Source organism: Rhamphochromis longiceps, linkage group LG8, assembly GCF_057381845.1.
Source record: "Rhamphochromis longiceps isolate RC_006_pf linkage group LG8, R_longiceps_female_GT1.1, whole genome shotgun sequence".
NCBI classification, from domain to species: Eukaryota; Metazoa; Chordata; class Actinopteri; order Cichliformes; family Cichlidae; genus Rhamphochromis; species Rhamphochromis longiceps.
In genome coordinates, this window is record NC_140564.1 from 28,634,297 (window position 1) to 28,756,192 (window position 121,896).

The 121,896-nt window shown below is 40.0% G+C and overlaps 5 protein-coding genes and 1 non-coding gene across 12 annotated transcripts; 2 read left to right on the forward strand and 4 right to left on the reverse strand.

The window, feature by feature from the left end:
• Positions 1-47,863: 47,863 nt before the first annotated feature.
• On the reverse strand, positions 47,864-53,312 carry fbxw10 (F-box and WD repeat domain containing 10). Its single transcript, XM_085415345.1, has 12 exons — positions 52,732-53,312; positions 51,920-52,072; positions 51,630-51,760; positions 51,382-51,489; positions 51,175-51,281; positions 50,833-51,036; positions 50,567-50,688; positions 49,663-49,817; positions 49,410-49,552; positions 49,165-49,323; positions 48,758-49,056; positions 47,864-48,676 (listed from the first exon to the last, which is right to left on the reverse strand). The coding sequence occupies exons 1-12, from the start codon at positions 53,285-53,287 to the stop codon at positions 48,270-48,272; spliced, it is 2,544 nt and encodes an 847-aa protein (XP_085271471.1). The 5' UTR covers positions 53,288-53,312; the 3' UTR covers positions 47,864-48,269.
• A 1,201-nt stretch (positions 53,313-54,513) lies between these two features.
• On the reverse strand, positions 54,514-54,584 carry trnag-ccc (transfer RNA glycine (anticodon CCC)). Its single transcript has one exon. It is a non-coding gene; the product is annotated as a tRNA-Gly (tRNA).
• A 230-nt stretch (positions 54,585-54,814) lies between these two features.
• Positions 54,815-60,315, forward strand: LOC146663935 (histone-lysine N-methyltransferase PRDM9-like). Of its 2 annotated transcripts, none has more exons than XM_085416895.1 (7): positions 54,815-54,953; positions 55,259-55,374; positions 56,329-56,412; positions 57,216-57,493; positions 57,599-57,666; positions 57,801-57,991; positions 58,146-60,315. In XM_085416895.1, the coding sequence occupies exons 2-7, from the start codon at positions 55,278-55,280 to the stop codon at positions 60,131-60,133; spliced, it is 2,706 nt and encodes a 901-aa protein (XP_085273021.1). In that variant the 5' UTR covers positions 54,815-54,953; positions 55,259-55,277; the 3' UTR covers positions 60,134-60,315. The 2 variants fall into 2 exon arrangements, with proteins under 2 accessions (XP_085273021.1, XP_085273022.1); XM_085416896.1 differs by having other exon boundaries at positions 54,822-54,953; positions 55,206-55,374.
• Positions 60,316-60,378: 63 nt separating this feature from the next.
• On the reverse strand, positions 60,379-82,677 carry LOC146663936 (neurabin-2-like). Of its 3 annotated transcripts, XM_085416898.1 has the most exons (12): positions 82,237-82,675; positions 81,691-81,782; positions 79,897-81,443; positions 69,948-70,080; positions 67,984-68,104; positions 67,663-67,767; positions 65,380-65,512; positions 63,710-63,862; positions 63,540-63,593; positions 63,163-63,392; positions 62,982-63,078; positions 60,379-61,863 (listed from the first exon to the last, which is right to left on the reverse strand). In XM_085416898.1, the coding sequence occupies exons 3-12, from the start codon at positions 81,328-81,330 to the stop codon at positions 61,813-61,815; spliced, it is 2,511 nt and encodes an 836-aa protein (XP_085273024.1). In that variant the 5' UTR covers positions 81,331-81,443; positions 81,691-81,782; positions 82,237-82,675; the 3' UTR covers positions 60,379-61,812. The 3 variants fall into 3 exon arrangements, with proteins under 3 accessions (XP_085273024.1, XP_085273025.1, XP_085273023.1); XM_085416899.1 differs by lacking the exon at positions 81,691-81,782 and having other exon boundaries at positions 82,237-82,677; XM_085416897.1 differs by lacking the exon at positions 82,237-82,675 and having other exon boundaries at positions 81,691-82,136.
• Positions 82,678-83,146: 469 nt separating this feature from the next.
• On the forward strand, positions 83,147-88,776 carry sgca (sarcoglycan, alpha). 4 transcript variants are annotated; one of them, XM_085416900.1, is made up of 12 exons: positions 83,151-84,494; positions 84,746-84,874; positions 84,969-85,117; positions 85,639-85,680; positions 85,965-86,031; positions 86,132-86,330; positions 86,498-86,666; positions 86,845-87,053; positions 87,258-87,284; positions 87,486-87,659; positions 88,404-88,430; positions 88,519-88,776. In XM_085416900.1, exons 1-12 carry the CDS (start codon positions 84,458-84,460, stop codon positions 88,523-88,525), a joined length of 1,236 nt encoding a protein of 411 aa, XP_085273026.1. In that variant the 5' UTR covers positions 83,151-84,457; the 3' UTR covers positions 88,526-88,776. The 4 variants fall into 4 exon arrangements, with proteins under 4 accessions (XP_085273027.1, XP_085273026.1, XP_085273030.1 ...); XM_085416901.1 differs by lacking the exon at positions 88,519-88,776 and having other exon boundaries at positions 83,147-84,494; positions 88,404-88,434; XM_085416903.1 differs by lacking the exon at positions 85,639-85,680 and having other exon boundaries at positions 84,016-84,494; positions 88,519-88,775.
• A 3,198-nt stretch (positions 88,777-91,974) lies between these two features.
• col1a1b (collagen, type I, alpha 1b) lies at positions 91,975-109,639 on the reverse strand. The gene is made up of 51 exons (XM_085416905.1): positions 109,420-109,639; positions 107,848-108,036; positions 107,259-107,275; positions 107,114-107,152; positions 106,255-106,347; positions 105,637-105,699; positions 105,499-105,543; positions 105,266-105,319; positions 104,918-104,971; positions 104,634-104,687; positions 104,357-104,410; positions 104,208-104,261; positions 104,054-104,098; positions 103,826-103,879; positions 103,619-103,663; positions 103,378-103,431; positions 102,121-102,219; positions 101,972-102,016; positions 101,788-101,886; positions 101,631-101,684; positions 101,425-101,532; positions 101,112-101,165; positions 100,865-100,963; positions 100,727-100,780; positions 100,541-100,639; positions 100,335-100,388; positions 100,153-100,206; positions 99,929-99,982; positions 99,769-99,822; positions 99,611-99,655; positions 99,406-99,504; positions 97,886-97,993; positions 97,517-97,624; positions 97,085-97,138; positions 96,913-96,966; positions 96,680-96,787; positions 96,404-96,457; positions 96,218-96,271; positions 95,959-96,120; positions 95,758-95,865; positions 94,976-95,083; positions 94,784-94,837; positions 94,597-94,704; positions 94,445-94,498; positions 94,217-94,324; positions 93,856-93,909; positions 93,642-93,749; positions 93,278-93,560; positions 92,987-93,177; positions 92,647-92,889; positions 91,975-92,540 (listed from the first exon to the last, which is right to left on the reverse strand). Exons 1-51 carry the CDS (start codon positions 109,499-109,501, stop codon positions 92,394-92,396), a joined length of 4,335 nt encoding a protein of 1,444 aa, XP_085273031.1. The 5' UTR covers positions 109,502-109,639; the 3' UTR covers positions 91,975-92,393.
• Positions 109,640-121,896: the final 12,257 nt, after the last annotated feature.

Here is a 121,896-nt window from a genome sequence, read left to right on the forward strand (position 1 = left end):
TAACGGGAATGGGTGTAGGCGGATGGAGAGACGTGGAGTTTGGATGGAGAATAAGACTGACAGAAAGTGTCTTTATTAGCATGGATTCCAATCCCTTGGAATAGAACGCATTTGGAAAAAAAAAAGAGGAACATTTTTTTATTCTAGAAAGAAGCATCTAGGGTTTTCAAGCCATCCATAGTGTTTACTTTAATGGTTCCCATGGAAAATCTGCCAAACAATGCAAACAATAAGAGGGACAGTTATATTTTGTTGTGGTCAGCTGTATGTAAAACATCCAATCTTAATGATGATATCTAGCTTTTGTTGTAAGCTGTTTGTGTGCCAAATATAAGGTTCTTCATACAAAGCACTGTCTTGTGGTTTTCAGGTTTACAGATGACATAAACCAAAGCTCGCACCACCGCCCGCAAAATACGCTTCAAAGCTGCCAGTCACATTTTCTGTCAGTGTGACGCCATTGTTCTTCTCTCATTTTATAGACAATTTGCAAATCTAATTATAACATTGGACTAACACTGAACAGGGCAAAACATCTTGCTACACTGAACCTATCACGTATGTATCCCTGGGTTTTGTATGGCCGAGTAGCTCAGTGTTATAGCACACATTAATAGAGTCACTTGAACAGCTTCAAAACTACTTGCAATGTTCTAAGTACTTCTTTTTATTGTGATCTTTATGGCACTCCATCTCAGTGAGCTTTTAAAACAGCAGAGTTCTAGTATTTCCTTTACTCAACTCAAATATAACTCCTTGGAGATTTATCGCAATACCCTTGAGCATTTCTTTGTGCTGATAAGAATTCTTCTCTGGCATAAGGAAGATAAGAAATACCTTAGGGCACCTGCACTCAGGGGAAAAAAACCTCTCTTGTTTGTAAGTTTCTGAATAGCTTTTCGTACCTGTTAACATTACACTCCCTCCAACCCGTCCTCAACCGCAATTAGCTCACCTTTCAGTATACGAGTCCTTTTTGGCCGGCTGGCCAAGGCAGCAGATGTCGCATTGGCCTGTTCATGCAGACATGCTTGATCCAAGATGATTGGCCATAATTATAGGCTGTAAGCTGATAGTGGAGGGGATAGGGAGCCTATTGAGATGTCAGTCCTCCCAGTGTTTATGAATGCATTCAGGCACTGCCGTGGCTGTAGCCTCAATAGCATGTGGATTGATAGACTGCAGGGACGTAGCTGTGATTTTAATAGGAACACCTGGAGAGGTGTACTGGGTTAAACACTGGAAGGTTTGTAATTGTGTGATAGTGTGGGTATGTGTTGCAAGGGGACAATGTTTTAGCTGTTATATGTTAGAAAACATGTTCTGTAGATTTCAGAATGGGGTTGAGCAATATGTTTAAATGTTTTCCAAATAGCTGGTGGCCTTCTGACAACTAACAGCAGAGATACATTCAGGAAGATGAAGGGGGCACTAAGAGACAGTAAGAGGGCCACTGCACACCATTTTTGTTTAAAACACACAGAAAAGTCACCTATTTGACTTTATTTTTGATAATTTATGTTGTGAAATAAAGAAACATCTAGGGTGTATATCTATGATTAGATGATGAAAAGACAAGCTGAAACTTGTGGTATTAGTGGAGACCTAGCAATGGAAAGCTAGCTTAGTAAGCACAGGCTAGGAGGTATTCATACTGGTGCTTTGTTCTGCAGCACTGAACACTAGCTTTACAATGTCAGGTCTCCACACAACTACATTCTATTCATATTGTGCAGTGTAAAGCACAAGTACGGCGAAGTAAAAGTAGAGAGCCCCATGAACAAGATATTCAAATGGGGACGTCACCAGAAGCTATATGGTACCCTTCGATTACAAAATTCTGAACTCTTGTTTTGTTTTTTGCTTTTTTGTTTTTCATTTTTTTAGTCCTCATACACACATGTATTGAATATGTACTGAGCAAGGCTGTTAAAAAATAACAATATCATACTTTTAGTATAAGTATACTAACTTATACTAAAAGTTACTTACTAAAAGATACTTGCATCGGTACAGATAGCAATAGTGTAATCTTCCACATGATAGACTTGCAACACTACTACAGAAAGATTAGTGCACAGCCCTTCCCCTCAAAGTTGAATAGGTGAACAGTAGCACAATAAACATCTTAAGCCACATTAGCTGTCTTTGAAGGCTGTGGCTAAAGATGTGTTAACACTGGAAGCAATGTTGCAACCAGGCACCATAGTAGGCCAGTCAGGAATAAACTTTTCTGAACTTCCACGCAAGTAACTGATGCAACTACCAATGAGAGTGATTGACATATATTGGCTTCATTAGAGGGTTATCAAAGCAACCAGAGTCTTAAATGTGCACAAGTGACCAGCCATTAGTTTAAAGCAAATCTCTTCTATTGTGAGATTAAAAAATAATCTTAATGTGGGAGCTGCGCACCAGCGTCATCAGTCCTGTCTGTCTGCAATGTTAATAGACAGCATTAATTTAACAGAATAATATAATTATTTGTGTCTAAGAAGTGTTTTGTTTCTCTGATTAAAGCTGAGAAAAGTCTACCATCAACCAAACTGAAGCAATGCCAGCTTATCTTACCAAGTCTGTTTGATCAGCAGTGAAATATGATGCCAAGTCACCAGAAGCACAGGAAATAAAGACTGACAACCTCCCGTTAATATGGCCTAAATACAGCTGCCATTTCCTATTAACACACTTAGATGAACGTTAAAAGTTAATTATTTTCTGCATAAACAGACCACTAAAGCAGCTACATATAACAAAAAATAGGCTAAAAATGTTGTCAAAAGTCACCACAAAAATACCAGCTGTATACAGACTGAAGTCATTCCACTGGAATATATATATATAAATCATAAACAACAAAAAAAATTCCAAGCTGAAATCAAGGTCAACATGATAAAAACAGAGCAGAGTACTATTATTTATTAATTTCCCTGCAAAGAATTATATTTATTATGGCTAGTTTCACTCCATATCCTCCCAAACCTCCCAACCCTGTCATTGACACCCCACCTGCAGTGGCTCGATGCTCCACTAGCGGGGCCCACTCGGCAGTTTGAGAACAAGTGGATTAAACAAATAAGGTAGAACGTGTTAGGTAATGAGCATTGTAAGTCCTTGCAGAGAGTTTTTTAAGGTTTAGACAGACCCAGACTGTTCCTTCTGCTTCCACAAAAATCAGACTGATGTCAATTTTCTCACTAGAAAAGGAAAAATGGAAGTGCAGTGCCCTTAAATTTTAAACTTTTCCTTTATCCTGTCTATTGAGCCCTACTGTGAAAATTTAACTTGAGTAAATTGTTAAACTATAACTCTGTCTTCCATCTGGTGTGTCACCACATGACCAGAAATGTAATTTATTTTAATGAGCTTTGGTCCCAGTAGTAAAAAAAAAAGTTTCAAACCTGCTGCAGGGAGCAATCAAGTGTTTGCCATCAGCTCGCTGAATGAACCACTGGCTTGTTGCATTGTGTCTCACCAAAATAAATTTTAACAAATGACTTAAGAAACTTTGTCCTTGCGTAAGCAAAAGAGAAGCTAGGGAGAACAAGAAGGGGGAAAAAGCACAGCAGAGGAGAGGAGAAAATCAGAGAGGCCTGAATGCTGGGAGGCACCTAATTGTCTACTGCAGCATGTAATGACAAGCTTACTTCGCATCAATCTTTCATTATTAAGAGCTATTTCTGTCTTGATGCAGAAGGCAAACAGATTCATCCTCAGGATGGCGCTGAATTAAGAGGGAGACGCTGGTCTGTCCGCTGAATGAACAGGATTAAAGGAGGACGATAAAAGTCGATTAATCTAAACTTTTTCTGGCTTTTGTGGGAATTCTCGTTTCTCTCTCTGTGTAAGATTCTATCTCCTCAAATAATATTTTGCAGAATTTTTGCCTAAATAGCTTCACAAATGTCAGTTGCTCTCATTTTATAATCATGTTGTAGACAAATGGATGATTTCAAAATTAGCACTTGTAGAATTTGTACTAACCCTACTACATATTTAAACACACTGAGTTATATGAATTATATTTCATAAATAAATGTCACCATAATAGCATTTATTTTAATAGTCACCCACAATTTAAATAATAACTATTAATGTTTTTAGGACTGTTTCTTGTGGCAGTTTTCCTTTGAGAACACTGCCCCCTATCTTTGAAAACGATATGTCTGTTTAAGCCTCACAGAAATCTTCTCACTAAACAAATGTGACAGATGACAGAAGAAAGAGGAGGCTTTAGTGAAACTTTTAATTAAAACCAATCGCTTCGATTTGTATGTGCTGCACATTGCGTTGGCCCATTCATCAGCTATTAGCGTGAATCAGTGAAACACTGAAATTGCCGTAAAATGTTGAGAATGAGTGAGCCGGGCACTGTGCCAAAAGCAGGTCGGATGTGGAGATGAGGAGGAGAGAGGATCAAGAGTGGGTAAATACAGAGAAAGAGAGAGAGGAGGAGGAGGAAAGGCGTGTGTGTGTGTGTGTGTGTGTGTGTGTGTGTGTGTGTGTGTGTGTGTGTGTGTGTGTGTGTGTGTGTGTGTGTGTGTGGATTTGAGACAACTCCATCCCCCTAATAACCCCACTGGATAAAATATGCTTTGAGTGGAGATGATTACCTCTTTATCACTGTTCTCTATATATTTATCCCCCCCACTCTCTTCCTCTCTGCAGCTTGTAGTTCCTCTCTCTCCATATCTCTTTGCCGTTCCCCCCCCCCCCCCCCCCCCCCCCCCATTTCTGTGCTCGAGGAAATAAGCCTCAGTCTCAGTGATGCTTTTCAGTTCTCCAAAGTCCTGAAGGGATTAGCACTTTGAACTTGTGTGGCTTCATTTAAACTTCGCCACTTTGTTAACTGTTGGAGGTAAAGTACATCAGATGACACAAAAGTTTGCTTCAAAGAGCAAGAAACTTGTGTGCAAGCTACTAAAGACACCCAAAGAGAAACTATCACTTAAACATAAACCTGCTCAATATAATATAATAGGTCAATACCTCCCAAATATGGCTCTTTTATCAGAAGCTGCTCTGGTAAAGAGATATGCACTAGAGATGGGCAATATTACCTTGAAGTTATATTAAAAAAAATTTCAAGAATTTTGCAATAACAATTTTTCTAACACTATGCAAAAAAGGATTGAACAACATTTTATTGATAAATACTGGCAGTGTAATTAAATGAAGGTCATGTTTTATCCTTCTTTTTCAATTTTTCCATTGAGCTACTGTCACTGATGACATCTCCTAATTTGAAATGTGACTCTACAGACGTAAGGTGCCAGCAGCAGCCTTATAGAGCAATCGCAGTGATGCAGCATTATTTCAAATGTAAGCACAAAAGTAGAGGCAGTACTTTCCCTGAAAATGTTAAGCTGAAGTATAAAACAACAGCTTACCTCTTTAGTTTAGCAATAACTAAAACAATTTAACCTTGTAACTCTTCAGGAGCTCTGCTCTAAATCTGAGGATGACAACATTCCTGGGCTTGTCTCATAGTTGCACATACTAGGGAGAGTAAATATATGGTGTTGCTATAGCATTGATATCGTGATATAATTTTTAGCATATGCTATAATGGAAAGTAACACATTTTTCAGTAACTGTACTGTAATTGAACCACAGTAACAATTATTTCATTACTTGCATTAAAAGGTTCTTCATTTATCTGCACACAGGGTGAATGGAAAGAAAAAAATAAGTGTATTAGTGCACTTGTGCTACATTAGTGTTTATGTAGAGCAGTCTACAGAAAAGATATAGACTGACAAGACTTTTTTATTGCACAAAAGGGCCAGAGCACTATAGTAAAATGCAAACTGTGTCCAGCACAGAAACAACCATATTATATTGCTAATACAACTTCAACTCTCTGCAAACATCTGCACAGATAGCATGCTAACACAAAGCTAGCCAAAAACCCAGAGTGACAATAAAGCTGAGTGTATGCTGACCTCAACTTTTCTTTGTGTTGTCGACTTTCTGTTCATACGTAACGCTAAAAGAAACTAATATGTGTGTGCCGTCATTAAGCCATATATTTCTGCTGGTGTGTTGAACCAACACAAAGGTTTATATTGTTAAATGGTAATAATGAGACAATCAGGTCATTTCAAGTCATTTTAGGTAACAATAGGAAAGTCCGGGAGGGCCCGGTGGCGCCTGTGTCCGGCAGCCTCGCCTCTGTCAGTGCGCCCCAGGGCAGCTGTGGCTACAATGTAGCTTGCTATCGCCAGTGTGTGAATGTGTGTGTGAATGGGTGAATGACTGAATGTAGTGTAAAGCGCTTTGGGGTCCTTAAGGACTAGAAAAGCGCTATACAAATGCAGGCCATTTAATATAATACTATAATTTAAGTAATATAAGACTAGTTGTAACAAATTACTTTTTTCGATGAATCATTTGGTAACATACTGCAGTGAGAACACTCCCACTGCACTGACGCTAAAAGACACCTTCAGCATATCTTGAGACAGCAGCTGCTTTGACAAGGCCACAGCATTTGATGCCCTGGAATGAGAATAGGCCGTTACATCTGTTTTCAGTCCGGCACATCCTGGGTTTGATAAGTATTCATAATAACTTGCAACTTTACAAAAAAAAAAAAAAAAAGTATTATATGCAGACATTAAACCAAGTGTAAATTAGTGAGTTACATATTTTAGCAGTGGATTTCACCCTGCATCATCTGCAGCAATGTCAACCTATAACCAAGCAGAATTTTCCAGAAACATTACCAGCTTCAGAATAAGGTAAAGTCAGTCATACGGTTAAAGATGGTTGTAACAACATCAAGAAACACTCTGCAACAGCAGTCACAGCTGGAAGGTTGGAGAGATTACATTTGTAAAGAGCTGTGGAGAACATGGGCAAGAAAGAAACAAGCTTCATGATAACAAGTTGGATACAATACAGTGAAAGCTGAAGTGTTTCTGTAGTGCTGTCTTCACATTCTGATAGCAAGAGCACCAATGTGGGAACACGTTTCATATTAAAAAGGCTGGGTGGGATGTCATTTCAAAAGATATGGCTAGATCCAATAGAACTTCCAGAGATCGTTTTTTTCAGTGGTCTAAACAACATTTAGCCACAACACTTTTGCACGGGCATGGGCTTTTCTGTGGATGAGCAATTGTGGCCTGAGATCCCCATTGTATGTGCAGATCTTTGGGCAGAGACTGTTTTCCCAGCTGTCTCAGGCACAGCAAGCATGAGAGAATGACGGAGGAGTGACGGATCCGTATCCCTGAGGATTAGCATGCAGAAGACATCCTGGTGTTGAGCAGGAGCGGATTTGAAGGCACTTTGCCGATAATAACGCAACCCTCAAGTTGGCAGACTGAGGAGGAGGAAGGCTCTCAGGATCCTGGAAAAAAAGCTGAGGAAAAAAAAGTGCACTGCTGGAGAAAAGAAAACAACCTCATCCCTGCACTCTTTGAACTAGGAACCACCTGCTCGCTCTTAAAACAACTGTCTGGCCTTTTATTATTGTGCTCCTCACTGCTCTAACATATGCTCACATGAAGAAATGCTTCATGTGTGCCTCAAAGGACTTTTTTATGTGATCACATTCTCTCTGTTGAAGCTTTACTTTAAAGTATCTTATTCTGTCGATGTTACGTGAAATGTCTTATCGTATTTTCTGTGCATAAGAGATACTCCAGAGGAACTGTGTTTCATTTAGCTGAAACATGGAGGGAATGCAGCTATTGTCTCTCTTTTGCTTTCCCAAGTTTGCAAAGCTTAGAAACTGTTTGCAAAGTATTTTCTGTGTAAGAACAGAACTAAGAAAAGAGCTACCTTATGGAAAAATCAAGCGTGCACTGAAGCTGCATTAACAAAGTCATTTAAACTTCTTTAACAATTTTCTTTAATCATATTTTTTTTGCTAGCTTCATAATCATTCAAATATTTTGAGGACTGTTTTTCATTAACGCTTTCTCTTTAACTTTTTCTAGTTTACACAAATGCCTCTGCAAAGTTTGTTTTCAAAGCACTCCGCTGTAGGTGTCTAGACAACTCAATCAGCAATGATATGGAGGCTGTCAGTAAGAGATATGTTCATCCATTGCATTAATCTCAGCAGGCATCAAAAGCCCCCGACAGCAGCCTCCGTCACGCCACAGGTGGAGGATACGCTGTGAAATGGCACCATTGTCATCTCTCTGTACCATCTGCCCCTCTTTCTCGAGCCCCACTCGCACTGCCACTTGTTGTCGTCACAGAGCAGTCACAATGGGCTGTCACCTTATAATGAACCCTGAGGGTGCGAGGCACTGATTTAAAGTCCCATTACCGTCACAGTGCCAAGGGACTGCAGGAATGATGACTTAGGTATGGCGGTTTGCTGGCTCCAAGCACAGATGGTGCTTTTTCCACACATTAAATGTTACTGGGTAAACTGTGCAGAGACTGTTGGACAATAAAGGTGAAAGTGTGTGCGGAAACAAATTGGTGTTTTTGCTTTTCTCATTTGGATCCTTCTGGTCAGTAAATTTATCCGGAAAGTTGTTGATGAGTTATTTATAAAAACAGAAGTAAAGCTGCAATATTCTGCACCATTGGAGTGGAAAATGAAAACAGCCATTAAAGCTAATACATGACTGAGCAGCTTTAAAAAAAAATATGCAGGTATGTCATCAGCGAGAACAAACTCTTTGTAGTGGTGAAAAAAGGAACACGACTTCTGTTCTGGATGATTGTGCTGACTCTTGTTGCCCAAGCTGCCCCTTGTCTTCACTCTCTCCGTGTGAGCTGTGTTTGAAAAGGCAGCGAGCAGCATGAGGTCAGGGCGACTATGTCCGCTCGTGTCACATGGTTCTTTTCATCTCTCCATGCTGCCATTACGGCAGGTCACAGGGTGAAGGGCACCACAGTGGCAAGGCATGCTGGGATACATGGACTGCGAGTCATTCTCCCACCGGTGCTCGGAGCCCTTGAGAGTTGATGGTACGTGTTGCTAGGGTATGCTGGCAGCTGCATAAGCTCTGCCTGGCAACCAGCCTATGAGGTATTAGTTCTGGTCTGGCCCCCATAGGAAGTCATTTAGCACATGCATTTTAATTCTGCATCTGTATTCAAATGGAGGACTATTGCTGGCTAAATTATAGAGTCATGGTAAGAGGAAAGTACACCCTATGTCATTTATAACTTTTTACATATGACACCCCAGGATTCAGTAGCTTATGCGTTCAATTTTAGTAGAAATAACTTGAAATAACTTGAAAATTTGGTGTTGGTTCTGATATGCTGTGTTTGGTTGGTGCATTATAGCCAAATAACATAACTTTGGTCTGTCCGATGGAGATTGTTTGAGAAAGCTTGTGGTTTATTAAGATACAGTTTTGCAAAGTTAAGCCATGCTGCCATGCAATACAAAATGAGCATGAGATGTCTCCTTTAATGTTCTGCTGTGATTTAAATAAGATGGGCTGAATGTTGCCAACAGATTATTGTTGCTGTAAGATTTTTACAGTGACATGGAAACACATGGAATTTAAAAAATATACAGTAGTAATATAACTATGTTTGTGTTTTAGAAAACTAAGCTTGCTTCTTAATTGACTCTTATGAGTCCCCAAAAATTAAGATTTTCTCTTGGTAACTTTCACAATCCTGTGATCCACTTCAGCAGTAGTTGATGCTCACACTGCAATTGAAAAATGTTTCCATATTTCTACTGCTGTGGTGCTTTCAGTACAAGTTACACCTCATTATCAGTCAAAACAAAGAAATCTCAGGTCTTTTGGCCGTAGTTGTTTTTCCTCAGGATCATTTTCTACACGGAGCCAAACCTCTGCTTTTGACTGACACACGCCTGCCCTGTGAATGTAAAAGGTTGGTATTTATGTTTATTAACTTTTTTTTTCCAAGTCAAAACAGATGTAAATTCCATATTTCCATCATGTTTACAGTCTGGCACCTCCTAATTCTTCACCTGTAATAGCACCAGACTGTAGAACCGCTAACATTTAAGGCTCCGTGTTCTCAACTCCTAAAATATGTATAACAGATGTGGATAGAAATGTGAGTGAAAGTGAGGAGAATTCAAATTTCAGTTTGACTCAAGCTTGGGGGATTTCAGCCCATCTGTGATGGACATGCTATGCGTGGATTTTCAAATGAAAACAACCAAGGATTATAGATGCTGAGCTTGTCACATCACTCACCCTGCTGTATGAAGAAACATTTGGATCAAACAAGATCTTATGTCTCGTTCTCTCCCGGCTTTCCCAAGAATCACTGAAATCACTTCTATGAATGGTGTGGGAATGATGGGAAGGTGTTGCGTTACACATAGAGAGAAGCCTGTTTGAAGCACAGTGTCAGCGCTGATTTGTTCATAAGGTTGATGGTTTACATTTAACAGGTTGATTAGTATATCTAACCGCCAGGGCTCCCAGTTTTTTGTTTCTTTTACCTTTTTGGTGTTGTAAAGTTTTTTTTGCCTCATCTAGCAAAATAAGCGACGCTCACTACTTATGAATCCTGCTAACCTGCCAGCTTTTCCACTTAACTCCAGCCATGTTCCTTCTCTTTTCTAAGCCCTGTCTTTATCCACCTTGGCAAGACATAGCAATCCACAGCACAGCTATCAAACGAGCCAAACACATCTCAGGCCGTATCACAAAGAAACATGGAGTCAAACTGAATTTTAGTAAACATGGCATCTTAACAGCATAAAATATATCCATCCCATTTCACTCAAGATTTGAGCCCCGACATCAAACCACATTATCAAGTTAAATCTTCCTTTGGCGAGTGGCCTGACCTTTATGGAGACAAAGCGATCATCTCTGGACACCAGTATGCGCTGAGTTCACGCTGTGAATGAGGCTATGAAAAAGAATGGTGCATCCTCTACTACACTAGCCAGCTCATCAGGCATGCAGTCCCAGCTGGTGTGGTGGCAATATGAAACACATAAACCCTTCTGATATTAATGACTCTGTCGAGCTGAAAGCTTCTGATGCTATTCGGAGATAGGCGCTAAATGTCCCCGAGTACTGAGAACACAACATTATATGCATTCATATAAATATCCTCTCATCTCTGCACAAGACTGGCTGTCCTTGAGTTCCCATGAAAATAATAAGAGGTGGGCCTCATGTAACTCAATACCCAGATATTGCCTGCAGTGGTGGCGCCGAGAGATGAAATGAAACAGAACAAGGTGATGACAATGCTGCCACTTGTGGTCGAGTTGGAGATTTAAGGATTCATTCCCCTTGTTTTTCAATCCCCACTCCAATCTCCACCAGACGTCTTTAGCCTCCTCTTGGCACTTCTTGACACTGTTTTGCTTGTTATAGTAATAATAATGAGAAGCAGAGCCCCATATTGCCGTAAATAAAATAAACACTGCAGATGTTCTAACTTGAATGTAAATTAACGGATTTGATGTGTTGCTTTTCAGAGGAGGGTTAAATGAGAAGATTAAAACTACGCTCATATATTAAAGTAAATTTGACATTAATGCTAAGCACTGAGACTGGAAACAGGGGAGAGGAAGCTCCTCTGGCTCTTTTCAGAGTTAATAAAACTTTCTAATTAGCACCGTTAATACTTTGCAATTAACACATTATATGGTAAATGGTAAATGGCCTGCATTTGTATAGCGCTTTTCTAGTCCTTAAGGACCCCAAAGCGCTTTACACTACATCCAGTCATTCACCCATTCACACACTGGCGATAGCAAGCTACATTGTAGCCACAGCTGCCCTGGGGCGCACTGACAGAGGCGAGGCTGCCGGACACTGGCGCCACCGGGCCCTCTGACCACCACCAGTAGGGTTAGTATCTTGCCCAAGGATATTTGGCATGCAGCCAGGAGGCAGCCTGGGATCGAACCACCGACCTTCTGATTAGTGGCTGACCTGCTCTGCCACCTGAGCTACAGCAGTTTAAAAACTGAATCAGAAACAAGTTCATGTTTGTGAGGGTGTGCGCCAAATTAATCTCAGGACCACGACCAGTTGCCAAACAACCAACGGGAAAACTGGTTAAATGTGTTAATTTGTGAGATTTTTTTCAAAATGTCAGCTGGCTGTAGCTTCGTATTTGCGATACGCTCTCGTTCTCAGATATAACAGTTTTGTCAAAGTCATTGGCATCCCACTGATAATCACATGTTGTCCTTTTGGTGCATAAAGCTAATTTTATAACAAAATTATAAAAACTAAGTAACACAGCTCAATACTCCCTTTCAGTTTGGTTTCATTTGGCCCTTTCATCAAAGTAGCAACCTTTGCGGGAATCTAAAACTGCAGTTACTTATTTTCTCAAAGTCAGAGTAATTGAACTGTTGCTGAACCAGTGCAATATGGAAAAACTGTGGAGGAAGACATGGTTGGGCTTCCCCCTCCAAGCTAGGCCTCTAATCAGTTCTTGAGACAGGCCAAGAGGCTGTCATCTCTGGGGGGTCTCAAACGTTCTTTAGCACCCAGATCTGTCACACACCTGCCACTGTCCTTTATAGGGGGCTCGTACACTGGATCTGTGCCGATGAGACCAGCTATCAGCCCCCCCTGCGGCACTTCAATAGCAACGTCAGTGTCAGGTTCCCCCACAGCAGCACGCTACACATGGATGGGGGACAATCAAAGGCCACTCTTCAACATTAGGGAAGAGTGGTCTGAATTTAACCCTCGTCTCTCCTCCTCTCAAGAGCCTGGAAACACATAGTGAGCCAGTGTCCAATTTCCCTGCTAGTTTACCCTCTGAACTGTGAGGACGGATGGAAGGGCAGCTTAGCCTATTATGGAGGCCCCCAGGGATGGGTAACACTGGAGATAGATGGACCCAAGAGGTCCTTGATTTTATTGCAGGCCTGTCAAGAGTTGGCCTTTGTTGTTTCCTGTTTAGGAATTCCCCTGAAATGGCCAGAGAACTGTGGAACATGTTATTTGTTATAACATCTTATTTGTGATATACATGTAGATAAGCCAGTATTTTAAGGTACTGAGTTTCCTCTAAAGTGAACTGAGAGGACTTGCTGTTTAGAGTATAAGGGCCATGAATAGACTGTAGTGGAAAATTAGCTGAAAAATGAGGTCAGATTGGGTAGAATGTCAAGGAAATCATTATCACCTCCTGTTGCCCAGAGTGTGGTGCCACAGTCGATCGTCAGCACTCTGCACTGCCAGTATGTCTTGTTGCCCACCAAGCACAACATTCTTCTTGGTTTCAAGCCCGCTGTTGCCCCTGTTGTTGGAAGATGTCAAGCATTTCATTCCAAGTCATCTTCATGTACCTGTTTTCTCAGGAAAATGAGAGATGAGAGGAGCAATTACCCTGTAATTATTTTGGGATGTTGCATTCATTATAAAATGTACATGCTTGACAATTAAGCACTCAGGCCAGTGTTAAATTATCGGTGACAGACATCAACAAAATGGTAAATCCAGGCTGGTTGCAGTATTTGAATTGGATTGTTGTGCCGTTGGTGAGACCAAGACCTTTAAGCAGCACTGACAAATCCCACCTCTGGTCTGCCGCAGATGGCATAGCAATCCATCCAAGCAATGAATAAAATAGTAGGTGCTGAGCCCTAATATCCCATGTCTAGGACTATTGCCATTTTGAGGTGACAGCCACAGCCAAGTCAAACAAATAAAACTACACTTTCCATGTGGCACACTGAAATAGCAGCTACTGAAAATGTCAAAAAAATGCATTCTTTCCTGTGCAGTAACAGGTTATTTCAACATTTTGCTTAAATTGATCTGATTAATTGTCAATTACATATGTTCTTTTATACTTTATATAACTGAACTACCTTTTTTTTGCCAAAAACCATTTGCCTTCGAGATCAGAACAAGCGGCTAATTGAAAAGAAATTGATGATTTCCCTGTGTTGTGTTGAATCAGATAATTCAGCTATTCTGTTGAGCCCCTAAATGACTTTGGTTAGGTCTGCTGACCAAACCGCAGTCAGGCTCAATTCATGTTATTCTTCCATTTCTCTGTGCCGAAAACAGCACATATTTTAACAGTTACAAGCTGGCTAAAATAAACCACTTTATAACACAATGATATCTGGGAGGGTACACACGTGTTGACAAACTGGCATATTTACAGTTCTTTTCATTTCTTATTGACCTTTCAAACAGCTTTTACCACACACACTGATGTGGGGATATATGCTACATTGGAGAGCTAGAAAACAAAACTTCTGATCCGGGTTCAATGTGCTTTACATCAGGTACTTCAAACATCTGTACCATCTGGGAATTGAACCAAGGCCACCAGAACAGGAATCTTACATGATACCACTACACTGATTGGTATGCTGGTACTCTTGAGCAATTACACACATTCCTTTGGATGCCATAGCCTTCTTTCAAAGTGCACTTGCACTATCATGAGGCAAGTGCATAGAGAAAGATATAATTCATAACTCATTTACAGCCTGTCTCATAAGATCAGGATGACTCGAAATTTATGACGAGCCATTATTCTTATTAGGCTTGTAAAAGAAGGCAATAGCCCACACCAAGCATTAGTAAAATTCACCTGACCTAACAAGGGGCAGGCTGGGGTGAGAGAACACTTTTGCTCAATCAGAGCTCTACAAGGTGATGGCAAGATGCCCAATTTCATAACTAGTAATGTTCTGAACTGATAAATATGACAAACTGTGCCTGGCTTATAAGTTTTGAAGGGGAAAAGGGAGTTCAGGAGCACACACTGAAATTTCATCAGGAGAAGCATTCTTGCACTGAAATTTGATGTTTGTGTTAGATAACCTGAACAGCTGATTGCGTGCAACATAAAATGAGAAACTACAGATCATCCACGTCAAATTTAACTCAGGAATCTTCCATCCATGAAATAATGATGCAGGACAAAATAAAGTAAACAAGTGCAGGGAGCCCCGTGGCCCACGATTCTGCATGGCAGCTTTAGGAAATCCATCTGTCCCATGACTGTCAAATCCCACAAGGAGAACCCCAGAGGAGTGACGAGCAGAGGCCCTAGTTTCTTTGATTTTCGTTTTGTATGACACGGTTCTCACATGACCATATAACTTTGCAGTGTCTGTCAGACAGCTGGGCCAAGCTCAGGCCATCTCAAGAAGGCAACAGATGGGAAGAGGTCAAGTCCGAAGAAGAGGTTTGGTACCAGTAGCTACTGTGTCTTTGTTTGTGGTTCCACATTAGAAGTCTTGGAAGGAATTGTTCTCATGAATTTGAGAAGCCAAAGCACCAGCTGAGAAGCTAGTCATTTGATTTACACTCGAGATCATGGCTGTGAGCCACACACTTTATATAAAAGAATGATGTAGCCACTATAACAAATGAATTCCTGTTTTGAAGCCTCCATTGTAGTAATACTCTTGTCATGATTTGGGTTTTTGTGGGGAGGAGGTTTCAACCCAATATTTGGATGCAATGGTAGAGAATTTACCAACTAACCATAAAAAAACTTGTTTAGCAAGGTCGATTCATAGATTGTACATGTATGGATGCATCACACAACCACAGGTAACCCTGGTAATTAGTGGTAACATGAAAATAAAATAAACAATACTAGAATTCAACTAAACTGAAGCACAGCCTAATCCGGTCTTTAAGTCTGACATCATTAGCCGTTTGGACAAGTTGAACTAGCTCGTATATAATGATGTGCTACAAGGTGGCTAGCTACACAGAGGATGAACGCTAACTTTTTTCCACTCGTTAAAAGTTAATGCGAGGGTTCTCGATGGTTAGGGACAAATGCAGTCGCATGGCATGATGCTGTAAACGGACCAAACTTCAGTCAGCAAACAACTGGGATCATCCATCCACAATGCAAGGTTAGTTATTAATATACTGCTACATGTGCTGGTCTGTAGTTACATCGTACGGTTTTAAAAATTAGCTTTAAAACTGCTGCCGATGAGTAGTGGTAATAAAAACCAAGAGAGGCCGACAGTGATCACTGAACTTTTTTTTTAGGGGTTTATTCAGATTAAATAAAACAATATTCAAACATGTTAAAAAGGTCTGCATCACTGGAGCTTTATCAGTTTCACAGCGACTGACAGCAACCTCCAACAACCAAGCCCAAGTGGTCAAAGAGTACAGATTTTCTTTAGCTTCCAGTGGTTGCTAATGAAATTTAAATGAATGATCTTTGTTGACACAACCATTTTACATATGTAAGCGTGTTTATTTCTGCCAAAAAAAACTGTGCATTTTAACAAAGGCCTAGCTTACTTTTGGAAGCTGTACTTTCCTGGCTTAAATTTTCAGGCTCTGAGGTTGCTGCATCTTCTGAACTGAAGCTAACTAAGCTAATTTTAAGAATTTCAGCATTTTTTTTAATTAGCACAAACAGAAAGACAAGGTTCACTCTCAATGTTCCACTCTAATTGTGTCTAATGGCTAATTGTTTGACATCTGCTACCAATTTAAGTCTGAGTTGCCTGTGGTTTTGAAACAGAAGTGATGGGTAAAATGTAATCATGACAACCATTAGTGATAATGGTCACAAAAATACAAGAACAGTAGCCTCAGATAGGGAAACAAAAGAATTTCTTTTCAAAGCTAGGTGGAATATTCCGGCAGAAACCCTCAAAGGAAATATTAACAACTGCATATTACACTTGAATAAAAGCAATTAATTAGCATGTCTCATGTAATACTGCAGTCTAACCTCCAGGCATTCATGATGGCATCAGCTTTCAAGTACATCAGTGAATACTGCCGTCTTATAGGCAATGGGGAATATTCTTTCACCAGGTCCCCAGGGGTGCAAACACCATTAAGGAATATGAATTTCATCCCACTCATTCCATCATCAAATCCACTAAGAGTCAAATTAACATCTGTTATTCTTCACTTTAGTTTGTTTGTGACATAAAAATGTCGTAAAATCCTGAAGGGTCTGCTTTAAACCTAAAAGATGTAAATTCTTTGCCCAGGAAAATGTAAAATTAAGGCAGACTCGATGCTGTGTTGTGATGCGTTTTCCCACTGACAGTTTCTTATGGTTTTGTGGTTACACATTAGTCCATCATCTCCAGCAGGCACCAACTCTGGATCTCCTCATTGATCCCACACAAAACAAATGGCAATCTCTGACAGCAGGACACAATGCTTCATCCTGCCCAATCCATTAACCCCTATCACATGACTCCCACTCAGAAGATGGAATACACTGATGCCCCACTGATAGACAGACAGACGGAGAAAAGTAAGTGATGCGAGGTGCGGTGAAAAAGGTGCTGTGAGGGAAGAGAAGGAAAGCAGGAAAGCAGAGGATGTATGTGGGAAAAGGTGATAAGTGGGAAGACAAGGGTAAAGAATTAAACTGCCACCATGACAGAAAACAAAACCAAGCTCTCCTCCACCGCTTGTCCTTGGCCACATTTCTTAATGTTGTTATTCTCTGGTTTCTTACAAGAGAATAAGAAGACTGAGATGCTGATGACAGAAAGATAATATCAGAGTTTGGATTATGTTGTTAATTATACTCTTCCCTGAGGTCAAGAATGAGCCTTCGCACTCAAGTAAATAAACCAGCTGATTTAACCCACAGTTTGCTGCAGCAACAGTGAGTGCCTCTGCTTTATCAAAGGTACTAATACACTCAAAAGGTTTTTTCCTTCAAAAGTGATTTAATTCTTCATGGCAAAGATTCAGAAAAGTGCTGCAAACAGCCAAGATTGTCATGTTCAAGAAACCTGCTCGACGTGATTTGAGCTTTGTAACATGATGCGTTGTTCTGCTGGAAGATGGATTTATTGCAGCCATAAAGGGATGGACACGGTCAGCAAGAATGCTCAGGAAGGCAGTGACATTTAAAGGATGTTCACTTAGTGCAGCATGTTTATTAGAGATTCACATTAACGAGCAGCTCAACACGTGCCTTACAAAATGTACCACTGCTTTAACTTACGTGATATTGTCACTACTAACAAAAACTACAAAAACGTCACTATAGGAAGAAATATGAAGGCATGCTGAAAGATGGGCACTCGCCTACATAGAATATAGTGGCTCATTCAGCAAGCACTAGTATTTCAACAGCTGAGATCAGTTACTTTATTACTTCACACCGCAGCTCATAACTGTAAATGTAGACTAAGGCTGGGCAAGAATAAAATCAAATAATACCATAATAAAAATCTGATAAATTGATAAATCTGACAAACTGCAATTGCAGAGAAATGGGATTACATCCAGATTGTCCAGTTTTCTTTTATAAAATAATGAAAATGTTGCACATGACTCAGATCTCATTGTCCACAGTGATCAGGAAGCATGCCACACAACAGTGTAGACCACAGGCTAGAAAAGCAGCTGTCATGTGCTAAAGCTGGGTTATAATGGGAATTTAAATTGGACAGTTGTGTTCCTGTCTTACTGGAAAATTGTACCACCAACAGTCACCACATACTCTGGCAGGTTGGGGAGAAGTCAGTGGGTCTTCATTAAAACCAAACCACAGCATGAAGAGGAGGAGGAGGAGGAGGAAGCCTTGTTCTCTCTCTCTGGGCAGCGTTGGCTTTGTCAGCCCTTCTTTGTAATTAGAACAGACCTCCTCCTCCTCCCACTGTAATTAACAGCAATAGGAAGTATGCTGCAGTTCCGCCTCCTGCTTTGTCATGCTGATATGTTTCTGGACCTGGGCTGATACTGGGTGGGCCACATTTCATACTGCTGATGTATTAAAATATGAATCTCTCATCAGTTATTATTCCCTTGTGAAATTAAAAAAACAAAAGCAACAAAAAAAGACAGTTTGTAACATTAGTCACAGATTCTGCTGAACTTTCAGTCACCGGTGGTATTTTAACTGAAGTGTTTTGTAGTATGCTGTCTGCCATGCTCTTGAATGTGGTTGGCAAAATTTTAGGAACATTTTATTTTATGATGCACTGAAGTTCAACACCTCCGCAAACTGCAGCCTCATTAATTAGCATGTCCTTAAATCAACATCTCTTTGACTTAACTAGTCCAGACAGGCCTTTTTTCCTGTCAAGGAAGAATTTATAGCTTCACTACTGTCACACTACATTTTACAATAACTTACTTAAATTGCAAGAAAATTACTTGTTATAAGATTTTTAAATTTAAATAAATAAAAAACTTTGGAAATGGTCAAAAAGCATGTAGTTACAAGTTTAAAAAGCAGTAAATTGGCATATATATGAAATATTTAGACTGTCATTCTGGGCTTTACTAACTGATACTGAAGTGACTTTACAGATGTTTGACACTGACATTGATTGAAAGCGTCTGCTCCCTCCGTCCGAGTTACTCATTGCTTAAAGGTTATGGTCAGGTCTTGGGGGGGTCAGAGTGAGATGGGGTCAGCTGATGTCACGATCCTGCGGTATCCTCATTAGTCCATCACAGGTCTGATGGCAGTTAAATAGCTTCCATGTGTACAGAGTTAGATGCTGCCCCAGGATATATAAGACAAAGCATCGGGGATTTGTGGTAGGAGCTAAGAAGAGTTGCGACATGCCTCGGTAGCCAAGACATGCACAAGATGTTTATCAGACTTAAAATTACCAGCCTCACAAATCCCTGTCAAATGATCTTAAAGGGTGTGCCCATTTATTTTCAACTGAACAAATGTTCCTTAATGATTCTGTGCTGACAGGTCACGGCATAGATGGCGTGCATCGCAGATTCTCTGCATGCACCTTCTGTTTTGATGTGGTGAAGAAGAGCTGTGATTGGCTAATCCTGCTGAGTCAGCTTTCATGGAGATCAGAGCGGTGCTTTTGATGCCACAGGGTGCAGCATGGGCCAGGTATTCCCAAAGGAACATCTTTGTTAATACGAAATAGGTGTGTTTTATGTACTACTGCAAGATCTTTACACTTTTGCCTGTCCTTAAGTGCTACGGATGAAGCATTCACTCCTGCTTCACCCTCTCAATCTTGTCTCCCTCCTAACAAGACTGTGATTGGATGATATTTTTAACCTGTTTGTCCAAAGGTCCTTGGCATATTGAGGAAAGAAAAAAAGAGAAAGATGACTTGGAAGAAAGATGAGCCGTCATCGAAACACATTTGTGTCAGGCCGTGTACGATATGTTGCAGTAATCTATGGGAGCACTTATGTCTGTGACATGAAGGGGCATTCATCACGTTCCTCCTCAGAGCGTGGCAGCAGAATGCTGGCAGAAGAATTTCAATGCGACGCTTGGGCAATACATCACTGTGGACGTCCCTCTGTGGCGTGGCGAAGCACTTTCAACACATCCACCTCGCACTTTGAGGATACTCGACGTTGGCATCAAGGTGCACCGACGCTGCCCTCTTAAATGCTCCATGATGTCAACAAAGATTTGGCTTAACAAGGGGTCTAAACAGAAATCAGCCTCTAAAACCTTAAAACAAAGGTATTCATTATACTCCGCGGGTTAACCCCAAGAAAATGAAGGCAGAGGTCGAAGACTGTAAACATCTGTGTTGAAATGTCTACGTCTAGACAACACAGGATAGTAAAGCAGTGGCGGTGGGCCAGGTAAACATTAACTGGAGCTCTAACACACGACCTCTTCTTGTGTCAGCCACAGACTGGAAAAGTACTTATCTCTGTAAATGATAGAATATCATTTTCCACCATCCTGAGAGTTTTATTACAGCTCAGAGACTCTGGGGTGCTAATTAAAAAGAAGTCCTTTCAACCTCCTTTTTCCCCCCCTATAAACCAGAATCTCTGCTCTCTTTCTCTTCTTGAATGGGGACTGTGTTTTCTCCATTAGTCAACAAAAAGCTGTCAATAGCTTTTTCTTTTCTTTTTTTTCTGTTAGCAAGATGCGATATCTGGTGCATGGAGGTGTTTTTTTTGTGAGTGCACAAATAAGGTGTCAAAGATGGAGTTTTGAGTGATGTCACAAGTTTCGATAATGAAGCTATTTATTCGGTATGTCTACTTTAAAAGGAGTAATTAGAGCCATCAAGGGACTTGATAACTTGTCCTAACAGCATCTGTTAAAGATGGAATTTAAAAAACAATTAAGCACAGGAAGCTTATATTGCCAGCTTGTAATAGAGTAATGAAGTAATTTTAGCCTTTTACCTTTGATGCTCCAATAAGAATATAGTAATACAAATCAGTATTTGAGTATTTTCAGTGCAGTCTTTGTATCTGAAAATTTTCAGATGAAGTTTTTTTGGTGTTTCTTTGTTTGTCAAGATACTTAACACTGAGCTATGAATCATTTAAATGCAATAAGGCATCTAAGTCATGGAGTGAGCCACTGCTTTGTCTGCACATACCAGACAACTAAGAACCAATTTGGCACATTATTAGCACACTATTGCAAAAACACATTATTTATGAATCTATTTAGAAATGCCAACAATAACACAGCTGGACTGAAAATCAGTGGCAACAAATCTTATGGAGTGACAAATCCAAATTAGAGATCTTTGGTTCCAATTGAAGAAGGTCAGGAGAAAAATATAAAAGTGAGTGTAAACAGCCATCTGTAAAACACAAAGGAGGAGAAAGTTCTTTAAGAAACCTGGAGAACTATTCCTGGGGATTACAAGAAATGACAAGAACACTTGCCTGAAACATTAAAGGTAGTCCTACCAAATTAGCCTTATACTGTATATTCACCTTTGTTCCATTTTCCTACCAAAATAGAATAAAATGAGGGGTGAATCAAGACTATTGCAGAGTACTGTAGCCACAAGTGAATGGATGGAAACATGGTACTACCTTAAGTCTCTGTTCTCCCTAAAGACCAGAAGGAGGCGACTCCTCGAGGTGCAAAAAGAAGTCTAGATCATATAAATGTCTATGAGAAATGGCCTGCATTCACACATGATTTATGACGACAATAAGCATTTTCCTAATGAGTGTATGGTCTTAATTGCTAAATTCAAGCCTTAGTTAATGCAGCGTGTTGTTCATTTTGTAAATTAGGATCCCATTTACAGTTTAATAGACCATAAAGGGGGGTATGGTTTAGAGATATCCTATGAGTATGTAGCATGTTTCCATAATATCCACGTCCGTTGAAGTCTGGTCTCAAGAATTCAAGATGGCTTTTGCCAAATTGCTGAACTCGAGGGTTCACAAACCAATAGGTGACGTCAAGGTGGCTTTGACCATTCTTTTTTATGACCTGTGATTACAAACTGGGTCAATTTGGGATGAAATCAGCAACTATTGTGCAGAGTTTTGTTTCCAGTTCCTTATTCCCCATTGCAGTAATGGGGCAGCAGGAATTAGCTCCATTACTTCTGATGTGGGGGAAAAAAGAAAGAAAGAAAATGATCGCAGGAAAATAAAAAAAAAACTTCGAGAAAACCTTCACTTGATAATCTGAAAATGCACTCACTGACTCAGGCAGAGGAGACACAGAGAGAAGATGTTTATGTGAAAGAATCGTTTTCACGACATCATTGATTTAAAAGCTGTTGTGGCCATGTAGTTAAAAGCCTCCAGGCTGAATCTTTACTGCTGTGTGAGATAAAAGGATGTGCTATTAATCTGTTCCATCTCCAACTTCTAGGTCATGAAAAACACGGAGCTGTAAAGAAGCATTAACTGAGCAATTACCCAACAGCCTTGTTTAGACAAGACCTGCATATGGCTGACATTAGATTTATTAAGCCATTCCAGAATTAAACTGTCAGCAATTTAAAAATCAAATTACCCGCAGCGACAAAAAAAAAATTACCCAGTAAAGATTTCGAGAGATAATCACGGGTCTGACAAACATGCTCTGCCGAGACCAGACAGTCAGACAGCGATTATTATGTATTTCAAGTCGTCCAGATCTTGTGCTCTGATGAAAATTTTAAATGATATGACCTGTGTTTGTTTACATTCTGCACTAATGGAATTTCTCCCTAAAGGAAGATCAGTTTGCTGAAAACACAACACGCACGGGCTGTCTGGGATGCAGCTGTTTTCTTCATTGGATTTGTTTGTTGTAGGTGTAACGCTGATGAGATCAGTGTGCAGATTGCACTCGTCTGACAGCACCAAGTCTGTTGAGTTTCTCTCTGCAAGAATGGGGATCAGGTCAGGCTGTAACCTGTGGAATACAAAGTGAATTTGTGATTCATTACACATCTGTGTGTTTGTGTGCGACGGGGGCAGGAGACAATCAGACCGTGACCTCTTATATTGGTATATTATGGTCCTGTTCGTCTCCTGCCCATTAGCATGACATTATTTTGTTCTTTTTCACATCACACACCGGCTTCTCTCGCAACAAAGTTGGGAACTATATCTATTTGTTTTGAATTTAACACAGAAATGCAGAGACTGTGTTTCTACCATTATAAGGCCAGGAGCAGAAAGTGATGAGACTGATGACAGGAAAGGCTGCTTCCTTTCCAGACGGTGTGGATGTGCTGGTGTGGAACTTGCCCTCTGGAAAATCCCTGCCTCACCGTGCGGTGCTCATTATCCTCATCATCTCGCACTGTACAAAGCAGCTATGGTGAGCATTTCCTGCTTCCTAACTCGCAGCACGGCCAGGTACGCATATGAGGTGATTACAGGACTTCCTACTGTAACCCAGCTGGAAAGCAGAGAACAGAGGTTGGCATCTTGCGGGGTTGATTTAGTGGGCAGGAAGCATTGTTAAAGAACAAAGCTACGCGGCGCTGAAAGGGTGGGAAGCGCTCTTATATTATGTCGGATCTGTTTTAATTTTTGCACATGTGAGAGTTTTACATTTAAAATTGAGATATAAAGAAATAAAAAGACATTTACCTCTCCACTGACTGCTGACATGAAATTGAAAGCTTGTAATCTTCACATGCTCTTGACAAGCATATAATGGCTGTGGTGCTCAGTCATAACTCAAAGTGAATTTTTGAGATAAAGTCAAAGGAAAGACGCGAGTGGATGTGAAGTTCTCAGAGTTGCAAAATGAGGCAAAGATGTGACGGCATGCATACATGCACAAAAGAAAGAAGAGACTGTGGTGGAAAACAGAGAGAACAAATGGAACGGGAACTTCATGAACTGTTTCATACATTAGAAGGCCTTTTTTGTTTGTTTGCTTTTTGTCCCCTGACATTTGCAGTACTGCAAACAAATAAGAAGAAGTCTCTTTCGGTATCATGCTATGTGGCTTGCTTCAGAATGAACACAGCGAGCTGAAAATCACGGAGAGCAAGGAGTCACCGTAGATTGCAATAACTGCGTTACACATAGCTATGCTGCAGAGATGGCAAATGAACCGTGACCTACAAAAACCTGTGGAATCGAGAATTTGACCAGCTATAACAGTCAGAAGTGGAGATCCTGGTGAGTCAAAACACTGTTTGCGATTCCAATGTAAAATGACTCAAAATGTCTCTTGTTCAGCTTGAAGCATGACCTAATTATTTATAACTGATGGAGCCGATGCAGGAGTGCACATTCCTTTTAATGACCAGCAGGGGGAGACTCCTCCAGTTGCATGAAAAAGCCAGACGGCAAAGAGGTCAATAGGAAAATAATATAAGCTCGTGCACGAACACTTAGCACTCCAAAAATAACACAAACATGTTCACAAACATGCCAGTTTCTACATTTATGTAATATATTTTACTCTGAACACACATTCAGAGGGCATAAGAGGAAGTTTGTGTACAAATGACAGAAACAAATGTTGTATTATTGATTTAGTAGTCATATAATATATTGCATTATGTCATGGTATTATAATAATAATAAAATATATCTGTTCATTTTGGCTACAAAATTGATTTTTTATTTTTTTTTAAAAAGGAAAATTCTATTTCATATGTTTTTGTTTTAGTTATCCAAAATCTGAAAAGTTTTTTTCTTCATCCCTGGGAGGTTCAGCTGACTTAGTTTCACCACGGATTGGAAAACAAATCGGATAGACTGTTTTCCCAAAAAAAACAGTGACTTTATTTAAATACTTTGCCAAAAGCACGTCTCTCCCGAGTGCGCGTAGGCCTGAACAAAACATTTTTCTTTTCGTGCATCTGACACACTGCCGTCCGTCTGCTGCTTGGCTCAGCTTAGCTTGATGCATCTGTTTGTGGAGGGAGAAAAAAAAAGAAGCACCTGCATATCTCTCTCCCAACTGAATTGCTCAGAAGTGCTGCCAAGTAGAACCGGACAGATGTGGGGACTGGATCTGCAGTAGACAACTCCATCACTCTCTCCGCTCATTCCTCTATATAAATCTCTGTCTATCACCGCTGCTGCAGTTGTCCTCTGAATCCCATTTGTTTTTGTCTGTTGCAAAGGGCATTGGGGACGGGCGTTTGGAAGTAAAAATGTACAGACAAAAGTGTTGTTGCTTCTCTACATGCAGTGCACTCTGGGTCAGGAGCAACATGTGTGGTCCATCATTGCCTTGACGTGTTCTCATCCTATTCAGTGGCGTGTTACCATCTCCACTTCAGGCTAATGATGTGTCTACTCGCACTGTCATCCAGCAGTGGACTGAGTCACAAAAGGAGTCAATGAGGACGTGCTATCATCGGCCATTTCTTCTAAACCACTACCGCCTCTGACCAAACTTTGCATCTCCATTAAATGTGGGATCGTCTGTGGTGCACACAGTCCACAGCATGAGCCTAATGTCCACAGATGTTTTTAGTGATATAAGCAAGTTACAAATTAGGTTTCCTCTGACATCCTAATTTCACTTTTACCTTTGCTATCCTTCTCTGTATCCTTGATAATTTTCATGGTTTTAACACAAATCTACTATCTCATTTCCTCGTAATTAGGCCGAAATACTAGTTGCATTCAAACAGAAACCCTCCAAACTCTTTCATTTTGTTCAATTTCATCTGTGTTTTTAGCCATTTTGCCTTTCGTTAGCCACTGTTGTTGTCTCAAGTTGAGTCATGAACACATATTTAAACATCATAAACACCATGCGTGCGTAAATTAAAACCTGAACACATGACTAAAAAGAAGGCAAATGGATAAAACACCATGTGAAAACCAATTTTATGCTTTCTTCAAGGAGATAAATCACCGCCTTAAATTACCTACTGTAACCAATTATCTTGGTATGACTTCTTATTATTTATTACTTATTTATGCAGTTTCTCTTTGCAATAATGTCATTCTGCAATGCTCCCACTTTCTTTACTCTAATTTCAATCTAAAATAATCAAATAAAGTAATTTAAGTATCTCTCTATAATGCTGACTGTGTTTCCTGTCTCGGAGTGGATGCAATGCTATTTAGAGAAATGGAGTCATAAATGCAGCTGACTGCAATAGGCTTCACAATGATAGCCTCCTCCACAGCAGAGTAGCTGGTATTTTCCCAATTATATTCATTTAAATGCACATCATAGATATTATCACCTGATGTTTACCACAGTTATGATGACAATTTTGGCTTACTCCCACAGCTCAATCCACCACAAACATGCCTTCCTGCATGCATGGCGTTTTGTGTTAAAGTTTTAGTATTTTTCATATTTATGTGGGTTATTAAGAATCCCAGAGCAGAGTCCTGATTGCTGAGCTGCACCAAATAACAAGTCTTTATCTGCAAAGCAAACAGTTTAACAATTTGATCCCTTAATTTACATCATCTGAGTGAAATGAAGAAAAAAAGATACCAAATGTGCAAAAATAAGACCAACATTTTATTTGCTCAAAACAATATTTTAAATCCCAGATTTTCTGTTTTAGTAACAGATCCATAAGATTGAAAAATGTTTTTCCTGCATAATTTATTATAATAAATGAGTTCTAGTCATGGACAATGTGTGAGATTTTTTAGTTTTTGTGGTCAGTTATAGAAAATTACTATAATGTAAAATTGTTCTAATTAAACTGTAATAATTACAAATTCAATATTATTCATTATTGGAATTGTTTAATGATTCTAAACTTTTGGTGTTTGCATGCCTGCAAAGAAACTTTGCATTTTTGTGTTCATGTGCTCAACTCTTTAGATCATACAAATAATAAATCAGAATTTAAAAAAAAAAAATAGGTGTAGATGTAGATCCCCAGTTCAAGGAGATGGAGGCGGAGCAGGAATCCCTGGGAGGGCTGCACCAGGAAGGGCATCCAGCAACAAAATATGCCAAAACAAATTAGCAAATCCTTCTGCTATGGTGACCCATTGTGAATAAGGGTACAGCTGAAAGAAATTATCCTGTCATTACCCAACAAGTTATATTTGTAACTAATCTGTCAATCTCTTCGGAAATCATTACAGATTACACAAAAAAGAGAGATGTTTGTGTTTATTTTATGAAAATTTTAAATATATGCATGTCTGTTTGAATTCTGAGCTATGAGATGTGTACATTTAAACGCATATTTTACATCACCAGGAAATAATAATTTAGATTTCAAAGGCCTCCAAGTTCATTTGCGTGTTCATAATTTTAGATTAGATTGTATTTCAGTGACAGGCCAACCCTTTTAGTCATAATCAGATATAAAAAAAAATGCCTTTAACCTTTCGAGCACTAGGTGAGTTTAGACATTTTACTTCTTCTTTTGGAAGCAATAAAACCGATGGCCTGTTGGATCACACAAACCAGATGTGTGAGATTGGAACATGCCACTATTAATGCTGCTCACCCATAAGCCTGTGCTGAGGCTTCAGCAATGAGGTGATGTATTTTACATTTTCTGTTTCACAGCCTATTTGTGAGTCAGTAGGTTTGGCTTTCACACTGGTAAAAATGGAATTTGGCACTAACAGCGTCCCGCTGGGAGAATAGTTGAAACTGAGTTTCTTGTAACAGTCTTGTGAATTTGACAATGAAATTCTTCACATTATTTTGCTCTTTTAAAGACATGATTAATTCTCATAGGTTCGGTCAAAGCTTGGAAAAGTGTCCAATCCTTTGACCTGTATATTGGTTCTCAGGGCCAATAACTAGTCTGTAACATTCCTGGTTATTCCTTGGCTTGTCACTTGGTGCACATTAAATGTTGTCCATGAAGGGTGTGTGTGGTAGGAAGGGAGGGACTACAAAGGCATTATTCAGTGTGAGCGGCGGGAATGAAATCCAGATTGGACAGAACCAACAAGCCAGAACAGGAGATGAAAGCCTGTTCGACTGGTTCAAGTGTCCAGAGAGAAGTGCTTTTTGGACGGTTTTGAAATGATATGCGAGGCAATGAAAGTCACAGCTACGGCCTATGGTTCTGGTCATGGTCATTTTAACTGCCTCACCCCTGGCTTCCCTGTCCTCTGCTGGAGCATGAAAATAAAAACACCACGTCTACTTTGACAAAAATGTGGGACTAAACAGTGCCAAAAGAGCTGCTGCTCATACGCTTACTGCTACCACGGCTCGGATGTATGAATACTGTAGACGTCATATTGTGCGATTGTTTTGCATGTGAATGTTTTATGGTAGAGAGTTAATTTAATCATCATCAGCCAGAATGCCTTGTGCAAAGTAATTAATCTTAAATTGACTGCAACTATGTTAACAACAGTAGTGTATGAAATCATTATATATCATGCAAGCATTTAGTCAGGAAAACTGTAGAACTGTCATGAATTAGTTCTTAAGTCGAGTCAAATGCAGGACACAAGCTGAAGTGAGGGCAACCAGAAAAAATAATACAAGGTGAAAACCAAAGGCATCCTGGGGCAAACACTTAAGCAAGGAAATAAACAGATGAACTGTCATAGGAAGGCAGGTATATATATATATATATATATATATATATATATATATATATATATATATATATAGTGAATATGAGCAGGGACTGATTGATTGATTGATTTTCCGATGAGACACAAGTGGGAAAAATCCAACAAAGGAGAAATGGGCAAGCATGGAGCAAAAAAACAACCACAAACAGGAGGAAGTTATGTATTTGCTGAGAGACTATTTTCAGAAATAAAGGTGTTCTCAATGTCACATATAAAAAATAATTTTAAAATATCACATGTTTAGCTTTATTGCCTAAATACAAAAATATATTTTCAAGTTTTTATAATTTATCTGCTGAAGTTGCTCTCTACTACTAATGACTAATCCTGGGGATTTAAAGGAGTTGGGGGGAGGGGTTCAGCTAATTCACTTATGCACAATGCAAAGAGTATCTACAGCTGAGCAAGACCTGGGTCCAAGGAGCATGTGTAAATCTCATTAGCTGTATATCCAACTGTCCAAGCTGTGCAATTACTGAATTATAAATGTGAAATTAATCAGAAAAAGGGCTCTGTGTTTGTGCGAGGGGATTAATCTTGTCCTTTTTACACCAACGGCAAGAGGCATTATTCATGAACCTTCCATTTCTCACTTCCCTCCTACTGGAATGAAAAATACAACTCTGAGCCAAGAGCAAGCATTTACACTCCAACTCCACCGAGCCTGACAAAACAGAGTTGTAATTATGTGAAATTATTGATATAAACACACTGATGAATGGGTTCTGCACTGGCTGTGTATATGTGCTTTTCTGTGTGATGTATATGTGCTTAAAATGTACAGTATTCGCATGGTTGCCTGACAGAGTAGAGCAGGTGACTTTATTAAAGCATAAAGGGTGCTTGCCCTTGAGGGAGTGAGTAAGAGTGAAAAGAGTAGGTCTTTGTTTGAGAAACTTTGGAGTACAAGGTTGTGGATTTGGGAGTTCTTCTATTTATAAGTTTGTGCTAAATAAATATCATTTTATAGCAGGTCCATTATTCCAAAAGTCAAATGTGATTCCTTAAAAAAATAAGAAAGAATGCAAAAATACTGGAGTTAGGAGATATTTGCAACTAGTGGTACCACTTAATTGAAAACGTGCTGCTCTTAAGAGAAAAGATTTGTGCCAAATTCAGAACTGCTTGGCAGTAAAGAGGAACAGTTAGGGAATCTTTAACTGGCCACAATCCATTATAGAGAGCCATAAATGTCCTCAGGAATATACACTTGCAGGATGGGATGTGGTCATACTCTTCCAAAGACTCATCCACATTTATGTGCCCATAAGCTGAGCTTTTATGAGGATTTTGTATAAGTTTGTGAAAGTAAAGCTGAGTCACTGTTATGGGTCTTTTAATCTCTGTGTATCAGATTATGCATGCTCTTTGGCATGAAAACCCTGGTAAACATCGTACCTGTTTTCACTTGTTTTTTGGTGGCAATTCTTCATTTTGGAAAAGAGACTTAATTCTTCAGTTTCGCTTCAGTAATATGAGAGGATGGTTTCAGTTTCTTCTCATGACATGTTGAACATACACAATAAGCTCACTGAAGTCCTTATAAACCTCGATGTCTCTGCTTTGACTCCGCTTATATTCACATCAGTTCTTGTGATACAGTCAAACCTGTAACAAATTACTCACTCCCCCAACGCCCCATGCATGATAGGGGTGTCTTCCTTCTGATTGGTGGACATTTCTCTCATTTGTCATTTGACACTCGGCACTGGTCAGCCGGCAGTGCCATTCATCTCATGTGTCACTGGCACATCAGGGGAGTCGTGCTGTGATGGGAGAAGTCTCAGTGCCAAGCATATTCTTTTGTCTCGCTGAGTTGTTTGGCTTACACTGTGCATACAGTATACCTGCTGTAAAATCTTATGGGCAGATTTGTCAGGATACTATGTTTTTTAAGGCGAGTCAATGATATGTAAAGTTAGATACACTCATCTACTACATCCTTTGTCACTTTACTTTTGGTTTTATCATATAATTAAAAGGCTATATTGCTCATTTTCAGCATCATACATGTGTTCTTGGACTACTAAACTAGCTTTGAGTGGTTTACAGTTCACAATAATCTTTCTTTGTCTTTATACAGCCACTCAGTTGGACTTACAGCTAAATATTAGAGTTTTTGCTTATTTGGACTCTTAGATAACTGGGAGCATTTTGAAAAAAAAATATGAGTTTGCAACTAGCCCTGAAATAAATGCAAATTCTCCAATAGTCCTGAACACTACACCTTCTTCCTGTATATACTTTACAATATACAATAAGCAGACTAAACATTCTCACGTGGTTTGTAGTGATGCATTATGGTTCATTTGGAGTTGGCTTGTATTTTTCTCTATGTGAAAGAAACCAAACCACAGGAAAAAGCTACACATTTACAAACTCATCAAGCATGAATGTGATCATGTCTGCCAGCCTTCCTTGTCCACTGTAACCAAAGTTGGCATGTTGCCCCCACGAAGACGATCGTCAATTTGAATTTCGGTTTGGAAGAAAGGTGAGAATTACAAAAAATAATAATAAAAGGACCGTCTTAAAAAACCCAGCACATTGCCACAGTTTCTTTAAAATTTGTACCTGGTTGACTTACCTGGTCTTCTCTCCCAAAACTTCATTATTCGATTTTGAGCTATTTAACTATAACCTTTAATGATTGGGTAATGGTTGGGCATATAGTTGCAATGGTAAGTTGTGGTGTGTGTGTGTGTGTGTGTGTGTGTGTGTGTGTGTGTGTGTGTGTGTGTGTGTGTGTGTGTGTGTGTGTGTGTGTGTGTGTGTGTGTGTGTGTGTGCGCATGTCTTGCTTATGAGGCATTAGTAAAAGGTCATTAGGTCGTGTATGGTGCTAGGATCTTTCACCCCATGACCCCACCCCACGTTGGTCACCCTGTGCCGACAGTTTGCCCTTCAGCAGTTTCAGCTCTAGATAAATCAGAGCAAACAGTTCAATTTGTCATTGCCTTTCTCATTAAGTTTTCATAATGAATTATGTTTTCTTAATGGTGACCTTTTGAAATATGAAAAAAATGACTGAAGACCAACCTCAGCGTGACCCTTTTGTTCTTGCGCGTTTGTGTAATTTATATGGGACGGCGTCACAACAGCTCACCAATCTTAAAAATAAAAAAATTTTAAAAATCCTTAAGCCCACAGTGCTGGAAATGGCTTGATACGCTGTGACGCTGCATTAGAAGACCCATGTGGCATGTGGCGCTGGCTGGTGCCGTTCCATGAGGAGATGGCACGAATTCAGATGTGTGAAATGGACCCGACTTTCAACATAAAATCATATAAATCAAATTCAAAACCTCCCTTGCTTATTCCCAATGACGAGTATCATTGGCAATAACTAGTAAGCAAATCTGTTCAGCATTATTCATGAAGCAGTTTTTGATCTTTTCCTTTTGGGCATGCCAAATTTCACAAAAGCATATTTTGTGTTTTACAGGCACTTTTATAGGCACACCTGGAAGTTGCCCCATATGGTCACAAATTGAAATATTACAAGTGTTAAAAACCTGCTCAGCACCTTTCACTCATGCACAAGCACAGTCCTGTTGAAACACTTTCGTCCTCTCTCCTGCTCCAGCCTGTTTGTCCTCACTTTGTCTCTGAATGATCTGAGTGACACAAACCAGATAGATTCCTTCACTGCACTCTGCACATCTACTTGGCTCTAACTCCATGCTATAGTATATATTCTCCATGCTATAAAAAGACAGGGTTATCTATCTTTTTAGTTGGGCCCAAGTAGTTTATGGTCACAGCAGTTCTTCTGGATCTTTGCCACTGTGTGAGAAGCCTGAAAGGCTCCACACTCATTGACTTTTACTGAGTGAGACAGCGACCGAGAGATACCCCAAGAAATGCATGCTGACCTCTTGAATGTCACTTAAAAGTTCTTTGTGCGTTTAGCTTTGGTTCACCGACTTGTATGTATACATGTATAATATATTGTGTTATTTATAGTGCAGCTCAGAAAGCAATCAAAGCAGAGATACCCAATATGAAATTTTGTCTTAATGTTGTCCATTAATCTCCATGACCGGCAAACCTATTCATCAGACTGTTGTTGTCATCACCATGTGTGTACTGTATTAGGCGTAGGGCTCTAGTGTCACTTCACTGTGGGGCTGCTGATGGCTGAGGAATGATAAGTGGAGGGATAAACCCTTTGTGGGGGTACACAACAGCAAATACACCCTCAGCCGTTGGTAAGAATCCAGTTTCAAGACTTCAGGAGTACACACAGACCCATTCAATGGCTCCTTCAGGCATAGGAACCCAAAGAAGAGTTACAATTTCCTTCAAACGCACAGGCTCAAGGCTGGGATGTCATTCAAAAGATTACACTTGTGTATTAGTTAGTTTGGCCAGATTTTCTAGGGTTGATGAAAACATTCACAAAATCACAGTAAAACTGCTGTAATAATTATTAGGTAATACGCAATATATTACTTATAAGCAATTATAAGATGCTTATTAGTATAATTGTGTTATTATATTATTTTCTGACTTACCTATCCATTGTTAAAAATACATTAAATCTTTACATTTTTCAATTCAAATCCAGTTTTTTTAAAAGCAAATAAACAAAAAACAACAACATTGGTAAATGTAAATAACTAATTTAGTTAAATGCTTGTTTAGGCTTATTAGTCTTTGGTAATAACTTTATAAGTGGCTAATTACTTACTAACTAACATTTATTACAGGGGGCTTAATAGAAAGCATTACCAAAATGGATTTTTAAGCCATTTAGTTATTCAATTCCTGAGTTACCTGAGATCAGTTTCCATGCATGTCAAAGTTTTTTATCACAAAGACTGAAAACAAAAGGAAGCTTTCATCTGCTTCCAGCTGTAACAAAAAGTGATATAATTATAGCAAGATTCCCTTTTTCCCTATAAGCTTCCTTTGCAGCTGGGGTTAGTTGCTGAAACATTTCTTTGCATGGCACAGTGGAGTCAAAGTGAGTCATAAAAGTTATCAGAAATTCCAGAAGATATAATATTTAAATAAGCAAGCCAGATGTGTAACGGATCAAAATCTGTCAGTTTGTATTTAGATGGTTAGTTAACCATTAATCAAGAACCTCACTGGCACGCTGTATTGTGTAACCCTGTTCTAACATGGAGTAGTTTTACAGCTTTAGACCATTCAAAGGTTTGCGTGTTTTCTGATATTTCATCGTGGCAGATTTTGTTACATTATGGCATGTTGTTTAGGAATCCAAGATGTCTGATTTTTACCCTGGGACACAAATGCAGCCAAATAATTAAAGTGGATCTGGAACATCGCTTAATCTAACTCTCTGATGCTTTAAGCCAAGGACTTTCAGCCCGCACATTTTCACATTTCCTCTTTTACAAACAAAGAGGCAGATGTGAAAACATTACCTTTTCCCAAAAATGGAGAAATATTTATAAAAAAAATCACACTGATTTTTTTCAGGTTTACCAAACAAGAGTGAGTTTCCGAAAAATTCCCATTTTAAGAGATCTTTTAAATTTTACATGTCAGCTGGTGGTTGCTGATAAGTGAGTGATAGATCAAACTCTGACACATGAAAGAGTATTGACAACATCTCTCTAATGGATTTTCTCCAAAGTTCTGTTTGCACTTCAAAGGCTCAATTAAATATTTACATACAAAACATATTTATGCAGCCTGGCATATAAGATGATAGGTAAATATTGCCTTGTGACTCATATTGACAAACAGATCAACACTGCGTACCTGTGTTGGTTTTACATGTGGTATTAAACATGCCAGTTCTTTCTCCTCTACACACCATCAGGTTCAGTTTCTGCTGCTCCCACTTCAGTCTGATGAACAGCTGGGTCTCCCATCTCTGTTCCAATTCAGTCATTCCTTCTCCTACATTTCATTGTTATTCCCGAGACATGCACTTGTCAATTCACTGTTCACAGTGATGCTAACAAAGTCAGCAGAGGAAGCATGTCATCTGTATTGTCATTGTAAGGATGTACATTAGAAAATCATTTAATTAGCATTCACTCTCAACCTCTCAATTTCCACTGCATGTTGCTCAAAGGGCCATGTTGCCATGGCACCTATCTGGATTTTTCATTTGGTGCTTTATCATGTGGCCGTTCTCCACTTTGTGGGTCTGCAGATATGATTTCCTTTTATACAGTCGATTTTATGGTTGGCTTTGCTGTTAGCTTCACCCAGAGGGGTTGTTGCCTCGGAAAGTGATTGTGATTTTGTTTGTTCGCTGGCTATCTCTGAAGAAGCTGAGCAGGCTGGAAAGTCGGTACTTTAAAAAAAATCAATGTGCAAAAGAGGTTTATTGTATGCAGATTCAGATTTCCTTTGAAAAATATGAACCTGTTGACCTATGTTTGTTATTTTCAGTTATTTATTTATTTATTTATTTATTTATTCTTTTAATTTGGTCAAAACCATGGACCAAACTCTACAAAACATCTGTAAAGAAAAAATATATGTAATACCCCCTAATTTGTATAAAATTATAATAAACAGGTACATTGAAGTTCTACAGATAAAAATGGTTATTATTAATAATGTTAACTAATTATCACTAGTACTTTTTTTTTTTTTTTTTTGTAAATAGTTACTGCCAACCGTTTCCAGAGTGTAGACCGCTTATCCCAGTGAGACATATTTCACTCCTAACTCTATGTATTTTGACCTAAATTGCAATCTTTTTAGCAGTTACGTGAATGAAGCAGGACACACCGTGATCTCCAGATTCATGGCTCACTGTGATTTGTTGTCAACACTAAAGAGATTCAAATGCAGGATAGAGATCAAATGGTTTAAAGGGATTTAATGAATGTTTCCAATAAGTGCAACAGAAGTTTAGGTTTAAGTTGAGCTTTCCAAACAGCATGATTTTACTCAGGTAAATCCCCCTCTTAATTATAATTCAGGTAAGTATTTCCCTTTTTCCAACACTGGTTCAATCTTCCAGCTTTTCACAGGCTTGAAGACAGAAAAATCTCCAACTGAGACAATACCAGAGTTGTTCCCACAGAATTGCCGCAAGGAGCAAGGAGACAAATAAGTAAGCAGACAGCACAAAACAAAGGAAAGCAGATTTTATGCCATCACATGAGTAGAAAAACAACCTGCCATCGACTGGAGATGAGAAACTGGTGTCCCTGCCTGGGTCCTCTCTGGACCACAGCGACTCCTGTAAGAGAGTGGTTAGTGCCGCCCTCGGATATACTCACAGACAGGTCAACACCTGGGGAGTGACACCATGATATTTATGCTATATAACTACTATAACTGCTCTCTTAAACAACTTTAGAAAAGCCATTCAAATAATTTTATTATCTGCACTAAACAATATTTAAAATACATTTGAAGAGTCAGCTTTATATTAACCAATTAGCAACTATTATTAATTAACATTTCACTGTTTGTTAAAAATAAAAGAAAAACACTTAACAAAAGTTTCAGTAACTGTCAATTTACCACTTTCTACCGATTGGGTTTTATCATGTGTTACAATATATCCAGTCCTTTGGGTAAATGCCCAACTTATATATGTATTTTTGGACTTACAAAAAAGGTATACTGTTTAGTATACTTTTTATACTGCCTTGAGTCCTCTTTCACAGTTATAACGTAATGACCCTAGCAGATCCTTGTGCACTCTTTGATGCAGAAAGTGTAACTCAGCTCAGTTATTCAGGAGGGGCTCACACTAGAGTTGCTGCTCATGCACATTGAAAGGAGCCTAGTTAACCCAGGTTGCTCAGGCATGTGTCAAATCTGCCTCCTGAATGACTCCTCGGTAAGATGTTTCAGGTTTGTCCAACCAGACTGGCTAGAGCTGCGACATGCTGGAAAGTTTATGTTTCTCGGGGGATTTGGAGATCCTCCCCCCAAGAAGAGCTGGAGACGCCAGTGAGGACGTCTAGGCAGCTTTGCTTAGACTTCTACCCCAACAAAAATGAAGGAATAGATGGATGGATATGAATTACATGATGACATGCTTCTATAGGTGGTGCAGTGGTAGAGCAGTCACTTAATGGCAAGAATGCTTCTGGTTTGAACCCCAGCTGGGGGCTTTCTGTGTAGAATTTGTGTGTTCTCTCTGTGTCTGCGGCTGGTTCTACCTACAATCCAAAGACATCAATGTCAGGTTAATTGTTGTTTCTGAACTGTGAGGCAAAGTGCTTAATGTGGCTGGTAGTCTAAAGCACTTTGAGTGGTCAGTAAGATGAGAAAAATGCCATGCCAGTGCCAGTCTATTCCATGTGTGCAACATATTGCTTATCCTTGTTTTTGAATGGATCGAGACCAATTGATTGTTGTTTAGTCTTCCTTCGTGTTGTGGTACAAATCATTATCTGCCCTCTGCAAAAGAAAACTGTGCTGTCCTTTCACGCTCTGGGCCCTGTTAGCACCTTTTTCATCATCCAAGGTGTGTTTATATGTGCTGTAACAGCACAAGTGCTGTAGCCACCGACCTACAGCAGATTGTTTACACAGCAGAATGGGAATGATAAGTGATTCTTGTCCTTCACGCTGGTCTTGTATATTGCTCAGTGTGGTTTGATACGTGTTATTCTTTGCCTGTGTGCTCAAACCACATGGATGATGAGATGTCGGTGGGTAATGGTAAAAATAAATTAAGACTGATAAGAAATAATAAAAAAAATATATAATTTTTATTGCTGTTGGAGCCATATGGAAGTGATGGCATGTCTGGAAGGCCAATCTGATAAACACTTCTCTTCAAAACTAACATCTCATCTTGCATTTGAGCTTTCAGTAAAGAGTACCATTTAAGAATGAAACATGAAGTGGATGTGGGACTCTTCCTTTTCAAAATAAATGAAAACCTCAAAAATCGCATCAATGTACATGAAAAGTCTTCAGGGCCTGGCACTGTTCCCGCTGAAAGTGGTAAAAGCCTGAACAGTGAGTACAGGAACCTCCTGGCACAGTCGTGTTATTGTTGCAAAGAATGAAGAGAGTGCGAGCCAGGCATACAGAGTTAGTTCAATAAAACTATAACCAAAATCAGCAAATTGAGCCGGAAAGATTGAGACGAAGCCAATACCGTGTCTGTCTGGGAGTGTCCTTGGATATTTTTTTTTTCTGTCAGTGTATATTCTGTTTTTGTAGGAATATTTGCAGGTATGCATGCTGATTTACTGCAAATGCATAAACTGTGAACAGACATATGGTCAGCAGTAATTTATGTGCATTTCCATAAAAGCCAGACTTTGCACAATTAAGTCCATGGCACACTCAACACATGCACAATCCAGTGGTGAAATGAGAAGATAGGAGGAGTCAGTTCTCTGCCAGTATCACTACCCGAATCTCAGGTTTGATGGTTCACCCCATCCCAGTCCTTCCTGGAATCTCTTTCTTTCCATGTGGGAAAGCTTTACTTCACATGAGATTTGAAGCATATTTGTTTTCACCTACTGTCACGTTGACGGCTCGCCCATTTCGGATGGATCAAGCGCGACGCCAAGATCCGCTGTCACGTCTTCATGCCACTTGTGAGGAGACATTACCAGAGGTAAACACTTCACTGAGAGGAAGCCAGTCAAATATGGAATATTCACATGCATGTTTGGAGAAATATTACAGGGCGCCTGTTTGTGTGGATATCTTAACATCTCCAGTGTTTTTCACGACACAGTGATCCCAGATGTGGCTTTTGAGTCATCGTCCAGCCCAGCACTTTCAGTCTAACCCGTCTTGGAAGTCTTCCACTGTTTTGGCCCTAAGAATCACGGGTTCCCTTTTTAAGGCAGCAGGGTGTTTATACGGCCTATGCCAACTGGCTCCATGATTGCAGGCCACTGGTTTATTTTAATTAGCCATGGAAAGCAGTTCCGATGGATTTTAGTGTGACTCACCCCTTTTTCAAAACATTAGTCTCCACCACGTCCCATTGTTGCCCTTTGAGGTTGGGTTTCGTTTCAGATTAATAAAAAGCAGGACCATCAGCGATGCTGTGCCATGTACTGTGTACTGTGAGTGTGTGTACATTTGTGCGTGTGCTGGCCTACTGGTGAAATGTTTAATATTAATCAGATGTGACGTAGTAGTTATGCAGAAATGTATTTTGTTTGACTTGCACTGCAGCAGTGTTTGTTGTGTCTCTTAAAATGCAAACCCCACTATAACATAATTTCTTATGTAAGGACTCAAAAAGTACTCAGGGATTTGTTTGTGGATGGCAAAACTTTTCCAAATTTTAGATACAGCTTCTAAGTGTAAATATTCATGAAATATTCTGCTTCAGCATCTCACGTCCTGAACAAAAGAGGCTGTGTGTGCTCTCTGTTTTGAAGAATGTATTGTCTTTTTGCAAGCAAGTGATCATTAGGTTGTCACCGCAGCAATATTTCAACCAATTCATCTCAAAATAATCACTTAATTATGATGCAAAAATCATCTCCATTTGTTTTCTGATGGCCACATTGTGTAATTACAGTGTGCAAACAAACACTGATGCCATTTCATATTATTTTTGGTTTATTTAACCTATTAGTTATACATTAAAAATCTCTTTTGCAAGAATATCAGTGGTTACTAAACAATAAGTCATAACAAAGTGTGCGAAACATGCACGTATAGAGAATATTAAACTGTAAGAATTTCTCAAGAGATCTATAGGGGCAAGCATAACATTTGTAGCCAGACTGCCAGCTCCATAACATTTAGCTGAGCTTTAAGTTCAGTCTAAGCAGAATGAGCCTCACATTTAAACAGCACTTTCCAGATTTCATGTACAGTTTACAGAGTTTTTTTTATATATTCTATTATATCAAATTTTGTGCTAAATAGACATGCAGACCTGTTTTGTATGACAATTTTTTCCCTACTGTTGCTGTTTATAGCTGCTTTCTCCCACATTATCTTAAAGTCATTGTTAGCGAGATAATACAACAATTATTTCCCCATTTATTGGTAAATTCAAGCGTGGGGGGAAAAGCCACAAAGTCCAACCATCAATGGACCATCACAATCTCGAAACTATGAAAGTAGAGCTGACGTTTCCAAGTCAAACCACTGGAATGGCAATATTTTCTTATGTTTTTCTGCTTTGTTTCTTTATCTCAAATATATAATTTTTTATTTGGAATTATATCGAAAATGAAATTTAAGCTCAAAATTATGTATCTTTGGAATTTTGGCAGTTTGGACTCAAGTGTTTATTGTTGCAAGTGTGAAATAAATCTCTGGATGTGATTTTTTTTTTTTTTTTTTTCCTTGGATTCCAAACATTTTCATACTGTAAAATCACTGTGGAATGCATTGACCCTGGCAGCTCATTTTCTCTGCCTCTCTGGCAGAGAGGTTTAAGTAAAGCCAGTTTATTCAAAACACATGAACTGCATTCAACAGACTAAGCCTCGGCTTCAGACTTGCAGTAAAGACGTCTTTTGATGTAGCCACATCAGTACACTGTGAATACAAACGTAGACACTTGCAAGAAGAAAAGTGTGGTCTGACATTTCCAACTTATCACATCAGGTATCAGGTTTCCTTTGTGTACACATGCAGTGGCTTGGTCTTTGGAAACAGCTTACTAAAATTGTCATGGACTCTGCTTTTATGTCATCGGCCAAAAGATTGCTTCTGATATCCTTCGTTCCTTGTGTAACCTTAATTTCTGCTCTCTCTATAACTCTGTGCAACCTTCAACATGTTGTTTAGATATTGGGTGAGCATAACAGGGCCATATCATAAACCAGCTTGCGTTCCATTGCAACCACTAAACATGAAATTTAGCTTTTTCACAGTCCCTGAGAGGAGTTGTAACTAGATGGCAGTCCAAGCCAACAGACACTCATTATCCCCTGCAAAATGTGAGCTTTTGTGCGCAGCTTGTGTAGGAAAGACAACCCCGGCTATGTCATTCTTACTTCATGCTTTTATCGTTGACGAAAAACACCACACTAACTCGAACGCCTCCACAGAGCACCTTTTACACACTCGTAACTGTTAAAAGCTGCAGCTGCATAAGGATCAGTTACATTCTTTATCTCACCTTATAGAGATTTTCTGAGTGAGAACTATAAACCTTCAGGCTTGTGCTGCTCACGAGAGGCTTCTTGTGATTCTGTAGTCATGTTTTATCTCTTTTTTTGTCTCCAGCTTTGGCTTCAAATTAATTTTCTTGCAGCTGTTAACAGATGTTGAAAGAAAAGGGGGATTGTAATTATTAAACGTCTACAGAGGGGAGGTTACATAAAACACCAACGTAGTGAGAAAGCGGCCAAGACCATAAAGCCATTGTGCTCCAATGAAGAAAAATTACTGGCAGACGGATTTGAAAGCAATGGCCAAGAAATTTCTGGTTAAATCGCTAAATCTTATTTAGTGGTTAAGAAACATAAACACCTTTTAAAAGGGGTAAGAAAAAATGATTAATTAGCAATAAAGTTACGTAGTGAACACAAATGAAGGAGAAAAAGAACTCAAAACTGGACAAGAAACTCCTTTGGCTCCTTACTTCTGCCAAATGTTGGAAAAATTTGAAACTTTAAATTGTGAGTCACTAAAAAACCTCTTATTATAGCCAAAAGGAAATACTTGAGAAACACATGTGTATCTTGGAGAACTTGTTAATTCATATCAGTCCATAAAGTCGCCATTATTTCTGAGAAAAGTTGTCTGTGTTCGCTTCATTTTTACTCCTCCATATCAATTCCAGACTTTAAAAAATGCAAATCAGACATGTGAGTCTTCGCCAAACAGATGTGTCACAGTTAGTCTTGCTGCAATTGGAAGGAAAAAATATTACAGAAATGTTAAACATGGCAGACCCAGGCATGAATGTTTCTGGGTGACTTGTAATGCGTTTTACTTTGCGTCTGTCTATATGAAGCTGTATTTTGTTTTATACACTAAGGAATGTCAGTAGTCAAAAAACCACTTGCCTCACATGGGACAACGGTTTTCGATTCCCGACTCATCCAGCTTGGCACGTTAAAATAACGGCCCACACACTGAAACAATTATGGGAATAATGTGGGGTGTTTTAACAGCTGTAGACTGGGGGAGGGCAGGGCGAGAGGCTGCGGCATTCGATGAATCGAAATATGACAAGAGACAAGAGACCTGTCTTAATGCTTAGCAGCATCTCACTCACTGCTGGCACCAAAAAAAAGGTTCATTTTCATATGGAAAAATTTGGAAATGATAGATTGGTTGAGTTATTTCAACAGGGCACTGAGACATCTTTGGCTCAAAAGAAATGAGGTGGCCTGGATTTATTAATAGTTTTAATAAGTATATAAAGTCTTAGAAGTCTTAGAAGAAGTCTTAAAATACTTAGGGTTATAACCTTCTGTCTGAAGACATATATATGGTATTTTGATTTATAAGCCCTCTTTAGCTTTGCTGAATTTTATAGTGAGTTTCAGTTAAATGTAGAACCGTAAGACTCATAGAATATCTTCCAGTTTTGGTCTTTCGGTCTTGCTAATTCATTTATTCTGGCTTTTGTATTCCTGTAATTTATGTTCAGACCGACTCCAGCCTGCCTTGCACTGAAGCCAGCTGTATCACCTGAGTTCCCTGCCACTCTGCTTTCTCTCTTTTCTTTTGGCATTTTTCTTTTTAAACATGTTTTTACTATATATATATATACACACACACACACACACACACACACACACACACACACACACACACACACACACACACACACACACACACACACACACACACACACACACACACACACCTACCTACCTACCTACCTTTGGCTTTTCACTGTCATTGTATACTGTCTAACCAGACACGGTAAAAAAGTGAGCCTACAGATAGATACATTAGTGGCTAAAGGGAGAAAATACACGATGCTGTCAAAACTATTCACTCATCAATGAATACTACACAATAATGAACAACACACAAATAAACACAAACAAATAGGGTTTAATATGGGAAAGCCTGGCTTGCAGTCTCTGTTCTAATTCTTCCCAAAGGTGTTTTATCAGGTTGAGGTCAGGACTCTGTGCAGGTCAGTCAAGTTCTTCAACACCAAACTCGCTCATCCACGTCTTTATGAACCTTGCTTTGTGTAGTGGTGCACAATCATCTTGGAAAAGGAATGGGCCATCCCCAAACTATTCCCACAAACCAGAAGCATTAAATTATCCAAAGTGTCTGAGTAGGCGGCCTCTACACACTATGCACTTCACCATCTGCTGCCACCACAACCCAGTCTTTCACAAGTGTTTGTAGAAGTCTACATACCTAGTTCATTTTATACACCTGAGGCCATGGAGGCGATTGGAATACCTGAACTGAATTATCTGGATGGGTGAGTGAATACTTTTGGAAATCATCATTAGTCATCTGAGAGAAAAGTCGAGGCAAAAATACATATTGCACCGGGTAGAGAGAAAGGAAAAATGGCAAAAGAATACTTGCGGATTTAATGAAAAAAAATTCTTAGGAAGAACTCTCATGCATGTATTTATACAGTATTGCAAGTAAGCATTTTCAAGCAAAGCAAATAAGCAGCAGTTTTTTCAAGCGGTTTGCCATTACATGGACATGGAACTAGGATTAACCTTCTCATTATCTTTTAGCAAGAAGTGATAAGGAAAAAATCCCAATATGTCTATTTCTGGCACAGTGCCATCTACACAAAGGCTTGGTGTTTGTCTTATGGGTGCAATGACTCTGCCAGCAAACATAAGTCAAACCTACACTCATTTTCTCAAACAAAATTATGCTTGATGTTTTGACTTGGGGTCTGCAGTGTGTTTCAAACACCAGTGTTAGCATGCAGCGTGACAGTTGTTGATAAAACAGCCTTTTTAGTCTTTCACCTCTACCCCTCAAGATTATCCTGACTGGTCTAAGAGTTTAACTCGCTCCTTTCAAGTCAAAAGCTCACCTGCCATCAAGTTGCAAAAGCTCTTCTTTTATCAAACAACTACCCCTCTGGTGGCCATGGTACGCCTCTCACCACGAACCTCTGGGAAAAACACATAATACACACTCGATGACCCAAAACATCTGCTGCTAATATGGGTCAGTTTTATCCCCATGTCTTTTAAAAAATAATACCACGCATGACAACTTAGTAAAAAACACAAATGCATGAATCAACTGCCCTGCGTGTCATTTTCCAACACTTGTATCAACATGCTAAGGCACCCGCTGAGCTGTGAAGTGTCTAAACTAGAACACCCATTGCTTCTCCTCAGCTCCAAAAATGGCTCTTCCTAGGCCAGGGTCAAACGAGGAGAGAGTGAGAAGCCCAGAGAGTATTTACTGTACAAACAACAGTCGAGTTATCGTGTCTGGAAAATGGTATTTGTTGTGACTGTTTTTTGCTGGGTTATAGGAAGTGTATTTAACTGCAGGACCAATCATCAGGGATTATTTTACAGGTTTCCTGAACTGCTTCAGTATTGTGGCAATTTATCTTGCTGCTAACGTGAGTTAGAAATGTGTTGCTGTGAAACAACCTCCTATAGAAGAGCCCCATCCATCAGATTTTCCATTTCAGAATCAAAATCCACCAATAAAGGCTCCCCTAAAAGTGTGCTCTCACTACACTGCTGGGGGCCTTTTCTTATCAGGTACCGTAACAGTGAGAGCCCTGTCTCTGTTGGAGAGAAAACATCTGTACTTGACATGACCAAGTGGCTAATTGTTTGTCAGGCTTTGAAGTTGAACTATGAAGATGAAGCACTGATATAGATGTCCATCAGCCATCCCAAACTTTCTGCCGCTGTCAGTGTGGTTTAAAACAGCGGTCCCCAACCCCCGGGCCTCGGACCGGTACCGGTCCGTGAGTCGTTTGGTACCAAGCCGCGAGAGTTGAGGCTCAGGTGTGAAAATGTATGGTTTTCTGGGTTTTTATCGGTTTTCGGCATTCTTTTGTTGTCATTTTTATCGTTAACTCTGTTTTCCTGGGTCTTTTCACATGTGTTATGAATAAATCTTCTTTTTTCGGTACTAGTTTTATTTTGTTGTATTTATCAGCGACACCTTAAAGGCCGGTCCGTGAAAATATTGTCGGGCATAAACTGGTCCGTGGCGCAAAAAAGGTTGGGGACCGCTGGTTTAAAAAATTTGAGCTGTAAATAGAAACAGTTGGTATTGCAACCAGCCACCACTCACGTACTCACTGAAGCAGAACTGCATCCAGCACAAGACCTCTAATCCTCCACTGCAGCTCTGGGCTCACTTAAGTGTATTATTCTTCTTCTGTGGTGCATGAAGACCTTTGTAGTCTGTGTTACAATTAATTTTCTATTCGTCTTGTGGCAGGAAGTAGACCCAGATGCCATTTTTCCTAAACTCTTCCTCTGTGAATTGATTTCTTGTTCCAAGGTGCCACTCCACCCCCTCTCCCCAGACAATATTGCGTCTACTGACCTCTAAATAGAGAAGTTTTATGCAGTTGACCTTTGACTTTTACGTCTCTGCATTTATGTCTGAGAAAATAGTGAAATTATGACACTTAACACTGTCGCCTACAAGTGTCTGGAACAGCTCTGTGAAGACTGAGGGCCATTGAGATCGCAGGTCAATTCAAGACACCTTTCACTTTGGTTTAATAACCGTGTACTGAAACGCAATCGCGCTGACATGCAATGTAAGCCCACATAGAAGTGGGCTGGGAATCCTATTCAGTGGTTGCAGAGGCTATTTACACTAATATACACATGAAGCTTGCAGTAATTTAAAGATGTCTCTCATCAGTTCCTTAAGTTAACACAAACCACCTTACCAGAGACTGAGAGTCAGTTAAAAACACACAAATTGACTGGCTGACACACACAGGCTTGAAGATTTCTATAAATGGAGACAGTTGGCCCCCCAGAGGACGAGCGCCATAAATCAGTGGTACCTTAAAATACTAGTAAACGTAATACATGCTATAGCCTCTGCTGTTAAAGCAGTAGTGTGTTTAATTAAAGCTGTTTCTGTTTGTTTTGCATTTGTCTTTAGTATAAAGTAGAACTTGCAGAGGTAAAATAATCTCTTTGCAATTATCACAATACATTACAGATGTCACGTTATAACAGCAGATGGTCTCGGAGGACAATCAGTCAATTCATAAATGGGAAACAAAAACGTTTCAACTTAATTAGACACACAAAAAATTTAGAGCGAGGAGTGGGGAAAAAAGTATCTGCGTCTTTTACAGTCCAACTGTATAATGACCGTTTAAATGGAGTGACCGGTACATGAGGTGTCGCTCATATCACTGCACTACGACATGTGTTAGCACTGAGCCCTCTGTGAGTAACAACTTTGCACAATCATCTGTTGGGGTTTAGCCTTGTATATGAGAAGCCAGAAGCCAGCAGTAGCCTCTTTGATCATCTTCCTGATGTGCGGTCACAGCGGTTTCACCCTACTCTCTTTTGGCTCAATCAAGGGGGCCTTGATATCCGCATGTTCCAACATCCAGAAAACAAGAACCTGCTTACTGAGGAGGCACCGCAGAGAAGCAGTCAATGAGCAATCAGATTCCCTCTTATCTATTTGGCTTGGCTGGATGCGGCTGTTAATCAGTCCCATATCTCAGTAATGGTGTTCCTGTTAATTGCCTCCCTTCACTGTGGCTGTATTCCCTTTCGCTTATGATCTCTATCTGCAAATGAGGTCAGAAAGGCATATGGATCTTGTTTCCAGCCTGGCTTTGTTGGATGCTAACAGGGGACGGTTGGAAAGAGTGCTGGCCGTGTGGCCTGGCATTTAAAGCTGTCCTGAGACAAAGGCACTTGTCATCGCTCCCATGTGTTGATGTCACTACTCTGTTGGAACTTGAACTTATTCATAAAGATCCTTGTTTAACCCCAAATTTCATTCTCCAACAACTTTTCTTTTCTTCCTTTTTTTTTCTTTAGATTCAGCAGTACATGGTTGTATGTCACTTGGAAACCATTTTCATCATGACTCAGTTCCCCATGAGAATGACGTGATTTGCATATTCATTGAGCTTTTGCATCTGATGCCCATATTGCTAGACTTAGTAACGCAGCGATATCTGACTGGCTCCGGGGCAAGGCAGCCACCCGTCTGAGTTACATGCAAATACAAAAGTAAAGCAGATTGTTATTTTCTTAATCACATTCTGTACCATGACTGACTTGGCCTGCAAAGATGGTACTATTCAAGATGAAGTTGGAAGCTCAAACCTGCCGCTGACACAGCATGACAACATTTGAAAAATTTATTTGACAAATGAACTATGATGCAAATATGCACCTTTGGAGATGCAGATCCATGTAGACTGATGTCAGCTGGGGCACACTGAATTGCCTTTTGTTGCCTTCTCCCCCACTTCCAACCCTTCCAACCTTTTTTTTTTTTCTTTTAACTTTGAGCGTCTTACATGTCATTTCTTTCCCTCTTCTCCTCGTGCATAAATAAACCTGTGCCCTCCTCTCCCCAAGCAAACTCTAGGGCTAGCTCAAAGGTCTGGGAGCATTCCTACATGAAGACTTTTCTCTTTTCTAACTTTGTTTTGATTTTATGCTTGTTATCCACCCCTACAGCTCTGACACTCCTCAACAAGAGGCTCCGTACCTGATGAAACAAAAGGGGGGTTGTGCTGCCTGATGAACCTAAACTCAGCTTGTGGGGGTTCGGTTAAGCGCAGCAGGAAAAACGAAGGGAGCGCCATTCTCCCCAGTTCTCTGCAGACCAAATCAAATTATCTGCAGTGCGCTCATGAAAGAAGAGATTCCCCAAAGTGTTACTAAGACCGTTCTCCTCATAACCCCTTTGTTATTCAAAGGTGCCCAGCTGTTGTGCCGCTGCTCTTAAACCAGAGGGCCTTCTCTCCCTGATCTTCAGCCCTCGTGACTTCCAATGATGCCCTCGAGGCACCATGGCCTAGAGGGCAGGTGGCAGGGTGAAAGGTCTCTCTGGATAGGACAAACCCAGCTCACTCAGCTGGTTTACCTCTGTAGCTTCTGTAGTGCTTCAAAAGACTACAAAGATATGTTGCTTAATTTTATTTATTTATTCTTTTTGAGACAGATAAACTAAAATGGCCAGTGGTGATGTGAGTGACAGGTGAAAGTATAATAAGCTGCTGGAATCTGAGAATTTCATAGTTTCACTGGTTTCTATTCCTTGTAAAAACTAAACTACTATTAAAACGTCTACATTTTTGACACAGTCTAAGTACAAAACCAAATTAAACTTAGAAATAATCCCTCTTCTCATTAACTCAACCTTCATAAAAAGTATGCAAAAACTGAAAATTTTCTAAAGGAAACAAAATGTAATTATTTAAGAAAGTTAAAGTGATGATAAATGTAATTGTTACAAAAAACTCAAGCATACTGCAGAACCATACGCCTTTGTCACTGTTCAACCACCTATCACATGATACAATACTGACCTCTAGTGGAATTTTAATGAAACAACATATTTCAAGGTAAGGTTCATTGGATAAACAAATCTGCAAAGCATGCATTGTGCAGTGCTCAACATTTATTGATGCACATTTTGTAATGTATGCCTCTTGGACAGTTTTTGGTCAGTGCTTTGTGTGACCTCCCTCTTTGCTTCCACCAGTGTCACTGAGCAGTCCGAATCCTTTCCACTTAAAGAGTTAATCCTAGTTTTTATGTAACATTTTGGATTTATTTGTAATCTTATGAAGATGTATTGATAAGTCTATGGCCACCTTTTGATTGGCCTGAGTGTGTAAAGACTATAGGGTTCTTTTTGTGTCCCTAGGGGCAGTGGAAACCTGTCTGCCTTGTGGTTTGTTTGTCATATGTTCAGTGATAGTTCGTTTCACAACTGGGACACAGGTCTTGGCCCTGCTGGGATGACCATCATGCGTTTCCTGCAGTGAGCACATGTGCATGCTCTGTTTTGGAGATGAGTGCAGAGAAGCCTTAGCTGTGTGAGGACCCCACAAATCTCTCAGTCTAGCCTTGCTCTCCATGTTGATGCTGACTTCTTCCGTGCACTGAGACCTCAGGATAGTGTTAACCCGGAGGTGGATGCAGTCCCGTGTCAGAGGATGATGAAGGCCTCTCTTCTTTATCCGTTCAGTTGCAGCCTTCTCGCTAAGCTTCACTGACTGTTTAGCAATCTCACTGCACACTCTGGCTGTGAAGAAAAAAAATCCACTTACAACACAAATCAACTAATTTTAAAGTATATTTTTTCTTCCACCTTGAGCATGCTTACGTTGTATTTGGCATTTAATGGGGGAGGACAGGATGTGGGTCCGGTGAAGCCGCTCACCTCTCTCTGGCTTCATACAGTCATGGCTGTGAATCTTTTGGGTGGTTGAAGGCAACTGTGCCACGTGATCTCCCGCAGGAGCGGAAAGAGGAAACTTTCTGAGAGAAGCTGCAGATTTCTCAGAAACCAAACTATCCTGTGGCATCACATCACAGTGGTCTCCCCGTGAGGAACTGGCATAATCCCAGAACACTTTGGCAAACTGGAAGAGCTTCACGCTGTATATCGTGTTCACTAATATACTAAGGAACATTAGTGAGACAAAGTATAACGTCAAGCTAGAGATCGCACTAAGAAAAATTGTGTAATAAGAAAAAAATAATCAAGCTCATGCGAGTCATCCGACTCACCTTTGGTCAAGGAAGTGCAGGGACAGGAGACGACCTGTTCCGGTCTCTGCTGTGATCTCTCTTAAACAATCACCAGTGAGGAAATTAAATATGCGAATCTTTCCGTCCACACAGCCAGTAATAACACGAAGGTAGAGCAGCGTAAGAGATTTTACCTCCCTGCAGAACAATCAGAAGATCCTGTATTCCTAGTAAGATCCCATTTAAATTGTTCTACATGGCAGCTTCAGAGGTTACATGCTTACTTTTGGTGGCTGAATGTTATAAGACACTCCTCAACATTATGGTTGATGCTCCACACCATGACATTGCCAGTGCAGTCTCCAGATAGAAGGTGCCAGTCGTCAAGGAACAGGCACTTCACTGCACTCCTGTGGGCATCAATTGTCTTGTGGAAGATGGGACATTCATGAACAACATATGGAAAAACGGAAATGTTTCATCAGCTTCAGACAACACGAAGTGTTCTGTATTTGATTTTCCACAAATGTTTCTCACCCGGAGGAGTGCTGCATTTTCCATGTCCCATATTTTAACAAGGCCCTGTTTACAGCTGCTGTAGATAGTAGTTTTGCTGACCTTTACACATAGGACAGGACTGGGGTGCTTGAAATTAAAACCATTAAAAGGCTTCCCGGTCTGCAGACACCACACTGGCAAAGCAATGGTTCATTTCAGCTTGCTTACATATGAAAATGTTAACAGGAAGTTTTTTTTCTGAGGGTAAAAACATGACACTATACATACATTACACTGATTTCAATACACACATTTCCATTCACAGGACAGATGTAAACGATAAAAATAATGGGAGAAAGATTCAGGAAAAGCTAACCTATAAAAACTGTTTTCAGCAGTTCTTTAAAAGAAACCGCAGCTCACAGACCCTGATCAGCTGATCCACTGCTGTTTTAAGGTCTCAGTAGCTCTGCTATGTACACAGCAGCCCAGCCGTGGAAGGTTTGATATGTTATAAATAAAAATTTAAAATGGACTGAAATTCACTGGAAACTCGTAAAGGAGAGCGAGAATGAGAGTGACATGCCAGCGCTGGCTAGCAGCTTAGATGCTGCATTATTGTCCAGTTGAAGATGGGTATAATTAAAAGAAACACTGACAGTATTTTAGATGACATATAATCTTTTCTCCACAAATATGAGTGCAGGTATGTCTTAAATGGTTGGTTTGCATTTGGGTTTATCCAAAATACCTAAAAGAAACTCACTGATTAAGATAAGACATATGAATTGCTTCTTAGAAAAGACAATTTCTCAACAGGAAAATGAAAATATGTGATAAGTGTGTTTTTTGTTTTTTCTATTAAAGACAACGTGTGGTTATATTTACTCATGTAAATGTGAGCTCATGTAAAGATGGTGTATACCGATCAGTGGCCGCTTACCTTTAACTGCACAGTCTTTAGCTCCTGAGACAAGTTTATCAGCATCAGCATCCAGACAGTTGACGGTGCCAGTGTGACCGTACAGCGCCATGTCACACCGGTCTGTCTTCAAGTTCCAACACCTGAAAGTGTGATGACAGGAAAACTTCAAAACACAATCAATTAAATCAGATTCATTCATGCAAATGCATTGTCGTCAGCATCTTCTGCATAATCAATTATTACCTACTCACAGAATTCTACTCATAAATTAGATGATTTTTCACCTGATACTTGTGTCAAAGCTCGCGGTTATCAGCAGATCTCTGTCCTCACAGAGCAGCACTGCCCGAATGCTTCCAACGTGTCCTTTCAGCACCGACACGTCTTCTGTTTCTGATGACACATAAAACAGACGCACCAAACGGTCCTTTGAGCCGGTGGCCAGCAGCAGTCCTCCTCTATAGTCCAACACCCGATAAGGATCTTCGCTGCAAAAACACATAAGTGCACACCTCTGAATCACATCAGCTGTACCAGTAGAAACGTTTTCTCATTCCTGTTTTCAGAGTTTATTTGGGCACTATGAAAAATATAATAAAATAAAATACAGGGAAATCAACACTCACTTGTCCAGCAGCACTTTGGTAAAATATGCACCGCAGTAAACATTTCGCTCTTCCATTTGCACTGCTGTGGTTCTGATGTTTGCATAAGCGGAGTTAAATGGCTTGAGCTGCAGAACCAATCGAATAAACACACAATCACTGTGTTGAATATTCCGGCTGATTCCAAAAGCTGATGTTTACTGTGTAGATGGTACGACTCTGTGAAACCTTGTGGACAGTAGAATAAATATCTTCTTCCTTGTCATCCTTTACTGGTACAGGGATTTCAACAATGTTTGCATAAGTAGGACTCACAAAATTAACACTGCTGCACCCCTGTAACAGAAAAAAAAAGATTAGCACTGATCAGATTTTTTTAAATTATTCTAAAGAAGTCTGATTTTTTTTTAAGTATTTTCATTAATTAAAACCACTATAAATATTTATATAATTTAATGTGAAAAAAAAATCTCAACCTCTATCATGGGAATAATTTGGCCCTGAAAATTTCTTCTGAATTTCATTTCCTCCATGGTTTCCTTTGCAAGTAGCTCCCAGTATTGACAAACTGCCGTGCAATGAATCAAAGTATGCTCACCTAACATTCCTACAAAACACACATACGGCATTGCACCTTTTCAATTTAACATTTACTGTATATTTAGTAAATGCAGACATAAGTGACATTGAAATTTTTACTTTAAGGACATATCGGCACACTTCACAAATTCAGGCTGCAGTAGTACAGTAGTATGCAAAGACTTGCCTAATATCCTCTTGGACAGATCAACAGGTAGGCAGCTTATGAAGTCTCTGTGTCGGCTGACCCCAGACACAGACTTGGAGGATCCCGGCACTACCATTAGAGCAGGGTCCTCAGACTCCTCCTGATTGTCATGATTGTTATTGTGGTTACTTACTGAAAAGATAAGACATACCTTATAGATCCCAAAAACTAGGAAATTAATTTGTTGGTGTGTCCCAAAATTAAATATAACATAATAAAATAATTAGTTATATCACAATAAAATAAAACACAGTTTTTCAGGATTGGGCTAATCTGAATACAATAAAATAAATAAATAGGTAAAATCTGATACTATAGAAATTACAGTTTAATAAAGTAAATATATCAATAATCTGAAATCCATATAAAATGTAATAACTAAATCTAAATCATCAATAAAAACAGAATTAAATAAAATCAGTATATGATCCAAGAAGATGGCTTGTTTCCACAGTGCTTCACCTTAGCTGGACCAACCCACCAATTGGCCCAGATGGCATATTTGTAGAGGAATGTTTATTAAATGGCTCCAAATGGCAGTGATGTGATTAGACTTCTGTTAAGTAAGGTAACCCTGAGCTAAATGATAACTATATGGAGACTAACACTGGAGTCATTATGGGAGAAGACAACCCTTGTAACGCAAAGCTTATAGAACAAGAATTTGCTTTTACTATAATTGTGTGTGTATATTCTATAACTGTATATGTGTCGTTGGTGGCCTCTAGTGGTCCGTAGCGGGAATTGCAGTGCAGTGGAAACCAAGTCCTTTCCCACTCCTGAGATCTTACCATTAAACTCCAGGAATCCACTTTTCTGTCTGATCAGGAGCACGTTGGTTAAGTTGGCGACCATCCGTAAAAGTTCGGAGTCACACAGTGAAAAAATACGGCAAACGTAGCTTGACTTGACCCAGTCCGGACTGCTGCTGAACCACTTCCAGATTTCCTTCACGTTCACTCCCAGGGGTTTTCCATCATGACCTTGGTGGGAAAAGCGTAAGGGGTGTTCCTGAGGTGTGATGGGGCTTCTTGACCTAGCGTAGGTGTGCAGCGTCCACGACGTCGCGCCACGCAGCACACCTTGGATGTTCTCGAGGACTTGGACGCTCCTGCAGCGTAAAAGGAGCGTCAGCGCGAACCTCCTCTTGAACTCATCCGACACCTTCCACAGACACCGACTGGAACCCGGAGGACTGGAGGCAAAGACGCAGGTCGGACATATACCGCACATACTGACGCATCCCTCCGCTTTTTTGGTGCTGAAAGACTTCGAGGCATTAACAGACTTCATGTCGAGGCTTTCAGTAGTTTCCTTTACATTCACCACGTCCGCGCCAGGCAACATTTTTTTCGTCTTTAAACATCACAACGAACACAAACATGCAGTGACAATTCAACTGGTTGCCATGCAACAAGTTCAGCGTGTCGGCAGCTGAATGGATGCTCGCGCGGGATTGTAGGCGAGACAGTTTATTAGGTACATAAGGTGGGCACTAAATCCAAGGGCCTTTAAGATTTAAATGCTTAGTGTGTCCTGGACTGATTTACAGAGGTGTTGGATTCTTATTCTTATTCTTATTCTTATTCTTATTGCTGTTCCTGCTGTGTTGGTTGTTTTCCTTTCAGAAACATAAGGTAAAATAATAGGATAAAATGTACTTTTCTTATCCCAGACGTTGGCAAATTACCGTTTTACAGCATTCAAAACAAAAATTGGTTAAACAAATTATAACTATTCAGTAAAATGAATTGTAATATGACAAAGGAAATGGCTTGATTAAACATGAAAAGAAGCTCAATTAAATTTGAATATAAAAAACAACAGGAAAACATAATGTGAAATCAAAGTAAAAAAAATAAGAAATGAAATAAAACTCTGTAAAATGCAAATATTTTAGTTTAATAATAAAATGAAGTGTCTTTATAAAGAAAATTAGCTCAAATTAAATCAAGGGTGGTACAGTGACGGTGGCTGGGTGGTTTTGTGTGGAGTTTCTCACCATCCAAAGACATACATGCGATTAGGATAAGGTGATTAAGTTAAGGTGGTTTTAATTTGCGTGTGAAAGGCTGCCTGCCTCTATTTGTTTTGTTTGTTTGTTTGTTTGTTTGTTTGTTTGTTTGTTTGTTTGTTTGTTTGTTTGTTTGTTTGTTTGTTTGTTTCCAAACAAACACATTCAGAAATAAATAAGCATAATCAAAAAAGTGTCCAAGTGTATTGAACTCTTGTGATGTTTTTCACAGTGTCAAATACATCTTCAAAGATTAATAAAGGTAGTGTAAAAAAATGTAGAGAACCCAGAGGGGTATACCACAGAAAAGGAGGAGGGAACCTAAAATTAAAAAAATGTATTTTCACTCTTAATATAGTCTACAGTATACACACACTATATACACACTCGTGCCCTTTCGCACCAGGTTCGGTCACCTGAGATCACCTAGCTGCCTCTATAATTCAAACTTCCATAATATGGCTCAGGATCAAATGTTAATGTCAAATGTTAAGGGCATGAAATGGTTAATCTTGAGGTGAGCTTTGCAGTCTCTTTCAGAGGAAAACAAAAATACTCGTGCGCCGCCCGGGAATCGAACCCGGGTCGCAAGAATGGGAATCTTGCATGATACCACTACACCAGCGGCGCCGTTGTTAGCGGGGCTGATAGAAAGCAATTTATCGGCGTGAAGCTTGGTCGAGTTTTGGACCATTATGTGTACTTTTGTTTATGGATGCTCGCCTTATATATTACTGATATGTGAAAACGATAAAAGGAAGCGATAGTAGAAGAACAGCACATATTTGAAAAACGTTGCCACTTTTATTTAAAAAGAAGGAAACGTTTACTCTTATTCTGAAAGTGTGGTCTATTTTCTTCCGGGGGACCGTATCTTAGGGTTCGGATACTTTAGTTGTGGTTTCTAGTGAAGCGTCATGCGCTAACAGCTTAATCTTTCGTGTTTTGGACGGTAGTTACGAAACAACTCCAGAAATATAGCCGTTGAACGTCAGCTTGGTACAAAAGTTCTATTCTTTATATATTATTAACTACACATGCATTAATGCCATTTGTCATGTTTTGTGCTGTGATAGCCACATTTTCGTTATTAGCTATCGGAGACTGATTTGATAGTACCTTTGCCACTGGTCCTTTTTTTTTGTCTGTGTTAGTATTATAGCTGTAATGTTAAAGGCTAAAGAGGTTTAACGTGCTGAGATAATGTTAGCTAATGCTAGCTGTAGCTTCATGTTACTATGTTTTTGACAGTGTGCATGCATCCTGTGTAAGCAACTGCCGTAAAGACTGATCATTCCCACCAGCTATCCACAGTTTTTACTCATGACGGACAGAAGCAGCAGCGTGGAGTGGGTTGAGACAACCGAGGAGGTGGTTGTAACTGAGGAGTGCATTCCCATTGAAAACAACCCCCCTGCAGGTACACTATAATGACATTACAAATAACGTTGACATCCAGTGCTGGGTTACAGGATCTTCTTAATGTCTGTACTGAATATGGTGTGCAATATGACATTGAGTACAATGCTGCTAAAAGTGCTGTTTTGATATGTAGAACCAAGCAGGATAAACAGCTAAATTTCCCTTTGTTTAAACTGGCACAAAAAACTCTTGAAGTTCATAAAAAGGTGAAATACCTCGGTCACTTTATTACTGAGCAAATGAATGATGATGATGACATATACAGACAACGATGTAAGCTCTATGTGCAGGCAAATACTATTGCACGCAAATTCAGCTTTTGTTCACTTCCAGTTAAAGTGGCTTTGTTTAAAGCGTATTGCACACCGCTATATACTGCCCCCTTGTGGTCATCCTACAAACAATGTAGCATGCAGAAGCTGCATGTTGCATATAATGATGCGATGAGAATCCTTTGCAGGATACCTAGAAGTGGTAGTGCCAGTCAGATGTTTGTAGCTGTGGGTGTCTGGACTTTTAAAGCACTTTTAAGAAAGTTAATGTTCAGTTTTAGAGAACGACTGGATGGTTCGAGTAACAGTATAATTTTAGCACTTACAGATCCGACAGTGAGTGGTTCCCGTTACTCATCCAGTCTCAGAAAGCACTGGTTAAAGTGTTTGTGTATTTATTGATTTATTTTAAGTAATTGTGTTTTATGTATATTATGGTTTTATATTTTTACAAATGCTTTATATACTTATTTATATACATATATATATTTAATGGTATACCTTGTGTTGTGTGTGTGTGTGGGGGGGGGGGGGGGGGGGAGTTGTGTGTGTGTGTGTTTCTTGTCTTGTTTTTATGGACATGTAGTCTGCCAATAAAGATTGAATTGAAAAAATTGAATTGAATTCAGTGCTGTAATATAGCCTTTAAAATAGTTTCTTTGTTCCTCTTGTGATGCCAGTTTTAGAGCCAGCAGACACGCCAATACAGAAGTTACTGGACGCTGTGGGGCAGGGAGAAAACCCAGATGGTGACGATGGCTTTTGTAAGCAAACCCCATGTTTACTCTTTTGCTATTGCAGTTTAGGTACAACTAATATCCAGCCAGAAATATGTCACAAGCCTGTCCATCGCTGCCAAAAGAGACTGGCCGAGCATGTTACAGGGCATTTAACCAAATGGGGGTAGGGATTTATTTGAACCTGTATGTATACTTTTAACCCTTTGTGGATTAGAGAAAATCCAAAATAAACTTGTGCGCCCAATTCTTGTTTTTTAAAGATGTATGCTGTACAATCATTTCACCCTGGAAATCGAATAATTCAAAGAAATGTTAAAAGTCAAAAATTAACTTGACATTCAGGCCCGTGATAAGTGTGTCAAAACTTCTGACCACAACTCCAGGACCATTGCTAAGTAAATATAATACGCTTAAATGAAAGTCAAAGTGTTTTGCTATGGTCTTATTCAGTAGTCTTTAAACTTACACATTTCAGTTTTCTATCCCATTAACCCTACCTCTCTGTCTGGTTATATCTTCTTTAGATTTTAATAGGGACACACCTGTAGATCAGTACATGTCTTTCTGAGCCACACATTTTTGTCATTTGTAAACTAGAGCTGAACTGTAGAATGTGTTAGATGGATGACTTAGCAGTGGTCTTCCCCATGAGGACCTAACCTACACAAATATTTGCAGTGTATACACATTCATTCAAAGATTTACTAATATTTAATAATAATAATGACAATATTTGACTGATAATTTGTCACTGTGGTATGTCCAGTAAAAATTACCCCAGATGAGCTTTTTTCCGTTTTTTTTCCCTTGTTTTTACATTTTTATAGATTGCGAGGAGTGCCTGACTCTCTTCCAGGACCAGAGTGATCCTGACAACATTAATGGCCCATCTTTTATTCTCGATTTTCCAACAAACATGGGCGTCATGCAGAGGGCCCTCCTGACTCTGCCTTTTGGCCTGATGATAGGCAGATCTAGTATTCCCAGTGCAGGGATTGGGGTCCTAAATTATGGGCCTGCAGTGTCTCCTGGAATGCATTTTGGACCATTTGAGGGGGAAGTGACAACAAGGGAGATTGCCATGGCAAGTGACTTCTCATGGGAGGTGAGCTGGGATGTATTAAACCCAAACAATAAAACAAGTTTAAACCTCTTGATGCATATTTTGTTCTTTGTGTGTATTTTGTGACAATATTCCAATTTACTGCAGATTTACAAAGATAAGGATGACTATGACTACATTGATGCTGCCAAAGAATCATACTCAAACTGGATGAGGTATTGAATTCTTTTCTGTTGTTTCCTGTTGAATTACAAAATTAATTTTTAATTATATTCTATGAAATAAATCACAGTTTGTACAGCTTGTACATTATTAGAAAATGTTTTTTTTTTCCTCCCTCCTGACACAGGTATGTCAACCATGCCCGTCATAGAGATGAGGCAAATCTGTTGGCAGTCCAGTACAAAGGTAGCATCCTCTTTCACTGCTGTCGCACCATAAATACTGGAGATGAGCTCTTGGTGTGGCCCAGCAGCAAACTTCATGCCCACTTTAGTGATCCTTGGGCCCAGATGTGGTATTTGAAGTTGAATGCAACAGGTACCCTGACTTTGCTAGTCTCAATAGTCCATAAAAGTGATCGTTGTAAGAGCCATAGTCATGTAAAATTTTCCTGACTGTGTTATTTAAAAATTTGATTTATAGTTTGTTTGTTTTTTTGTTGATGTTTTCGCCTTTTTCTCCTAAAATGCAGAGAGTACTGTATCCGGTACAACTCAGATCTTCCTGTGCGCCCACTGTCAGTTGTCTTTCACCACCAAAGCCTTCCTCCAGCGACACACAGAATACTTTCACACGCAGCCTGAAAGTGCTGAAGTAGCTGATGGAGAAAATAATGCCTCCAGTGCTGCAGGATCACTGGTGGTACTGTCTGTTGATCCTCTTGAATCTAAAACATGTGACGATTGCGGAAAGACATTCAAGCAAATACCTCATCTTAGGAGGCACAAGCTTTGTGTTCACTCCAACAAACGCCCCTATTGCTGCCCATGTTGCAGGCGAAGCTTTAGCCAGGCATCTGGCTTAATCAGACATCAGTTAGTTCATAGGAAGCAGGCTGTAGGAAAAGCTTCCAATCAGAAGCAAGTCCTCAGCAACAAAGAGAGTGTAACGCCAGAGTCAGAACTTTTAAAGGCAGGAGATTCAGTTGTATCTGAAAAAATGAATGAAAATGAGAACCAACAAGAAGCTATGGATACAACTGAGGCTCCTGAGTCTTGTGCAGGTGAGTCAGAAACACTCCAGTCAAACTGTTTAGATTGTGGTAAGAGTTTCACAAAGGAATCATCCCTCAAAAAGCATAAGGTGACTGTCCATGAGAGGATACGTCCGTACGTCTGCGCTGTTTGTCAGAAATGCTTCGGTCAGTACAATGACCTGACCAGACACCTGCAGCGTCACCAGAAACAGAGTAAAACAAAAACAAATGAGGATCCAGAGGACTCCGACATATTGCCCTTCAGCTGTGGCGAATGTTCACTGGCGTTTTCCTCAGTGGATGACCTTCAGCAGCACATAAATGAACATCACTCTGATGAGAGCACAGCTGAAAATAACGAAGACGATGTAATGCCTGACGGTGAAAGCGTTGAATCGGTCCAGAATCCTCCCTCTCAGAGGCCTCAGAGATTTGGAGCTAGATTCAGAGTTTCTGCCATAACTAAGCTCATTGCGCCTAAACGAAGAGCTACCAGTCCTGCTCAGCCTGCGAGGAGCTCCGCTGAACCAGAGGCGGCTTCTGTCCGAAATGGGAAGTTAAAAAAATACAAATGGTTCAGCTGCAATCGCTGTAAACAAACATATGGAAACCCAGATGACCTCAAAGCACATAAATGCACTTTGAGGCAGCACAGATGTGGCCAGTGTGGAGCAACCTTTAATAAGTCTGGTTTCCTGAAAAGGCACGAGCAGATGGTACATGTAGAGGCCAAATCTTACAGCTGCGATCGCTGCGGTAAGGTCTTCACTACACCTAGTAACCTTAAACAGCATCAGAAGAGTAACGCTTGTATGAAGTATCACTGCACGTCTGAGCTCTTCCCATGCTCCTTCTGTCAGTTCTCTTTCACCATGAAGAGCTATCTTATTAAACACATTAAAAGGCACCATCCCGTCGAGTATCTTTCACACTGCGAGTCGGACAGCCTAACAGATCAGCTGGAGGAACAAGAGGGGGAAAAAGAATATACGTGTCCTCACTGTGGCATGAACTGTATGACTGCCAAAGCTTTCAAATCTCACACATGCTTCAGGCAAGTGAAGGTTTTGTACTTGTGTAACGACTGCGGAAAGGGCTTCACAAACCACTACGGTCTGAAACAGCACCAGCGCATCCACACGGGCGAGAAGCCGTACAGCTGCCCTCACTGCAGCAAAAGCTTCTCGTACGTCGGTCAGCTCAACGTACATCTCAGGACTCACACCGGGGAGAAGCCCTACCTGTGCACCCACTGCGGGGAGAGCTTTCGGCAGTCGGGAGATCTGAAGAGACACGAGAGAAAGCACACGGGGGTGAGACCGTACAGCTGCCCCGAATGCAGCAAAAGCTTCAGCCGACCGCAGAGTCTCAAAGCTCACCAGATGCTTCACTTGGGACAGAGAATGTTCAAATGCACTCAGTGCGGGAAGAGCTTTTCCCGAAACTATCATCTCAGGAGGCACCATCAGAAGATGCACATTTAGTCTAATCGCATTTTTTTTGAAGACTTTAAATTAAAATGAAATACAGGAGCTTAAATGTGAACTAAATTGCACTTTCCCGCTTGTGTACTTGATGACTTATTGAATGTCCTGTACATAACATTCTTTTATTTTTCTTGTAAAGCATTTAGTTATTTTTTTTTTTTTAGTTAAAAAAGGAAAAACACCAACAAATACTTGTCTTTGAGTGTCAAACTGCACTAAAAAATAAACAACCAACGTAACCATCACTGTTGACCATTTATTCCACAAAACATACAATGCAAAGCATGTGCACTGTACAAGCCTTAATATTATGAAAATACTCATAACCATGCCTGTTTTTTTTCTTCAATTAAGTAGTCTTAAATTTGTTTTTGTAGTCAGATCTACTACTTTTTTTGTCTTTTCTTGTTTTTTTTACATGACACAGTATAACTTTGTTTATTGGACATTAATTTTTGCATTGCTTTTGTCACTATTTGTCCTTTGTTAGCTCATATTTCCAACTTGACTATATTATAAATATTAAGTAAAATTAAAATATTTCAGTCTGACCTGAACTATACAAACATACTGGTATGACAGTTGACACAAGTAAAACTCAGTTTCATTTAAACTGTGCGTAAACTGAAACAGGTAGAAACCTGGCAGTGTTTTCCATGTGCTACACACAGCGGTGTCAAGTGCAGCTGCTGGTTAGAGAGGAGCTCCTTAAATCTAAAACTTTGCTGCTGGTAACGGCTTCTTTAACTTCCCAGTCCAGTAATGTTTCTTACATCAGTAGTCCTAACTAATTCCAGTTCTACAAGTCCATGACAACATCCATTTGAAGGGGAGGGAAGAGATATCCATTGTTTGTGGCACAGCAGTTGTGGAGGCTTGTTTCCGTGGTCCATTTTTTTCCTTTTTTCTATTTTTTTTTTCTTTTTGATAGAAGTGAGGGGTTGAAACCAGAGGATTAGTCGCTTGTTCGCGAGTCCTAATGTGTAAAAAATACACAAACACGTCTGAAAGGTAGGCAGCAGTTGGTTCTAAAGGTTATGTGACGAGACCCCTACGAAGGTTGGGATACTGTACAGTTTCAAAGACACGTCAGACTTGTTCCCGTTTATTACTCCAATCCAGTGAAGCACCATGTGTTGTCGTCTTCAGTGCGGTCTCCATCCAATTTACACATCTTTGCCACGCAAAATATACGACCCTCGACTCTCATTAGTTTATATTATGTTAAATGTTATGCACATTAAAATTTTTTACAAACCAAACTGATTGTTAAACCACACAGTATCACATCTGTACAAACTCAGAAAAAAATGTCACAAAACTAAGCGAAAGAAAGAAAGGATTTTTGTTTTGTTTTGGCAATTGAAAAGCAACAGCCTGGGCTTTCACAAGAATCACAAATTAAGGGAGAAAATACTGAATGAAAAAGGAATGAAAAAGGAACAGTACATCTACGGAGTCCGTTTGTGATGATAAAACTGCTCTTCTTCCCATAAATGCCAACAGAAAAACATGGTTAAAAGGGTTAAGTGGGTGAAATACAAAGCCTGAGGGCACATACAGTATGCGACCACAAATTAAGCTCAAGTTGGACACACGAGATACCCTGCAGTTCGTTGCAAGTACTTAAAACACTCCTTTGTCGGGTGAAGTTCTATATTTATTAGAAAAGGCTTTTATAATGGTTCAGATTTCAGCTCCTCCACTCGGCACTCCAGATCAGCCACCTAAAAGAGAAGAGAGGAAAATGCACTTAAAACAATGAAGCGCTGCTGGAATGTGACTCGTACTGTTTTTGTATTTTTTGGAGATGATGTGTTCTGCTGTGCATTTCTGCTTTCAGTTGGTCCATTGATCTCCACAGCAGATCATCTTCTTCCATAGCATCCTATCCTTAGCTTCCTGCTTTGTCACACCAACCCTCTGAATGTCCTCCTTCACTACATCCATGAACCTCCTCTATGGTCTTCTTTTTATCCTCCTGCTTGGCAGCTCCATGTTCAGCATGCTTTGTCAAGAGGCACACAGGAACAATATCTCTATGGCTTGCTGCTTCATTGTTACACCCATCTCCCTCTCATTTACACTCATGTATTCTGTTTTCTACTAACAAGCAGGGAAAAAATAGGAACTACAGATAAACTTTAGCAAAAGCTTCTTTCCATCAACGGTTTTAATCCTAAGCAAAATAACGACAGCATTAAAAGCTAAATGACAGCACTATAAAAGGTACAAAGACTCCTCCCTTAATAGTAGAAAACAGTTTTTTTACAGCCATTTTTACAAGCAAATATCAACATTTCAATATTGGAAAATCAGAAGGAGGTCTTGCTTATGAATGAATCTAGTGCAAGTTTTAAATTGCTGGAGGGAGGCAGGAGGATAAACTAGACCGAAGAGAAGCTCTGTATGGGATGTTGGGTTTTTAATGCAATAAAATCAACCTTAACCTCTAAATCAGCAACAAGGTTTTCCGTTGCATTATACTTCTGCTTCAAACCTTTTTGAAATCCTACACCGTAACCTGACATGCACTTTCCTAGTAATGCAACCACACAGCAGCTCAATGATAACATACATAAACTCTTTCAACTTCATCACACTTTCTCCAAGTTCCCCAAGACATTTTTGTGGTTTCAAGATTTTCTTGAAACCACAAGCAATTCTGATTAATAGAAGTTTCAAGATCAGATTTGGTCTGGATCAAGCAAAGTGGTGTTTACTCTTGAACACTTTACAAAATGCTCTGCAAACCTACCAGCACACAGTTGTTGTGTGAATATTATATTAATTGCTAAATGTAAAGATTAAATGTGCACACACTGCCTTGAGGCACCTCGTATACCTGTTCTTGGAGTTGCCCTGACTCCTCTTTCAGAAGGTTGGCCTCAGCCCCAACTTGTGCACAGCGCTGGGTCTCCTTCTTCAGATACTCAATCTCCCTGTTAAAGGAAGAGGATAACAGCATTGGCACTCTGATCTCACAACTCTCTCGGGCTTTTGTACATGTAGTTAAACGGTCTTACTTTTGTTGATACTCCTTGATCAGACGTTTGGCTTTGCTGTATTTGCGCTCCAGGGCCTGATACTGGGCCTGCGTCTCCTTCAGGTGCTCATCCACTGCCTGGCACAGGCTCTGAGCCTCCATCCAATAGCCCTCCAGCTTCTCCATTCGCTCCTTGTTCTCCTGCAGGGTTTGCTCCAGCTGGGCCTTGTCCATACGCCAGCGCTGCTTCTCCTGCTCTGCGTGGTGCAGCTGGAAGAAAGCGTGATTCATTCATTTCAATCACATGATGATGTAAACGGACACACTCCTCTGACTCTAAAGATAAGAAATGCTCTTTTGCTTATTCTTAATAGAACCATTACATAAAATATCATGATAATATTCACTTTAAATTACCTTTCTTTTCAGTTGCTGGATCTCAGCCTGGGTGACAGCGTGTTTTATTTGGAGCTATAAAAAAAAATCCCAGTGTTACTATTCTAAACACATCTCTAAATATAAGGTGCATTAGTGAAAAAAGTTTTGATTAAAGAAGAAATGTTGTAATTACGACATTCATGGCTCACCTCTTTGTATTTATGGGCCAGCTTCTCAGGGTCTGTCTCCAGAGGCGACATGTCCTCGTTCTCCGCCAAGTCAAACACCTCGATCGCAGTGGGATACGGTGGACTAGCTTCCTCATCATCATCCTCTTCCTCATCTGTGCCGTATTCCCCACCCTGCAGGGATATGGTCAAGGTTAGGACCCCGTTCATAGGCAAAAATCAAGAAAAGAAAAAAAAAAAGGAGAGCTTATGACTTATATTTTATATATATAGATGAAAGTGCATGTATAGCTGGAGAGTGAGTGAGATTAAAGTTTGTTGTCCTTCTCCTTTGCAGGTAAACAAACTCTTTCAAGTGATACGATTTACACAGAGAAAACAAAATTTGAATCTGTCAATGTTTCCAATGCTAAAATATAGTTTTTGCACATATTGGTTTCCAGGAGGGTTTTCAATTTATGCAATTCCTGGAGAAAACCAAATATATTTCTTTAAATTTGTTTAATTAATTTTTGGACATAATGCTAAAGGAAACAAGAAGGTAAAGTGTTGATGAGTGTCTTGATGGTGTCGTCCTCTTGTGCTGTGACGCCAAATAGACACTAGATGGTGCACAACTCAAGCAGGCGCCTGTACTTTTCATTACGCAACTCCACACCTAATCTTCTTACTGTCCATGAATGGAGGAACTTCCTCTCTGTTATTCTAATGAAACCATAGACAGTTCCTGAGCCTGTTCCGTGTATGTGAATGAAAAGCGAAACAATCTGAGGCATCATTGACAAACTAAAGGGCACAAAAAAGTCCCTCTGCTTAGTCACAACCCTGAGCGGAGCATATTTTCTGATCATGTTTATAATACACTGGATATCACAGTGTGGCTTTTTCTTTTTCACTGTTCATAAAAATAATCACATATTTTTAATCCTACAGGGAAACCAATATCCTAGAGGGCTAAGTGAGGATTTTAAGGTAGCACTTTGTGCTTAACTGTGAGGCTGTTTACTGATGTCTTTGCTCTGTTAGCTCAGCTTGTGTGGGACTGTGCGTCATCTGCAGTGGTTAAATAATATCTTATGTCCCATTTTTTTTGTATTTGTGCAGAGGGGAGGGGTGAAGCTGGATTAGTAAGCACTTCACCCTCACTTCTCTACTGTGCATGTGCAGATGTTGCTCCATCACCAGTTAAAGAATGATAAACCAGGCGCAAGCAAAGTTTTTATGCTTTGATCCCTACAGTGATGGGATGTGGTAGCTTTGTTACGCTGTGGGGGGGAGACAGTTTCCTGGCATGGTTTTGGTTCACTTGGCCACTTAAGAGGAAGGAATCCCTACAAATCAATTCAAAGTTGTTCTGAGTGATCGCCTTTATCCGGTGATATAACACTACTACCCTGATGGGCATGCTCGCTTACAAAGTCCACCACCTAGAGCGCAGGAAGGATCACTGAATGGACTGATGAGTATAAAAAGGATGTGAATCATATGCTTTCACCTGATTTTAACTAAGAGGGGATTGGGGAATCATGTGTTAGATAACAGTCTTCACCACCATCATGAAAACATCAACTGAGGGATTATCTGTGGGAAGAAATGTGCCCCCTTCCTCACAGACTTACAGAGATGATAATCAACGTGTTTTGTCTTTAGACGCTTCATTAGTAACCTCAGTAATCTTATTGCCCTCTAACCTCTTGTTCATCCATGTACTGGTTGTAGCGCTGCTCCATCATTTCCCTCTGCCAGCGCTCTTGCTCCAAGGTCTGCTGGATGAGCTGGGCCACTTCGCTCTGTTCACCCGGCTTCTCTCGTCCAATCACAAACCTGCATTTAGGCATATATTATTCCACCTCAGCCAGGAACAGAAAACTATGACAAAACCATATATATATGCTGTGATGCTGTATGTATATGCTAAATAATACATGTTGGCCTCTTCTTTGTTCTGAACACTGAGGAGCACAAACACCGGCTCTTTAGGCAGTGAATGTTTTCATTCTTCAGTTAGTATAGCATAATGTATTAATGTAGCTGGAATGCGCTGGCTCTCTGATAACAGAAAATGGCTTCCTGTTTACACTCTAACAAAGATCTTCTCTACATAGTTACCCTCTTGGGTGCACGAATCAAACCCTCAATTCGTCCTCTCTTTTAGCACATTGTACAGATCATTACAGACACTATATTTTCTCTTGATTGACGCTCACAAATGGTAAACTGGGTAAAGGACAGCGAATCATGACAAAGCCACAGATGGTTGTTAAGCCAGCCACTGTAGCCTTTCAATTTCTGCAGCACTGAGAGGTAATTAAATGCTCATAAACACACTTCCTGTCCCAATCTATTTGTCTGCGTGACGTTTGTTTTATGAATAGGTCGGAGCTCTATTGCCCTTCGCCATCACTGCAGCAGATCTATAATGTATGAGCTATCTATGGAGGTCTCTGATCTTCACAAGTCACACAACACTAGCAATTATCCCAACAGCGCAGACCACTAAACCCTGAATTATGAATGAGCATGGATGACAAAAGAAGCACACGGGAACAGTGAGCCATACCAAAAATCCAAAGCGCAAAGGCTACAAATAGACCCTTGGCATTTTGAAATTATACTTTTGATACAAAGTGTTTTGGTTCCTGATAACTGTTTTCAGTGGCTCTGATGTGGAACCTTTGGACTTTATACCGAATGTCTCTAAAAGGAGCTTTTCAATACTAAAGGGTATAATCACGACCCTGGGAGACTGGCGATATAAATCTAAAGTCTGGTGAAGTGAATGGGCAGGATGTGGTAGAAGTAAGCTTTGTGTGAAAAAATGTGCTGTGGGTAAATATCAAAAGGAAATCATCTCCTTCAGGAAGAATGCTTAATGTCAGGGCAACTAGCAATGAAAACACATATCCTGGTCACTGCTAAGGCATTTAGAAAACCACAAAATAGTAGCTACAAAAATACAAGACCATTTAACAAAGACCACAAATTAAAGTAGTTTAATGTACTTTAAATCTATATTACTTTAAAAGTATGGAAGTACTTTAAATACTAACATTAGAAAGTCAATTTACTGACAACAGTCTGATGTTCAGGAGCTTTCAGTGCGTTACATTTGCAGTTGGAATATCTGAGTTCCTAGTCAGAATTTTCACACTTCCAACTTGGAAATTCAAGAACGCCGACCTAATGATTCAAGGTGGTGGTAATGCACGTAAACCGCAGTAAAACTGTACTACTGCTGATATGTATTTGTGACTCATTAAATAACCCAGTACTCTGTGAATATTCCTCATCTGTGGTTTTAAGGGGCAAAAAAAACATGCAATGCACTGTTTTGATAGTGATGCATGAATGGATCTATCTTGCTAGGGAGCAACTTTATTACCAGAATGCATTCAACTCAGTACCAAGTATGTGTCTCCAACTTCCAGGTCAAGTACATTGCAAATGAGTCAAAAAAAGCCAATAAGGAAATACCCTGCCCCTGCTTTCTTTATAATGGCCAGTAGGGGGCAACTCCATTAGCTGCCACTAGAAAAAGATAGCACATTGCACTTCCTTTTATGACCTCAATATAACATTTCTGGTACATATATGCTGCAGTTCTAAGTTGTATTCAATAAAGTATGCTGTCCTATTTTGTAAATTATGGTCCCATTTGTACTAGAATAGACAATAAACCAGAGTAGGCTGATGCAAAAAGTTGTGCATCATAGTTTGACTGCACCAGTTTGTTTTTTTTTACTTAAAATGGTGCTAAAAGGGAAGATTCAGGGGACACCCGAAGACACTATAATGGATCCTTTTGTGAAAGTCTTAACAAAATCCATAAAATTGTCGAGATATATCAGTAAAACTGAAATTGATAGCAAACTAGCATTTCTACTTCAACTTCTACTTGTCTACAAAAAAGAAAAAAGGTTTGTTTTGTGATGTAAAAGTGATTCAAAGCAAATTGGTTAGTCAGAGAGACTTACTTAACGGTTCCTGAGGTGTTCCTGAGTACAGAGGCGGCAAAGCTTTGGGTGACTCCCACCAAACTGGTCCCATCCACCTCCACAATCAGATCGTTCACCTGGATCCTGAAGCAGACAGTTTAAAGGCTTAGAATTTAGAGGAACAATAAGGAATCCACTCCTGGAACTAACACTACAACTACTAAGATAACCTCAAGGTGACATTTGATTTACAAAACAAAGGCCTGTTCAACTTCCCTTAATTTCTGACCTGCGATGTTTCAGTTCTGCAGTACATTTTTTTAATCATATCAGGAATATTTAAAGTACGAAGAAACATACCTGCCATCCCTGTGTGCTGCTCCTCCTTCTGTGACAGTCTTCACAAAGATGCCCAGTTTCTCCAGGCCCATGTCAGCCCCTGCACCCATCCCAATAATACTGATGCCCAGGCCGTCACCGTCTGAAAGAAATCAGGCTTGCTGTTACCAAACTGGTATTGTAATCTGTCTGTAACAGACTTGTTGTTGAAGAGGCAACCTTTGGGACTGAAAATGCAGCCAACACAAAAGTAACAGAACCTGCAGTTGTCTGAATGGCCACAAGATAGCTAACATTAGCTAACAACATAACATTCCACCTCTCTTCACTTCTGACTTCAGAACGACGGGATAGCAACAGTCACAATGCTCAAATCGATCTTTTAAAACAGGAATTCATGACCCAGCGCTTGAAGTCAGTGTGGCTATGTCCATGTTTTAATGTACAGTCTATGAATGTGTTATTATGGCATAGCAAAAAGAAATATAGCTGCTTTCAGTGGTTGTAGAAGAGGCTAAATTTTAATAATTCTTCAGCTGTGCGCTAATAAATTAGTTAGTGAACCTTTGTTTGCTATCCTCTATAATTTAAACCCACTCAAAGGTGCACTGTAGTTTTTTATTAATTATATTCGCTTAATTTTAAGTAAAGTTTAAATTAAGTTTAACACAACTCGTGTCCTCAAGGCTATACATTTGCTTCCCCCAACATTTGCGCCAGCTTTAATCATATAGAAACCATGTATGGTTACCAGCAAAGTTTACCAGCACGCTCCACAGGGTACCTTAAAATGACTTGCTTACCATAATATATAATAAACCAATATTGTAAAAAATAAATATCAGCTTAAAGTGTTGGATTATAAGTCAGAAAAAAGCGAACACATATTACAGGTGCCTTCTGTTCAAACCTTCTGTTTGTGCAAAGTGAGGGGATAGGAAACCAGAATGGCTCGTTTGAGACTGAGGATTGACTGAGGGGATGCACCAAGGGCTAATATGAGATAGATAATGGTAACGATGAGTCACGCAAATGCACTCTAATAGAGTTCAAGAGTAGAAATATGTAACTGAAAGTCAGAATGAATGCAGGAACAACAAGGAAGGTACACTAAAAACTGTAACTGTAGTTTCTTGATATGTGAGAGGTTAAAAAGATTAGTTGTTGTTTGTTTGTTTGTGTTACCACATAGTTGGGATTTAAGATTTCTAAAGAAAGCCCAATCTATGTCACGATGACGCATCATAAGCTTTTTCGTCTGTTGAATTTGGGGATTTTCAACCTGACATCAGCATTCTGTGCAAACTACAACTGAGTTTTAGTGCATAAGTTTCTTTGTACCTTGAGGACAAAAAAAAAAAAGCTCTGACCTTCATGTGATCTTGAAAAAATAAAACATTAGTTTTGTTGACGTCTGTGACGTCAAAGTTAGATGATAATCAATATAACACCTAGATTCCTCCCAGAGGCGTTATGTGCTGATTTAGCGTATTCTTTTTTTCAAGCACTGTTTCTTTTTTATTTCAGCTTCTATTCTATCATGATCTAATTAATGTAGAGCGTGCACACCGCAACACCTATAAAGAACACTGCTACATATGGTAACCCACGTAATCTGCCCTATACACAAGTCTTCTACACACATAGAAATGCACTATGATGTTACATGGATACTGCAAATCTGTAAGTCATTGGGGAGAGCAGAAGGCAGCTGGTGAACCCTGCAGGTCTTTTAAAGCAGGACTTTTTTTAATTGCTTCGGAGATGGGAGCCAAATGGGAGCTTGATCATTCAAATACAGAACCTTACATTTGTGGGTTTTTTGTATTCTCTTTCTTAGCAAGGTGCAAAGAAGCCTCAGGCAAGTCAAAGTACAGTAAATGCTTAGAATTATTTATATGCCCGAAGTAAAGTGCAGATTTTACAGAAAGAATTTGTATAAATACTCGACTGGTTAGAAAAAAAACAGGGTTTAGTTCTGATACCTTTCTCCAGCTCCACAGGGAATAGGTCCAGCCTCTCCACTCTTTTCTCCAGCTCATACTCAGCAGACGCTGCCATTGGATCCACATCTTCATTGCGTCTGTCATAGTCCTCGTTGGAATAGGTGGCAAACACCTGTAGGATGAGACAGGGACAAGATCAGACTGAGAATCACACTTACATCAAGTCTCTGCAAGGCGGAGCAGATTTTTGCTAGCATCTATTCCTGTTCAGAATTTGTTTGTTGTTGAAACGGGACATTTGTGAGTCACAGTTGTTTTGGGATTTTTTGTTTTGAAAAGAAAATGTTCAAAATTATGGCAAATTATTTGTTTTCTTGGCAAAAATTAGATCCACGCTTAGGCCTGTTCGATATAACGATATATATCGAATGACGATATAAAAACGTCTATCTTTCCTATTATGCTATCGTTTGTTTACAGCAATATTTTTTCATCGTTTTGATGGTCACTGTAGTAGCTATATAAATTTCTTAAAGTTCTATCTTCCTCTTATATTTAAAATAACCACACTATGGATGGACAAGTGCCAGTTTTTACGTGTTGTCGTTAGCAACAAAACTGCAATCCGCTTGTTTGTTTTCCACGTAAGCCTTTCACAATAAAGCTCAAGATCCTGTTGAGACTTTTCAAAATAAACTGAATCACGGGAAAGAGTATGCAGAGAGTTTACGGATGAGAAGCAAAAAAGAGCCGTCAGGTGCTAAAAATAAACATTAGGCTCAAACTTTGAAAGAACTTATGTCTAAAAATGTATAGTTTCATGCATGGTTAAAACACAGGTAAAGGACGCCCAACTGGAAAAACTTCACGCAAGTCGAGATGCCTGAGATTCACAGAATTTACAGAAAATATTACATTTTTGTGATTTATATCCTTGTCAGGACGATAAATGTCTTATATCGGGATATGAGATTTTGGTTTTATCGCACAGCCATATCCACGCTTCACGCCACTGTCATTGTTGCCTAATAAACCTCCTTATAACTGGCCTCTGTGATATAGAGAGATAGATAGATATCCTTTCTTTCTAGACAAGTCTTTCTTTTCCTTGGAGCCATTGTGTCTTATCACTCTTCCTGCACATACTCCAAATATAGTAACTGCTGCTGTCACCAGAATCACTTCCTGTGCACCCTGAGGAGCAGTGATTCGTTTTGGGTTTTTTTTTTACTTTTTATTGCATTTGTGTATTAACAGGTAAAAGAGTGGGCAGATTGCAGAATGACGTGACTACAGATACTTAAATTCAAACTACTGAACGGTTCAGTTAATATCAGTTACACGTGCTTTGTGGAAGATGACTTACAGAGTCACAGAAAGGCAAGAGAGGAAGTACTGGAGGAAACAGGACCATTACTCACAGGAAACTGACTCTAATCTGAGTATTATTTTTTTTCTCCCCCACATTTCTTGCACCGGTGCTCAAATTCCTTTGTAACAGCTTTATGTTCCACCACCACCAGCTGACTACTATGCCACGTTCATAGCCACTTAAATCACCTTTCTTTCTCACTCTGATACTTATTTGGAGCTCTAAACCATGTCCACATGGCACTGAGCTAAAGTTAGACACACACACAGTGGTCAGTAAGCTTATATATAATATTTCTGTTTGATTTCTTTAGAAAATCCAGCTTAAGCTAACACAAGTTAAAATTAATATGATCTATTCAGAGAAATGACTCTTTCTAAATCACCTTCACTGATTTCCATCATTCCATTGAGGACAGCAATTTAATGGATTGAAAAAAGCTTAAGATCACTACTTAGAGGTTTTGGATGCGTAAGTAGCTGAGACAGACAAGATGGCTTCATGGTTCGATAATAACTGACCAACATTGTTAATGCGGACATAATGCAATTCAAATGTATTGACATTTTCAACTGAGACAGCCACAGCATTTAGTCCGAGCTGTATTGTTTCACAGCAGTCATCTGTATCAAACAGACTAATGAGAAAATAAATAAATAAAAATCAATCACAACCACTGAAGTTGCTCTTATGAAGACAGGGGCCTCTGTTTTCAGGGCTCAACTTCCCACATTCACTCTGGTCTAACAGCATGACAGTTTACATAACCACCCCCAGCATGCTAATGGAGGCCTTCTGCAGCTGCTGCTCACAGGCCTCACATAGACACAAACACACACACACACAGGGAGAAAGAGAGAGCCCAATCTTTAAAAGCCTCACTTTCAGTCTTCCAGGGTGATTATGTATGCACCACCTTGCATGCTCCGCTGGCTACACTAATTCAGTGCTGGACCTTCTCCTTTTACACATTCTTTGATTTATTTTATCAACTTTTCTCTCCACAATCTTTGTTCCCTCTTCTGCAACACTTTCACACTGTTTCCTCAAGCCTTGGTTTGCTTTATTCAATGCAACTCTTGCATGTCGCCGGCCTGTTTAGCTTGTCCATCTGTGTTACAGAAGTAGCATCTCGTAGCTTCCGTGCTGCTCTTCAGTCCTACAGTATGGGGCCCCGTCTCCGTGGCAACCCCACAGTAAAGAGCCTGTCAGTTTTCTGACAGCTCCTTTGAAATGTAACCAGCCCCTCCTCTCTTAAATTTATTCAGTATCATTGTATTCTCTTACATCATTGAGCACTGTACAAGCTTCTGCTCCTACTTTTGGGCTGTCCTTACCCATAACAATAGAGTTTAAAATGTAATCGCCTTGAGTTAAATCTCTCCCCATCACTGTCAGATCACGCAAGCAATGACATGGATGATTTTTTCTTTTGATTTTTTTTTTTTTTTGGGGGGGGGGGCTAATTATGGCATAAAAATTACAATTTGCTTTAGAGTTCAGTTAGTGTCAATTATTCTATTAGTTTCTCAGGGAAGAATTAGTTCAGTACAAATACTGTCTATAAAAGATGGATACAGTAATTGTGATTTTTGTTTTGTTTTGTTTTTTTGTTTTTTAAGGTGGAAGTGACAATATTTGTTGTGAGGGACTTGTTTTGGTACCAGGCTGTAAAGATGTTACTTTTATAGCTGAAACTAGCCATTTTAACATTGCACTTTATTGGGATTGACTCAGTTTTACAGTGAGCCTGAACCGGCCATCTTATGATTACTCAGTTCCACAGTAGTTGCATTTTTCATGGAGGTTGCCACTTGTTTTAGTATTTTTGGAAAAACATTGTGACATCTGGGTACTGAATATAAAGTTATGACCAGCAGCAGGTTTGCTTACTTGAACACAAAAACTAGAAACCACAATTATGGCCCCATAATAAAGTAGTAACACATGAATATTTTTAAAAACTGCTTCTTGAGCAGCTGCAGACGGTACCCCAGATAGTTTTTTCTTTCTCTTTTCTACCATTTACATTTATGCTAAGCTAACCAACTCTTGGCTGTGGCTTCATACTGACCCTGCAGGCATGAACGGTATCAATCTACCAATCTTCTCATGTAACACTCAGAAAAGAAAAGAAAAAAAAGCAAATAAGCATAGTTCCCATTGTCCTGGGCTTTTCATTTAACTGACCACAAAACCTATAAATATCCATAAATGCTCATTATTTAGTGGGTCCAACTTCCAAAGTAGACAAATTGCTGTATTTTACACTATTTTGTAAATAAAACACTCAATCAAAAAAGGAATGGAGTAAAGACTAATTAGGTTCAGCAGTTCTAAAACCATTAGATACACTGCTGTTACACTTTACTCTGTGAATCCCATCAGATTTAAACTCACAATAGTTAGCATGGGAGAAGAACTTAAGTCAGATGACTTCTGATTTAGGTTACCTTTGTATTTAGACGGATTAACAGAATGTGGATTAAGCGGCCAAAAAAATACACTATTTGCAAGTAACAGAGTGTAAAACAACAACAGAGACCTCTGAGCACCAGTGTGACACTTTCACGTGGCACTGCATCACCCCTTGAGTTTAAAGATCAATAGGTCACAGCTGATGGTCTGTGAAGCCCTCAATTTACACCCATGATACTGCAAAACATCAAAGACAGAAGACTGAGCGACTCTATTTTACTGCAATTGTAATAAATGATCACCACTGTAGTTGTGCTGTGCGTTGCAGCTATTGGAGAAACTGGCCATGCTATAAGTCAAGCTACAGTATCATCCTTGACTGACAGAATTACCTCTCGCTTCCAGCAGGAAGTCTATCTCCCTCCTTACAGACAGACTAATTGAGATTCTCCACGATACAACCTCTGACCTCGCTTTACCTAAGCACGCAGCGTTGTAGATGAACTCTACGAACAGTGAGGTGGCTATCTTGGGAAGACAAACATTGGGATTAAAGGCAGTGTGGTGGGAGGGGGGGTGTGGTAGAGAAGGACGCTGTTCCAGTTGTGGCAGATAGTAGGTCAGAGGAGCTAACAGATGGCCAGGAAACTCCCTTCCTCCCTCCCTCTGCTACCAGCCGCCTCGGATGTCCTACAAAAGCTCCATGGGCAGAAAACTACAGCCACTCACCAGCTTAGAGATTGTGTTTGTGTCTATACAGAGCACCTATTTGGGATTGTAAAGGGTATTAAAAAGCAGCCAGTAAGTGACGACAACCATTTTACAACGCTGTTGTCGTGACACCGAAATGGCAAAATGATACAGCTGCCACACCATGCCTCTGCTCTGCTCCAGTGTGGTTGCATCTTGATGCCCCTCTGGCTACAGTGTGATTGGATAACGCTGTTGTGTTAACTAGCAAGCCCGTAACCCACACCCCACCACCCCCACTGCCCACAGCAGCACGTCAACTGCTGTTTCTTTCCCTCTTGACTCCAAAAACTGTTCTAATTTTGGATGGAGCGAATAGGATGTGTGTAGGTGGTGCCACTGGTTTTTCCTAAAAGAGTGTTTCCACTCTCGTTGCATTCAGCAAAAAAAACAAAAAAAAAGCTTTCCAGCATTTTTTTGCTCATACTAGGCTTTGCATGTGCGACGTACAGTTTTCTCAATTTCTAGCTAAATGCAAAAGTTCATTACCATGCACTGATATATGAATGCCTCAATTTTCCCTGTATACGAATATGTGCGCAGTAATTAATCCATGCTTAATAAAGCTGTCAAAATTAAGCGTATGTTACACTTTTCCTCCTAAAGATTAATGACGCCACTATCTAAACTAACATAGGTTAAACAAGTGGCAGGTAATTGCTTCTAAATCCTACTAAAATTGGGGGTTAATCCACATGCCAGATGTGCACCATGCAGACAGAAAATAAGGATGTGGCTCTGGCAGCGATCACGTTTGACCAGTCTTCTCTTGCCAATAAAATGGATATGGTCAGCTCGTCATAGTAATGTTTGCATGGCACCAAAGCCCATCTATTTTGGCAGAACAATTTTTGGTCAGCAGTCATGTTTAGGCTTAGCGCTAACGCTGGAGAGAGGCACGGCAATATGAAAACAAGGTCAGCACAGAGGGCTGAATGGCATTACACTATACAGAAGGATACAACAACTAAACTCTGTAACTATATATATTTTATTATGTTGTGTTTATGTTGGGTATATGTTTTATTATGTTACCATATCATACTGATTACATTTGTTATGACATTTTCTTTTGTATCCCTATGGCTCTTTTTTACATACAGACTTAGTTTGGGTTTTTTTCCCTTTTTGCTAAAGCATATAGTTTAGCCAGATCAGGTGACACTGAATCCTCCCTTAGTTATGCTGCGATAGGTGTAGGCTGCTGGGGGATTCCCATGATGCATTGAGTATTTGTTCTTCAGTCGCCTTTTTCACTCACTGTGTATTAATAGATCTCTCTGCATTTAATTATTACTTGTTATTAATCGCTGGCTCTCTTCCACAGCATGTCTTTTTTCCAGCCTTCCTTTTCTCACTTAACCAGTCAAGGAATTGTGAAAAAAAACCTCTTTTAAAAGCATATTAACTAGCAGCACCATTACTCAAGGAGGAAAACCGTTTCCATTCTTCCATTCTATATTTTCTGGTATTAATAAAAACATAAAATAACAATCATCCTAACTACAGGACCAGTAAAGCCTGAGAAAGACAAATATACATGTTCAGCCATCCATACAGCACGGTTGGCACCTCACATGTCACTGTAACCAACGCCTGTCATTTTTTGGACAAGATGATGGCAGGCGGGACAAGACAAAACAGTTTCAGACATCATGAGCGAGACGTTGCGTAATGTGGCTTGTCGCAGTAACCTGAACGAGTGGGCACATCACATAAATGCTTGCAGCCCACCACCAACCAGTGCAGGGCCGAGAAGTGGGGCAGTCTGACCTTGCTGATAATCTGTCTGGTCTTCCACTCCTCCTGGCTGTGAGTAATGCACTGTATGAAATACTGCAGGCCTGCTGAGTCAAAGTGATAGACAGTTTGAGGATACCTTAACATATGGTTACCTCTTCATGGGCAGTTCCCTTATTGGATGATCTCTGTGGTGCATTTAGGGTAGTCTGTATTTTGTGTTTTGTGGCAGACACTTTAAAGCAGCAACACCTCCTTCTATGTTTGTCAAAATTCAACACCCTCTGTTTATTACCTTATAAGTACAGTCATCGTTTGTGTTAATAACACAGTGTGAAAGAAAATCATAGGTGTTCTCTGAGCAGGCTGGTGAGACTGAGGACCGTAGGCAGAGACCTAGAAGAAAGAGTCCAGGTTGGTGGAGCAGAAGGACAAAATGTTTAGGAGTAGGTGAGGTGAGGGGTAAGCAAGGTGGCAAATAAATCTGCTTATTCCTGGATTGGAGGAGACACAGCCCAAATCTAGTGGAGATTATCTCTCTCTTTTTTGAGGGGCAAAAAGCTCCCCCTGCACAGTGGGATAAATAATTAAAAATCACAACAAGCTAGGGGGCTAAGTGGTCAGGCTAAATACACCGAGTAATATAGAATTGAGTCAAAACAAACAAGCTAAAGAAATAAATAAGACATGAGAAGCAGCTTCCTGTGTTCGACAAAAGAGGCGGCCCTGAAAAGCGAGGCAGGTCTGTGATGATAACAATGCTGCTATTTTTACTAGCAGCAGCAGACTGGTGACAAAGAGCGAAAGGGAGAAAAGAAGGAGCAGGAGAAAGAGTGTGAGGAGGAGCAAACAAAGAATGCAGTGTGAACTCTACCCGAAGCAGATCTGCTATTTTTGCCACTTTGAGAGGACACGGACAGAAAGACAGACAGATGGAGGGGAACAATCAGTATGAATCGGAGACAGAGAAAGGCATGCATGCAGACGTCCAACCGCTGTCACCACAACAAGACTTAATTGTGACCAAAAGCTGCACTGTTGCTCAGACGAGAAATATGCGCTAAAAATGAGCACTTCCTGTTTGGCAGTGAAACTAAGTGACAGTGTGACTTAAGAGCTGGCTGTTATGCACTCGCATGACATTTGAGCTGCATAATAACGCCCCTCCCATTTGACCTCGCATCCCCCTTACTCTCATCCACCCCTGCATCAATCTCCATAACAAAGGCCACACTGATACAGTGTGAAAGGACTCAGTAGGAGGTTTTTTTTCTTCACTGACCGCTGCAGGGTCACAACGAAATTCTCCTCTTTATCAAAGTCGTGACTTACAGCTTTTATCACACCGTAGATAATGCCTCCTCCTGGTAACCACGCTTGATCTCATGAGGATAAAATAATGTTGAAAGTGTGTTTTCTTCTCTATTGCACTTGCATGACAGGCACAGCAAGCCCACAAATGACTTGTATGTGATTTATGGGACAAAGCTGATTTCTAGGCATTTGCTCAATATATTAGAGCTTAATAGTGACACATAATCACACATCACTATTGGTATAATTGCTGTTCGGAAGTAACTATGTAATTTAATGTCTCAATTAATGTTACTGTGATTGGTTACAATATGTAATGAAATTACAGTTACCAATCAAATTGTCCATTATTACTAAGGGTTATATTCTTTACACAAGAAGGCTTACTCCACATGTAGAATATATCATTATTCTTTACTGCTTTGCACTTTATTCTCAGTGCATTAATTCCTTCTTTTGACATATGTCCAGAAAAAGCCAGTCAGCAAATCCAGTGCAATGCCATCTAGGATAACATAGCTAATAAAGCACTGTCTCTCCAGACAGGCTCCATTCCTCTCAAAGTTTGAGCATTGTTTTTGATTGGTTCTTCTTTTTGAATGTGCACTGTTTCAAATCAGCCAGTCTAATCAGTGTGTCTGACTCTGACCATTCCAAGGTGGGTGGATATGTCCTTGGAAAAGAATCTTTAGTGCTGGAAGATTAACAAACCAGATCAGGGCTCTAACATTATAAACGAAAGCTTGTTTTCTACCATTAAAATGTTAGGCCTAATTTCACCTTTAACAGAATAACTAGTAATTTGTAGACAATCAGATTTCACACTTGTGTCAGTTACCGTACATGAAAAGACGTTCTCCAAATTTTTGGAATGTGCATAAAACACTGCATTACACACAGAATTATGCTTCACTGAGTCTTTCTCACTGGATCACAGTGCATTGTGTGCATCCTTGAGGCCTGACAAACATCTGCAGAGCTGATTTTTTTTTTCAAGTATATTCCATAACTTGTGTTGTTTATATTCTTCAGTAATCTTCTCTTCCGTTATCTGACAGATTGCTACAGTTTTGGGTTCATTACCACGAACAACTGTTTCTCGATGAAATGGTTTGAAACCACTGGATATATTTAATAATGTCACTCGTATGAGCTTGTGAAGGTAGAAAGCAGGTGCAAAAACAAAGCTTCCAGAGCACCACTGGTGGCCTTTAATTGTACACTTTTTAATTTTATATTGTCAATATTTGTCATTATAATCCCAAAAGCTTATTTTCTCAGTTTGTTTTCTTTAGCTTATTTAGCTTAGAAATATCTGCATTGATCCAACACATATATGTGCAGTCCTTAGCAGTCTTTCATTAATTCCAATATTTGATGTATATGTTGTTAGTATCTATGTCAGGTTGGTTTTTAAACTATAATATTCAAATGTCAGGGTGCAGAAACTGGATGGTTCTGGACAATGTGCAGCGATAAGAGAAAATTTGGACTTGACAAGCTATGAAATGGTACAGGAGAGCCTTTCTGTGAGAAGTAATGTGTGTGACACAAAGTGTCAGGGCCCACTTTAGCTTGCAGAGTTGCTGTATGCCTTGGACCTCAAGGCAGAGCAAAGCAGCAACACTGAACTGGAGAGAGTCTGATGCTCCTCTCCGGATCATTACACCGCCCCCAGACAACGAGAGACACTTCAAATCAACTCGTCCTCCTCCTCCTTCTCGTCTGTCCTATTCTCTCATTGCACCGGTCCAAGAAGAGATTACAGTGCTCTTTTTTTCTCACTTCCTCTGTCTTTATCTCACACACAATCACAAATACAGCATCCGATGACCTTTCATTTTCCACAGTACAATATCCACTTCTCTAAAAATGGGGATAATTATCCAGGCCTGCCAGGTCTGTTTTACCCCCCCCCCCCCCAAAAAAAGGCAATTATTTACAAAAGCAGCTCCTGCTGCATTTCAGTTGAGGCACTTTTGGGGCCCGTGTCAGCTGCACAGTAGGAATGCAGGCCCATCCATTAGCAACTGGCTGCTGGGGAGGAGGGTGTTAGTAGTGTGCAAAGCCCTGTGTTGAAACAGGCTAAAATCAAAATGTCAGCACTGGTGTGACACTGGCAGAGGCTGAGCGAGTTCATTAAAAAAGCTGACAGAGGCACTGGCTATGACTGTAACACAGCAGATAAGCTTTAAGGTCAAGTTCAACAAGCCTCTAAAGACACAGGATGAAAAGAAAATCCCACACCACAACATAGTTACAATTCAGAAATCAGCACACAAGCCTGATTAATAAACAAGGTTCGGGGGTACAATGTGACAGCAAACACCTCCGTGTTCTAGCTACAGTTCTTTCTGTTAATTCAGGGTGTTTTTACACTTCACATTTCCTCACCTGGATGGACTCTGTGCTGAAGCGAATCTTTCTTGAAGGGGGTGGATCCTCTTCCACAGGCAGCCCTGAAATCTCCACACAGCTGGACTCTGGCTCATAGCGGTCATCGCCCTCGTCTTCCTCCTCATCCTTCTGGCTTCCTTCAAAGTCCTCCCCCACCGCACTGTAGGTACTGATATCCACAGAGTCCCGGCCCGACTGTTCTTCTCTGAGAGTCCTGTCTTCCTCCTCCTCTGTATTTTTGTCCCCATCCTGCCTGACCATGTCGGCACTTTTTGGAGAGCTTCGCTTCTCTGAGGCAGTTTCTCCATTCTGCACCGACATGTGGATGTCACCTTGCAGTATTGTGCTGCTGGGCTCGCTGGTCCCAGAGTGTTCCTCAGGTTTAACATCAACTTTGGCCTCGACACCTGCATCTGAAACGGTCTTTTCTCTCTGTTCATTCGGCTCTCCTACATTACTGTAAAGTTCAGTAGTTGGGGCACACTGGCCACCATTAACGCTTTCAGATGGAGGAGTCACCCTTCCTCTGGAGCCCCTTGGAGGTGTCTCCTGTCCCTTCTGAATGCTTATCTCATCCCCTTGGTTGCCTGATGCAAAGGCACTGACCCTCTTTGTGATTATCTTGGAATTCAACACGCCTACCTTGGTGCTGACCCCTCTGGAAGGGAGTGGTGGTGTAGAGGAGAGACGGTGGAGGTTGTTCCGGAGCTCGGCTGCCCGTTCAAACACAGCACTGAGCTGGCTGACTGTAGGGGACACTGCTTCACTAGTGTCCAGGCTGTCCAGGGACTCTGTGCTGCCATTAAAACGGGCCACCATATCCAACCTGCCATCCTGAAAGCTCGAGGCCTTATCTGCCTTCAATAACACCCTGGTTGTAGCCAGCTTCTCCTGCTGCAGTTTTTCCTGCTGCAGCTTCTCCTGCTGCAGTTTCTCCTGTTGCAGCTTCTCCTGCTGCAGTTTCTCCTGCTGCTGCTTCTCCTCAAAGATGCGGCGGGTCTCCTGTAGCTTGGAGTAGCTGGGCGAGGAGGCCCGCTGGTGCCCATTCTCCGGTTTTGTGTCGAACTTGCTGACGCGCTCGGACACGGTGGATCCGAGCTTCAGCAGCGCGCTGTGATCCACGTTCTCGTTCAGGCTACCGGCTCTGGGCAGGGAAAGGCGCACCGATTTGTCGGCGATCCTGGCGTTGTCCTCACCCTCTGCGTCGGCCGGGGATGTGGTCTGCATCTGCTGGAACATGTTCTTGATACGGTGCACATTAGAGCCGTACCTGCGCCCTCGGGGGCCCTCCTGCATGTCCCCATTTGCAGCATTGTCTTTAACGGGCTTCAGGGCCTGCATCCCCGCCTCGTACGCGTTCCTGTGCGGGGATGGGCTCCTGAGCGTGGAGCCAGAGCCGGTGCTCTTGGATGTGGATTCGGTCTTCATCATGGTCAGTCAAGCGTCGCAACTGATGCTCAACGACGGCATGTCTCCTTTCTCAACTCCCGGTGGCAAATCTGTATTATCCACCAGCAGCCGATCCCAGCGAGGTGGCGCCCAGACTAGACCGGCAGATGGAGAGAAACAAAAACAACAGATCGCATTAAAGGCCTGCCTGCATCCGCTGCAATTCTCGTCTAGTGCAGCGGAGAAAGTGAGCGCGATGCATCTGTCAATAGCTCGTTTGCAGTTACAACAATGCGAGCCTGACCTTCTCAGATAATTGCATTAGTTACTGAAAATGTTTGCACAGAAAAACAGAAGAGTAATGAGCCGCGGATTTACCGCAGCTGACGACAGATTGCTTACGTTTAATCCCTTTTTAGAGGCAGCATCATTTTGATCTCTTCATTCTGTGAGCTGCAGATTTCTGGTCCTCTGGTAGCGGCAGACTGCTGCTGCTGCATGGAGGGGGGAATGCATGGGTCATAGTGCCCGTCTGCTCCTAATTCTTTGACCATTAAACGAATACGATCTTCATTTACAATATTTGGCGGAGGTGCATTAATTGTAGCTACTATGTTACAGTGAGTGGTGTGGTTTTCATTCCCGCTACAAAAAAAGCAGTCATTCCAAGGAAGAAGCGATACGCAATGCTACTCTAAGGAAGAGGAAGAAAAAAACATAACATATAATTTTTAAAAAAATATTTTAAAAAAATTATGATTTCTTTTTAACCTAATGAGGCTGTGGTGGCACACTATACAAAAAAGACGGACGCCCCGAATGTTTTTTTTTTCCGTATTTTTTAAACCCCTCCCCCTCCACTAAAAGGAAATCCCTAATAAAGCAGTCCAGAGGCAGCTTTTTACACTAAATAAATGTATCTGTAAAGTATAAAATATGGATACTTACCGTTTCGTTACGAAAAATAATAAAACTGAAGTCGCGGTCTTTTTCGTTCAACCAGCGATAGGACCCAGTGACACCTCACTCACGTCAAATCTCCTTGGCCAATAACACATCCGTTATTTGCAGGACACATTGCTGCTTCCTGCATTCTACATCTGCGCCGATAGATATTTTAAACGTTATTACCGAGCGTAGACAAAGCATTTCCTTTTTCTTTTTTTTCTTTTTTTTTTTTGAAGGCTTTGAACTTGCCCACGTAGTCTCGGTTTCAAAAGTCGTTTGGGGTTTGTTTTGTTTTATCTGCAAGGCCGACCCATTCATGCAGCTGCCTCAATACATAGGCAAGAAGAGTGTAATGTACTTGTTTACATGGGTTAACTGTCATGGTGAATATTAGTCACTGAAAAAAGGCTGAGGCGATGTTAAACAAGGCGGTAGTGCCACCTAGCCAGTGTTCTCATCTGACTGTGTTACTGGGGTTTTGCAAAGTAATGACCAGCTGAAGAAACATTGACACAAATAAACTCAGTACATAAAATTAAAATATATTTAAAATATATTTAATTCTGTCCAATGTGTTAAAAAGCTTTTAGTTGTGTACTTTTGTACTTTTAACTTTTGATTCATTTTTAACCCAACCCCTATTTCCCATGAGAGACTTTGCCTTTTACCACCCTACAAATACAACGTGTTCTTAATGACTCATGTCTTTTTCGTGCTTTTGCATGAGTGTCACATTATGACTGTAGAACACAGACCGTTCGTTTGCAGACCGTCGCCTGCATATTGTAGCTGTTTACTGTCACCAGGGGGCAGTGTCACAAACAACAGATCTGTGAAATCACAGGATACCTGGCAATGCAACCTATGCACAGCCCCATCCGTGATCCATGATGAGCTGGGTGCTCTTTTGTTGTTGTTTTGTTCGTTTGTTTTTATTGCATACTCTTCCACGTAGGGTCTGTGTAGGCAAATGCCCATGCAAAAGAATGCTAAAACATGGGCTTTACCTGGTTAAGTAAGGCATATACTGACCAACTTTTGGTTTAAAAAAAAATAGTATTTTACACAAAAGTACAGCCATGTCCTAGTTCAGCTTCAGTTGGAATCTCTTCAAGACATTATGTAAACATTTTAAGCATAAAATCCTTCCTTTACGTTCTTCTAACATTTTTAAATATTTTTTAAAAGGTTTTACACGGTCTTCAAAAAAAGGAATTCACAATTAAGTGGCTTTAAAGTTAGTCAGTTATATACCAGTGTCCTTTCTCCTTATTACATCAATTCATCAATTTTCTCTCCATTTGCGGTGTCTAGAGCAGAGGGGGGCAATTAATTTTCCCAAAGGGCCACATGAGAAACTGGGACTGTTTAGAGGGCAGCACCAATAAGCTGAAGTCAATTATATTAATTTTACCTCTTTATCACATTGGTGAGGGACCTCCACAACACACCCAGTTTCTCATGTGACCCCCTTGGGAAATGTAACTGCCCACTGGCCCCATGGTGTAAAACCAATCCTAATTGATAGAGGGTGAAAGGGGGTGTACACTCTGGATATGATGCTAGTCTATGACAGAGCAACCACAGGGAGAGGCATGAACATCCAAACTCCACACAGTAACATGCTGGTTGATCAGAAGGTTCAAATTCCAAAACGAGCTGAGCTGAGTTAAATTTGCATTAAACTCAGTTTATTTATATATATTTTCTCGGTAAGAAAATAATGTGTAAATTTTCTAGAAAAAATGAAAGGTAATAATGGTATTTTTTTTATTAATCATATCGCCCTCATATGAATTGAAAATCTAATCACACACTTTTTGAAATTAAAGAAACAAAATAAACTTTGATAAATATACCTAAAGTGTTAAAACATTAGGTAGCAAAATCACTCTAAGCTTCATTAGCCTATTGCACTATTGCAACAACAGTGTTTGAGACCTAAATATATTAGTGGAGAAATATAAGGCAAATATTAACTACTAAAGGCAAATGGATACATGTGCGAACGTACTGAGCAAAAATGAATGACTGTATATGACTTATATGACTGTATATCAACAAAAAGGACATAAATATCCCTCGAAGGCCTACTGTTCACAGACTCACAGTCACCCTTCCGGATGTTATTAGGTAAGTGAGACAAAAATAGTTTTGACATGTCCTTTGCAGTGACCAAGCCCCTCTCCACTTGGTTCTGTCAATCAAAACCCAAAACAAGATGGCAGGCTGTGGGAGCTGGGTCTTCTTTTTAACAGGCAAGTTCACTCGTAAAATTATTTAGCTTCATCAAAGAACAACTTTCGCTGACCTTCCTCAACATTAATTATCAACTCTGTGTTATTTAGTAAAAACACTCGCCCTTGATATCAGCTTTTAAGGACTGTGCGTAGGATTCTAGCATCAGGATGTGTGTGTTGTCATTATTTAATGTCAGATTTAAGGTTTTGTTTGCCTTTTTTGACCCTTCTTATAAACTGTCTGGTGTGTTTTTTACACTTCCACACAGTGTGTTCTGCCAGTTTGTTTGAGGCCAGTTCTGACATCAAAGTTACCATTCCTGTGGGGAAGTTTTTTACACATGAACTGTTTAGAGAGACTTTCCAGAACGACTTTGAACCTTTGGGCAAAGTCTACGGTGAGACAGAATGATCTAAATTCAGTTAAAAGGATAAGACATCCACATGTGTTAATGCTGTTTTTCTCTGCTCTTTTTGTGTTTTGCAAATCAGGCATATTGTACAACGACCCCATAATATTTAAGTGCAACAAACAGAATTTCCCAGACCTCCCAGAGTGGTTGCGCTTCACCCAAAGGAACCCCTATGACAACGGCTTCTTGTATGGCACACCAATGTCTCCAGGAAAAAGTATAATTGAGGTGTGAAATCATCATTTACACCAACATTGGCACAATATTCTTCCATGCTGCACATCTAACATTCACCTCTGGCCTTACTTTTGCACATTCTTCTGTCGTGATGGTAGGCCAAACAAAGATAACATTCCAGCGCAGCTACAGTGGAGACAAATATGAAAAATATGCGGCTATCAAAAACAGCTGTCAGGATTTGTTGTCAAATCCCCAGAGACAAAAGCCTTGGGCCTCTTCTCTTCAGCTGCTATTTTGAACCAACGTTAAAAATTCAGGAAGTAAGCTGTCTTTGAAGAAGAAGAGATACAAATGTCAGAAGTAACACTTTAGTCTCAACCAAACAGAATTTATTTCAGTTAGAAAACATGCTAAATTTTTGGTGTAAACACAGAACACAGCTGTATTCTGATTCAAAACTTTTCCCATTGTAACAAACTACACGCCATTTTTTAAGTGCATTAATTTTTTGCTTTTGTTTAAACAGTTCATCCTGTTTTTGTTTTGTTTTTTCGCTTTTCTTTTTACAGAACAGTGAACATAAAGTATTAAGCAGCTATACAGCAGAAAATGTAAGATATTAAACTAATCTTCACCGCTTTATTTTCTTTATTTTCGTTTTAGTGTAAGTCTTAAATTATTAATATATCTCTAGATATATAATAACGAATTGGTTTTGAAACAGATACTTTTTGTTACTGTAAGCAAAAACGTTTTTCATACACTAATGAGCAGACAGCAGCTAAAGGGAAATTGACAGCAAATGGAAAAGCGGACATTCAAGTTTTGCAAAAAGTGCTCCTGGAATGCATATGAACTGTCATAATCTTAATAATATTACATTTCATTCTGACAGATTTATGCCACCAACCAGCGGAGCTATGACACAGTCAGACACCTTCTCATAATCAAAGTCGTTCCAGGTATTTGCGATGAATCCGTCCCATTACGTTTAAGTCCCAAAATAATAGTTATAATGAATGAGGGTGTGTCAAATGTCGAAACTCGCCGGTGTATTTACAGACAAGATTCTGCCCTATCAAGTCGAAGTCTTCATCAAGCTGAGAGAGATTGAAAAAGTGCTGCCCTCTACTGTTCAGGATGAGATAAAGCAGGATTTGCAGAAGCTGTGGGACACAGAGACCCTGGAAACGATCAACATCACCAACGCCCTCGATCGTGGTGGCAGAGTTCCACTCCCTCTTGCAGGGCACTTTGAAGGGTAAACTTAGATCTGTACATTCTTATACATACTGGGTTTATTTAAAATTATGTTTTTTTTAGTACTACTACTTAAGTTTGTTGTATTTTATTAGCACCGTGTTTGCTGCTGTAACAGAACTTGCTTTGGAAAAAAATGCATATTTAGTCAAATTTGATTTGTGACAGTGTGTATGTGAAGGTAGGGTCAGAGGAGTATTTCTCCAAATGTCTCCTGAGGGTGCTGACACCGGAGAACAAAAAGCAGTGCAAGGAAGAGGCCAAAATCAAAGTCCCTGGAGAATGCCACTTCTGCATAAATCCAAGCAACTGTATCACCTGGTGCAAGACGGAGCTGGTGAGGCCAGAAAAGATGCACGCCCAAGAAGGAACATATATATAAATATATATGATCAAAGCCTCAATTGATTATTTCATTTTGTCTCATTAACTACTAAGCAGAAGCAAACAGCATAAAGCTGTTTATCTCATCTGCTGCTCTGTGCTTCATTTTAATGCTCTTCCTCCTCCTGCAGTTTGATCTGACAAAGATGAAGCCGAAGCCACCTGCTCCCACTATGGGTTCAGGGATTTTGGAGGCTGGAGAGGACTTCAAACCTCTGGAGTCTCCCCCAAACAGAGACTATTTCCCAGACTACATCGTGACAGTGATTGTGCCCCTGATCCTCGCCATCATCCTGTTTCTGCTGCTGGCTTACATCATGTTTGGCAGAAGGGAAGGAATGTATGTATCTAATTTTAAATCTAATCTCTGAATAAATATGTAAAGGCTTTGGATGCCAAACTATATTTTTCCCTCTTCCCTCTACTGGGATTTTATGTAGTCATCCAAGTGGGATAAATTCCACCAAGGATGGGAATCTATTTAAACATATTTAGACTTTTGATTGATCCAATATTAAACGGATATTTTACTCTTTTTCTATAGTGGCAAAAGGAATGCAAGAACAAACCAGTAAGTACTTTGTTTATAACAGATTTTGAAACCTGATTGTTGTCTTTCAATTTAAAACATGATCTGATGGTTAACTTTTTACTACCAGTCAGCTAAGACAGCATTATAAGTGATATTTCACAGAATGAATCTGAAATATAGTGCAGCAAAAATATTTCCAAGCTTGCAGAAAAAAAAATCTGTATGTGATGTGTGCTGCAGAATTCAGCTGTACCACCACTACACCATCCATGAGAACACTGACGAGCTGAGGACCATGGCTGGAAACAGAGGGGTGCCTCCACCCCTCTCCACACTGCCCATGTTTAACAGCCGGACTGGAGACAGGGCCTCCCCGCTGCAGTCTGACAGCATCCCACTCATCATGGCCCAACAGTAAGCACCACACCCATTAATTCCTATCAGTTATGTGCACTGAGCTGCCAGTCTATTAGGTACACAATAAGAACCTAATGTAACACCACTCTAATGTTGCTCTGATGGTGCACTGGGTTGTTCTGATCAGGTATGCTTCTCCTGTCATTTTCCAAATAGTATCGCAGGGTGGAAATTTGACAGCACTTTTCTATTTTCTCAGTTCTTTCAATTTTGCAAACACCACTTGTTGAAACGCATCCCCAAACCTGCTGTTTCTTTCAGGTCATGTGTAAGTTCTTTGCTAGATTTCCAAAAAGATAACTTTAAATATTTACAAAAACATCTTCCTCCTCAGAAGCAATACATACTGTATGTATATGAGGGGTGACTCAAGTCTTTTGCTCAGTATTGTAAAACAAAGGAAGCTTATAATAAGTTACATCAAAAGTCATTCTTGTGTCCATGAATCAACACCATTTCAATAGAAATTGTAACCAAACAGCCGTCACAAATTACCAAATGAAAATCTACATACTCAAATATGTTTGTATGACCAGCAGTTTACAATCTGAAGTATTTTGTTTATGAGAGTATAGCATATAAAGAATAAGTACTAACATCTCATCACACCTGCCATCTGCTGTTGGTGAAGTTAGTGTCACTATTACTGCTGTGTTGCATGAGTTATTCTCCAACAGTTGTAATAAATCATAATAAATAAAGTAGTTTTTAATTGTATTTATTTTCTTACTCTCTTGGTAGAGATCCATACAGTGACACACTGCCCAGGTAAGCCCATTCACAGGATTCTCCTCCGCATTGATTCTGCTCGGTGTTGCTGATTATTCTAAGAATATTTTTTTGTGTGTGTTTACAGGAAGTGAGAGCAGCGATGGATAAGATATAACACATGGAGTATTATTAATAACCTCTCTGAGACACAGTTTGTGGATTATATTTGCATTTGGATATTATAATTTCTTCCTGTTTGGGTTCCATTAAAGTAAATGAATAGTATACTAATAGCTCAGATGTTGTGTATATCAAACTAATTATTGTCGCACGTTGTAAACTAATACATGGGTCATTTTATAAACACTGAAGCATGTTTTGTGGATTAAATATTTCTTTGGTTCATAAAATATTTTGTTTATATTTATTAATTTCTTAAAGGGTATGTGATGACTAGTTGGACAAACTTTGGAAGAAATCCATTTGATTTGGTTAACCCAGGCTGCTAAAAATGTATATTATATGAATTATTATTCATTCACGTATTATTATATTCCAGCAAAAAATCATGTTCTTACTCTGGCATGTTCTATGACTGACCTGAAAGATGCTCAATATCCATTCTTTATATTCATCTTATCCTTCTTTAGTGGTAATACAATAAAAAATAAGAAGGGACAGCTTCAGTTTAGATATGCTTTTAAACACAGGTTGTACATGCAGTAGATGTCAGGCAGAGGTAGGGTTTGAAAGTTGGCATTCAGCACCTGCAGCACGCATGCTCTGCTTTATGAGCTCAAAGTAGAAATGCTTTGTTTACACTTTGCTTTAGAGAATCAGCAGCTGAAGCATTAAGAGAGCTAGAAAGGATAAAGATGAGCTCAAATGTATGTTTAATTTGGATCTGTGTGTATGCTGTATATACAAAAAAAACCAGGATATTTTTTTATTCTTATTTCTTACTATAGTTTTGTATACACTCACTGGACATTTTATTAGTTACACCTTCATAATACTGGTTTGGTGTCCCTTTTGCCTTCAGAACTGCCTCAATTCTTAATGGCATAGGTTCAACAAGGTGCTGGAAATATTCCTCAGAGATTTGGATCCATGTTAACATGATAGCATCACACAGTTGCTGCAGATTTGTTGGCTTTACTTCCAGGATGTGAATGTCTACATCCCAAAGGTGCTCTCTTGGATTACGTTCAGGTAACTGTGGAGGCCGTTTGAGTACCAATGAAGTCATGTTCAAGAAATCAGTTTGAGGAGATCAGAGCAACTGTGACATGGTGTGTGATATCCTGCTGGAAGACACTGGGGTCATAACGGGATCAGCATGGTCACCAACAATACTCAGATGGGCTCTGGCATCTAAACAGTGATTAGTTGGATATGGAGCTCATTCCAGGCGATATATTTCCACTCTTCTACTGACCTATTCTGGTGATTCCATTTTAATTGTAGCTTCACTTTCCTGTTCTTACCTGACAAGATTGGCACCTGGTGTGGTCTTCTGCTGCTGTAGCCCATCTGCCTCAAGGTTCAACATATTTCTTGTTCAAATATGCTCTTTGAACGTGATTGTAACAAGTATTTGAGCTATTGTTGCCTTCCTATCACCAAAAATCAGTCCAGCCATTCACCACTTTCTCTTTTTTAAACATTCTCTGTAAACCCTGGGAAAGCTGGGAAAATCCCAGCATATAAGCAGTTTCTGAAATACTCCAACCAGCCAGTCTGGCACCAACAACCATGCCACATTCAAAGTCACTGAAATAGCCTTTCTTACCTAATCTGCTTGAGTTGAAGGAGATTTATTTCACCATGTCCTAAATGCGGTGAGTTTCTGCCAAGTGATTGGGTGATTAGATATTTGTGTTAATGAGCAGTTGAACCCTAACAAAGTGGCCGTGAGCAGAGAGATACATGTGGGTTGTCTCTGCTATGCAAGTAAGCTGTGATGTTCTGATTCACAGCATGATTTTGTTTTGTTTTCTTTCTTTTGTTTGCTTCTTATCCTGACCGGCTTTACACGAGTGATGTTGTTTTTATCTATAAATATCTGTTTTCTAAGTCACCTCATCATCCTCATCATCATCACCTCGTCACATTCGGTGAGTTGGGCTGTGACAGTATGAACCACTAATCAGTTTTGCCAGTAAATTGTCTAGTGACAAAGCAAACTATGAAGAGGAGATCAGTTCAACAGTTTACAGATCATTCATCACTTATGGCTGGATCAAAAAGAGGTTCACCCTCTTCTTAAAGGGTTGCAGCTTTTATCTGGTTTTGCAGGATGAAAGCCTATGAAGCCTGCAAATAATAGCAGCTTTGCAGTGCACTGCAGCAGTAATTTTCATTCCAGTTTGCTTCTGTGCTTTGCCTGCAGGAAGCAGCCGTTGTTGCATTAGACATCCAGAAGGAGTCGCTGGTGGTGTATCTTCATTTGGTATGGGCGTTTTCTCTTCTGAGACAAGCATTCATTTCTGCAAAGTTAGCTCCTTGTTTTTCAGTGTGACAAGGAAACAACTACGGCTGCTTCACTGATAATTCAAACTGCATTTTGCAGTATTTTAGGTTTGGTTTCTTAAGAAATTTAGCTAAGGAGCCAATAACTTTTTTAGGCACAAAAAAAGGCTAGAGTTTGGTATATTGGCCTTGTTTTCACTGCTGCTTAACAAAAAGTAGTCAGTGCAACTGTTGTGGAACAGTTGATTTCTAAACACATGGACAAAATTGCTTCTGTATCTCTCGGCCAGAGACCTAGCTCTCTAAAAAAATCCCAAAAAACAGCTTCAGCGTGAGCTATCTTCTCTAAAACCTCAGTTTCACAACAGTTGCAAAACAGGACAGTGAAAACTCTGCCACTGAGTAGACCACTTCACATGCTTTATTTCAGCACCCAAAATAATTAAAAACATCTTGATTTATTATACATGTACAAAATAAGTACAGAATCTCTCTTTTAAACCATGAAAGTGGGTCTGCTTCAAATTCTTTTTTAAGAAACCCTTCGCAAGAAAGACATCAACAAACAACATAAACAACAGGGTGGAAGATGTGTGCTGTTTGGTTTTTGTTTTTTTAGTAAAGAGGAGTTTTCCACAGGGGCAAACAGACAGAAAGATCAACACTGAACACATGGGCAGGGAAAATGATATTGAACCAGACATATTTGCATGCAATACAATTGCAGTGATCACTTTTTCAGAGGACCTCTGTTATCAAACCAACACTTAAGAAGAAAACAATTGCACTGCATAGACAACAAGACAAGGAGTCAATTTAGTAGCACCAAAGGTTCTGCAGGCATTAAGTGGCAATGATTCCAGTACGACAGTGTGAGTTTCACCATCAAACACCACTAGCTGGACCTCATTGAATCGGTAATAGCACCTTTGAATGGTTTTAGTGTTTCCCCCAATAGACTTGTGGTGTGTGACATAGCAAAAAGTGGGGGTGATGTCTTGTTATGAGGTAGCCATCTAGATTTTGCAATGAAGGTGAGCTTTTTAGTCTTGCTCTTTTGCTGGTGTTTGCTTTGTCTGCTCAGCGTTCAGGTGTTTTTCTCATTAATTTAGAACAAGAAGACACTTCACACTTTTTACAATTTATTTAACACCAGAAAAATGGTACATATCATTTGTTGTTTTCAATGTCCTTCTGCAGTGGTAGAAAATGGCAAAAGTCACCTGTGTTTCATTGCATGTGCAGATCTGGGTTGTTGTTTTTTTTGTTTGTCTTAATCTCCGGGGGGAAATTTTACACAAGCATATATTATTTTCTTGTTGCCAGTGAAAACAAAAGATTCTTTTTAAAGTGTCCTCGTAGTTGGTTTCGTTTGAAGTAGCAGTCCCAAAAAAAACTTCTCATGATTGGAAAGACACAAACACTGTCTTCAGTAGAGTGGTTTTAAGCATGTGGACCAATGGCAGCCAAATGAATGCATAGAAAGAGGATTTAGAGATGACTGCTAGAAAAAAAAACAACAATGTCATGTCCATATTTCTTTCATTTTTACAAGAAGCAAACAGGGCCAACTTGGACGCCAAATTCCTGATCAGGTGCACCAACATCCATAGGAGCAATGTCAATGATGGGCAGGCGGGATGTTTTTGATGTCTTGTAGTCAATGACTGTCTTGCCCCATGTGCCAGTGTGTGACTGTAGAGAGAAACAGAAAGGAGACATTGTAAGAGATTAGTTTCTCTTTTCTTATACTTGGATCCTGTGTAAGTTTAGCCCTGGGGCAAAGAGAGAGCAAACTCACCGTGCAGCCATCCTCGCTGACACTGTATGTGAAGCGGCTGTTGCCCTCCGCTCTGATCTCGACGTCGTTGGATCCCTGGAGAAGCAGAGCCTTCTTCAGGTTGCCGGTGGCAGAATCCATGTAGGCGATGCTGTTCTTGCAGTGGTATGTAACGTTCTGAGAGGCCTGGTTAGACATCAGGCGCATGAAAGTCATCTGGATGTTGACATCCTCGAGATCAGCTCCATCGCTGCCATACTGGAACTGCGTGACGGAGAGAATAGAAGCACGCATAGTGTCACAGGCCTAATAGTAAAGCATGAATACTGTCCAGGTTTGTTCATTTGCTCTGTTTTCTCACCTGGAATCCACCGGTCATGGACTCGCTGAACCAGACGTGCTTCTTCTCTCTGATGTTCTTGCTGAGGTACCAGTTCTTCATGGGGATGGTGGACTTGCTGGGGTAGACACAAGTCTCACCAGTCTCCATGTTGCAGTGGACCTTGACGGCATCCAGAGGAGAGCCCTGGTTGGGATCAATCCAGTACATGCCTGTAATACAGGGACATCAAAAAAAGAAAGTCTCACGCTGAGCTCACCCTCGTGTTATACTTTATCTAAAGGCTGTGTCAGAGAATTGATCTGCGCTCACCGCTCTTCCACTCAGGGTGGCACATCCTCAGATCACGGCACATGCGGGCTGGGCTCTTCTGGGTACCGTCTGGGCTGCGGATCTTCTCAACCTTCTGTGTCAGGGTCTTAAGGGTGGTGTCAACCTCCATGTCACGATCGCGCATGACATTAGGATCATCAGCGCGGTAGTGGCCACCACGCAGGGGATCAGGGGCCTTCTCCTGAACAGGCTGGCTGATGAACTCAATTCCACTGCCGGGAGGTCCAGGAGGTCCAGCAGGTCCGGGAGGTCCAGGAGGTCCCTGTTTTGAGACACCAGGGGTTGCTTAACTTGTCTGAAGGTGTAAGAATATGGATAAAGTAATGATAATTGCTCAACTTACAGCAGGTCCCATCTCTCCATTGCGACCACGAGGTCCAGGAGGTCCAATGGGTCCAGGCAAACCGTTCACACCATCCTTACCAGAGGCACCGTTTGATCCAGAAGGTCCCTGTGGAGGAAAACCAAATGATCACCTTTTGCCTTGAACTGATTGACAAATTTGAAGGAAAACTTTAAATAAAGAAAGTTTTGTGTCTGTTAACAGTAGTACTTACTCTAGGTCCAGCGGGTCCAGAAGCACCAGCAGGGCCTCTCTCTCCAGGGGGTCCCTAGAGACAGATGAGGATGCTAACATGAACTATGGTATAACAAAATATAGTAGAATATAGAAAATGTGATAAAATCAAGTTTAATAAGTCCATAAGTCAATTTTAAAAAGTGAGACTGATTAATGTTGTATTTTATAAAACTTGATGATGGATGTAACTAGCAACTGTTTATAAGACCTTAATAAACTCCAGTAAATATCCACCTGAATCTTAAATGCAAATCCAGCTGTGGGTAACAGGATAAATGCAGCTATCAGCACAAAGTTTTTATTTCTTCCAAAGTGCTAATGTGGTAACTGTTACTCACAGAAGGTCCGGGCAGACCAGATGCACCAGTGAATCCTCTGTGTCCCTTGTGGCCTCTCTCTCCAGCTTCACCAGCCTCTCCTCTGTCTCCCTTAGCACCAGCTGGACCCTGAATAAAAGAAAAAGAAGATCCAGATGCCATCTCATCATTAGACAGTAATCAGTCTTCTTGAATATGTAAAATTTACGTTTCATATTAATAATACATATTATACAATGAAAAACGTACAGAAGGACCACGAGCACCAGCAGGGCCAGAGGGACCAGCAGGACCAGAGGGACCCTAAAGGAAAGAAAGATATGAACATATGAATTCAGAAAAAATCACAAGTGTGTTCATTTTGTTTAAATGTGCTCAAGGTAGCTACAAAGTGGACTTACACTCTCTCCACGGTCACCAGTTTTGCCAGAGGGGCCAACTCCTCCAGGAGCTCCAGGAGCACCAGGAGGTCCAGGGGGACCACCCAAGCCAGTCTCACCACGGTCTCCCTATGAGTGCACATTTCCAGTGAGAAGATAGTTTCATGCATGTCAATATTATCAAATTAGCCAAGTTAAATAGGGTTACCTTAGGGCCAGAAGGACCATCACGACCAGGTGCACCATCATGACCAGGAGATCCCTGTGGAAGTAAAGCAGTAAAGATGTTCGCCAGCGAAACTGAATTTGTGGGAATTGTGAGTGCATTTTTAATTGTACTACCTGAGTAGCCCGATTAGCCCAATTAATGGTTAAAGTACAGAAAAAAGGGACTTCTTACCTCACGGCCAGCCTCTCCAGTTGGACCAGACAGTCCAGGGGGTCCAGCAGGTCCAGGGGGTCCGCGCTCACCGACAGGTCCAGATGGTCCCTGCTTTCCAGGCTCACCCTAAAGAAAGTGCATAAGAAGTCAGTCCTCTAGATTCCTGTGGATGCTCTTTGCAGAGCTGAACCTTTCTAAGCACCACCCAGAGAGAGAGACGCATATGAGAACCCAAATGTCCAATGTGATCAAATCAGATATTAGCTGGTCTTTCACCTTTAGTCTGTGTGATGTCAGATGGACAAAAGGAAAACTGTGGAATATTTCCCAAGGAATATTGTAATATTGCCATGTCCTTACACAAGGATGGTTTATTTAACATTGTATGTGTCCAAATTTCTTTGCTACTAATTATATATTTCATAGTGAGTTTGCTCTTTGCAGTACTAGTTATTATTCCTTTAGCCTCAGTATTCGACAATGCATTACAAAAAGTTGTGTCCAAACAAATGCTGAAGGTTACAGGTCAAAAGGGCAGAGCATGACAATATAGACTCCAAAATATATTTGACCTAATAATTTAATTGGATAAGTGTATTATATATAATGTGTGTTTATCACAACAAATGCATGCTGTTACTTTGATCTGTCATGTTTTAAGTGATGTAATTAACAGACTCAAGAAAATGAACCAAGTAGTCTAAGTTTTTTTTTTCATCTTCTGGTTGAGCTCACTGTATTGTCCCCTACACAGAACCCCCTATATAAGCAGACATAAAGGATTTCAGACACAAACTCACAGATGGTCCAGGCAGACCACCGAAACCACGCTCTCCACGCTGTCCAGGGAGACCTACAATACCACGCTGTCCAGCAATACCTTGGGGTCCAGGGATACCAGGGGCACCCTGCACATAAGGAAATAATGGTTAGTTATGTTTTAGACTTTCAAAAAACACATAGAATATCTATTATGGACCAAAAGGGTAACAGTGACTTACAGGGGCTCCATCAGAACCAGCAGATCCTTTCTCGCCACTAGGTCCTGGGGGTCCAGCAGCACCAGCCTCACCAGGGCGGCCAGCAGGGCCAGTCTCACCACGAGCTCCCCTTGCTCCATCTTTGCCAGTAGGTCCTCCGGGTCCAGGGGCTCCAGCAGCTCCCTGGAAACAACATACAATGTTATGGTAACATAAAAATCACTGATCGCTGTTCCAATATAACATAGATAGATCGCACTAAAAATGATCAGAAACTCACAGCAGGGCCAGGGGGTCCAACTCTTCCAGCAGGTCCAGGGAAACCAGTAGCACCCTAGCAAGACACACAACCAAACCAAATACGTGATCAATGAAGCTTTAAAACACATAAGCAACTGTAACTACAAATAATCTCATTGAGTTTGTAAGTCAGAGTGTCAAAAGAAAAATATGAATGAATACTTACAGGGGAACCAACACTACCACGAGCACCTTTGGGTCCAGGAGCTCCAGAAGGTCCCTGTTGACGGAAATATTTGCAAGTGAGGCATCTAATACCAACAATGCTAATTAAAATAGGAAAAATATGAATGTTTATGTAAACAGTATATGCAATTTCTTATGAACACAATAATGAATCTACGGTGCAAAACCCCCCAGAACATTTTATTCCATTTATTCTATTCCATTTACTATATATTCACCAGATGTATACTACAAATCACAATGAAGGTCAATCTACCTGAGGACCAGCAGCTCCAGCAGGTCCGGTAGGTCCAGGAGGACCAGCATCTCCCTTGGGTCCACTGTCACCACTCTCGCCCTTAGCACCAGGCTGACCATCAGCACCCTGAGGTTGGAGATGAAAAGAAGAAATGCATCAATGCATGGCTTTTTTTGCGTCTCAAATGTTATCCAAAGTCAACAAATGTGACTTTTTTTAAGCATCTAAATTAGTGAAAAAAAGGGGCTTACAGGAGGTCCAGCAAATCCGGCAGCTCCAGGAGGTCCGTGCTCACCACGGTCACCCTGTTGAAGTAATAAAGAAAGGTCATTCAGTCATAATAATGTGCATATCAGAGTTATAAATATTTTGATTGTTTTTCCCCAGGTTTTAATCTGATTTTGAGTTTAGAAAAGAACTTACAGGGGAACCACGAGGACCACTAGGTCCAGCAACTCCAACAGCACCAGGCTCACCCTAAAACCAGAGGTGAAGGAGAAAAAAGGAGGTCAGTAGGCACATTGGTTGCTAATCCCAATCACGTATTTTATGATCAATGACACTTGCAGATAATCCACATTAAAGCCAAAATTAAGTAAAGCACTGAATTTCTATTTAACTCATGGTTGGTCTTATTATCTTTTAATATTGCATTAATGTGGCATGCTATTCATCATGTTTCATATAATTATGACATTGACTTATGCATACTGTAAGTGTGGGTAAAAATGTTGTAAGACTACTAACAAATTTCACTCCAGACATGAAAATTGAATGAAGAAAAGGTCCTGTAAAATTATTAAACTCGAACAGCTAATATTTGAAGGCCAAAACCAATTTTTTGTCCAATCTCACCTTCTCACCCTGAGCACCGGGAGGTCCGGGGACTCCAATAGGACCGGTCAGACCACGTGGGCCATCTTTGCCAGGGGCACCATCAGCTCCCTTGCCACCAGCCTCACCCTAAAAAGAGAAAGGTTACAAAAAGTTACTTGTGTTGATATAAAAATTACACAGCTACAGTTATTTGAATCATTACAACATTTCTAGAGTAATTAAATCTTTATTAAATATTGGGAAAACATGATATAAGATTTCACATGATATAACAGGTATAATACATAAGATATTTTATCTTCACTGAGCTTAAAAAAATTTAATGATGAGAAAATCGAACTGTGCACGCCTTTTTCTTTATACGAATGGGATTGGTGTGATACTCACATTCTCTCCTCTGGCACCGGGGAGACCAGCGGCTCCACGTTCACCAGGCATTCCCTGCATACCGGGGGATCCCAAACCACCGGGGGCACCGGCAGCACCAGGCTCTCCCTGGGTACACACAAAAACAGGAAGACTCACATTGTTATCCAGCTAATACAGGTCACTGGAGCTCAACAAATGAACCATGTTGGTAGATTTGTTTCTGTTATGATAAGCACAATGAGTTTAAGAAAAGGAGAATTTTGCTGGTCCTAAATCTTATTTTAGTTATTTGCACCAATGCCCAGTGATTTTAGTCTTGAGACATTTGTTGTTTTGCAGCATTTTCTAGTTTCTCTAACTCATGGGTTAATTAGTTTTGCACTCAAACCTGCAAAACTAAAGTGAAGAATTATCTTTACAGGCGTGACATTACAGGCTGATTACCACCAGGTGATGGGTGTTAATGTGTTTTTCTGGATCTCTGATATTGCTCTCTGTTGAATCTGAAGCTCAGGTTGTTTCTGTCATAAAAGCAAATATAAATTGTCCACAAAGTCACCTGTGGATGAAAAAAACACCTTTACTGCTACTGTTTTGCTTGTACACATTTATGTTTAGCAGTTTCTTTAAACCTTAAGCATGTGAAGCCATAGACTAATGACAACATGTTGAAGCAGAAAGCTTGCTCTATATGCTCTAAATATATTATTGTTTATTCTTGAAATGAAAGAATATACATACAAAATGCTAAAATTACCTTTTTACAAGTACAGAGGAGGTAAAATCTATTGGCTTTATAGTGTGGCGGGTTACACCTTTACCTAACAGGCAAAAGATCCCTAGTTTAATCCCAGGAGAAGATTGGGGCTGCAACAGGAACCCTGCATAAGGATCTACCAATCAAATATGTAGTGATAAAAACAGACCTGCAAACTAATCTACGATATACAGGAGTGTGTTTTTAACATATGAGTTTTGTGATGGTTTAATAGTGTTGCACAGCAGCTACAAACACTAGATCATTTTTATATGCGATCCAGGTGAGGTCTGGGTTGAAAAATGTGTCCTCTATCTTTAAAATGCAAATAAATAGGACTGTGACAAACATTTCTGAACTGAAAACCTTACAGTTCCTTTGCAACATAAATAACTTGCTTGCTACTTTTAAGTCTTTATATAAATATGATTATTCTTGGTGCCATATCCACTCTGAACATCTGATTTTTAATGAATGTGTCGTTTAAATGTCCAGGCAGGCTGGTTTATACTATAAAAGAAGAACTTAAAAACAAAGGGCAGAAATACTGAATAGTTTGCTCTCCTTGTTTTCTGAGAAAAGCTGGGAGTAGAAACATACCTGAGTAAATATGTGTTTAGTTTTTGGTGGTTTACAACTTGACATCAGGTAGATTTTTCAATTTTATTTCTGTGCCATTTCAAAAAATGGACTGGATTTGACACACAGCAAGAAAAAAAAAGGAATCTCAAATGCCAAATCAGTAAAGTTTCTTCATCGTTTAGACGTTTTTCTGACCTACCTTAGGTCCATCGTTACCAGCGGGTCCAGGAGCACCACGGGGTCCGGTTGGGCCAGCAATGCCAATTCCACCACGCTCACCAGGGAATCCTCTGTCACCCTGAAGGAAAGAAGGAACTCATCAGCCACAAAATGTTTTGCCAGTAAGTTGATGTCTACCACAGGAGCTGAAAATGTTTTGCTTCTGCAACAGAGGGGATACTCACTCTTGGTCCAAATGGGCCAGAAGGTCCTGCCTCACCAGGAGCACCCTGAATAAAAGAAGGAGAAGGGAGAGGGTTATGACGTCTGACTTACTGTGTCAACATGAAGACAGAAGGGGGGAAAGCTGGTTCTAGTGTGTCCTTTGTAACTGACTACATACCTGCTCACCAGGCTTGCCAGTCTCACCAGTAGAACCTTGGGGTCCAGGAAGTCCCTGCACAGGGATGAAAGGTACAATGTTTTAGGGTTATCAACTGACGTTATAACACAACAATAGATATGAGAGTGCTGTGGCTGTTGGAATAATGTCTAAAGCCCACCTGGAATCCAGGAGGTCCAGCGGGTCCCTGCTCTCCTTTCTCTCCAGCAGGTCCCTAAACAAAAAGACGAGAACAAAATGATACAATGCAAACTCTGATTCACCATAAGCATCCATGTCAGCCACATAAAAGATACAACTATGGCTTCTGTCCTCTGATACATCAAACTACTCAAATGCTATGCAAACATAATTTCTGTTTAATAATGCAGATAAGATACATACACCGGGGCCAGAAGGTCCAGGAGCACCAACATCACCGTCTTTGCCTGGAGCACCCTGTGATTAAAAACAGCCAAATGCTCGACTGTTACACTCTGTTTCCACTATTATATTAATATATACAGTCTTTAATGGTGGAACTTGTTTTAAGTGACTGTTTAAGTGGGAAAAGTATAATTACTTACAACAGCGCCAGCAGGTCCAGTTGCACCTCTCTCACCAGGTTTACCACCATCACCCTAGTAAAAAGAAATAAGTGCATATTTATATCTGCCACATGGGGAAATTCTGCTCTATTATTTCTATTTAAACTAATTTCTATGGGCTAAAAAGAAAAATCACATCCATGACATCTGGAAAGACAATGAGCAGAAAAGCTCTGTAAACTCACAGAAGCTCCCTTGGGTCCGGGGAATCCCATAACTCCAGGCTGTCCTCTGGATCCACCGGGGCCAGGAGGTCCAGGGCGACCATCTTGTCCAGGAGAACCCTAGATATAAAAAAAAACAAAACAAAAAATGAAGTTCTAAGAGTGATGTAACATATAACATATGTTTATTTGATGCTCAATACTTACAGCAGGTCCAGCTTTGCCATCAGGTCCAGGGCTTCCAGGGCTACCAGTCATACCCTGAGGAGAACAGTTAATGTGTAAAATTCATGACCAAAACATCACAGAAATGTTGCATTTGAAGAAGTACATCGTCGTGCTAACCTTCAGTCCAGGGGCACCAGGAGCACCAGGGCTTCCAGACTCACCAGTGACTCCCTGAGCTCCCATTGGGCCAGGGGAACCACGCTCACCTGGGGCACCCTGTAATATAAGTTAATAAAAGATCTAGAAGCTGTGATACTGGATACAATTTATGACTTAAATGATCAGTAATGGCTTGTTTAGCTATTCTGATAGGTTTGAATAAGTTGGAGTAAGGTGGCTAAGTGATTTTAGTTGACTAACTCACCTTGCCACCAGCACCTCCATCAGCACCAGGGAAACCACGAGCACCAGGGGCACCCTAATGGAAGAACAGAGACACCGACCAAGTCATTAAAAGGGAAGTAGGTGCTGGGCTCCAACTACTAAGATGAATCCCCGTGGGAATTTAGCACACTGCAATTTCAGAACACTTTGTAGAAAAAGAAATCAAAGGGTTTCAACATGGACATTTTCAATTAAAACATAATGAGTGATGGTGAGAGTGTTGGCTATTTTAATGCTGTTTTCCATAAGGCACACAATTTCACATGGTCGAAGATAAAGAGGGACAAACATACACGCTCTCCAGGGGGTCCACGGGGTCCAGCACCACCAGGCTCTCCACGAGCTCCTCTCTTTCCCTCCTCACCAGAGGGGCCAGCAAGTCCCTGAACTCCAGCGGGTCCCTGCAAAAGAAAGGAAATTTCATTAAACCAAGCATGAATTTATTATCTTGGCAAGATGCAGTGGAAACTGTTCAGGATCATTGTATTTTGAAACTTACAGGCTCTCCCTTGGCACCAGGCTCTCCCTTAGGACCAGAGGGACCAGGGTCACCCTGTTGGCAGAAGCATACACATTTTATTTAGCTATCAGGTAATCTAGGATCTATAAAATACTGACAAAAACATTAAAAAACACTAAATCAATTGCCAACGCACATTGTTACCCTTAGGGCCAGGAGAACCAACAGCTCCCTGAGCTCCAGCAGGACCACGACTACCGGGGAAGCCAGGAGCACCAGCAATACCAGCAGCACCCTACAGATGGAAAATGTGGGGTGTAAGCACACTTCATGTGCAGGACTGAAATGGAATAAATGTAATCATTGTAAATGATACTTACAGGAGCACCCTTAGAGCCAGCGGAACCATCAGATCCAGGAGCACCCTGTTAAAAGAGGAATAATATAAAATGTTGAAATTGTTCAGTGTTTTTTTATTATAACATCTGAGATAGACATGATGGTATGTGTAAGTTGAGCATCTACTCACAGCAGGTCCAGCGGGTCCAGCAGGTCCGGGGTTACCAGGCTCACCACGTGCTCCCTGGGGTCCCTCAGATCCACGGCCTCCTGGAGCACCAGTCTCTCCCTGTGCACAAAGACAAAAATATTTCATAAATCTGCACCGCCAATATTATGTCTGTGCTCTGATAAAGGAGAAGGAGACCACACTGAACATCAGAAACATAATTTAAAGATTAAATATTATATACACACTAAATATCACTCAAAAGACAGGCAATTTTCTATCAAAGCTATGGTGTATTGCTCTTAGCTATACAAGTGGAAAATAAAATGTATTTTGAGCGTAACACATGCACCTAACAATATTATTTATGAAGGAATTTGAGCACAAATAATGTGTGTTTTTAGAGACATAACTGTCCCCACAATAATCCTAAAGTGATTTATCTAGAAAGAAACTTCAAACTGCATGATTGTTCTGTCATCATGACTGTTTTTTTTAATTCTCCTCCTCTTTATTCCTAAAATAAACCAGGAATTTGTGACATCATAGTAGGTGAAAGTTACAGGATATTTAAAATAGCTCCTTCAGTAATGGCATCAGGAAGGAGAGGCACCAGAGATTAACGTGCCATTAGAAGCCTACTGATGCCATCTGGTGGTTAGACTGTTCACCTGAAGTATACAGTATTAGGCTAAATACGCTATTAGCAATTTTACTGCTTGGGTAATAGGCTACAATCCATGCTAACCTTGGAGTATATTGTAATTCAAATGGCCTGAGGGTGAAATCTGACCAGTGCCAAGAAGCTTTAGGCATTCAAAGAGCTTTACAGACCAGATGTGTAAGAAAAGATTGAAGTGGGTTAAGCCGAGACCTTTCTCATGGGAGAGGAGAGATGCATGACATTGGACACAAATTTCTCATTTTGGGAAATTCTGTGTTTCTTGAGTTAGATGTATGTAGCTTCTACACAATTCTTACCAGGAAGTTTGCTCATTTTAAGTCCAAACAAGGCATAATCACACAGAGTCCCCGTAATGTTCTACTAATAAGCTACTAATACTTGGGGAGTTGATGAGACACCTAGTGAGGGATTAAGGGGATAATAAGCTAAAATATTGTCATGGTTCTCCAAAGCTTTCCTTGGCTACCTAAATTTTGAGATTAGACTTGAGAGAGCTTTACTGTCAACATTATCTAATGGTTATAAATATAAAGGTCAATCAGGAAAGCTATTATGATATCATATGTACTCTTGAACTCTTTTGGGTGACTTACCTTAGCACCAGCACCGCCAGGGAATCCAGAGGGGCCAGCAGATCCAGTAGGTCCCTGAAATTTAATATAGAGCATATTAAGACACAATGCTGAGCCACAAACATTGTAATAAATTGATTGGAAAGCTGAGGAAGAGTCCCTTCGTTTATGGTATGAATCTCTTACTAAAGCATTTTGTGGACAGATCTAAATTATAGTCTCGAATGAATTTGAAATGAACAATGCAAAATTCAGTACTTACAGGAGGACCAGCAGGACCGGTGTTGCCATCATTACCACGAGCACCCTGCAGAGGAGAGAAGAGATTACATCAAATATTTTCAGATCCAACCAATAGTAAGACACGAAACATGAGAGAAGAACACAACAATCTCCCAGCTTTTGTGTTGTTTTTCAGTAGTAATTATGGGTCTTTTAATAAGTGACTAAGGAGAGGAAAAGTGCTTACAGCAGGGCCGGGAGCTCCAGGGCGGCCTCTCTCTCCGGGAAGACCACGAGCACCCTAGAAAAGACAAAAACAAACCAAGGTCACAAGAAGGTTTGGCCTAGTTTTTGAAGATATGCGTTGGAAAAAATGGCAGTGCTGCATCTAATCTGAACTGTTATTACAAAACAGTGTTTAATCCTTAAAATGATTCATATGTCAACAACTTGATTAATGGGAGCAAAAACATACCATGGCACCGGGGATACCATTCTCACCAGAAGCGCCAGGCTCTCCCTGTAAACAAATACAGGAAAAAGACAAGAGATCAGCTTTAAATTGTGGTTTTATAAAGATGCAGATTAATATCATTTCACAATGAAATGCAATCATTGTGAAATCTTACCTTAGGGCCAGCAGGTCCAGAGTCTCCCTTGGCTCCATCTAGACCGCTGAAGCCCTACAAAGAAAATTAGCGAGCATTTTAAACTCAATCACCACTCATAACTGTTTAAAAGTGATTTTTTTTTTCTTTTTATTACTATTCAGACTCACTCTGTGTCCCTTGATGCCTGGAAGTCCAGGGGTGCCAGGGAATCCACGAGCACCCTAGATGAGAAAAAGAAGAACGATGTGAATAACTTCGACTGCATTTGGAAGGTAGCACAATGAGGCCTGGAAAACTAAACATAATGGATAAATATGTGGAAATGAATATATTTCACAACAACTTGTTTGCCCCTACATACATGCTGAATAACAGCTTTTCTCAGTTTAGGTTTCATTTTTGGCCTACCATCTCCTGACCTTTGCCCTAGTGGGAACCACTCACCTGAGGTCCAGCAGCTCCGCGCTCACCGGGGCGTCCAGGTTTGCCAGCCTCACCCTGTTGTAAACACACAGAGACGCGATGAGGAATATGAAGTAAGCTCGTGCAAACAAACAATCAACAAAAGCAATTACAGACCTCAACACATTTAAAAGAATAGCATATTCACTATTTTAAGTGAACCAATATTAGTTATGTGTCCCAGTTAGCTAGGCATGACATTTCTGTATGAAGTGTCCCAGCAAACAAGCATAGACATGAAATAAAATTCTCAATAGATCACTTACATCATCTCCGTTCTTTCCAGGGGGACCAGCAGGACCACGAGAACCCATTGGACCCTAAAAACACCAATAAATTACTGGATTAGCAAAACACACTGCTGACTATTTTAAGCAAGTGTCTGAATATGCTCTGTGCTGCTCTAGGTACAGCACAGGGAATTGGTTGGCATGAAAAAAGTGATTTGTGTCAGTAGGTCAGTGATTAAAACAGGAAGTAGAATGAATACAGGAAGTATTCTGTCTAAAGACTTTCTGGGGTTCACAACCAACTTTTACACTAGCTCGAACTGGAAAAAGGCACAGACAAAACAAGGGAAGGTAGAGGTTTAGTAGAACGTCATGTATACTCACAGAAGCTCCGGGCTCACCAGGCTCTCCAGGAGGTCCAGTGAAACCCTGAGGACCCTGAGGGACAACGAGAGAAACATTTCAGTGTAATAGCTTCTTTAAAGTATTCATTTTCCTGTTTTACATCTAAAGCAAGAAAACATGTAGGGAAGAAATCTCTGGCCTATTGTAATTGCATGGTTTTACAAATGCATGGAATACTTGGACTACCGTTTATTTAATAGAGAAATACTTACAGGGGGGCCGGAAGATCCAGGAGGACCACGGGGACCCATAGGACCCTATTGACGAAGGCAGAGAAGAAGCCAATAAATACTTGCACCTATACATAATTATCAAATGAGGGTATTTTGAGAGAGATAAAACCTACTTACTATTGGGCCAGGAACAGGTGGGCCACTAGATTTTGAGGGGTCAGAATATTGAGGAGAGAAGTTCTGTGGGAGGAGCACACAAAGAGTTAATCACCAAACACCTCAAGGTACAGTTACTGTAGTGGAAGACAATAGAAGAGCATGAAAAACTTTGCACAGCACACCATCTTCCCCCCTACTGTTAGGTCACTGTTGTATGTTACATAGTCACTTGCTAACACACACCCTATAGTGTAAAGACTCGTTTTCTAAGGTAGGAATAGGATGTTCTGTATGGAAATCAATGTGATCTATTCAAACATGGAGATTTTAAAATAGTAAGAATCCTTTTATGTATCAGTTCAGGTCACTAGATAAACTTCGAGCACTCTTCACTTTGAGACATTAATGTGAGGAGAAGGGAGCTGTCAGTACTCTCAGTGCTGAAATACACATGGAGGAACTGTCCCAGCTTTGAAGTGAAATCTTCAGCACCTTGATTATTAAATTGGCGTTCAGTATAGAACTGAAGACAATCCATGCCAGATAGCAGAAGTAACATGGAAAATGAGATGGGTCTCATTTGTCATCAACAAAACTCAGTCCCTGTCTTGGATGTTCTGATGCGATGATACTTACTCCGCCAAGGCCAGGGGGGCCAGGGGGGCCAGGGGGGCCAGGTGGGCCAGGATCGCCAGGGATTCCATTACCGCCAGGATAACCAGGAGGACCCTGGGGGAAAAAGATTAATTAGCAATATTCAGGGCTAGTTATTTCAATTATTTTTCTTAATTTCACAAAGCTTAATAGCAAATATAAAGGATCTTACAATATAAAGAAGTGATGCAGATGTAGTTTTAAGTACTTAAAAAAGCTTCAAAGTTGGCCCTAATGTTTCTCCTCCTCCTCCAATTTGTCTTTAATCACTTGTGAAGTTTGCAATGACCTTTTGACCTTCTGACCTAATTATCAAAGGTCATCAGTAACAAGCAGCTTCATCAGAAAATCAGTTCATCAAATCAGTTTGTGAGGGCTCACTTAGCTGATGCATAGTGATTGTGTCTATTTTGACATTTTTAGCTAGACAAGAATATAGGAAACAAAACATCCTCCTTCTAAAAACAAACACAACCAGCCACCTGTTATGCACCAATTATGGTGATTCAAAAGATTTGGAACTAAAGCTGAATAAAATATTATTATGTCTCATGAGAACAGCAAAAAACAACCATCTTTGTTTCAACACATTTCAGAAGAAAACCATATTTCTGAAAGAGATAACAGACCCTTTGTCAGTTTTAAACAGACAAAACAGACAAATATATATATATATATATATATATATATATATATATATATATATATATATATATATATATATATATATATATATATATATATATGTAAAAAACTTATCTGTCACTTGTACTGACAGACAAACAGAAGATGTCTTCAATAGTATGAATGTTTTTAATAATTTAAATAATGCAGCACCTACCGGGTCTCCCTTGGGGCCAATGGGTCCTTCGGAAGTTGGCTATGGACAGACAGAAAACTGGAGTTATGCTAATTCATATACAACATAATTAGATATAATAATAATAAGACTAATAAAAATAATCATCATCAAAAGGGAAAGGTACCTCAGGATAATCTTGACCTGGAAACAAACAGAAAAAAAATGTCAGCACCTCTTTAATGTTCATAGGAGACACATTTATTCATATTTAAAGATAATGGAAAAGGCGAAAGTGATGGGTAACTGTAAGCAATAAGTTGTCTGTAGTTACTTGTGAGTGAAGGCTGAATCATCCATGAAATGCTGGATTTCTCATAATTATCAACTCCAACCCAATCTAAAACGTTACTGCTAAGTAAGTTTTGCAGTGGAAAAAATAGGAAAGTAGGTATAAGTTCAGCAGAACCCTCTACTTTCACTGCATATGTGGACTGAATGGGAAATTATATAATCATTGCCAAACTTTGCCAAAGAGCAGGGATAATCCATTGTTAAAAGAATTCACATTTAAAAATTTAGGGATCAAAACGTAATCCAAAATGATTCGGTTCTGAATGAAAAATCCTTAAACAAGCAGGCAGATAGGCAGGCAGGAAGGCCAAGGGCATTGAGTCCTTTTGAGGGCAGAAAGCCATGGCTGGTCAAAGATGGAGCAAAAGGGAAAGTGGGTGGTGCCAAAAAGCTAAATAAAGCTCGGAATTGGTGAGCAGTACCATCAGGGCAGATAGGGCAGCACTCTCCGTCTGGAATAATGGGATCGGCGCAGTCGGATGTGTCCTCACAGATCACCTCGTCGCACATGACGGTTCCGCTGTCGCAGACGCAGATCTGGCAGGGTTCTGGTTTCCATACATCCTTGTCGTTGTACAACTGTCCATCTAATGTGCAGCTGCCAAATGTTCCTGAGACAAGAAAATCACGATGAGTTAGGCGATAATGTGATGAGAACATAAGTTCTAGAAGTTAGTACAACTAATTTGTGTTTAGATTGGATAGTTTGGAATTGCTACACCTGCACAGGTGTACATTATGGTGGATGGGCTTTTGCTTAAAGACTGTATCAAATTCATATAAGAGATCAAGGGAGCTAGTACCACGTAGACCAGACTCTAAATAACACAAACACAAAGCTGGCATATTTTATATAAAAACTGTGGGCTGTTATTGACCTTAGAAAACTGTGTGTTTGGTGACTGATGTGTGATCAGGAAAGGAGCATATAATAAAGTCTAACATCCAGGCACATCTACAGGAACTACATATAATTTGAGCCTGTCAAATATAGAAATTCTGGCTGCAGAGAGATAAGGGGTAGTAATGGTCTTGTCCAACTGTCCTACGTAGATGTTCCCTCCTGAAACATTTGATTATAACGCTGAACGGAAACTTTCGTGGGGCCTACGCAGATGTCAGGCAGTGGATATGAGGTTGGGCCAGAGAAATGGGAGGATGAATGCACAGTTCCAGTATTTGCCACAAAGCGGCGCTGTTACCCTGCAAAAAAACCACCTTCCGCGCCCAGGCTGCTTTGGTGATTAATTGACGTCTAGACTGGCGTTTTTAACGGTCGACGTCAGACTTAAGCGATTTTTCCATTCTCGCTTTTTTTCAGGTAACCGTGTCCAGTTTTACACAGCCTGAAAAAACGTTTAATTCGGTGTGCTTCTTAGACATTAGACATGAAGTTTTGCCTTTTCAACTGAAACAGTAATTTCTCACACTTGATTACCAAAATTAATTCTGTCTGCTCTCTCTTGATGCGTTTTTGGTGAACTGTTGATTAAAGATCAAGTCTTACAGGCTTTGACGCATGCTTATTATCAGCTAGAACGCAAACTTATAAAACTAGAGAAGACTGCTTTCCAGACAAAACAGATATAAACGATTTGTTTTATCAGACTCATTCGCCTATCTAAATTTGCTTCAGATCTCATGGAACCATTGTCCTGTCACTGCGCATCAGACACAATGCAGCTGCTCCCTTCAGGTTTGCACTCCAGCAGGAGGACGCACACTGAGCATGTATCTGCATGCCAGTGAAAGGAGCAGTCAATAATGGAAAAAATCCAGTCTATAAATTCCTACTCGCTTCCAAGTCTCCAAAGAAACCACCAAAGCGCCTCACTGTGTAACAACTTTCACCATGTCTGCCCACTGGAGTCGGGTATCCCGCAGAGGACGATCAGCACCAGCAAACTGCTCAGCATCCTTTGCTGGCTATCCACATCCTGAGGGTGCCAACGCTCCAAAAACAACTCAAATCAATGTTTGAAAGTGATACTTACTATCATCCTCGCCTTGACCTCTCGCCAAAAGCACTGTTGCGCTGAGCAAAAGCGCTAACCGAATATCCACAAAGCTGAACATGTCTAAATATTAGACATGTAGATTCTTTGCGGAAAAGGGGAATCCTCTATCTCCTCAGACACCACTCATACACGGTAGGGTCCGGTCTGTGTGTAACTCCAATCCAGACCCTAGCAGAAACTCCCTACTGCCTAAACAAATGAGTTAACTTGGCTTTTATATGCCTAAACTTTTGGGGAGGTCCTGTGCGCAGCAGATAACTTGTACATGTTCAAGTCAGAGGCCCTCCTTCATCAGAGAGATGGGCCGTCTTAGAACATGTCAAACAAGTTCACGTTTCAGCTCAAACGTGGATGATGAGGAAAGGCATCATTTACACGCAGGCTCTCCACCGCGCAGACGTGTTTTATCTTCTTAACGCTCCGTGGATTTTCTTAATTGACACTCGTGTTGAGGCGTTTTGTCTTTCCCGTGTTCATCGATATGCTGAGCAGCTGTTTGCTTTCAGATGTGCAGGAAGTTGAGTTCTTTTTCACAGTTTTATTTCATGACGGGAGTTTTATTTAATTTATTTATTTTATATATGTAAAGGGTTCAACGCAATGTTTGAGGAATTCAGCCGAAGAGAAGTTTGCGTAATTTACGCACGAAGAGTAACAAGATTAAACAGGATATTTTGGGACTCCTTACATGTTTGTAGAGAAACATTTTGTGTATGTATATGTAAATGTATTCAATTCAAGTAAATTTATTCAAACTTAAGCTGAAAAGAATTCATTTTATGGTCTTATGGTCCATTTCTTTATTCTTGGGGCCTAAACACTTTCGAGTATCAAGCATCTGCAGGACATTGCAGATTACACCAGTGTTCTGTGTGTACAGAACATATGTGTTCATATTCAAATAAAGTATTTTACATAGATTTATTAAATCCAGTTACAAGTATAAGTAACTGCAAGTTTGATGCCTTCACAAAATATTAACATATTATAACCCATTATGTTTCCCCTAATTATCTTAACTCTTCCTCAATCACCAATAACATTGCTTACAGATTTGGTGTTTTGTTGGCATTAGCAAAACCAATAAGAAAGATTGACACAGTTTGAAAACATCCATGTTTCTGTTTCAAAAGCTCCCATTCCCCAAAAACATAGGACATCCCATGATGTTAGAGATGGAGAAGGAGGGAAAGAGAGAGCGAGAAAAAAAAATCTGGCAAGTCCACAAAGCAGTCTGCTTTAACTGTGGACACGTTGCAGCTTCTGCAACTACAGTGTGGCCCAATCTGACCTTTCATTTACTCTGCCTCTTTCTGCTTCATCTTTTTTGAGTTTTGTTTTTTTACATTCAAGCTATCTTGTCCTCCATTAAGTAGAAAGAGTGAAGATATAAGAAACAATATTGACGATACAATGATGATGTATGAGACTCCATCAGGAACTGATCAAAAAAGGAAAAAAGCATGTTAGATAGTTGATTCAGCATTGGGGGAAAATAATTTTTTTCAGTTTTGTCATCCCAAAATTAAAGGAAATCTTTTAATTTTAAAAAACCTCATACCAACATAAAAAGTACAATGCATACTGCAGTGAAGGTAAGTCCCACGGCTATATACTATACAATATTTATCATTCTACCTGGAGCAATAAAGACAGAAGAAAAACATAAAAACAACATAATAGTACAAACAAGGCCCAAAACCACCATGTCAGCTATTGTAAAGAAATGTTCCTATGGTAATTTATTACATCTGAAATTTAAAAGTTTTTGTATGTTTTCCTATTCATAGTTAGGCTAATTCATAGTATCTGCCTCAAAAATAAACTTAAATTGTAGTTTCATACAAGCTAGTGACGACACTGTAAACAGAATAAAAATCATCTTGAATATTTACAGAAGCATTACTTAAGCAATCAATATTTTTAATGCTACTCTGAAGAAGTGCATATTTACATGAAGACAGCATTAGATAAATTGTCAGGTTGCATAAATCTTCACTGTTTTTATATTTATTCAGCCGTCTGGATGATTGAGGGGGGGGGGGGGGGGGGGGGGGGTGTTTAGTGATTTTGTATCAAGTAAACAGATCTTTTATAGAATTTGTTCCTTGTGTATTGAAATCAGGTTATGCACTCAAACACCTGCTAATAAACATACAGCGATCAATTTTACTTTCAGAGCCAACCTAAAAGTTTTCTCTTTTTTAATCCCAGAAGGTTGTTTGTTCTCCTAAGTTACAGCTTATGTTATGCATTTGTGCAACATCCACTGGCTTTCTGAGGTCAAAGATACTGATTTGTGACATAAATGAGAATACTGTACGAGACAACAGAGTAATTTGTGCAGCATATAAATAAATCATGAATTAGAAATGGCTCCAAGTGACAATTTTGAATGTGCACTGAAGGAGCTTCAAGACTTTTAGTGTGGGAATGCTTTCCAGGGGTTGTAAATGAAAATAGGGAAGTCCTGCTGTTAGTCTGAGAGGAAATTCATTTGATAAGCTTTGTGTCTGTGTGCTGCCTCTGTGATTCTAACCTAGAAAATACAACTGAAAAATGTCATCATTTGAAATTTTCTGAATGTGAAATGTGATGTGAATCAGGTTAGATTTATGATAAATCTTTAAGGCAGCACTTTCAAAGAGACTTTCCATGAGTGAAATGAAGTTGAAGCTCACAGGACAGTGTTTAAATAGAACTGGTAATTTTCTAGTGTTTGCCTTGGACTCAAGTTGCTGCAATCTATAATATATAGAGTCCAGACTGGTGGTTTGGGTGGAAGCGCTCAGAGTGATTTTATGGCATTTTAGCTGCCTTCAAATATTCTAGCAGTGCAGCTTGAAGCTAGATGTTTTTTCTCACTGTAAGATAAGATGTTTGAGAAAAAAATAAATAATTAAATGACACTGCTGTTAAGAGAAGCTGAAACAACACAAACTCTCTTTTCTGCCAACGCAGGTAACAGCTTGAAATCCTCCCATGTAAGACAGTCTTTTTTTATCACAACACAGGGAGTGAAAAAGAATTGAATTGCAGCCACCGTGCTTTGTCGACTCAAGGGAGGAAATTCCACGTTTGTCACTGGCAGCTTGTTGAACTTCATGAGCCCAAGATGTAATAAATTGTGGGAAAAGGTGTCTTCATAGTTGCAGCTGCAAAGTTTTTATGTCTTGCATCTTAATATTTAGAATTCTGCAACTGTTTTCTTTAATGAAAACTAACAGGCCTCACAAGGACAGGCATTTGTGAACAGAAACCGAGGGTGTTTGGGGAAAAAAAGATTGTGTTTGTTAAAAGCTATGCGGCGTATCCGTAGGGCCTATGTCAAACAGCTGTGATTTGAAATAAGACCTATACTTATTTTTTGGGGGCTATCCGAGCACTCACATGCCTCACGGCAACTCAGACTAAAAAATTAATTTAAAAGGAGATGTATTTTGGAGATGTATTTTTGTTCCATTCAGCATTAAGATGTCACAGAGCTTGCGATGCAACTAAACTGTGCATTCCACAGCAAGCCTCTGAGCTATAGCCAGCAACACGTAGCATTGCCTTTGCTGTCCACGTGTTTCTACTTGTACGTCTTCAGAGCCTTTGCTGTTCCACACTCAACAAAGCCAAACCCCTTCTCCGACTATCTCTCACTCTGTCTCTCACTGCTTTCTATCACTTAGTGCCTGAAGGTCTTTCTTCGACTTTTTTAAGGTGCCAGGGGGTATTTATAAGTTTTTCCTCTTTGTTTTTTTTGTTTTTTTGAAAACTATAATATCTCCTTTGACTTGCTGCCTGACTGCCAATTTGCAATAAGGCCACTATTACTTGGTGTTAAGTCTTTGTTCCAGGCGATTATGACGTTTGTTAATTATTCTCAATTACAGGTTTAAGCACAAGAATTTTCATGCTTTGTTTAGGTGGAAGCCCATTCTAGGCCCACCTGCTTCAGACAAATTACAGGGTATGATGTGGAAAATTGTACAGTAATGTAAATTAAAATCAGTCACTGCACAGTATATCTTTAAATTTCTGAATGGCTGTAATCAAGTGCAAAGGCAAGCAGTAATGCTGTTTGTCTTTGAGCATCTTCAAACTTTAAATGTGCTTATTTACTTAACATTAATGATAATAATATTTTCTGATACTTTTAAGATGATGCAGTATATTTACATTTGCAATGTAGAATGTTAAAGCACTGCTGATATAACAGGTTCGAATTAGATGAAAGAAATATTCCAAAAACAGAAAGCTTTGGAAGTGTGTTTAACATATTCAAAAAGCATCATGTTGCATTCTCTTATATATACAGTATATAGGGATATATGGATCCCCATTAACCACTTTTTGTATGGTCATATGTATTTCTTATGGCACTGGATATAAAGCAATGGTTTTTTTAAATCCTAAAAATGTGTGTTTTTGCTGTGAAGTGAAATCTATGTTATGGGCTAACAAGAGTATTACCACTCTAGGCAAGTGATTTAGATTTCACTTTCCCTCTTTTTTTGTTGCATGATGGCAGTTTACTCCAATTAGTGGCCATTTATTGTATACATTCCTCTTCAAATTGGAAGATTGACTCCATTATATAGGGTATAATAATTCTCTGTTAACATTTGGATGACAGTAAAAAACAACAAACTGAATATGTGCAGTAGTGGGCTACAGTTCATTGGGAATAACTGCATACATGGGGAACAGTTTGGGTTTCATCTTTTACATTACAGACCATCAAATAGGCTGAGAAACTTAGCCAAAGGATTATTGCAGATTCTCACTCAAGTCAACTCTTTAAACTGTAAGTTGCGTTCAGTTTCAGGAGAGTTAAAGTCTGCCGTGTACGTGTACAGACGGGCAAATGACTACTGTGACTACAGCAGTCACCTCCATGAAAATAAACCTTCCAGCTCTGGCCCAGACTCTGCAGGTTTATTCAAAGTAGCAGCATCAGTTGAAAAAAAAAAAGGATTTCCACACAGCATCATGGGTAAATGCTCAATTACAGGGTGAGCGTCTGATCCCACTTCTGCCTGTTACTTCAAGCAGAGCCCAATGTGAGATGCAATCATCTCATAAAGGCCTGCTTTCTGTCTTTTTAGCCTCAGGATGGTTTGTGCTTGCTACTGAGCACTACTCTCAGCACTACACAAGTCTGTGCCAAAAAAAAATCTTTATTTAGTAAGGTCTGCTTGCTAGATTTGATCTGATATGTGACCTCAATAACAAGCAACTTTCAGCAACAAGTCGAGGAGTATTTTTCGCTAATGACCTACTGTTGCAAGGGCCAACCAACCAATGGTTGTAATGGGGTCGCCAAATAGTCTTTCTGCATGTATGACTGTTGCTTCAGTATGACAAGTGGGTCACATTTTGTCTTGTGCAACATTAGCTTGTAAAAATGACACTTTAAGCAGGCAACTGTTGTTTTAATCTTATTTGTAGCCAAAGTTAGCATCCCTTTTAATACCACACTACATTACTAACCAAGTTAGCAAGCCAGTGCCAGTATTACGCGCATCATTTATATACTGGTACAAAGATCACTCATTAAAATGTAGTTGGTGTTATCTTGATAGTTAAATATAAAAGTGATCACAGTAAAACAACTTACTAAATAGTAAATAGATGCTAACTATTTAAATAATTCAAAGTCTCCTTTTTTCAAAGGTTCAGCTGCCTAACAAATCCACCATCTCAAGAGCTCCTCCCATCATGGCATGCCACATCCTCTTGAGGTGTGGAACAGAATGATGTGGGACCCACCCTTACAAACCTATAGCTACATTTTTAATCAGCCTATCTTAAAATAACATTTTCTGATACATTAGGTGTTTTCAAGGATTTCATGAACAACATTTATCTCTTGACTTTGTTTCCCTCACAGAACACACATTTCTGTAAAGACCTTTTCTGGGTCTGGTTTTCTTTTCATCTCTGCATCTGGTTTTCTCCAGTGTCCCAGCCCCCATCCAAACTTCAGCTCTCCATCCCTCCCTCCTTCTCGCCCTGCCTCCTCCTTTTTCCTCCCATCCCTCCACTCCCCCCACCGGTGCAGACATCCAGTCAGACTCAGCGAGTGGATGGAAAATATGACTGGATCCTTCCCTGACTTCAGATAATGTGCAAGACTGCTGGCGAGCGTGGCACCTCTAAAAACAGGGAAGAATAAGAGCATACCGGACAGTGAACAGCTTATCTGAAAGGGAGCTCTTTGTATGTCATTAACTAACTTTTGTGGTTAGTTTGTCATTTGCAAGTAAAAGTTCAGTCACTTTACACCTGAAAACATGTTCCAACAACTTAAGGATTTACACAAACATCACAACAAATGTGTTGTCTTTATTTTTAATCATAGAAAAATCACAGACCCTCAAAGTCCCCCTTATCTGACAATGCTTATGTTGGTTATCTTTATGTTAGCACAACATCAGAGGCCACAAGACAAAAACTAAAGAGTCCCCCTGTGCATGTGGGTGTCATATTTCCCAGCCACAATAGCTCAAACTGGGAGAGAGCCTGCTGCAAAGCAGAGGAGAGTCGGCTCAGTATTGTTGGGATGGGCTTTGGATGAGACAGACACATACACAAACACACACAAACAGGAAAAAGTGACACACAACTCAGCTAAAACTGCTTCATGAAACTGTTGAAATCTGAGGGATTCTAGCTTTCACTGGTGAAGTTAAAGTCTTCTTCCTCTCTGAATGGTCTTTCCAGTTGACCTGCAATTTCTTCAGGGTGGTTTGACACTGGTCTTTTCCAGCATCTGGGAAAGTTAGTTAGTTATAAGAGAGTCCATTCCTTCCCTTTTATCTGTAGTTTTCTTTCTTTTTTTGCTTTTAGCTTTATCTCCACGTCAATCTGTGCCTTACTTTATGGCTAAATTCCATTTTTATTTTTACAGCATTTTGAGCTGTTTTGGCTTTCTTAACTATCTTCAGCACGTCGCTTAGTCATTGTGAGCACTTTAATTTCTCCTCTGCACCACCAAGTGTTAACATTTAACTTTTAAACAGCGTCTCTGAACCTTGCTTTGAGTTTTGAAGTCAGCCTCTGTCGCAAAGTGAGTTTGAAAGGCATGACTGGGGAAAAATGAGCTCAGAGATCCTGTCTGGAAACATCGTTACTCCAGCTGCCTTCCACTCCTCTGCAAAGGCTCATAAATACTGTGGCCTGCAGAGATGTTCGCGTGTGAGAAAAATGAGGGGAAAGTAGGAGGTACGGCTGAGTATAAGAGTGGAAGACGAAAAAGACGAGCAGGAGAGACAAACAAAGAAAACCAAGAGAAGAAATTGAGGAGAAGAAGGAGGAGACATTAATTGGGAGTTTAGTAGTTATATGAAGCAGTCGATTCGATTTTATCTATATAACTAACAGATGCAGAGAAAATGAGTAGAATACCCAGTAGGTAACCTCAAACTGAGAGACACTGGAAATGGAAACAGGGAGCCCTGTAACTATGCAGGGGAAAATTCCCATCTGTCTATGAGTCATACTCTCCCCTCAGCCACCAAAGCGAAATTTAACAACTCTAAAGTTTTTACACTGCTGAGACGATGATATTCGAAGAATGTTTTAGGCACATTAATTATGTCTCATCTTATATAAAAGTATTAGGATACATTCCTGATATTATGTTTACATTATAGGAGTATTGTTGTGAGCAATGTCAAGTTGTGTACAGATCATTTTCCAACGAGTACATTTTGCTGTCTTGTTCTAGTTAGAAAGGTTTTTATTGCAAGATAGTGAAATTCAAGCTGCAATGTTATCACAGCATTGGCAGTCTTATATTTGTAGATTTATCCTGATGCAGATAAGCAGAAGTTAAGTGCATTAGTTTGCCTGGCGACAGTTCTTAGATTTTACTTCAGAAATTAATTCAGAGATACTTACAGAGTCATGTGAATTGCTAGACCTCTTTTTGTGGAGCTCATGCTGCAATATTGCTCTGTTATACCCCGGTAAAATCTTAGATTTGAGTTTTAACATCAGTGGATATTGTTTGGCAGTGGATCAGTTTAGGCTGATAGTAATCTAATCCACAATTCAATTTAATCCCCTGCTACAAGTTTGGACTGAACATGCAATATACTATGCTTAAGCTTTCTGTAAATAACATAAAATAAAAACTGAGGTGTCATTGCAAAACATGATTGTTGAATCCCAGTCATATCACTGTCTCACAAAAACCTTAATTTGAAGTCACAGACAGTAGACTGAAGTAGGCCTATATATGATGTCCATGCACTTCACCATAAGGTCTCACATTTTTGTATATTTTCCAAAATAATTTGTTACTGTTATACGTATTTTACAATATTAAGTGTTAATCTTATGCTTCTTATGCTGACTCATACATTTTCTTTTACCACCACCACCACCACAGCGTTAATGCAAGTAGGCCTATAGGTAGGGGACCTCGTCTCTTGACTGCATTTATATTCATGCTAATGCCTTTGAGTACAGTTAGTCACTTAAGTGTCCCACTCTGAGACACTTCCATTGAGCTCTTTATTTTTCATTGCCATTTTATTTTATTTTTTAACCTGAAGACAAAGACGTTTTCTCCTTTCGTACCAGGTAAGGAGTATAGCCTACCTTAAACATCGGAAGCAGTATAGTCCCATCAAACGTGGTTTATAGCTCTTTTAACTGTCTATTTACACGATGTGCCGTAACCAAAAAAACCCCAAAACTAAACTAAACTAAAAAACGTGTACCCCTTTGAACATATTGGCAAACTGACAATGTAGTAAGCTCATTTAAAAGCACGAAATTTACAAATTTCAATTGTTTACTACCCAATCACACCGCTTCCTGTGATTGAAAGCAGCATGTCTGAAATCCTTCCACACTACAAGGATAGCAGGTATGTTTGTGCCTGTAGCTCATTGTTAAGTTAAGTAGTAAGGCTTGTGATGGATTGTTTTGGATTCTAAGTAAGCTAGAAGACAAATTAGCTGATCGCTTCCTAACCACAAAAGTACAGTATTTAGCTTTATAGCAAATAATATGTAACTAGTCACCTGCAAAGAGCTGCTTGATGTATTTCTCTGTGCTTAACTTGTGTTAAGCTTTGTTTTCAAATCAAACACATCCAGCTTCACCGTTATTAGTTTGGTTTCCAAGAAGGCAGCAATTAAAACAGAAGCTCACTTGAGTGTAAAAGTTTTAACAGTAAATTATACTGTGTTTAAATAAAACCAGCAGGTTTGAATAGTATAATTGATACCAAAACTGAGCAAAAATAAAGTCTAGTTAAGATAAAGAGCGCCTGTGAAAGTCTTTAACATTACATGAAAAGACTGTTTATCAGTTGGAAGTAAAATAGCATCTAAAACCCCAAGAACTGGAGGTCAAACCTGTGAAGTGTGTAATTCTGAATATTAAGAATCAGCATAAAAGTCTGTATCTGAAAGCTTTACTTGCTTCACCACCTTGACAAAAAGACAGATGATGCAGTGTGGTGTAAGAATGGTAAATGGACTGGTTCTTATACAGGCCTTTTCTACTCTATCTAAGCACTCATTGCGCTTTACACAACTTCCCCGATTCACCCATACACACCGCGCTTTTTTATATGTAAGTGTTTTCTATCTAACATGCACACACATCAGAGAGCAAGTTGGAGTTAGTATCCTGCCCAAGGATACTTGGCATGCAGACTGGAGGGATTGAACCACCAACCAAAGACAAAGCCTTTCATTTAATATGAGCCACTTTCTTTGAAATAAGGTTTGTCATCACAGTATCTCATTAATAAAGAAAGATGCCCTTCATTTACTTATAAATGCAGCTGCCTCAAGCATCAATAAAACATTGTATTATTTTGTTCTGTATCATCAGAAACATTGTTGCAAATTTTCTCCTAGTGTAGTATGTATGTATGTAAAGTGCATCAAATGATGTACAGTACTGATGTAAGTATATTTAATCACTAAAATTTGATCTGGATCCTTTCCCCCCAAAATCTACTATGGTTTGGGCTCAACTTTAAGCTCTCTCGATATTCAGTATAGCCACAAAACCTTATTTGTGTAAGTCTATCTTCTCATTAGGAGTTAAGAATTTGGGGCAATTTGGGGCATTATAAACATGTATGTTATAGAATCCAGTGTAGTTACAGGAGCTATTAACTTTGCTTTTCAGAGCTGCTGATTTAGGATTTGGGACTGATAATGCTGTCTGTTTCGGAAAGAGGAAACACCAGTATTTGATATCAGTTTTGAGCATGTGCAGTAGCTCCCTCAGTGCCCTAGTGTAACAAGCCTGCAGTCCAGCCCAAACTTTGCTGAGTACTTCAGAATGGTTGAGAAGAAGAAGGTGACCTCAATGCAGAAGAATGCAATGTGGTCTGTCCTCCCTCCCCTAACATTCAGCACGGGTAAAAATTACTTCTCTTAACCCGCAGTTTAGCAGAGGCAGTGTATACGACTTGAGACATTTAAATAGCCACAGTCTCCTTCTCCTCCCTCCTTACTCTTCTCCCTGCCTTATTTTCACCTCCTCTTTTCATGAAGAGGATATGTGTAAACTTGCCACGTTAAATGCCTTCTCTCCTTCCCATTGTGATTGTTCTCACTCTGTAAAGAGATCTTTAACAAAATGAGCACAGTCGTTACTGGCAGACGTGCATAGAGAAAAAAAACGAGAAAAAAAAACAAAAACCGATTGAACATAAGGATGTGACTGCTCCAGTGTGCATTTTCTTACGCATAGTGAAGTTTTGTTGACTTTCAGTTTTTTTTCAGTAAAGTAAACAAGCTCTGATCACATCTAATAATCACAGTTTCTCTTCTTTTTGCCATTCTTCCTTTCTACATGACCTATTTGAGCATGTGTGATTATTTGAGTTGTGGAACTCGTGCTTGCCTGTCTTGTCTTATCTTATTTTTTACAGAAAAGCAAACAAATAGAATGTAAATATTAAATCTGTTCCCTCAGATTGTTATATCTTAATATAGCTAGAAAAAATATGACCACACAAGATAGACAAGAGAGTGGCTGAGGAGCTATTTGGGATATTATGGAAATCCAAATGAGTTCCCACTTGCTCGGTTTGCATCTAAAATGCCTGATTTACTATAAATTAACCTGATCCTCACTGTTACTGTGGCATTATAAACTCGTGTTTTGCCTCCTCGACATTGTTTACCCCTTTCAAATTTTATCACAGAGACCTCAGAAGAAGAAATTTCATGCTTGATAAGGTGGTGCCAGCCACATGTTCAGAAATCAGCGCTGGTGCTGAAGGAGGAGTTAAGATTTATGCCTGCCTTCTGTATCACCCTGAAAGGACTAACAGCTTTCAGATGTTGACTGCGGAGGAAGTATGGAGAATGAAAGTGGTAGCGTAGGAAGGTTGCACTGTAAATGATCTATAACAAAACAGGCATTTAGGCGTTCATTGAATGGTGCAGAGTGGTTGCAGGGTGAGGGAGTGTTTGGAGTGATTAGCCTGATCTTGAGTCTTCTAGCCACATATTGCACTGTGGTCTGTATTATGTATTCTCACTCAAGAGGAAGCTCCAGTCTAATTTTGGTTAGGAGTACTACTTTGGTTGTGTATTGAACTGTTAGGCTTTAAGACAGCACTTGGTATCGCTGCCATCTGTACTTTCCGTACTATAACAGCCTCCGTTGAGCAGGAGGAAAGATTCAGTTGAGTTTTGTTAATACAACGCCTAGTCACAACAACAGTTGTCTCAAGGTGCTTTATGTTGTAGTGTAAAGAGCCTATGATATTAGAAAGAAACTGTAACAGCCACATGACCCCCTATGAGCAACAACTTGATGACAATGGGGAGGAAAAACTCCCATTTAACAGGAAGAAGTCTCTGGTAGAAACAGGCTGAGGGAGGGGCATCCATCTGCTGTGACTGGTTGGAGTTGCGGGTAAAGAGAACAGACGAGAGAACGACGGGACAAAAGGCAAAGAATTAGAGAAAGAGCCACAGTTTAACCTGCATATAAAGCCAGATGGACAACACGTAAACTCCACACACGTGGTTTCAGTTTCAGACACAGCATTTAAGTTTTAGTAAGGTTCACAATCTTACTTTAGCATAGTAATATGCAAGCATTTGTATTCAGATAGTATTCAGATCAGTATATAGGTTTATAGGTTTATAAGTAAATATTTGACAAATAAATATTTTGACCCAATGAGGGTGATTCCTAAAAGTGCTGCTATATATTTACAATATAAATCATTGGCTCTAAACCAGAATCCGAATGGAAGTGCTAAAAAAAACTCATTATGTCATTAGCATCTAGCCTTTGGGTATCATGAATGTCTTTACAAAGGTGTGCACTGCTGAGATAATTGTGACTGAGGAAAAAGTGCCTGACCAGCTGCTACAGCAATCCCTCATTTGTGAGAATGAATGTAAAATACATCCAGGTGTTATTGTACAGTGTGCATGAATGTATGCATTCTTTAACAACAGCTGT

Coding starts and splice junctions, on each gene's coding strand:
- fbxw10 (XM_085415345.1), bottom strand. CDS start 53,287: ATGTTGCCTGGCGCGGACGTGGTGAATGTAAAGGAAACTACTGAAAGC. Junction 52,073..52,731: donor TGGATTCCTGGAGTTTAATG/GTAAGATCTCAG, acceptor TTATCTTTTCAG/TAAGTAACCACAATAACAAT. Junction 48,677..48,757: donor CATTAAATGCCAAATACAAC/GTAAGCATGCTC, acceptor TTTTCTTCACAG/CCAGAGTGTGCAGTGAGATT.
- LOC146663935 (XM_085416895.1), top strand. CDS start 55,278: ATGACGGACAGAAGCAGCAGCGTGGAGTGGGTTGAGACAACCGAGGAG. Junction 55,375..56,328: donor TGAAAACAACCCCCCTGCAG/GTACACTATAAT, acceptor TTGTGATGCCAG/TTTTAGAGCCAGCAGACACG. Junction 56,413..57,215: donor AGATGGTGACGATGGCTTTT/GTAAGCAAACCC, acceptor ACATTTTTATAG/ATTGCGAGGAGTGCCTGACT.
- LOC146663936 (XM_085416899.1), bottom strand. CDS start 81,330: ATGATGAAGACCGAATCCACATCCAAGAGCACCGGCTCTGGCTCCACG. Junction 67,768..67,983: donor GCAGCACACAGGGATGGCAG/GTATGTTTCTTC, acceptor TGTCTGCTTCAG/GATCCAGGTGAACGATCTGA. Junction 63,594..63,709: donor TGGCCCATAAATACAAAGAG/GTGAGCCATGAA, acceptor TTTTTTTTATAG/CTCCAAATAAAACACGCTGT.
- sgca (XM_085416900.1), top strand. CDS start 84,458: ATGGCAGGCTGTGGGAGCTGGGTCTTCTTTTTAACAG. Junction 85,118..85,638: donor CAGGAAAAAGTATAATTGAG/GTGTGAAATCAT, acceptor TTCTTTTTACAG/AACAGTGAACATAAAGTATT. Junction 85,681..85,964: donor GCAGCTATACAGCAGAAAAT/GTAAGATATTAA, acceptor TCATTCTGACAG/ATTTATGCCACCAACCAGCG.
- col1a1b (XM_085416905.1), bottom strand. CDS start 109,501: ATGTTCAGCTTTGTGGATATTCGGTTAGCGCTTTTGCTCAGCGCAACA. Junction 105,544..105,636: donor CACCTGTTCCTGGCCCAATA/GTAAGTAGGTTT, acceptor CTTCGTCAATAG/GGTCCTATGGGTCCCCGTGG. Junction 94,705..94,783: donor ATGGTCCTTCTGGCCCTAAG/GTAACCCTATTT, acceptor GTGCACTCATAG/GGAGACCGTGGTGAGACTGG.